General features: G+C 41.2%; 6 protein-coding genes and 2 long non-coding RNA genes across 19 annotated transcripts; 3 read left to right on the forward strand and 5 right to left on the reverse strand.

Annotated features, from left to right (window-relative positions):
- Positions 1 to 5,574: 5,574 nt before the first annotated feature.
- tril (TLR4 interactor with leucine-rich repeats) lies at positions 5,575 to 8,826 on the forward strand. The gene has a single exon (XM_037795436.1). It carries the CDS (start codon positions 5,814 to 5,816, stop codon positions 8,286 to 8,288), a length of 2,475 nt encoding a protein of 824 aa, XP_037651364.1. The 5' UTR covers positions 5,575 to 5,813; the 3' UTR covers positions 8,289 to 8,826.
- Positions 8,827 to 10,199: 1,373 nt separating this feature from the next.
- LOC119503593 (cyclic AMP-responsive element-binding protein 5-like) lies at positions 10,200 to 32,788 on the reverse strand. 6 transcript variants are annotated; one of them, XM_037795439.1, is made up of 12 exons: positions 32,684 to 32,743; positions 32,262 to 32,562; positions 28,607 to 28,673; positions 28,039 to 28,132; positions 25,981 to 26,090; positions 25,326 to 25,570; positions 17,585 to 17,711; positions 17,224 to 17,295; positions 12,391 to 12,699; positions 12,015 to 12,290; positions 11,834 to 11,942; positions 10,200 to 11,030 (listed from the first exon to the last, which is right to left on the reverse strand). In XM_037795439.1, exons 3-12 carry the CDS (start codon positions 28,658 to 28,660, stop codon positions 10,894 to 10,896), a joined length of 1,533 nt encoding a protein of 510 aa, XP_037651367.1. In that variant the 5' UTR covers positions 28,661 to 28,673; positions 32,262 to 32,562; positions 32,684 to 32,743; the 3' UTR covers positions 10,200 to 10,893. The 6 variants fall into 6 exon arrangements, with proteins under 6 accessions (XP_037651367.1, XP_037651365.1, XP_037651370.1 ...); XM_037795437.1 differs by having other exon boundaries at positions 32,258 to 32,562; XM_037795442.1 differs by having other exon boundaries at positions 28,039 to 28,179; positions 32,258 to 32,562.
- LOC119503594 lies at positions 30,529 to 30,848 on the reverse strand. The gene is made up of 2 exons (XR_005210349.1): positions 30,678 to 30,848; positions 30,529 to 30,569 (listed from the first exon to the last, which is right to left on the reverse strand). It is a non-coding gene; the product is annotated as an uncharacterized LOC119503594 (long non-coding RNA).
- Positions 32,789 to 40,754: 7,966 nt separating the features above from the next.
- LOC119502834 (juxtaposed with another zinc finger protein 1-like) lies at positions 40,755 to 59,888 on the forward strand. Of its 2 annotated transcripts, none has more exons than XM_037794058.1 (5): positions 40,755 to 41,258; positions 52,209 to 52,275; positions 54,054 to 54,250; positions 55,509 to 55,678; positions 56,963 to 59,888. In XM_037794058.1, exons 1-5 carry the CDS (start codon positions 41,144 to 41,146, stop codon positions 57,137 to 57,139), a joined length of 726 nt encoding a protein of 241 aa, XP_037649986.1. In that variant the 5' UTR covers positions 40,755 to 41,143; the 3' UTR covers positions 57,140 to 59,888. The 2 variants fall into 2 exon arrangements, with proteins under 2 accessions (XP_037649986.1, XP_037649985.1); XM_037794057.1 differs by having other exon boundaries at positions 40,774 to 41,258; positions 52,203 to 52,275.
- Positions 57,108 to 86,069, reverse strand: tax1bp1a (Tax1 (human T-cell leukemia virus type I) binding protein 1a). Of its 5 annotated transcripts, XM_037794052.1 has the most exons (18): positions 82,625 to 82,813; positions 78,770 to 78,872; positions 77,581 to 77,771; positions 76,808 to 76,963; positions 72,965 to 73,113; positions 72,454 to 72,544; positions 72,163 to 72,348; positions 71,823 to 72,074; positions 71,500 to 71,691; positions 71,331 to 71,403; positions 70,068 to 70,567; positions 67,283 to 67,369; positions 65,015 to 65,201; positions 64,279 to 64,487; positions 63,571 to 63,653; positions 61,217 to 61,440; positions 61,099 to 61,108; positions 57,108 to 57,118 (listed from the first exon to the last, which is right to left on the reverse strand). In XM_037794052.1, exons 1-16 carry the CDS (start codon positions 82,811 to 82,813, stop codon positions 61,233 to 61,235), a joined length of 2,856 nt encoding a protein of 951 aa, XP_037649980.1. In that variant the 3' UTR covers positions 57,108 to 57,118; positions 61,099 to 61,108; positions 61,217 to 61,232. The 5 variants fall into 5 exon arrangements, with proteins under 5 accessions (XP_037649980.1, XP_037649979.1, XP_037649981.1 ...); XM_037794051.1 differs by lacking the exon at positions 57,108 to 57,118 and adding an exon at positions 85,781 to 86,069 and having other exon boundaries at positions 59,940 to 61,440; positions 82,625 to 82,839; XM_037794053.1 differs by lacking the exon at positions 57,108 to 57,118 and having other exon boundaries at positions 59,940 to 61,437.
- Positions 86,070 to 86,206: 137 nt separating this feature from the next.
- Positions 86,207 to 114,632, forward strand: hibadha (3-hydroxyisobutyrate dehydrogenase a). Its single transcript, XM_037794061.1, has 8 exons — positions 86,207 to 86,344; positions 89,417 to 89,577; positions 89,880 to 89,989; positions 90,775 to 90,896; positions 105,190 to 105,323; positions 107,007 to 107,083; positions 111,692 to 111,848; positions 113,110 to 114,632. The coding sequence occupies exons 1-8, from the start codon at positions 86,275 to 86,277 to the stop codon at positions 113,266 to 113,268; spliced, it is 990 nt and encodes a 329-aa protein (XP_037649989.1). The 5' UTR covers positions 86,207 to 86,274; the 3' UTR covers positions 113,269 to 114,632.
- LOC119502837 lies at positions 101,518 to 113,448 on the reverse strand. The gene is made up of 3 exons (XR_005210185.1): positions 113,336 to 113,448; positions 105,347 to 105,383; positions 101,518 to 101,557 (listed from the first exon to the last, which is right to left on the reverse strand). It is a non-coding gene; the product is annotated as an uncharacterized LOC119502837 (long non-coding RNA).
- Positions 114,633 to 138,001: 23,369 nt separating the features above from the next.
- evx1 (even-skipped homeobox 1) lies at positions 138,002 to 142,164 on the reverse strand. 2 transcript variants are annotated; one of them, XM_037794060.1, is made up of 3 exons: positions 141,792 to 142,164; positions 140,680 to 140,825; positions 138,002 to 139,489 (listed from the first exon to the last, which is right to left on the reverse strand). In XM_037794060.1, exons 1-3 carry the CDS (start codon positions 142,162 to 142,164, stop codon positions 138,956 to 138,958), a joined length of 1,053 nt encoding a protein of 350 aa, XP_037649988.1. In that variant the 3' UTR covers positions 138,002 to 138,955. The 2 variants fall into 2 exon arrangements, with proteins under 2 accessions (XP_037649988.1, XP_037649987.1); XM_037794059.1 differs by having other exon boundaries at positions 140,680 to 140,915.
- Positions 142,165 to 144,179: the final 2,015 nt, after the last annotated feature.

The following is a 144,179-nucleotide window of genomic DNA, read 5'->3' on the forward strand; positions in this document are numbered from 1 at the left end:
ACTCTTCTTGTGAACACGACCCCATTTGAAGGCACCAATAGCAGGGTAAACACAGGTGTAATTGATAAAACGAATTACACAGCCATTCCAGTGAGCCAGCATGCACAATAGCAGGGCCTTGGCCAAACCTCAATGGAACAGGGCCATAATGAATGTTATTGACTACACCTGTGTTTACCCTGCAATGACATGTCAAAATGGCTGCTGTGAAAAGGGCCTATTGTCCTCTTTATATACACCCATGGGCCTACTGAGCAGTAAATTGAGATTTTGGACACTTACTAATCATCATCATTTTGCGTCATGACTGACAGATGTAGAGTCGAGCAACTGTAATTTTCAAATGTATAAAAGGTGGGCATTGTATTGTGGGATCAGAAAGTAGTGGGCATAGCATGGGCACTACTACACTTTTTGTTCCTTTGTGGAGTTTTTTGAGGGCGCTATTTATTTACACACTCACGATCCGGACATTCAAATAACAGTAAATGTAGTGCACTATATAGAATGCAGGCTTGGTATAGGCTCTTTTTACAGCAGCCCCTTTGACACATCATAGCAGGGTAAACACAGGTGTAATTGATAAAAAAAAATAATTATGGAACAGGGCCGTCATCAGTGTTATTAATTACACCTGTGTTTACCCTGCAATGACATGTCAAAATGTCTGCTGTGAAAAGGGGCCTATTAAACTGTACATGCTGGGACATTTGAACATAATGAAGCCCTCGTTAATATTGTCAATTACACCTGTGCCTTTCTTATTATGACAAGTGGAAATGTCTGCTGTGAAAATGGCATATTCAAAATCTCCTTTTGAAATATAGTATAAGAAGTCTCAAATTGAGTTACTCTCTACCTCTGAGGATGCAGATTATGAAATATAAACCACATAAAACAAACTGACTTTATTCCTCCCTCCACACACACTCCTCCTCTGTCTCTCTCCCTCATTCATAGAGAAGCTGTTTCAACACCTAAAGCCTGCGCTGGAGTAATGTAACACTGCCAAGTGACCTACATACACTGCAGCATCAGCTCCTTTACATGCACACACAAAACTCACCTGCACTGACCTGGATATTCTTTATTACATGCAGACACACACAGAATCAGTCGCTCAGGTGGAGACAGACATACAAGCTCCCCTCTTTCTTTCTCTCTCTCGCTCTCTCTCTCCCCCCTGATGGAATTAGGTTTCGCTCTGCTGAGAGACTGTAATGTCATATGGCCGGTTGATTGGACAGTGAGAGGCCCGCTGGGAGGGAAGGGAGGTGATGAAAGGATGGGCTGGTTGACCCTGTATGCAGCCTGTATTGTGTGCAGGCACAGTGGCAGACAGCTCTGTACGGGGGTCCTCAATGCTGCCTATTGTGCCAGAGTTTGTGAATCTGGGTCACTTTTTCCCCTCACAACAATCTCTGTCTACATCAGTCTAACATTGCACTCTCTACTCCCCCCTGTCCTCTGATCGCCTGCTCTCACTTTCCTTCCTTTTATCTTTTCTTAGCCATCTTTCATTCTATCCGTCGATCTCATTTACATACCGAGCTCTCTTGGGAATGAATCCTTCACCCTTTACCCTCCTCCAAATGTCACTACATTAAAGTTAAGCTCAAGTTATTCCTGATGCTATACAGTGAAAGCCAATGCCATGCTGATGAAATCTTTTCTTTCAACTCTGACACAGACCAGGCGACCGCCATAAAACTGACTGGACTGGTCCCCCTGTGTCTGAGGCCAAAATCTCTGAGTGTGTTTTCTCAATGTGTGTGTTCCTCAGAGAGACACAGAGGGATACAGAGCAGGGGGGAGAGCAGGGATGCCGAAACACTATGGAGAAAAGGGCCAGACAGGAAATGACCTCCCAGAGAGAGAGGGGGCTTCCCCAAGGGTTGTATTTCTCTCCATCACTCACACACAGAGCTATGATGTCTACCAACAGATATGCATGAGGGCGAGCGAGAAGGCTATAGTCGGGGAGCGTTTGAGGCTTTTAAACGTATAAGGAGCTACAACAGTCATCCATTAGCTCGGCTCTGGAAACCATTGCATCACTCGCTTGCTTCTCGAGGGAAGTTTGCATGTGTGTGTGTGCATAAATATGGGTGTGTGCATGAGTAAGTGCTTATTCTTCCCATGGTTTCAACAAACCTCCCTTCATAGACATTAACATCATGTGTTGCAATTGTGAGTGTGTGAAAAAAGTATAGCAAGTGAGCACAGAAGTTGAAATAGTCAACTAAAAAGTATGAATTGAAACGTCCAGCTTTTGCCACTCCAAGTATAGTAAGCTATGAATGCAAACTTGACCAAAGCAACCTACACATTGATGATCCAGTTGGAAATGATGTTATACAAGCCAGGTGGTGTCGATAAAGAGGAGCTTGAGTTCATCTAATAAGGCTGTGTATAAGGTTGGGAAATACTGATCCAGGCTGCTGTATGTCAGTGGGTAAGCACTCTACCTCATGTGCCATAAATGTGCAGATGTCTTGGCGGTAACATGCTCTTCAGACAGGACTGGAACATAAACCTTCATATACACAGCAGAGAGAATTCACTCTGCACAAATGTCTTGCACAAGATCTCCACATTGCTCCTTGCATGCATTTATTTCCAGACACTTTCAAGTTTGAGAGATCTCTAACTCTAGATTTGGCACCTCAGTCTTAACACACACTTAAGTTTCCCGAATTCCTCATCTGCAAAATGTGAACCATCTGGTGCTCCTTGTGGCAACACAAGGGCGCGTTAATGAGAGAATGGTAAATTACAGTTTAAAAGCTGCATGATGATTCCTACTGTAAGGCAAGGCAAGGCAAGGCAAGGCAAGGCAGCTTTATTTGTAGAGCACATTTCAGCAACAGGGCAATTCAAAGTGCTTTACATAAACATTCAAGAACATTGCGACAAAGTGCAAAAGAACATTAAGACATAATTAAAACAGTTATAAAAACATTAAAGATTAGAAAATAAAAACAAGCTAAAAATAAAAGCTAGGATAGGAGCTAAAATAGAGTACAACACACAAGAGTAAAAGCTCTAGTGCAGTATAAGATCATTATCTGGTTTAATAAAAGGCAGCAGCAAACAGGAAAGTTTTAAGCTTTGATTTAAAAGAACTCAGAGTTGGAGTTGGTCCTGCAGGTTTCTGGGAGCTTGTTCCAGATATTTGGTGCATAAAAACTGAACGCTGCTTCTGCATGTTTAGTTCTGACTCTGGGGACACTAAGCAGACCTGATCCAGATGAACCTGAGAGGTCTGGATGGTTCATAACATAGCAGAAGATCAGAAATGTATTTTGGCCCTAAACCATTTAGTGCTTTGCAAACCAACAGGAGTATTTTGAAATCAATTCTCTGAGAGACAGGGAGCCAGTGTAGAGACCTCAGACCTGTAGGCTATACAGAGAGCAGACTGGGCTTGCTGATTGTATATAGCTCACTACTTTGTGTGTATGCAATGCCTGTCTGTCTGGCTAGTGGAATAGCTGTTCTCTATACAGCTGTTTTATGAATTATCATTTTTCATAGCTTATAATCAAAACCAATGACAATATGAACTTAAGCGTATTGTTGAACTTGTTTTATGAGTGAGTTTGCTCTCTTGTGCGCTCTGCTGCAAAGGGAATCCAAGCGTGGGTTCCAAATCGCATACTTTTTCTTTTTACTTTTAGTACATACTGCAGCTGTGTAGTGTTGCATGCAGTATGCATAACATTGCGCCTTTAGTATGTACAGTGCGTTCCAATACCCATACTACCCTACTATTTAGTATGCCAGAAAAAGATTTAGTATGTCCCAATACATAGTATGTGAAATGCAGTATGCCAAAAAATACCAGGACGTCCTACTACATCCGGTCGCATTTTGCAGTATGCAAGTCAGCATGCTTTTCTGGCTATTCTGACCCACAATCCTCTGTGCAGGGGATACATGAGCAAAAGGGTCAAAGTTCAAGGTGCAATGTTGTGAGGAAGTAGTATGTACCAATTGTATGCATACTGCATGAAACAGTATGTACTTTGTAAGGGCAGCTGCAGTATGTACTAGAAGTAAAAAGAAAAAGTATGCCATTTGGAACACAGCCCGAGTGTCTCTCTCGGGATTCCGTGGGAAGGAAATCTTCCAGTCTGCTTTGTCCATAACAGGGATCCGATCCAGATCTCTCAGACCCCCGGTGGCGGGGGCGCGCACAGAACTCGGTCAAAGGGTTTCTCAATCTCTCTCTCTCTCACTGTAGAGACTCTGGTGTGTGTGTTTGATTACCTGCGTGCATGCGCAAAGCTCTGGATCTCGTGCGTAAAGACACACTGTTAACAGTTGCTGTTAATTAACAGCAGGATTTCAACAGTATTAACCTGTTATTGCAAAAGAAAACCTGTTAAATTACGCTCATAGGCCGTTTTTTAACTGAACTATAATGCATTCTTAAAAAACAGCATTTTAATGCTGATCAACTGTCAGTGAATTAGCTCTGTTCTTCACTCACATGTTGTTATGGTTTGCATTCTGTGCTTGTAGCCAGCTATAGACAGACATTTTGGGAAAAGTGTCAACAAGTCTATTATAGCCTTTTTCCTAACAAGTGTCTTTAATTGTATTTAGTGTGACTATTCCTATGTCTGTAACCTGCTAAGTCTATTCATCTAGGCAAAAAATAATGTTTATTAAAATGTATGTAAAAAATACAACCTAAATAGTGCATTAAAACAAATCAGTAAGATAATGTAAAAGAAAGGTGGAAAAACAGCTATATAATTAATCTTTAAACAGTAAATTAATTGTAAAATACTGTGAAATTAATAAAAACACAACCAGTTCAAACTGTGTTTTTCATTAACAGTACAAAGCTGTAAATTTCAGCGACAGTATAATAATGTTAATTTTACAGTAACATAAAGGCAACCCTGCTGCCAGTTCTTTACTGTTATTTTACTACACTGTAAAAAAAAGTGTAAAATAACAACAATAATTTTCTGGCAGCAGGGGCGCCAGAAAATGTCTGTTAAAAAACGGAAAAATAAAAATAAATTATGTTAATTAACATAAATAAACTGTAAAAGCCCAAATTTACATTAACTCTCAGAAGTTTTGCAAAGAAATCTGTATTTTTACAATAAATACTTTTAGAATTCCATGAAATCCTTTTCTTCTAACAAAAAATAATTGTTGAAATAGATCTAAAAAACTGAATAATTATCTTTAAAAATTATCAAGAAAAGCTTAAATACAGATAATTACGATTGTGATTACAAAAAAATAATGTAAATCTAAGACCATTTACATATAAAATCACAAATGAAACATGTCATTTTTTACATTTTTTTCTGTCATTTTGAAATACAGACAAAAAAAAATAAAATTTCCTGAAAAAAACTGTAAAAAAAAAAAGCTTTTTTTTTTACAGTGTGGGAAATTCTTAACAGTGCACACATCTGGTTTTGGCAGGGTCGCAGAGTTGCGGGGGAGGGACTATTGCAGTGTGTGTGTGTGTCTCTCTCTCTCTTTCGGTGCGTGTGTGTGTGTGTGTGTGTGTGTGTGTGTGCAAACTCTGAGCCTGAACTCTGTAATTCGCAGCAGATGACCACTTGGGTGGATGGAGATGGAGGCTTTTATTGGGGTGGTGATCGGTCGCTCTGTAGAAGATGCTGCTAAGTGATGGAGTGATGGAGCCGCGTGCTTGATGTGCATACTTGATGCACCTTTTTCTCTCCACTTTTCAGAGCAACAAGTGCATTATGGACGACATATGGAGGGGCGACTGCACCTGAACACAACACAAAGCGAATGCATCATCAGTCTCTGGAATGGAGACCGGCAGTTTCCTCCTCCTGGCGGGGATATGCTTCGTCCTGCTGTCGCTCCATGGCTTCACCTTCACCTCTTCCTTACCGACGACGAGCAGCTTTTGTCCAGACCGCTGTGACTGCCAGCACCCGCAGCACCTCATGTGCACCAACCGAGGCTTGCGCAACGTGCCCAAACCTTCCGCGCGGACCCCCGAGGAGGTGCTCATCTTCAGCCTCGGTGGTAACTTCATTAACAACATCTCTGCCTTCGACTTCACACGGTACAGTAACCTGGCACGGTTGAATTTGCAGTACAATCAGATACAAACTATCCACCCAAATGCGTTTGAGAAGCTCTCCAAGTTGGAGGAACTCTACTTGGGACATAATTTGTTATCAAACATATCCAATGGGACTTTGCAATCATTGAAGAAACTCACTATTCTGTGTGGAAATGATAATGGCATTAAGAAAATCACACCGGAGCTCTTTCTTAATTTGGATAATCTGGTGAAATTGCGTCTGGATGGCAACTCCATAGAAGTTCTGCAGGACTCTGTGTTTAAAAGTTTGATCAACCTACATTATCTCCACCTGGAGTCCAACAAACTGCAGCACATTCACAGAAACGCTTTCTCCAAACTCACCAACCTGCGTTTTCTCAACCTGGCGCACAACAAGCAGGCATCCGTGCGTAATGCTCTCACTTTCTCTCAGCTCCAAGCCCTCACAACGCTGCTGCTGAATGAGAATGAGATCCAGCACGTCGGAAACCACGTCTTCCAGAGCCTAAAGAAGCTGTCCAAACTGTCCCTCAGCAACAACCGGATCTCTCAGCTGGACAGTAGGGCTCTGGAGGGACTGTCCAGCCTCAGAGAGCTCCTCATGGACGGCAACGAGCTGGAGGAAATCCCCGCCGGTCTCCTGGATCCTCTGGAGCGTGTCGAGGAGCTGGACTTCAGTCGCAACCGGATCTCCAGCGTGGACTCTTTGGCTTTTGTGCAACTCAAACATCTGCGAGTGCTGAAGCTGAAGAGCAACGCGCTCACCAGCCTCTCCGGGGACATTTTTGCCCTCAACAATGTGCTTTACGACCTGGATCTGCACGGCAACAACTGGACATGCGACTGTCGCCTGGAAGAGCTGAAGAGATGGATGACTGCTGCTCATTCTCAGGGCAAATTATTGACTGTTTTTGTTCAGTGTCATCACCCGGCAACTCTGAAGGGGAAATATCTGGACTATGTGAACAGCTCCCAGCTGCAGCCTCCTGGGAACTGGACCCACTTGTGTAGTAGGAGCCGAGCTGGGCCTGAGGAGAGCCGAGGAGGGGCTTTGTTGGTAAAGGTGGAGGGGGGGAAAGTAGGAGATATGATAAGGCAGGAAGAGAGAGGTGAAGAGGTGGAGGAGACAGAACAGGAGGACAGGGATGGAGAGAGGAAAGAGGGAGAAAAAAGGAAGAGAGAAGGACAGGAGGAGATGGGAATTCAGGGAGACCAAGAGGGTCTAGAGGATGGAGAAGTCTCTTCTTCACTGGAAAGAAAGAAATCGAAGAAAGAGCCACTCAGCCCGAGGTCACGACCTCCTGCAGAGGCTGCTGGGAAACGTGCCAAAGGCAGACGAAGGTCAAATGTCACTTCCAAAACCGATCCACTAGCTACTTCTACACCGAGTCACGCTGGAAACCAGGACAGAAACTCCACTGATCCCACCAAGTTTCCGGTCCAGTCAGGAGAAAAGTTTGATCTTCTGAGGTCAGATCAGGAAGAGGCTCAACCCGTCATCACAGATCCTTGTGTGTTCAACCGCCATTTCATCACGAATGTTTCAGTGGATCAAGTAACGTCTAGTACTGTCACCATCTACTGGACCACTAGGGATCATCACCGCTACACACCAGGACCTGGTGGGTCGGGCCTGGATGAAGTCCACTACCGGATTCTGTTTGACCGTTTCGGCACTCCGGAACGCTTCCCCCGCTTCGTTTACGCTCGTGGCACGGCTCGCTCCATGACCCTTCGAGAACTCAGCTCAGACATGACCTACATGGTGTGCGTGGAGGGAGTAGTCGCGGGATCCGTGTGTCAAGTTGCGCCCCGCGACCACTGCGCAGGGCTGGTCACTCTCCCCGAGGGGTTCGGCCACAGAGGCCTGCTGACCTCTGACCTCCAGCTGGTGACGGTGGCCACGCTGGCCGGGAACGCCGTGCTGCTGCTCGTCATCGGCGGGGTCTGGCTGGGGCGGAGCCTGAAGAGGAGGCTGCAGAGGAGGAAGACGGCCGTGCACGTGCGGCACATGTACTCCACCCGGCGACCGTTTCGCCCCGCCGTAGCGTCTCCATCGGTGTCCGCCGACTTCACCAGCTACCAAAGCAGCCGCCCCGCACGGCTTGCACCACTAGAGGAAGGTGATCTCATTGAGTTCCCTTGTGACCGCTTTCTGGACAGCAACAGTGTTCGCAGAGACGGCGACATGCAGAGATTCTCTGACTAGAAAATGTAAAAAATGTTTCCAGAAAGACATGTGAATTGGCTCGTGTTGCAATCTTTGGCCTCTTGCCACACCACAATATCATCTTGAAAACATGGGGTGTGCTTGTGGCTGTGAACAACTCCACCATTTTGGGTCTGGGTTTCTCATTTGACCACAAGAAAAAACTTCTTAAGTGACAATAGAACCGCTGAGCTCATCAGCGCCTTTTCAGACACCAGAGGAAGTCCAATCCCTCTGACTTCCTCTCCCTGCTTTAGGCCTTTCCTCTTTCGTTTCCTTGCACCTGCGAGTGTTTTCTACATGTGTGATTTGTTGTGTGTATGTAAGGCATGAATGATTGATTGCTCACTGATTTCAACCATGGTGCTAATGTTGAGTTCGTAGACATCATATTGTCTCATATTTGTACAGTATGTTAATGATGGCTGCTGGTTGGCAGGAAGAAAAAAACACTTGTTTTGTATCACATCTATCATGTTTTATACTTTTATATATAAGTCTGCATTACACGAAGAAGTAAAAATCCCCAACAATGTGATTGATTTGTCATTTGAGTGTTTATGGATGATTTAACTCTATAAATAGATGCTACTGGATCTGCGGCTTTCAAATATCTTTTACATAAGCCACTGATTATGTAAAGCACAAGGGGATTATATTTCTAGAGAGAGGGGGGATATATGAAGAGTATTCCATATATACATTTAATAAAATTAGATATCCATTATCCATATCCAGGCATTAACTTTTGAACTCCAGGTTGTGTTTCACTCCCTTTATTTTTACTCTTTAACATACAGTAGTCATTATATGCCTCAGCGTAGCAGGTCAGATATTATTATTTTCAGGTCAGGCTGCTGATCATTTGGCACGTGAGTGGTACTATACATGTTTAAGGATACTTTTTAAAATCAAAATGGTTCACTTGCTGGTAATGTTAGCTGTAACTAGGGCTGTCCTCGACCAAAGAAAACCTTAAGTCGACTAAAACTCATTGTCGACTAATTGATTGGTTGATTTAATCGACAGATCTGTAAAACTGAGTTTCTCCACAAAGAATCACGCAAAAGCACCACTTTAAATCTTGTGTTTATCAGAGATGTGCTCATAAGTTTCTTTGAAATAAGTCATTTCAGCATGAAAAAAAGCATAAAAATGTCTAATCGGCTAAATAAATTAAGACTAAAATTAGTCGTCTAAGTATTTTAAAATATGGAGAGATTAATGAGATATTTTTACTGCAACTGACATTTAGTGCTTTAGTGTGAGGGTGGGGAAGATAATGGCAATAATGTGTTAGAGAAGTAAATGTGTGTGTGCATCCATGCTTTTGCATGCGTGTCAAGATGAGGTCTGGCAATAGTTAAGCAGTCCCTTTGTCTGAGTAGACAGGGTGGAGTGCCTCCCACACTTTTAGTCCAAATCAGGCACATATGCACAAAAAGACACATGTGCACACTCACACACACATACTGTATCTGGATGCACAATTGCATGCTTGCAAAGTATATTCATATCACCAGGCAGGCACTAAATATGTCAGGACATAAAATGATCTTATTATTCTGCACTCAAGAGTTTGTGTCATTTACTGATGGTAAATATAGCCAGACAAATTGATTGTTTAATTAAAGGACAAAAGACTATTTTAAATGTTTCTTTGAGTGTTATACATTAAGAAATGATTATGTCTTTGTATTGGCCAAACATAAAACAGGCTATTTGCTGACCACTCTGGTTATTATGGTCAACTACCACTAACAGATCCAGTCACTAGATGGCAGACTAGACCATATTGTATGTGCAGAAACAAACTGATAATCTCATTGCTCATAACCACTGGTTTACTGTGTTAAAGAAAATAATCTGAATCATAGAAAACATTTTAAAATGATAAAAAACACAAAGAAATACCAGAATAAGAGTTTTTTTTATTAACTGACAGGGATTGAGACATGAGGTGCAGTCATTTAGGGTCTTAAGGCAGTTAAAAAAGTGCTGTACAATCATGTTCTAAATGGCTTTCCAAGACAGACGTGGATTCGATTTTAATCCTTTTTTTTTTTGTCTTATTAGGAATTATTTGTAGAAAAATACATAGTTTTGACAGGCTGCTTCTGCATCAAAGAGAAGGCATAAGGTGTGAAATATAAAACTAATATATAGGCTGTTTGTTTTTGTTTTTTTTAAATTAGTGCAAGATATAAGAGCAAAAGATACAGAAATGTTATGATTGTGTATGTGCATAGTCAGTGGGTAACAGGCAAAGGTTAGATTGCTGTGAACAGAAACATTTTCTGAATAAACACAAGGATCCAGTTGCCATCACAGTTTGTAACAAGGCTTTCAGAAAAGGTCATTTTTGCACCTGGAAATGTATCAGTATGTGGTTCTGGTCTCCTCTCCGACCAAGAAAAAAAAGATGATAATAATGTCGAAAAATATCTCAGTGTTCATTTATAAATTCACCTTTCCAGTTCAGTATTTCCTCTACAATGTAAAGACACATGGATCCACAGCTGAGTGAGACTTTAGTGAAGTTATGACAGAAAGATCTGGTAGGATTCATCCATCCAGTCCCACCAAATCCTCTACGTGGCGAGGGCTAGCGTCCAGGCCTGGGGTCGTGGCCTGTGTCGCTTCCGGCTGTCGAGGAGGTGGAGATGCTGTTGTGTTGGACGGCCTGCAGATGAGACCCAGGACCTACCGTGGTGGGACTTTTCCCTGGGCTCACCCCTGCAGCTGGACACAGAGATAGCTGTCAATCAAAGTCTTGTGTGGACTGTCCGTTACTTCTGTGAGCGGCGTTTGTTTATACATGCAAATGAATGAAAACCCACTACGGCTCAGATTAAAGGAAAATATCTTCTTTTATTTTAACAAATGAATACTGTACATACAGGTAAAAAGACAACAATAGAAAAGTAACACATGCCAATATTGCATCCATCTTTTGTTCTCTGAAGCTCAACACTTAAAAAAACATAACTTTCATTTAAGCCACAAGGTGCCGTATTTTTAATCTTTCCTTTAAGGTCATATACAGGTTCAACTATTGTTGACTTTAATCCTGCCTGGAGTGCAAGATGGGCATGGTCTGCTTTTTGTTCCGAGCTAGCTTCATGCAAGGCAAAAACGCCAGAGTATTGCGTTGCACTCCGGAGTATTTCAAATACCATCAAGGTCTGGTTCATTAAATGAATGAATGGAAATGAAAAAAATGCATTCCTTTGAATGGAGAGTGCAGTGCTTTCCCCTGATTGGCTCTCCATTGGAATAAAAGTGCATGTACCAATATTTTGGAGACTGTGGGGTTAAAAGCGGAGTTTTAAGTGCTGTTCAGTTGCACTCTGTGAGATACAGTTTAAGGTCCCTGTGTGTGCTGAGAGGTGGCTCACCACGGGGTATTCCCATATGTGCACATACAAGGTATCTGAAATATACCCTCAGTGGTGGATGGAGATGATTGGTGTCAGGCATCTGGAAAAGCTGGTGAGATTTTTCTAGAGCGGGGCGTGCAGGCAGGGTATGGGGGTTTTACTCACTGGGGTACCCCTGTGTCTCTCTCTGCCGGGCAGTGACGGGACAGTCCTTGTGGGTGAGCAGGATCTGCTTCAGCTGACCCACCTCCGACCTCAGTGACGTCACCTCGTTCTGGAAGCAGACAGAGAATTACTAAGTATCCTTGAAGTGTGTGTACTTATGTCTGCACAGAGCGTGACCCACCTGTAGCTGCAGGTTTGTGTGCGTCAACTCTTCAGCTTTCTTCTCCAGCGACGACACCCACACTTTCCTCTTCTGTCGGCAGCGGGTGGCCGCCGCCCTGTTGCGCTCCAGAAACTTCTGCCTGCGCTCGTCAGGGTCCTGCTCCGCCGACCTCCTGCGACGGCTGCCCCCACCTCCTCCTCCTCCTCCTCCACTGCTGGAGCTACTACCTCCCTGCACTGCATGCTGGGAGTGGGATGGATGGGATGGCTGCATCTGCTGTGCAACTGGTGATAACTACAAACAAAAAACAATTTGAAAGTGACCTCACTGTGCCTGAATGCAGAAGTATGTCATACTGTAAGTCATCACTGAGCTGATCAGTAAACATCCGTACCTCTCCTGGCGCAGGAGGCGAGCCCTGGTGCAGATGTGGAGGCGGCGCTTGGTGAGCCTGAGCGTGGTGGCTGTGGGTGCTTCCCAGATGCGGCGGAGGTGGAGCATGGCACCGCTGCTGGAAGGTGAGGGGTGGAGCTTGAAGCTGCGGATGATGAGGATGATGGTGGTGGTGTTGTAGCGGAGGTGCCTGATGACGCTGTGACATCATGTCCATCATGTGACCCATGGATGTCACGGCAAGGTTGTTGATGGCGCCCATTGCCGGGTGGTGCTGTTGGAAGTGATGGCCCAGCGTCTGTTTGGATCTCTGAGAGGAGATAAAAAGATGAAATACAATATAAGTATACATTTCACCACATGTGTACAACAGACAAACATCAAATATCTATTTTCTATTATTGAAAAGGCCGTGAGCCGGTTCTAAACCCGCAGAGACAAAGAGTCGTACATGTCGTCGCTTTAAGAAAGATAAACACAGAGGAGCCTCAGTAATTGACACTCTCATTATAACTTGTATATTTCACATCCTCTCATTTAAAGTGCACATTCCTTCTGAGTTTATTATGGCCTCTAGGAATGCTACAGACAACCAGTTTCAACTCTCAAATGTCTCAAAGGCCGGTGAACACGGTATAAGACGACATAGGAAGATGCACGCTGGGACATGTAGGGCCAAGCACGCCCCCAGTAACACTGGATAGGAGCGGGTTATTGCAGGTGATTTCTTTACCATTATTTATGGCAAGTGGAATTTAGTTGCTAAACATTACTGAGAATGTATAAATTTAACTGGGCCTAGATGGATAAGGGGTTGAGTTTTATAGGACAGATTTTAACACCAATTCTTCTGACAATAATGAAGGACTCTACGGACAAAGCAAATTCCTCCAACCTTTGTCTACGCCCGGTTGAATCATTTTTTAATGTATGTCGCATTATGACTATCTGTATTCTGAGAGGGCCTCTGACTAGCGATGGGTGATTCCAAACATTTTAAATACGATATGATACTTTTTGTTCCAATTTTAATGATACTGATACCGATACCAACACTGATCGTTTTTTAAATTGGTATGTAATTTTTTAAAAATAATGGTCATTTTAAAAAAAGAAAATAATTAATGTGGCGCTGCCACCCCATATAAGGGGCAGATGAGGTGGCAATGGAAAACTTTAAAAAGGGATGTTGAAGAACCAGGTTGATAAACAGGAGTAGTGCAAAAAAGTGTCATTTATTAACAAAACCAAAGGGCAAAAATGAAATGAATAATAGGCCCGTTACTCGATACCATTTGTTACACAGATTTGGTGCTAAATTTAACCATTTTTTTCCACTCGAGAATTGACAAAAATTATTAATAATCCCTCCAAAATACCACATTAAGATACCAAGACCTTGAGGAACACCATAGAAAAAGCCATGCTGTGATTTGGTATCATTTTGAGATTTCTGCAAGAATTGCATTTTTCAGCGATTGGATGGCGAGCGCTTCTGTTCTGGAAATTGCTCAGAAACTCCCTTATTGTCAACATACCTAGGAAAGCCATCCATCCTCTGAATGCTCTAGGTCTCTAGTTTGTGGCTATAAAGTTTCATGAGGCTGTGATTATCCTAGAGGTCACCACAGGTCATTTTATACAGTGAGGTCAAATTTAAAAAAAAATGGTCTCACTAAAATGAAATGGCTACTATGAGGACTAACATCATCACACATGAATACAATTGGGCTCATTGGATCCACAAGAGTCTCAGCTTTACAGTGATACCAAATTTATGTAATGCAGAAATATTCAAACACACGATGGCGGATATGTGTAAATACTGTGTTCCCCACAGGGTTATTTGAGTTGTGTTAAACTAAACAATATACTATATGAAGAGCTTGTGGATATACATAAACATTTTCCGTCTGTCATACTGGGTGTGGTGTGTGTGTGACCCCCAACGACGGCTAAATTGGTAACAGCAGATAAGCTACCTAACAGTACAGGCCTCTTCAGGTCAAACAAGCCGCCGTGTCTCCTCTACGTACAGAAAAATGTCTCAAAATAAAAACGATAACTGCTCTCGGCCACAAGCTCCCACTTAGCCCATCGTCGCCTTTTCTCCTAATTATCCACAACCGTGAAAACAACTGTAGATAAGAGGGATAATGTGTTCCAATAAATGCTGCAGTCTGCAGCTTGATACCTTCACACTTTATCATTCCCACATATCATCTGACTAAACAGACTGTAAGAGCTAAATTAAACCTCATCTCACCTTTCTCCTACACTCAGCAGAGGAGACGCAGAGAGGGAGAGGTCATGTTTAGAGCATGACATCACCCCCCCTCCCATCCCTCCTCCCTCCCTCCCTGGCTATATTGCTATCTGTTCCCTGTTACACAATATTTCTTTAAGAGAAGAAGCAGTTTTTTTTTTTTTTTTCTCCCTTCAACCATTCAACGACGAAAAAAGGGAGCACATTTAGCCGGTGCCAAGGATGAGGTCACCGAGCTGTCTGTGCCAGCTTTGCCAGCCAGCCAGGCTGCCAGTCAAACACACACAGCCGCACACACACTGAACAGGACGGGACACGAGTATTTCAGCTCTGTTTACTACATAGAAACACCCTGACACTGGGGCCTGCGATTACATCATGGGTCTCCTTGGCCTGGATGACACACCACGTTGATATTTCTGTCTGGAGGGATCAGTGAATGAAGACACAGAACTGTCCGTGAAACACTGATCCACTTGTTGAACGTTTACTTTTCCACTTCAGCTGAGTGTGGAGTTACTGCACTGTACAACGGAGGCATGTTAATACGCCATCTGTGGTTTTTTACAGAAGCAGAGTCCTGTTTCACACCTTGGGAATGCAAAACACAACACCTGACGAGAATAAATTACAATAGAATAAAGTTAAATTGGTCTGGAGAAGAAGTGTGTGTTCAAAGAAGAGATTTGAACCTGCGACCTGAGCAGCTCTGAAACCTGAAACCACTTTTCTATATACAAGCACTGCACATGAAGTCATAACCTATGCGTGTGTGTTTGTGTGTGTGGATGCGGGGCGATTTCACAGTTTTCCCTTTGAAGTTGCTTTTGATAGCACACATATATTTAACAATTCATAGGACATGCACCTAGAAAGAGGAAATGTAAAATATACAAGGGGGAGAGATGGAGAGCATGTTGACACAAGGAAAATAAAACAACCAAGAAAGCCAGGGAGAGCATGTAGATTGTGACTTCCTGTGGTGCGGACCTGTGTGAGTGTGTGTTAAAGTGTAGAATTACAGTCTGTTTCCTGTCTATCCTGATTAGAAAGGAATAAGCCAAAGGCCGAATGTGAGACAGAGTGTGTTTTGTGGCTTTAATTTAGAGATGAGAATAGTCAAATCATAGAAAGTTAAAGAAATAGTTCGACATTTTGGGAGATACTTTTATTCGCTTTCCGGAGGGGAATTAGATAAGAAGATTGCTACCGCTCTCATATTTGTCTGTTAAATATAAGTAAGCAAATATGAAGCAACAGCAGACAGTTATCTCAGCTTAGCCTCGTTTCCACACAGTTTTGTTTTGTGTCCATAAATTTGTATAGGCTAGTTTACGGATTACGTCCCCTAGTGTTCAACGCAAGGAAATGCATCTCTTTACGGATGGATAGAAACACCACCGCAGATATGGGAGAGAAGTTAAGGGTGGAGGGGTCTTGCATCGTCCTGATTGGGGTTATTTCACAACAATGACCCGCTAGCTGCACATTATCCTGCTTATTACTAGGCTACTTATTTAAGAAATAAATAATTTGCCACAAAAATGGTCCGCCAGAGTCCGACATAACAGTCAGTGTTATACATAGCGATGATCTGTTATACATAGCAACGGTCTGCCAACGGGCAAGCCAAGAAATAGTCCGGCTCCTAGTAAAACTATAGACTGTACCGTCTCCATGACGTCACCGATTGGTTTTGTGGACTGCCGTTTTGAAGCCACGAGTTTAGCATTTTGGCACAAGAGAGGGTGGAGCTAAGTACAACCGAGCGCTTAACAAAACATTTTTAGAAGACGAAAACACAAACAACTCCAAGACCAGACAACTCCGTGTTAGCGACTTGTCAATCACAGGGTAGCCACGCTCTAAAGCATCCCCTGCTTTATCGTCTATATGACTCTAAATGGGACCATAACTTACTAAATGAACATCATGCTGTATTGAAGAAGACTTGAAACTAACGATTGAGACCATAAACTCATGTTTACAATGTTTACTGAGGTAATAAATCAAGCGAGAAGTCCTTTTCTCATAGACTTCTATAAAGACAGACTTCATTTTGCAACCAGAGGAGTCTCCCCCTGCTGGCTATTAGAAAGAATGCAAGTTTAAAGCACTTCAGCATTGGCTTCACTTTTCAGACCCGGACGGAGGTTGCCCACTGATCAAAACAACACATTATCATTTTTAAACTTCAATTTTTGTAAGGATTAAATTAAATTGAGTATAACATGTAAATTAATGAGCATTAGAGGTGCTGGTAGGCGGGCTTTGTTGCCTTTTGACAGAGCCAGGCTAGCTTTTCCCCCTGTTTCCAGTCTTTATGCTAAACCAAGCTAAGATTGGTATAAATCCATCTCTGTCAGAAGGCAAATAATTGTGTTTCTCAAAATGTCAAACTATTCCTTTAAAACTAACAAATGACTATCAGCTTTAATCCAAAAACAATGTCGTTGGTATCAGTTTTCAAAAAGCCACTAGTGGTCCAGCTGTAATATATGGTGTGCTCATAAAGACGGTCTTTGATAAAGCATAACGTTATAACCGGAGGAGATGAGTGGTCAGTACCTGAGGTGAGGAACAGGAGGGGTTGTGTACAGGACCTGGCATCCCCATTATACACGACATTTGCTTCTCTATCTGAAGAAGGAAAGAAATTGACACAAAAATAACTTTTCAACCGTGACAAGGAAAAGCTATAGCACATACATAACCTCAAGTATATAAAGAGTTTCCAACAAGGTCACATCCATTTGGAGTTTGACACTTTTGATTAATTCATACACAAGAGTGAAGTGATTTTTTCTGTCAAGCCATGAATATTTCTAACTCGGGGATCTTGACCACTTTGGCCATTATACCTGCATCTATAAATCATAATGTGCATCTGAACGCAAATGTTATGTGTGTGTGAGTCTCCCATACTTACGGGCATGTGCTGAGCAGATGCCCCTTGCATGGCGGGGTCTGGCAGGGGGCCAGGTAAGGAGGCTGGCAGCGGTTGTCTGTGTCTGTTCCGCATGTGGAGGAGGGAGGACAGCGACCCGGCAACTGGCCTGTGGTCAGCCACAGAGGGAGAGAGAGAGAGGGACAAGTCATGCCACAGAGCTAAAGTTTCACTAATCCAGTTCAGAGAGAGGTGCAAGTTGAAACATTTATAGCTTTAATGGCAGATGGAGGTGAGGCTGAGATAGATGGACAAAAAAGGTCAATGTGGGAAGGATAAATGGTTGACATGAATCGAAGGGGTGATAGAAGAAGGTTCAAATCTACTCGAACTAGCTGACTTTTTTTTGTGTCGAGTGTTTTGGAATATCCATCTCAGAGATTTCTGCCTCCACCCCAATACAATTGAGGTGATTTGGATTTTGTTTGTGATGCTCAAAGCATTAAAAAACTACTTAATTTTACAGGTCTGCAAATTTTATGGCAATTAGGTGATAATTAGCAAGTAATCTATTTGAAATTTCTTTGGAATTACTGCCAAGTTACCCCAATATTTACCTCAAGATTTATTTCTACCTCAAAGATTACATTATTTTAAACATTATTTAATAATTAAATGCTAAAATAGCATATAATGGTTAGAATAGGGCCCTTAGGCTTGAGAAGCGTCTGTGTGCTGCTCTTCATCGGAGGTGGAAAACCTAAACTAATAGAAAACACTTCTGATCAGGCACACATCTCACCATTGTGTGACTTTTTGTCGACACGAATGTAACCTGGTAGCTGATGTAATGATTCAGGGAGTTTTGTTAAGAAATTTCAAATAAGTTATTTGCTAATTATTATATATTTATCAGCAGACATGGAAATAAAGCATATCAATTAACTTTCTATTCTTTTCCTGGAAATGTATTAAATAGATTACCAGCTATTTATTACTGCTTATTGGGAAATAGCGGAATATAATTATTGCTTAATGTTTATAATAGATATGAAATATAAATAATAAAAGTCCATAGTCAAGTCCCAAGTCAAGACAGCCAAACAAAGTAATTTTTGATACATTTTGAGGTAAATATTGGGGTAATTTGGCAGTAGTTCCAAAGAAATGTCAAGGTTACTTGCTAATTATCAGCTAATTACCATGAAATTAACAGACCTGTAAAATTAAGTGTTACCAAAAGCTACATTATAAGCTGTGTGTCTTTTCAGAAACAATGTCCCTGTCACTCTGAATAATCCACAGACCTCACTGTGCTGGACACCATTTTCATTGGAAATACTTCATGCTAAAAAGAAATAGTCCCTATGAAACCTATTGTACTGTGGATTATCCAGAATAATATGGACATCTGTTTCTGGAAAGAGTTGTTTCCGTTTTCAAAGTAATTTTTAAACGCTGTGAGCACCACAATCTTAATTCACCTCCAGTCAGAATCAGAATCGCTTTTATTATTTATTATAAATGTATGTGCAGGGATTTGACTTAGTGATACAATGCAGTAAAACCATGACAGGTAAAGGTTAAAAAGATAAGACTGATAAATACAATCTTTATACACACTTAAAAATGTCAAAAGGCTGCATTATGCTACATATACTAAAGTCTTGGCACATATCTTATATAAAATATTTAATATTTTGGGCAGTTTGTGATAATTTGGGGGACTTTTTTTTATCAATTGTGGCGGTTGAATCTGCCTATTTCTTCCCCTATATAAATAATTATTCCTTCATACCTCTGTGATAAAAGCCTTTCATCTGATCATGTCTGCTATATCTATTTAATGTAACACAAGATATCATTTTAAAAGGACATATTTTCTCATTATTGTGACTGTGGTGGTTTTGAGTTTGCCTAAACTTATACTATTAGAACAGAATATGTCATATGAGGCATTTCTTTTTGGACATTTTTCGTCTTGCACTCGTACTCTGCCACAGAATTTACACAGAATTTACTGTTGTCTCGAGATGTTTATGTTTATTTTATTTAAGAAGAGACAATTCACATTAATTAACATGAGCTTAGCATGAGCCCATCATGTTAATGTGCCAGATTTAATTATACAGGCTAATTTTCATCTGCAGGTACATTTGTGACCAAGCTGCGTACATGTGTGTGTGTGTTATTTTAATAAAACGTCATGATTTATATTCTTGATTAATTGCAAAAACGTTTGGTCGGTAAAACACAAAATCACAAAATAGACAGAGCCCACAGTGACATCTTCAAATTGCTTTTTTTTCCCCCCAACAAGATATTAAATTTACTATCACAAAATACAGAGAAAAGCAGCAAATACTCAAATCTGACAAGCTGGAATCAGAGAATATACTGTATAGCACTTTTGCTTGAAAAATTACAAAAAAGAAATGAATTGTTGAGCATAACACAGTGTACTTTCATAGACTAAGCTACTGGAGTTACCCTGCACTATATTCATTTTTTTTGTCTCTTCTGCACTATATTCACTTTTTTAATAGTCCTGTATCACAGCTGTTACCCTGCACTATATTCAGTTTTAACAGTTTTCTTCATCTCCTTGTATTTTTATATCTGGTATATTTTTTTGTTGTACTTTGCACTACTAACTTTTTTACTGCCTTTTTACTAACATGTTTTGCACTATGGAACTGTGATGCTAGAAACTTGAATTTCCCTCGGGATCAATGAAGTTACTATCAATCTATCTATCTATCTATCTATCTATCTATAAGGTTCTTTATGGGCTATTCGGGGTCAGTCAAATCTGGCAACACTGGGTGGAGGAAGAAATCTCAGAGGTGGAAATGTGGGCACATAAAACCTAAACTATCTAAACCACTAGAAGTAAGTGAGACAATAATGATGTTTTGTGATTTGGGTAAACCAACACTTAAATTCTGGACAAAAGCATCCGCTGAATGAAAATCGAGCAATCAAAAATGTTATTGTGTGTTAGCAGAAAGGTGTCAACAGAGGTTTGAGGTGAAGCAACGGCGATGGAAACTATGATGAGGTGAAAAAAGTGAAAGAAAAAACAGAGATATGGAAAAAAGGGACAGCTTGAGAGGGGAGGAGAGAAGCTCAGGGATCACAGCGGGGGATGAAGAGACCCGGGGTGCCATGTGCTGACCTAACCGCTCTGGCTCTCAGCCAATCGGACAACGTGGGCCTCCGTGGCCGCGCTGAGGTCATTGGCAATGATGTCATCACTGAATCTGGGGTATGCGGCCCGTTTAGCGTACAACAAAGTACAGACAAACCAAAACAGCGTTTCCTAACGTAACCACAACAGTTCTACCGGGCCAACAGCCAGACACTCAGAGACCAGGTCGCTATGGAAACCGGTCGTAAACACGGGGGGAAACAGTCAGACACACGATCCATGGTTCATTTAGCAACACTTAGCTGGTTTCACCGACTCACATGCTGTCTGGATTCAGCTGGCACTGATTTATGGACCATAATCAACTGTCAGCTCCCTCCCCTCTGTCCTGTCCTGTCGGGTCCGAGACAGATGTTTGGAGATTATTATGTCATTGACTTACTTTGGGTACCTTGGTTCATCTAATCAGCTGCATAGATGTGACAGAGGCTTTGATTATCTACTGTATGTGTAAAGACAAGATTTTAAAAATCCTCCATAGGCTCCAAAATATTAAGGACAGTACTACAAATATAGATATAAAACACACCTATGGCTGTAACAAATGTGACCTGGTAACCTGCGGGTTTAAGGCACTGATCATGTACTCAGAAACATCTGAGTCCGGCTAGAGACCTTTTTGCATGTTCTATCTCTCTCCTCTCATTTCCCGTTCTACTGTCTACTTAAAAGCTGCAATGATTTATCGATTAATTGGTAACTATTAAATTAATCACCAACTATTTTGATAATTGATTAATCAGTTTGAGAAAGTCTAAATTCTAATTCTTGCTTCTTAAATGTGAATATTTTCTGGTTTCTTTACTCCTTTATGACAGTAAACTGCATATATTTGAGTTGTGGACAAAACAAGACATTTGAGGAAGTCATCTTAGGCTTTGGGAAACACTGATTGACATTTTATGACATTTTATAGACCACATAACTGATCAATAATCAACGGATTAATCGACAATGAAAATAATCGTTAGTTGCAGCCCGAGTCTACTCTCCAATAAAGGCATAAAATGTATAACAAACATTTAACAAAGTGTCACAAATCTAATAGTGAAACTGCCCATTTTAATTTATTAGGTGATAAATATAACAGAAAAATCAAAAATCTAAATTTCATGAAAAAAAATCAAGTGTGTCCTCGCAGCTGAAAATTTTAAACATTTAAAATAGTACTGAAAATGGCAGTAGAATCACGATGCATTTTTGTTGTTGTTTCGTTTGAATTATATTCCTACACTTAGTTTTATGTGGGGATTTTTTTTACACTAATATTTAAAATGTACTTGTGATTCGTTACCTTTTGTATCTCTTTTGGGTGTGTTTTTTTTTTTATGTAAGCCATTCTTCCAAACCTTAACACGTACTTATATTTCTTTCATGTGATTTGTATTTAATGTTTCTTTTTGTGTTAAACAAATAAACATAAACAATTAGTGAAAGAAGCTGGCAGTAAAAATGGAAGTGATGATGGAAGTCGAAGTAAGCAATAAATAAAGTTGTGTTCATTTAAGCATAAGCGTTTGAGAAAAAGTTTACCCTTTTCCAGGCTCTGTACTTTGACAAACTCCTCCTAGAAATTTTAACCCGATTGACTTTAAATTTGGTCAGTACAATCTGAAGACCTTTGTGATGAAAAGCTGCTAAAGATTTTAGTTTTTATGAAACGGCGTTGTCGTGGCGTGGCGGAGAATTTACATGATTCGCCATTGAACGACAAACTGTTGTAACTCGACTGTACTTGGTCAAATCTGCCCCAAACTTGACCTACTTCATAGCAGTCCAGGCCTGAGGACATCTACATGGCAATATTGATTCATACTCATAGCGCCACCTTCTGGCAACAGGAAGTCAGCGTTATGTGACAAACATCATTCAATTTACATGAAATTTACATTGTGTAATGACACAGGAAGTGGTGCGAAATTTGCAATCCATTATGTCCTGTGCCACTCAGTCCACGCAGGAAATAACGTCTAACTTGTGCGTGCAGTGTCCGATGGTCACAGAAATGCACACAGCTTGTAGCTTTAATTCGATTTTTAAAAAATTAAAATAAACATAATTTATACATACTTATAATTAGAAATATGATGGATATTAATCCAGTCACAGACGGTCTTACTAAAAAATTTCAGATATTTACCAATTACAAAATTTGCACATTAGAGTAAAACTGGAATGTATAAATGTTGCATATGTAATCTATACTAAATAATGTTTTACAGTTAAAGAGCTGCTTGTAATATCAACGGCAATGTTACTATTTTCATTGCCTGAAGTAATTTTAATCATTGAATAACTGAATCTATTTGAATTTGACATACCTAAAATATGACAACACGATTTTTCACAGCAAGCTCTAAATAAAATTGGTGTGACATTTTTCATTAAACCCACAGTACACTGTATGTACAGTACATAAATCCAAGTCGAAAGTTGAAATGTCAGGAAGAGGGAAAGCAGCTGCTGGGAGCTGCTCGGATGAAAGACAGGAACTCCTCTAATCTGTCCGTTGAACTAGGAGATAACTGGGGAGCCGTGGAAGCTGCTGAGAGACTCCAGTCTGGTTCTGGAGTCTTAACAGACATACAGACGTAGGCAAAATTGTTGGTACTCTTCCGTTAAAGAAAGAAAACCCCACAATGGTCACTGAAATAACTTGAAACTGACAAAAGTAATAATAAATAAAAATTTACTGAAAATGAACTAATGAAAATCAGCTGTTGCTTTTGAATTGTGGTTCAACAGAATCATTTTAAAAAACAAACTGATGAAACTGGCCTAGACAAAAATGATGGTAGCCCTAGAAAAGATTGAAAATAATTTGACCATAGGGACATATTAAACTAAGGTGTGTCCTGTAATTAGCATCACAGGTGTCTTCAAACTTGTAATCAGTCAGTCTGCCTATTTAAAGGGTGAAAAGTAGTCACTGTGCTGTTTGGTGTCATGGTGTGTACCACACTGAACATGGACCACAGAAAGCTAAGGAGAGAGTTGTCTCAGGAGATCAGAAAGAACATTATAGACCTTCATGTTAAAGGTAAAGGCTATAAGACCATCTCCAAGCAGCCTGATGTTCCTGTGACTACAGCTGCATATATTATTCAGAAGTTTAAGGTCCAGGGGACTGTAGCCAACCTCCCTGGACGTGGCCGCAAGAGGAAAATTGATGACAAATCGAAGAGACGGATAATACGAATGGTAACCAAAGAGCCCAGAACAACTTCCAAAGAGATTAGAGGTGAACTCCAAGGTCAAGGTACATCAGTGTCAGATCGCACCATCCGTCACTGTTTGAGCCAAAGTGGACTTAATGGAAGACGACCCAGGAGGACACCAAATCATAAAAAAGCGAGACTGGAATTTGCCAAAATGCATATTGACAAGCCACAAAGCTTCTGGGAGAATGTCCTTTGGACAGATGAGACAAAACTGGAGCTTTTTGGCAAGTCACATCAGCTCTATGTTCACAGACGCAAAAATGAAGCATCCAAAGAAAAGAACACTGTACCTAATGTGAAACATGGAGGAGGCTCGGTTATGTTCTGGGGCTGCTTTGCTGCATCTGGCACAGGGTGTCTTGAATCTGTGCAGGGTGCAATGAAATCTCAAGACTATCAAGGCATTCTGGAGCGAAATGTGCTGCCCAGTGTCAGAAAGCTTGGTCTCAGTTGCAGGTCATGGGTCCTCAAACAGGATAATGACCCAAAACACAGCTAAAAACACCCAAGAATGGCTAAGAACAAAACATTGGACTATTCTGAAGTGGCCTTTTATGAGCCCGGATCTAAATCCTATTGAACATCTGTGGAAGGAGCTGAAACATGCAGTCTGGAGAAGGCACCCTTCAAACCTGAGACAGCTAGAGCAGTTTGCTCACGAGGAGTGGGCCAACATACCTGTCGACAGGTGCAGAAGTCTCATTGAGAGTTACAGAAATCGCTTGTTTGCAGTGATTGCCTCAAAAGGTTGTGCAACTAAATATTAAGTTAAGAGTACCATCATTTTTGTCCAGGCCAGTTTCATTAGTTTGTTTTTTAAAATGATTCTGTTGAACCAAAATTCAAAAGCAATGTCTCATTTTCATTAGTTAATTTTCAATACATTTTTATTTATTATTACTTTTCTCAGTTTCAAGTTATTTCAGTGACCTTTGTGGGTTTTTCTTTCTTTAACGGAAGAGTACCAACAATTTTGCCTACGTCTGTAACAGAGGCAGTATTTGGGTGGCAGGGAGGGTGTGGGTGTTGTGCAGCGGTTCTCCATCTCTTTTTGCTATGACTTTGTTCTCTCAGTAAATTCATGTCTGATTTTTTTTCTTCCTTTCTCTCAGTTCATTAGTGCGGTGATAAATTATGCAGGGGGAAATGCCAGTGTGTGCCAGACAGAATGAGTTATAATACTTCCAAAACAGGATGGGTGAGACAGGGTTAGAGGAGAGGAAGAAAGAGTGAGAAAAGGAAACATTAAAAGGAAATATGTGTGTGAAGGGAATAAGTACTGTTGCATGGATGAATAGTAAACTGTATGTGTGTGTATGTTTGCCTTTCAGGTGTGTGCAGCCGTACTCACCCTGAGTGTGTGAGGGTGGAAGGAGCCTGGGTGATGACCGATCCAGACTGCGAGGTGGACAGAGCTTGCTGGGCAGCCAGGCTGCAACTGGGGCCCATCATGGGGCCATGAGAGTGAGGGTGCTGCAGGGGATGGGTCTGTGGGTGGTGCAGCGGCGGCTGGGGTTGTGGGTGCTGAGGCTGAAGCTGGGGTTTGAGCTGCTGATGCTGCTGGTTCATACAGGACGGCCCATTATGTGAAAGCGTCTGCGGGGGGTGGGGGGGAGAAGTGGAAGTGACAATCAGCTGGGACCATTTTGAACTATCTTCTTTCAGTTAGTGTGTGTTTTGTGATCTGAGGTGATTTTGATGTGTGTGCATTTGTTTAAGTGTGTGTGTTTGACGTCTATCTGTTTAATTTACACAGGAGAATGTGATCGCCTGGTGTGTCTTTCCTCGCAGCAGGTCAGATATCTGCGGTCGTCTAATTGGGTCTGACTGCTTTTATCTCCCTCACACTGGAGTGTCACTCAAAACGCTACGCTGACAGACCTCACAGGCAAACACCATATCAGCAAAGTCAGCATTATTTTTTTCTTATCTAACCTCTATAGCCAAAAAAATTACAAATACTGGATTTTGGATTTAGAGTTTGGATTTTTTTCTGTGAAATGTACCTGTTTGCTCTTTTCTTCTTCTTGTGCTTGAAGAAACTCTTCCTCTATCTCCTTGAACAGACCAACCTCTTCACAGTTCTGCAAAAATCGGGTCGGCGTCGGAGTCTGGTCTGGAAGCATTACGTACAAATACACAAAAAATAAAGGATGAATTAAAAAAATCACCATTCAACATTCATGTATCTCTGTCCTTTTGCCACAATAGTCCTCTCCTGTTTTTAGCTTTCTAAATCGACGCACGTACAAGCTGCAATGCAAAGAGGAGAAACAAGTCTCCTCTCAACCGTGCTCTCTGTCTCTCTCTGTGATAACATCAGTCTGTCTCTCTGAGCCGTCTAAACATGCAGGGGTCAAAGGTCAGCTGGGCTCTTTGTTTTGACATGAGATTTCCTGCAGGAGGCGTGACAGGCTGCAGGACAGCGAGAGAGAGAGAGAGAGAGAGAGAGAGAGAGATGCAGAGGGAGAGTCTGCAGAGGGTCGATGCCATGATGCTCATGTTTATGTCCAGATGGACAGCTGTTTCTATGGTTACAGACATTGTGACATGACAGACCATGAGTTGGATTGTGGTGGTGCAATAGACAAACAATGCTTTGTGCTTAGTGGAGCTACTCGTTTTGCATTGCATTGTTTTATACAGTATATGTGACATACAGCTGGATTAGTATATTGAAAAAAACACGTCTCTTTTGCATTTTAATAGTTGCAAACCTGTTTTATTTAATGCCTCAGCGTAGTAAGAACCAGAGTATTTATAATTTGTTGTTGCATGCGGGACACACATATAGTTTGACTGTGGTTTTTGAAAGCCCCATTTTCCCTAAGTCTTCTTTTTGCAATTACAAAAAGCATCCAAAACAGCATTTGGACACATCATCTTCCCACTAAATCCCATGATAATTCAATTATTTTTGGGTTAACAGCTCTTTAAACAGGATCAACCCTTTTCTATCCACTTGTGGCAAAAATGAATGAATGAAGAAGAAGAAGATGAGGAATTTAAATAACTTAAATAATTGTTTTTATTTTTGCTATTTTGTGATATTTTACAGACAAAAAACTATTATGTGATTTATCAAGAAAAATACCACTGTAGTATATTTATGGTATGTAAGCCATTGCTGTAGTAATAAATTACACTAACTGTCCATCTGATATTGGTAAATATTTGTTTAATTAATCAGTAAACTAATATAGTGTTATTGTCACACTAACACTGATGCACACCGTAATAAACTGAGGTATCTACCCAATTCTACCACAATATAAATATATAAAACATTAATGAAAGACCTAGAAGCAGAGTCAATCGGGAGCTGTCTGTGTTTCTGAATATTTTCACTTTAACGTTGGCTTCAAACACTTGATTTTAATGTGTTTTGTATGATATTATGCTATGTATTTATATTGCATTTGTTTTATGCATTGGCGTCTGAAACTTTAATGTTTGTTTAAATGCTGCTGTCTTGGCCAGGTCTCTCTAGCAAAAGAGATTCTTAATCTCAATGAATACTACCTGGTTAAATAAAGGTTAAATAAATACAAAATATTCTCTCCTACCTGCACTCCTGTCCTCATTGTTTTGCCCAGTATCCAAACGAAAAGAGTAAAATATTGAAGACGGTTTGTTTTGACCCCTCCTCACCTCCTCCCTGTGTTTCTAAATCAAAACTGGTCTTCGCTGATGGCGTTATCAGTATGTTTCAGTCTAATCTGATGGAGTATAATGTGCATGTTGCAACATGAGCAGCTCTGTTTCACCGCAACAGACTATCTGAGGGAAAGAAGCCTGTATCGAGCTTATCTGATTTCATACTGTATAACGTGGTAGCGTCATCATTTTTTCATCAAGCACTGATCCTGAAAGGAGGTCACCACACACACACACATGCAGCCAGACAACAGCTGAACTGAATGACATATAGCATGTCTAAGTAGTGTAAAAGGAGGAAGATTATTTATGGTTATGGGGAGTTGCGGGGAGGGATACACAAATATTATCTCTTGGTGGATGTGATAGAAGACAGGCAAAAGGTTTTCTTTTTAGTGCTCTCTCACCTGTAAAAGCCGAATCCGTCTTGATGGAGGAGAACTTGAGGGACATCTCATGCTTGCGTCCGTGGATGATCAGGTGCTCCTCTAACTGGAAACGCTGCAGCACACCGACAGAGTGAGAAAGATATGAAGAGATGCGTGCAGCTGCATGACATGACACACGGGATAAGATCAGTTAAATCAGCTGACACCTCTTATAGCTGACTCATCAGTCATAATGGCCTGATGTCAGTTGACTATTTGAGAATAGTTATCACTCCAGATGATAAAAAATATATTTATAATATATATATATTTTACTCTTATAGTTCTTTATTGCACACTATCCTTTTTAGCACAGTCCTGCATTTTATGTGACAAATAAAATCTTAAATCTTGAAAATCCTATTATTATCAGCAAGGAAATACATTGTCCATTGACTTTTCTATTTCACCTACAATAATTTATTTTATTCCGTCAGGATTAATCATTTAATTTGATAATAATAATCATATATCTTCCTGCAAAAAAAAAGACATTACAGCTGTTATGGTGTAGGTGTAACACACACACATACTGTATCCAACTGACCTGAGAGCAGCCCGGGGCGCCGCACACATAAAGCCTGTCCTGTTTGTCATTCATGTCATACACAAGCCTACAAAACAGAAAGAAAGAACACATTAACCTGCATCTAGGCCTGCAACTGACGATTCTTTTCATTGTTGATTAATCTGTTTATTTTCCTCGATTAATCGATTAGTTGTTTGATCTGTAAAATGTCAGAAAATGCTGAAAAAATGTGTTTCCCAAAGCCTTAAATAACGTCCACAAATGTCTTGTTTTGTCCACAACTCAAAGATATTCAGTTGTCAACTAATGAATCGTTGTAGCTCTACCTGCATCCTCATTATTATTGTATTTATACGGTGGTATCTCTCTCAGTTCACAGTTACTGTATGATGATTTAACTCAGCAGACAGCTTTTATATTTTTAATTACACAGAGAGAGAGAGAGTGCCCTTAGATAAATCACACACTGAGCTTGTATGATCCTCCTATTATCACGCCTTTATTGTGGAAGCGGTGTGTAATGAGGTAGATGCCACAGATGACGGATGTCTCACCCACAGACACAACATTATCTCGGGGGAAAATGATCCCTTTGGTGCCAGCGGGAGAGCAACTGTACTGCTGTGTACTGCAGCTAGTCATTTTTATTAGGACAAGTACTATAATAAATACAGTCTGTTTGTGCTTTCCCTAACTATTCATTACTCCTTACTAATAATCACCAGAAGGGAATCAAAGCTTTACGGCATCGTGATCTTTACCTTTCATGGTTGTTATGTAGCAAAGTGCCATGTGCGGTGCAATTAAGCTTTCATCGGAGGATCAGTTAATAATACAAGCGGTGATGAAAGCATACACGCTTGCCGTGCATAACATAAAAATAAAGTAATCATAGGGTAAAAATATCAACACAACCACAGAATAGAGTACAATGATAAACCCACATTGCGGCGCTAACCCAAGCTTGATCCACTCAGTTCTTCAGTGGAGATATTAAGCCAGTGATGGGAGGTAATTATGACTATTTGAAGTGCTGCTGCTGCTGCTGACCCCTTCATTTTCCACTGAGAGCAAAAGAAGACACCTTCAACTCCCTGGCCTCAGGCATGTGTCACCAAAGATTCACACGGTTGTAGAGAGGTAAACAGGGTGACCCTTGCTTGACTTTTCATCCTCCTATAGTACAAGTTTACCAGCCGATTAAACTGCTGTCGGGCTATTAAATAGGTATTATCAGTCGCTATAAGCCCCATAGATGTCGGTCAATAGTGGCCTACTACACCTATTAGTAGTTTTTATCATCCATTCACATGGTCGATTGCTGAAATAAGGTATAGAAGAACACGACAGCGACCTCTAGCGACCATAGTAATTATGACAGGAGCAGAAGCGGAAGTCAGGCGCTGTAGTATAAACAGTGTGAAAGTCCATAAGGGGTAAAGGTTGGGGACAATGGATGGGACACAAAACGGCTGTGGCTCAGAGGGTAGAGCAGGTTGTTGACCAATCGAATGGCCGGTGGTTCGATCCCCGGCTGCTCCGGGTCACATGTCGATGTGTCCTTGAGCAAGACACTTAACCCCCAAATTGCTCCCAAAGGCATAGCCATCGGTGTGAATGGGATTTAGATTACATCCTGATGGGCAAAGTTGGCACCTTAGCAGCCTCTGCCATCAGTGTATGAATGTGTGTGTGAATGGATGAATGCTGACATGTAGTGTAAAGCGCTTTGAGTGGTCGGAAGACTAGAAAAGCGCTGTATAAATGCAAGTCCATTCCAAAACACAGGGTTTTCACCGAGGAGGCACCCGGAGTTAGTATCCCATGTGAAACCAACAATGAGTAGTTGTGTTTGTAGTTATTTTAACCCAAAACACAGTGTTTTTCCCTAAACTTAACAAAGTGTTTTTTTTGCCTTAACCTAAAGAAGTTGTAGTTTTGTTGCCTAAACCTAAAAAAGTTGTAGTTTTGTTGCCTAAACCTAAGGAAGTTGTAGTTTTGTTGCACAAACCTAAAGAAGTTGTAGTTTTGTTGCATAAACCTCTGTTTTTTTTGCATAAACCTAACTGTTTTTTTTTGTTGCTTAAACCTTAAGAAGCCTTTTTCTTTATGTTCAAAAGGTGACGTTTCATTAATTTCATGTTAGAACGTGTTACTTTTAAGTTTCACTTTCACTTTTACAACATAGTAGGCATAGTGTAGGCCCCTAATGACCCACATCTATGGTCCTTATAGCGACTGATAACGCCTATTTAAAGGCCTGATAACAGTCGAATCCGGTGCGTTTACTGAAAGATGGAGGAAGAGGTGATCGAGAAATATTAAAGGTGCAGATGGCTTTCAGGTAAACACACTTTGCTTTCCCCTCAAGCAAACTTTCGCGTGAGCAGAAAAAGCGCTGAGAAGACAGTAAAGTGGGTCCCGATGTTATGGGAAAGAGTGAGAGCTAAAGAGAGGAGCGATGAGAGAGAGAGAGAGAGAGAGGGCAAAAGTACATGCTTCCATAAGAAATGGAAAGTGTGTGTGAGGCGTGAGGGGTTGGAGAGTGACATTAGGGTGATGGAGAGAGGAATGGAAAGGGCAAGTGGCAGTGAGAAAGAGAGCGAGAGAGAGAGAGAGAGAGAGAGAGAGAGAGAGAGGAGGAGGACACAATGAATGGAAGAGAGAAGGAATGAGGGTGGGAGGCGGCGGTGGGAGGGCTGAACTGTAGGCCTGACAGGTTTCAACCTGCCTCGGCCCCCATTTTCCAACCCCTGCGAGTAGAGGTGACTTCATAGGTGAGTGAGTGTATTACAAAGTGGAAATGAGCAAAGCAAGTGTCCACAACATTATAGATAGATTTACAAAATCAGTTGAAAAAGACGGAGTAGCTTTAACTTTACAGTGTGCAGCCTCTCTTCGTTTTTTCCCCAGGCCATCAGACTTTTAAATAGATAATTTATATGACACCTTCTCACACAAAAATATATCTTATACTGTATATACTGTATATGTTCTTAATATATATGTTCTTAAAATGCCGGTATATATTCTTAATATGCCCTTGTACAAAGTATTTCTTCTTTATAATTGTAATGTAAATGTAATATAACTTATTATTTTAATGGAGCTTCCCAGCAAAAAGTATTTCACAAGTTTGTACCTGTATAACCGGCGTGACAATAAACATCTTGAATCTTAAATCTCTTTGAGCCACGACATTGATATTTCAGATATAAATACACAGATAGATGATGATAATCATGATTATCTTCAAACAGCCTCTCTTTGAGCCCATGATATTGATATTTCAGATATAAATACACAGATAGATGATGATAATCATGATTATCTTCAAACAGCCTCTCTTTGAGCCCACGATATTGATATTTCAGATATAAATACACAGATAGATGATGATAATCATGATTATCATCAACAGCTTCTCTTTTCCTCAGCACTCACAACACAAGATGAGCAGACTCAGCACATTTCCAGCAAAAACCTTCTGTCACATAAATACGGAATGACGTCACCCTTTAATACAACAAATCCAACACATGTTGCCAATTTAAAACGGATTATTATTATTTTTGGAGGAGGAGGAGGAGGGCGCCAAATCATCAGACTCTTTTTACGCACAACTTTTAAAAAAACCACCTGTGCTTGTAAATAACCAACTTTACTTACTTACTACTTCTCAAAGTTGCCATGTTTGATGGGATGAATGTCAACAACATCGAAGCGCTCATTCAGATCGAATTATAGGCAGCAAAGCGTCCGGTAGTCGGTCGGTCAGCCTCCGGTGTGCGCACTCAAGAACATGCCGGTGTGTATTCCTTTCCGTTAAAGCAACCTGCTCAAGTCATAAACAACACACAGCTGTATGGAGAGTGCTGTCACACCCCCCCAAATAGACGCGCTCAACCTCGTCCGCCTGGTGATGAGACTTCACCGGGTAAACTCGCCAAAAAAACTTCCCTCCGTTAACTTTCCTTTAGCGCGTAAAAACAACAAGAAGTGAGCGTTTTAATTCAGCAGACCAGTGTGTCAGAAAGTGAGGCTGAGCTACAGCTTTTTTTTTGTGAATGAAAGTAAATTGTGGTATAGGCTTACCTACAAAGTAGAGAGAGAGAGTGGACACAAGCGGCGCTCCAGAGAGGAACCACGTTGGACTGGAGCGAGATTACAATACGGTCTATTTACAGAAGCATTACATCACCCTGCCGGTGACGTCACGTGGGATTCCTGAAGTTCTAAATCATTGCGGTCCCGTACTGGTGGTGGAGGGGGGCTAAAGAGGGGGGGCGGGGTTAGGACACCGGCCGGTAGGGGGACGGACCGGGACGGCATGGTGGACCGACAGAGACAGAGTCAGAGACACACCAGCAGCGGCAGCAACGTGACGGGACACGGGGCAGACCGACCGGGTGGGCGGTGAGACCCAGTTTCTCTGTTTCTCTCTCTCTCTCTCCACTCTGAGTCTGTCTGTCTGTCTGTCTGTCTGTCTGAACCGGGACGTCCCACCGTCTGCATCCATGAGGGGATCATGCGTCAACATTTATAAGCAATAGAAAGCAAAGTTTAAAAACTTTTCTGAGGGTTATGTAGCCTCTATTTATATTAGAAACAAGTTATTATTATGAAACATAAACAGGCTTGAGGGGAGGAGAAATTAGGATATTAGAATATGATGAGTATATTAGCCTAATTACAGTGCTTAAACAGGCTACTCACATAGGCTACAACTAATGGTAGCATGATGATGATGATGATGATAATAATAATAATAATAATAATATAATATAATATAATATAATATAATAATAATAATAACAAAAACCGTAATTATTAGGACTACTAATAAAAATAGAAGGCCTACTAGGCCTAATAATAATAATTATAATTGTAATAATAATACTATTCCACTTATGATTATTATTATTATTAATAATAATAACAATAATAATAATAATAATGATACAAATAATATTAGTACTAATACTAATACTAATACTCCTCCTCCTCCTCCTCCTACTACTACTACTACTATTAATAAAATGGTCCAGTAGCCCCGTTTTAATCTCTGATGAGCCCAAATAAGTTGTATTGTCTCTCTACACACAAATCTTTATTTAATCAGGTAGTCACGCTGAGATCAAGATCTCTTTTTCATGAGAGACCTGAGAATAATAACAATAACAATAAAACATTTATAATCAGACAACCATGTATATAATGTGGCTTAAGTCAGACAACCAACAATCAAGCGACAAACAGAATTAATAGACATAATTACTACACATATATAGGCCTACATATTCTATTACAATAGTCATAAAACACATTATAAAGCTTCGTCAGGGTAATGAAATAATCTATATTGAAAGCTATTTGTATTTTATTCCATTTAAAAGGTGTTAGGTTTAACTGTATTCTGCTAAGGTTACTGCTACAGCAAGATCAAGTTATTTTTTGGATCATACAGTATATCTTACTGTAGTGATGGAGAAGATTTAACTGAGAAAAGAGATGTGAGATAGTTCAGAAGTTTTAGTAGTAGAGGGTTATTGATAAAGTGTAACGCATTGTGATAGACACTAGCAACGCATCCACAGTCAACACACACTGGTAGTCATTGTGTGTTTAATATGATGTCATAAGTCATGATCAGGGCAAAGAGTCACGCCCCGTTCTGACACATTACAGGAACAGCTTCACAGTTTAGTGCTGTTTTGTGTTAAAAGAATGTCGTGTTTAATGGTTTTCAGTTAAGTTACACTGAATTCAATTATTGTTTTCCAAAGCCAAATAAATGCCCGCTGTTATGTAATTTGATCAAACTCATTTATATGATGCCATGAAATCCCATTGGTCATACAAAATAACAGGAGGGACTTTGGTCATTCATCTCTCCACTGAGCTGAGCCATGGAGTAATATCTCTGCCATGTATGGTCAGGCTTTCCGGAGAACAGAGGGATATGGTTTTGTTGTGGTTGAAGTGCAAAACGGGACCAAACCCTACTGACTCATCATCCACCAATCGCCCTAAAGTATGCAAATCCTGGCAGCCATAGCAACAAGAAGAAACAGGAAGTTGTGATGATGTCACCCTGTGTTTTGAGCTCTTCCCCCGTGTGCGCATGTGAATCACTGCAGCTTTGTTTTCAGTGAAGATATGGGATGTTTTACAAGCACGTGTGAAGAGTGCACAGTCACACTAAAAAGTGTATGACGGCAGACAGGAAGTCTCGGGCTGCTGGTGCCCCGGAGCAGACAATGCCACTGAGATTACAACTACCTCCATAACTCAGTGGCTACACCAGCCATTAGCATCTGGCATCTTCACCTCAGCATGGCTCTTAACAGCCAGACTGGGAGCTTTAGAGAGCTGCCTGCTCAGAGCCTGATGTCACCCTGTCTGTAAATATATGGCGTGTCAGGTTAAAGGTCAAACAAACTTACTGACCTCAATCCCCATGTAGCATTATCCTCACTGTGGCTACATCCCGCATCTGGCTCAGCTGCCAAAATGTTTTGATTTGATACATTTCTGAGTATTTCTATCAGTGAAGTGAAATTAATGTGGGACTAATGTGGAACTTAAAGGGGCTATATGTAAGAATCAGAAATTGCTTGTTAACAGTGACACCTGTGGCCGTTAAGTCAACAACACTTAGTGTCCAGTTGATCGCTCTTGTGCTCAGTGAGGCGACATACACAAAATTGAACATGATTGACAGCTAAAACCACAATATCACTATATATTTCACATGCTTGGCAGTAATGTTAGCTTACCTGTGCAATAGGAATTTTGCCAGCTCTGAGTCTGTTTTAATACCCAGAACCAAACAAAGATCCCTCCATGAACTGAAGGCCCGGCCGATGTTGATCCTAGTTTCCCCCCAACGTCGGTCACATTCCTGATTTCCAAGACAGGCTTCACTAGATATAACTTATTTTTTTTGTGCGTCTGTGGAGTTTGCATTGGAGTCTGAGTTGTGGTGGGGGCTGGTTGTTTGTTGGCGTGACCGGACTCCATTTCTAACCGAACGTTGGCTATTGTTGCACACTGTTAGTCCTGTAGCGGAGCTGAAGAGAGTAAAGGCACTTGCGAGCCCGCATGACGTCACATCTGTTGGATTTTCCTAGAAAAAACGCATTCTTCGCATTAAAAGCAGTCTACAGGTTGATAGAGGAAACCCAGAAAGTTGTGGAAGGTCTCATTTTTTAGGTTAGGTTACAACCCGTTGACATTGACAATAAAAAACATTTATACGTGTAAAAACTTCCAAACAGTCCCTTTAAAAAGTTACTGGAAACAGATACATCCAAGTATACATGCAGATCCACTCAAGAGCAGACCACTTGTTGTTTGTGTTATGATTTAGTTTGGTCCACACTGCACAACACGTGCACACCGGTGTTGTGTGTCAATTATCACACTGGTTTATCTGGTTGTCTTCAAAAGGGAGCTGATAATCAGAAAATCCACACTAATCTGAAATCCATCCCAAACGGTTACACTGTGCGCCACCCACACAGACCTCAGATCAGATGATGTCATGCACCATAAACTCGCTCCTGAGTCTCTCCCTTTCTCTCTCTCTTGCATTTCACAACACATGCTACCACTTCTCATTTACGTAATGGTGTCGGGAACTGCGTCACTGTCACATCTCTGATACACCGTGTGTGTGTGTGTGTGTGTGTAATGAGTGTGTTTATGTTGAGTACGTGTTTGTGTGTAAGAGAGAACATCTGTGTTGGGCTGATGAAGTCACTGGGTTTCTGTACTGTACATGTGTGGACGCCAGGTGAAGTCATGCTGTTTGTGTGCTTATTTGCAGCTGTGAATCTGAGTTTATTTTATGTTTTTGTGTGTGTTTCAAACGGTTGGGTAGATAGTAAGGCAGTCAGAAAAAGAAGAGTGAGTGTGTTTCCAGGTCTTAAGGTTGTTTGCTGAAGTCACTGGCCAGTGGTTTATGACAGGCCATTTTAACGCTCGATTAACAGGTCCAACACAGGCCAGCCGGCCCTGGTTAGCCGACCCCAGTGATTTAAGGACATTCTCGTCTCTCTGGGAGCCACACACGCATTACAAAGTCCTCTCCTCACCACTGAGCCATCACAGAGCAACATTAATCCTTAAACTTTATGGATGTGATAGATGCTCTTGTCAATGGGTTATGCAACTAATATATCTTAAATAGGGATAGCCTACACATGCAGTTACACTATAAACTTTGTGACAATTTTTTTTTATATTGTGTATGTATACAGTAGATATATATATATATATGTGTGTGTGTGTGTGTACTGTATATGTATGTGCATATGTATATTTTATATATATATATTAATTTAATTTATTGTTTATATATATATATTTTTTTTATTGTTTATTAATATATATTTTATTTCATTTTGTTTTTTGGCTCGTGTGTGGAGAATGTGTTCTGTGTTGAGGGTGAGTTGGAAAAGAGGGTACATATTTGTATTATGCTCCTTAATCCTTGATTGTTCGGCTCTTTTGAAATCAATAAATATACTCAACAACTTTGCAACAGTGATGGAAATTAAACAATAATAATTTAAAATGCTGCAAACAATGATTGATTTTTAAATTTCCCAAATTCCATTTAGGTATGTTTTGAAACAGTTGCAAGCTTAAGCACTGATGTGTTTTATAAACATGTAAAATAAGCCCATTACTTCAACTCCATTAAAACAAAAAAGCAAGGCAAGAAGGTATTTATATTGCACATCTCATAGACAAAAGCAATTCAAAGTGATTAAGTAAAGGCATAAAAGACATTAAAAAGGAATTACAGCATGTTACTGCAAAAGAATGTTTGGAAAAAATGTTAGGCCTAATCCAGTAGCTATTTACCATGATGAATATAAAGACAAGAATTTAGTTTCAAGTTTCACTGTTATTTGTCATGTGCAGGTTAAGACAGGGTCAACAGTACAATGAAATGTCTAGGATGAATGGGTCAGCTCAGCACCAAAAGCAATATATAAGATAAGATAAAATGACAATAAGGGTAAGATAAAAAACAAAAGTGATGACATAAATCAAATGAAATACAGTACTATATACATATGAAAATGAGGATTGTGTGAGAAAGTATCTCCAAGATTGTCAGCATATGACCAACTCACAACCAGTTGTTATTTTATGACTATGATGCTGCCACTCCTAGGTGACTCGGGTCCTCTTTCAGATCATATCCACACAGTATCTGGATGACTGTTCAGGCCTATTTATTGTCAGACTCTCAGATCCTAATGGGACTCTTATTTAACGCTTTAATAGAGGGTGGTGCTCAAGTTAAGCATCAGCTTTAGGATATATGTACAGTAAATTACCTGCTACAGGTGGTCTACAGTTAAATAAACTGTTACAGATATTTGTGAATTTCCTGATACTGATTCCTTATACTTAGCCTATATACAGTATTATATGGGGGTGGCAGTAGCTCAGTCAGTGGGGACTTGACTTGGGAACTGGAGTGTCGACGGTCAAGTCCCTGTACAGACCAAGTATGGAGTGTGGACTGGTAGCTCGAGAGGTGCCAGTTCACCTCCTGGGCACTGCCCAGCGCGCGCTTGCGTGTGGCCGGAGTCTCTGCTCCTCTGCCTGCTTGCCTTCACTCACACAACGCAGGTGTTCTCGCTGTCTCGCTCCACCTCTACAAGGCACCAAACCAGCCCCCTCACTCTGACATCTATCCATTAATGTATGTGCATAGGCCCTGTTTGTGAATGCAGGTATTTCGGGCTTGTGCGTTTAAAGTGTAAAAAAAATAATAATAACAGAGTGAAAAAAATAATTTTCTTCTTCTTCTTCTTCATTTGGCCATTTGTAATGAATGTAATATATCAAATTAATTCATATTATTTGCTCTCCCATACAATTTGGATGACTGCTTAACTTCTCTGCGTACAGTGTTCCACCAAAGACTCAAATCTTCCTGTATTTGGAGGCCAAATTGGCAAACTCTGATGTTATGAAAGCTGTTGCACTGTAAAAGGCAATATGTCAATATGTTTATTGACAAATTGTATGACCCATACCAATTTATAAAAATAGTATTAGATCTCATGCATAGCTTATTTGATGGTCTTATAAATCATTTACCAAAAAGTGGCCTCAATTTCCCTGACCCCACCATATGTAAGGAAGAGATATCAGTGGATCTGTATTTGATTACTTATAGAAGGTAATATACTGTATATTGGTATTACACGTACAGGTTTTTAAACATATTGACATATTGCCTTTTACAGTGCAACAGCTTTCATAACATCAGACTTTGCCAATTTGGCCTCCAAATACAGGAAGATTTGAGTCTTTGGTGGAACACTGTACGCAGAGAAATCAAGCAGTCATCCAAATTGAGACCTGACTAGATGAGATGTTAAGACCTATACCTACAGAAAATGTTAATGTTTTTTTTTTTTTTAAAGGCCAACACATATGTGTTTGATGTGTTTGGTGTCTATATAACGCGTGCATATGATTTAACTTTGATTTATTTCAGTGTGTTTTGATGTCAGTAATAATAATAATGTCATACAAAAAATATATTTTTGGGAGGTACTATATGGATGAGGAAGGGTTGTGATAAGGGTTGTGTTAAGGGTTGGTTTATATCTACTTTTTAACTACAGATGGATATGTGGGTTGTAAATAAACTTGGGATGCTGTTCAGATATTTAATTTGGGATGTACATAAATCTGGGATAGTTTATATATTATATTATATTATATTATCATTCTATGATATATGAGTTAAAGGTCCCATATTATGCTCATTTTCAGGTTCATACTTTTGTGTCTCTACTAGAACATGTTTACATGCTGTAATGTTAAAAAAAACCTTTATTTTCCTCATACTGTCAGTCTGAATATACCTGTATTTACCCTCTGTCTGAAACGCTCCGTTTTAGCACATTTTGACGGAATTGCAACAGAATTGCGTTGCTATGCAACAGCTTGGGTCCATGTGTACTTCCTGTCAGCTGATGACATTCACATACACCTGCAACCAGGAAATAAACTGGGACACATTTAGAATGTTTACGTTTAAAATTGTGTCAAGGGTCTAAATCAGGGGTACCCAATACGTCGATCGCGATCTACCGGTCGATCGCAAAGGTAGTGTGGGTAGATCGCATGGCATTAAAAAAAAAAAAAAAAAAAAATTAAAATATAGACGTCAGCTTATCAGAGCAGATTGAGAACTGTCTGTCAGAGTTTGACAGACGCTTTCAAGACTTTGTTTTACTGGAGCCAGTCGCTACATTCATGTGCTACCCTTTTCGGGAAGATGCTGAGGCTGATTCACTCGCATCAAAAATTGCAACACTGTTTCACCTGAACTCATCTGGAGTGGAGGATGAGATTTTGACACTACAAGCTGACATTCAGCTTAAGTCCAGGGCTCATGGACAGTTCTGGAACTTACTCACAGAGGAAAAGTACCTCAACATGAGGAAATGTGCTACCTCCATGACTGCATTATTCGGCTCCACTTATTTATGCGAGTCAGCCTTTTCCCACATGAAGATTATTAAGTCCAAATACCGTTTCACCTTGACTGATGATCATTTGGAAGTGTGCTTGAGGCTGGCTATCAGCAGCTACTGTCCGGACTATGCATCCCTGGCTGATTCCATTCAGTGCAAGTCACCAGAGTAAGGTAATGACAAAAAATGTACAGAGTTATATTGTACAATATGGGTTCATGCAGTTATGCAAGGTACACCAACATATATTGTACATATAAAGAATACTCAATATATTTATAAATAAATATATGTTTTGCATTTTTATAGTAGGTAGATCATTTTGACTTGATCATTTTATAAGTAGCTCGCATGCTGAAAAAGTGTGTGCACCCCTGGTCTAAATATTGTATATTTGTGACATCACTAATGGGCAGAAATCCTGACAGCTTGATTCAAATGCAGAGTTTTTCTGAATACGGGCTGTGTGTATTTCCCTGTGGATTGAGTGTTTCGATACTTTTGTAGTATTTATATAGGACTTAAGCCTGTTTTATAATAAAAAAAACATGAAAATCTCACTTTTTTTACAATATGGGACCTTTAATAGAAGAGAAGTGAGAAAGGGGTAGGAAAAATTGTACTTCTACCTACTCCTTTTCGGACACTATTACTCTTGTTTTGTTTGTTATTATTTTGTATCTGTTTTTATTTATTTTTATGTTCAAAATAATGTCATTCATTCATGTATAGTCAGATCTTGAGGGGCTCAGATGATCCCACCAACAGGTAGGCAGGTCGTGACGTATCTCCCACCAGCCAGCCCTCCTCCACCCTCCCCCTCCTGCCTCCCAGTTGCGCCTCCTCGCCGCTGTCCTGTCTGGCCGCCCCGGTGTCTGCTCCGCTGCTCCGCTCCTCCGCTCCGCCGCTCCGCGCTCTGCGGCTGCTCCCACCCCGAACCCGAACACTCTGCCTCCTCTCTCCGCTCACCTCCCACCGGGTACCCCCCTACCTCTCCACCACCTCCACCTCCACCTTCCACCTCCTGAATGCAACCATGACGGGCATCGCCGCCGCTTCTTTCTTCTCCAATTCCTGCAGGTTCGGTGGCTGCGGTCTCCAGTTCGAGTCTCTCTCGGAGCTCATCGTCCACATCGAGGACAATCACATCGGTGAGTCCGGGGCCAGAGGGGGGGAGGGCGGCGCAGCGCTGCTAGGAGACCGCTGCTAGGCTGCTGCTGCTGCTAGGCTGCTGGTAGCTATAGCAGCAGCCTAGGCTAGTTAGCTGCAATAGGGCTCGGCTCTGCAGACCGCTATTCCTGCAGCTCGCTGCTGCACCCGAGGCTCCGTCTGGGTAGCGAGTTATTCAGCCAACATGACACTTTAAAACACTGTGGAATAAGTAACCGGCTTGTTTTATTGCGTATTAGCCATGATATACACCTTTTTGCATTGACTTAGAGGGCCGCATAGGTGTAAACTAGCATTCCGAGCAGGCAGCGGTGTCACAGCTAACACTGCTGCTGCTGCTGTGGAGAGTCTGTCTGTCTGTGTGTGTTTACATTTCCAGGCCTGATGCTGTGCAGTCTCACACTTCTTGTGCATCGAGTTGCTTTTCCTCACCTCAGGTGTGTCATCCAGACATCAGCTTTTTGCATTGCTTTCCAGATAATGTTGGTGTCACTTAATTACCATTGACCCCCATATCTATTGAAGCAAGTTGTGGCAGACATGCAGTGAAATTGCATTTTTCTTCCACATGCACAAGCTTCAACTTGTTGCACTGCATATTAGATTTTAATTTCACTTGTCACCTTCACTGTCACCTTGCATGTATAGACCAGGAATAGTATGACATTAATGCAAGTTTTTTAACTTATTGCTAGGTAATAAAGACATAGTAGTGCTTTAGTAAAAAATATATTTTAATATATTAATATATATGTCTATATTGGTGGTAATTGATACATTTATTATATTTTTCACCATAAATGCACATGAAAAATGTTATATTATATTTCAATGCATATTAGATTTTCATTTCACTGTCACCATCACAGTCACCTTGCATGTATAGACCAGGAATAGTATGAAATTAATGCAAGTTATTTAACTTATTGCTAGGTAATAAAGACATAGTAGTGCTTTAGTAAAAAAAATAGTTGTCTATATTGGTGGTAATTGATACATTTATTATATTTTTCACCATCACCACCAATGCACGTGACAAATGTTATTTTTCAATTGCAACGCTTACTAATGTCTGTACCTCTCACTTAATTACCATTGACCCCCATATCTATTGAAGCAAGTTGTGGCAGACATGCAGTGAAATTGCATTTTTCTTCCACATGCACAAGCTTCAACTTGTTGCACTGCATATTTAGATTTTAATTTCACTGTCACCTTGCATGTATAGATCAGGAATGCTATGAAATGAATGCAAGTTTTTTAACTTATTGCTAGGTAATAAAGACATAGTAGTGCTTTAGTAAAAAATATATTTTAATATATTAATATATATGTCTATATTGGTGGTAATTGATACATTTATTATATTTTTCACCATAAATGCACATGAAAAATGTTATATTATATTTCAATGCATATTAGATTTTCATTTCACTGTCACCATCACAGTCACCTTGCATGTATAGACCAGGAATAGTATGAAATTAATGCAAGTTATTTAACTTATTGCTAGGTAATAAAGACATAGTAGTGCTTTAGTAAAAAAAATAGTTGTCTATATTGGTGGTAATTGATACATTTATTATATTTTTCACCATCACCACCAATGCACGTGACAAATGTTATTTTTCAATTGCAACGCTTACTAATGTCTGTACCTCTCACTTAATTACCATTGACCCCCATATCTATTGAAGCAAGTTGTGGCAGACATGCAGTGAAATTGCATTTTTCTTCCACATGCACAAGCTTCAACTTGTTGCACTGCATATTTAGATTTTAATTTCACTGTCACCTTGCATGTATAGATCAGGAATGCTATGAAATGAATGCAAGTTTTTTAACTTATTGCTAGGTAATAAAGACATAGTAGTGCTTTAGTAAAAAAAATATTTTAATATATTAATATATATGTCTATATTGGTGGTAATTGATACATTTATTGTATTTTTCACCATAAATGCACATGACAAATGTTATATTATATTTCAATTGCAACGTTAACTAATGTCTGTACCTCTCACTTAATTACCATTGACCCCATATCTATTGAACAAAGTTGTGGCAAGACATGCAGTGAAATTGTAAATTTCTTCCACATGCACAAGCTTCAACTTGTTGCACTGCATATTAGATTTTCATTTCACTTGTCACCTTCACTGTCACCTTGCATGTATAGACCAGGAATAGTATGACATTAATGCAAGTTATTTAACTTATTGCTAGGTAATAAAGACATAGTAGTGCTTTAGTAAAACAAATATTTGTCTATATTGGTGGTAATTGATACATTTATTATATTTTGCACCATCAATGCACACGACAAACGTTATATTATATTTCAATTGCACCTTTAACTTATATCTGTACCTCTCTTAGATGTAGATAGATACATAGATAGATAGTAAGGCTACACAATATGAGGAAAATATGCGATTACTTTGTTGAATATCGCGATAATGATATTACTTGCAATAAATAAACAGGTATTAAAGTGCGTTCGGTTCTGTCTTTCTGCTGCTTTCAGTATTCTGCTAAAATACAACAAATTGCCTGTAGAATATAAAAAAATGAAAGGATATCATTAATTAATGTCTTTTATTGAACTAATTGAACATTGAACTGAACACAAAAGGCACCAATAAAACAAGAATGATAGTTACATTTTAAAGTGCAGTTTTCTACTAATACTTTCTTTCGACTACCTCAACATTTTTTTATTTTTTTAATTATTGCATTCTTTAGTGATGTGTTTATCGCGCAAATTGACATTGCGATGACGATAAAAAAATTATATATTGTGCAGCCCTAATAGATAGATAGATAGATGCATTGATCCAGTATTGTGAATGTGTTACAGCAGCAGGTTATCTAGACAATGTACAGGGGCAGTAAATATACAATAAATATACATATCAACACTAGAGATAATATCTGTAGTATACACAATATAAAGAATATATTAAAATACACTATAAATATACCAGACTACTACAACTAGCTTAGAAAATAATATAAAATATTAACATAGAATAACAATAACATACTATATACAGTAGGAAAGTGTGCAATTACACTATATATAGTTATATTAGAAAAATGTGCAAGTTACAATTTTTCTTTAAAATAAAATTAAATGAGGTAATAAAGGTGGGATGGAGGTGCAGTAAATAAAATATTAATAAAGGTCATTAACATTGCCTAGTTTTTTGATGAGCGAGTGTTCCTTTGCTCTTGACCTTATCTAACAGGAAAAATCATTTAAATGTAATCTGATTAGCACCATGCCGTGTAATGCTTGTTAAATATTGAACACTTTTTGAAGCACAGTTCAAACGCTTGCTTCTGTTTCAACACAAAAAGATGAAATAATCCACCATAGCAAATTATAGCCGTGAAGAATCCAACAAAACACACACGATAATCTGTAACAAAGTTAATGTGGGGGCTAATCATTATTTGTGGTGTGTATCCTGTTTGAAGCGGTAGAGGCGTGAGGGGGTGAGAGGGGGTAGAATGGATGCTTCATTGAGCCAGTCTCCATGGCAACTGGCTGTCTCCGAAGGGGTTGGGGGCAGTATATTGGCTGGAGTTATTGCACACCTGCTGTCTCACTAACAAAGAGCGCTCCCGAGCAGCCAGCTGTGGTGAGGACGCCCGACGTGTGATGTCACGTCACACGTGGGGCAGGACTGATGTGCTGATGTGTTGAAAAAAAAGGGGGTCAAGTTTTGTGTGACTGTGGGTGAGGAGAAAGTGGAGCGGTGTGGGTGGTGTTTTGGACCTCTCTTCAGCCCATAGCTCCATGGATTACTTGCAAATTCACCAAAGAGAGGGGAAATTAACACTGTAATTATGGCCATTTTATTATTTATATCTTCTGACAAGGACCCCAAACCAACCAGTAAACAAATTAAAGGATATAAACGGATGGAACAGATATTATCCTTTCACCCCACACTGATATATGCCCCATCTGGCTCTTAGCTTGACCTTTGACCCCAACCATCAGATGAACAGAACGGCGGTTTACCACTCAGATCCCTCGGATTAATGAGTTTTCCCCCTTCTCCTCGCTTTATACCGCGGCTGCTCATCAGCGGCGTCACAGTCTAATCAATACCGCTCGCAGATCAGTTACCACGGGGATAACTGTGACAGATGGAGGGGATTGAGGTGAGAGTGCGGGAGAGACAGACGGGGGATTGTGGCATTTAGCTTCCCTTTTAGGTTTGAAATGGTGCAGCGGTGTGTGTGTGTGTGATCGACAATCAATCAGCTAATTTGATCCTCCTCGCTCCCACACGTGAGATGTCATAGATAAGCTGTGTGAGGCTCTGCGGATAACAGATTGCCTTGATTGCGGTGAATCCTGCTGTGTGCAAACAGATTATGAAAAAGCAGGCACTGATAATGAATCAGATAATCCAGAGGTGACAACAGGATTGTGCCATAAAACAGCTGTAAAAGTGAGTCAGTAGGTTTCAGGTCAGGGTGCAGAAATCAGTGCTAGAAACACATTATCGTAGACTGTGCTGCCCTCTTGTGGTAGAACATCCTATGTGCTACAGAGCCCAAAAATGTTTAATTTTCCTCTGGTTTGGCACCCTATGATCTCAACTTGTATCTTATTTGGACTCCTGCCTGCCTATACTGTGATGCGGCACACACTAGCTGGCAAACCAGATGAGCCTGTCGTGATCCTTTCCGTGAGAAAATGAGGTAATATGTGGGTCTTCATCGTTGACCTCATCCTAGAAAGAAGAAAGGATGTCAATAAGGGTACCCGCACTGTTTAGATTACAGCTGAATACAAGAGGAAATGGGTTAGGTGGACTGTGTTTAGTGTGGTGTTTGGTTGTTGTCAAAAAGGCTTTGTGCGGGGACTCTAAGGTCTGAGGAATGTAATGATGTCAGGCTCGTCTGCCTGCCTGCGTGCAGCGCTGCACTGTGTTCCCACCTGCACAAGCACATACCTGCCTCTTACCTCAACAAAGAGGAGCTGGGAGGAACGGAGGGGGGGCAGAGAGAGATTAAAAGTGGGCGAAGAGATTTGAAAGAGAAGGTTAACAGAGGCAAAATGCGGGGGCGAACTGCAGGGGGAAATCCAAACATCTCTGCTTTGTTAGGACATAGTCTACTTTGATTTGAGGAGTCAGGTCAGCATTGTGTTGTAATAATGCAGTCTGTGCTCAAGCATGCACGTAGTTAACCTACAGTAACTTTTAAATCATCACTCAGCCCACCGGCCAAGTTGGGCTGTATTCCTTTATTTGCATTGGCTCAGAGAAAAGGCAAATAATGGTGAAGCAGTTTGTACCTGTCTGTCATTAAGAGGTAGGAAAACCCCTTCACTGCTGCTGTTAGTTATTTTGAACAAAGATATAATTGCATAGCAGAGGAGGTATTATGTGAATCACCAGAGTGTGTCTTTTCATTAGTTTTTATCTGATGTTGCCAGTAGCTCTGAGCAGTAATTGACTTTTAGGTGAAATCATTTTGTGGTGATATATGATCTTCAAAGCTGAAATGGTTTGTCAATTAATAGACTAGCGGATCGACAGAGAATTAGTCTGCAACAATTTTGATAATTGTTTAAATAAATTGCACAAATTCTACTGGTTCCAACTTCCAGATTTGCTGCTTGTCTTTGTCTTACATGATGATAGTAAAATTAATATCTTTGAGTTTTGGAAGGTTAGCCTGACGAAACAAGAAATGTGAAGCTTTACCGTCCTTTGACTCTGGGAAAGTGTTTTCGGCATTTTTCACTATTTTCAGACAAATGTAATAATTGATAATGGAAATAGTTGTTTGTTATCATGTTATTCTTTTGCATTTTTGTTTGGGTTTGGTCTCATGTGATGTGTAACAGTGGAGCACAGTTCTATGAAATGTCATAGAATACTGAAAATGGCCATCACAACATCCTAAAATCCATGGTGACGACTTCAAATGTCTTGTTTTGTCCGACCAGCAGTCTAATGCTGCAACGATTAATCGGTTAATCTATTAGTAGTTAACTATTAAAGTCAACTAGTTTGAGTAATTCTCTAATTCCAGCTTCTTGAATGTGAATATTTTCTGGTTTCTTTACTCTTCTTTGACAGTAAACTGTATATCTTTGAGTTGTGGACAAAACAACTCATTTGAGGATGTCATTTTGGGCTTTGGGAAACACTGATTGACGTTTTTCACCATTTTCTGATATTTTATAGACCAAACAACTAATCGATTAATTGAGAAATTAATCGTCAGATTAATCGACAATGAAAATAAAAGTTGGTCGGAGCCCTACAACAGTCCAAAATATTCAGTTTACAATGATTTATAACAGAGAAAAGCTGCAAATACTCACAACTGAGGAGCTGAAACTATGAAATATCCAGCATTTTCAGTTGAAAAATTACTTAAATCATTAATTGATAATCAAAAAATATTTGCTTATATATTATCCGTAGAATAACTGATCAGGCGACTGATTGCTTCAGCTCTATTTATATGTAATTTTTCAATACCTTTGTGATATGATAATGATGTAAACCATATCGCCCAACCCTTAGTTGCCAGATTGTTTCCCATCCCACTTTCAGAGGTGTGAGACGGGAAGGGGCGTGTGTGTGTGTTGGTGCATGTGAGAGCGTGTGTTCACCGTACTTCCTAAATGACCTGTCAGGGTGTAGCGGAGCAATTAGTGCATCGGCATCCCAAACTGAAGACTGCAGGCCCTCTCTTTTCACGCTACACATACCCACAGTCACACAGATTGCCTCTCGGAAGTCGCAGGGCCCGAGCGCCCCGCCAAGCACTGGGAAGTGTAATTACAGAGAAGTTTGCCTTTTCCCCCACCCATATCCCCCCTGCTCCTTCTCCTCCTCCTCCTCTCCGCTCCCTCCATCCGGTTGCCTGCTGCTCTAGAAACACGTTAAAATGCTCTCTGTGGCTTAATTAGCAGTCTGCAAAACAAGCCATGCATTCTTGGCCTGGTTTCAACACATGCACACATGCGAAAGACACACGCACGGACCTGTGCACATGTGCACGTACGTGGGGACACATGCACGCAGTGTGTATTCAGCAGGGGGCAGCAGTGCACCGCTGGTTGGAGAGTTGGATGTCTGTGTTGAAATGAGTCTGTTGGCAGTCGATTGGTTGCTGCATTTAATGACAGGAATGCTAATTAGGGTGATATTTATAGACCCTCGAGACTCCCAAATGTCTCGGTCGTGCAGCACACATGCACTGAAACATGCATGCAGAGCAGGCTGCTGGCAATGCACCGTGCAAGTTAAATGTAAAACTCGCAAATTAAATCAGTGAAAATTGATATTCATGTAGCTTACTGTGTGTCTGAATGTGTGTGTGTGTGCGGGTCCCCTCCTGCTCCAGCGGCAGGATCAGCAGTGTGTTAGCTTCCTGTCCTGCTAGGTGAGCGGAAGTCATAAAGCCGGTGAACATTTACTGCAGCTCCCTCTCTCTCTCTCTCTCTCTCTCTCTCTCTCTCTCTCTCTCTCTCTTTCTCTCTGCACCTGGCTTACTCCATTTCCACCAACACCCTCCCCCCCCGCCCCCCCGTCTCTACACACACATGCACACACTTACCTCATCTTAAAGCAAAGACCTGAGTTCCTTGTACATCCCAAGTTATTAACTCTGGCATTTCTTTTTCTGGTACTTGTTCTTTATACGTGGCTGTCAAACATTTGCCTAAATGGCATTTAGCTGCCTGCTGCTGTTAGTTACAGCGTTCATTATTCCTCTGAATAGATCCTACCATATAGAAGTTGGACTCCCGGTTCATCATTGCAGTCAGATGATTGTTATTCAGAAGATGTAATAGTAGGGGTGTAACGATTTTTACAACGATACGATGCGATACGATTACCATGGTTCCGATACAATTCAAGGACGATATTTGGCTCATCTAGAACTATATCATACGATACGATTCAATTATTTGAAATCGATACAGTAACTTTTTTTGCCAAAAATTCTTTCAGTGTGACTGTAAAATAAATAGCTGATACTGGACAGTGCAGGTCAGGATTCTTCAAATGTTTTACTTGTAAAGGAGTCAGGGATAAATTAATTATGGATATAAACAAGTAAACAACGATTAATGGTAAATACATACACCTTGTATTTGAAAATAACAAAAAGTGCAACTTCAGGACTTGCTGATTCAGTTCTCAAGATACAAGGCAGTGCAATATTTAACATAAAAAATATAAATGATAGAGCAGTAATACAGTGATTAACTGCTTATAGTGATCAAAAAGCTTGGGACACTAATCATTCCTATACAAACGCTGTTTAAATAATTTGCTTATAGTAATCAAGTAGTCCACCTACAGTGTTCATTTGGGGTGTTTTAATACATGAAAACATACGGAAAAACATTTTAAAACTATGTTAGACTAACATTAGTTGAATTTCTGTTTTGTTTTTAACTTTACTCGTGATACGTGATGGTACGTGTCCATAGGCTCCGTCCTTTCCACGCTTCCCACTCATTGTCTATGTTAGCAGCCGTGCAATGCATTATGGTAGCGTGGTGGTGCGATTCGAGAGACGGAGCGTCACGGCGGCCGTTCCTCATTTGCATACAGTTTAGGTCTAGTCTACTTTATGCAACTCACGGACGTCCGACGCGACTCGCCACCTCTTGGATCTCCCGAGAATCTTTTAAAATAAACGTTGTCGATCCAAAATAAAGACAGATTCAGCAACTGCATGGCTTATTTCTCGCCTTAAATGTATTCAGAAACACATTTCAGTGAACGATTTTCGTTGTATAAGAGAAGAGAAGCAGCCCACGGAGGGAAGGCGTTCGTCAAATCAGGAGCCTAGTGCCTTGCGTCTAGTGACAGCCCATCAAGCATCCAATGCTGGGAAGCGGCGCATGTCTGGAGAGTGAACCGGAGTAACTTTTAACTTTTTTTTACTAATAAAAGTGCTAAAAAACACTTTCATATGACGATTATTGTCCTTAGATACAATGTGCAAATCCTTAGTATAGATACAATCGATTTTTGTGTTGCAAATCGGTTTTATATCGATATACAGTACGTCTCCCGTGAAGGACAACTTGCCGAGTACCTATCGATGTAGTTGGATCGTAGGAATATGTTAGCACCATGGTATGTGTTTGGCTAGAAAGACACAACAACTAACCATCCTATCTCTATAAACACATTCTTGATCAAACTGATACACGTTCTATTACACAGACTCGTGACGGTTACGGGAAGGTAAAGTTACACCTCCTCTCTCATACAATTTCCGAGCCTCCTTCTCCGCGACTACTTCACACAGAGCAGCTGTCAATCACAGCTGTCAATCATGACATCTCACCCCCTTTTTATGGCAGCAAATAACCAATTAAACCCAACCTTATCAGAAAAATGTACTTCTTTCTTCAGTAGTCATCATATATCATCGCAGTATATCATTATAATAATAACAGAGAAAACTAATTGGGAAAGCAATTAAAGTATTGAAACTGAGTGGTTTTAAAACAGGACTAACTTCAAGTCGCTGCCAGCTCTCATTGTCATGTTTTGTGACTCAGCCTGGTCAGTGGCGTAGGTCGAGGTGTGTTAGTGTTTGTGTGTGTTCATGTGTTGTGTGTGTGTGTGTGTGTGTGACCAGAGCTCTGGTCTCTACATCTGAGCAGCAGGTAGGATTATTAAGGCTCAGCTATAAAATACTGTCAGAGACCACCTCTGTGGGACCACCTTAGATGTTTGTGTGTGAGCCTGCGTGTATGTGTGTGTGTGTGTGTGTATGGATGCATGCCACTGCTATCTTTTTTCCTCAGTGTTTTTACATACTGTTTACTTAATCACATGTATAAGACTCTGGTGTACACAGCAGCAGCAGCAGCAGCAGCAGCAGTGTACATGTTTTTTTTCTCTTGGTTGTTTTCGTGTGTTGCTGGTCTCCTTGGTGTTCTCCTGCACTGTGGGAAGTCTGCATTCTTTTTTAATTATGAGGTGTGAAAGCCTGAAAACTAAAGGGCTAAGGAAGGCCAACACGCAAACACACACACACACGCAAATGGGATTAGTTGGAGGGAGCGTCCAGGAGTGTGTTGTTAATTGTTGCACTGAGATGATCCAGTTTCTTGGATCTGGATTGCAATACATCTGCTAGCCATTACATATAAAGCTGCAATTATGCCTACATGCACACACACACACACACACACTCACACAGGCGTAGCCATGCACGCCATGGCTAGTTTTTTTTTTTTTTTTGAAGTATGGATCCCTCTGAGTGTTCCCCTGTTGAACACTTGATGGCACTGGTACTTCACAGATGCACCCACCCGCAGTGTTTTCATGCACACTTGCTCCTGTTTTCCAGGGGGGTGGGAGGTGGGGCTTTGAAGTTAACACTGCTTCCCTCAGGCCGTGGAAGTTGCCTACTGTAGTGTTACTGACCTAGCAAGTCAACTGGAAAAAGCGTGTGTGTTTCGAGTAATACACTGTGTACATTCATCACAGCCTCCAAAGTCGCTTTTTCAGTCTCGGGACAGATTTCTTCTTCACCACATTTCAGACTCCGGCGGTGATTAATCAGCCGTTGGTCACTTTGGGGGAAAGGCATTCGTAGTAAATTACAGCTCGGCGTAATAATGTGCTACTTATGAAAGTATCCGAAATGTATCTGCAGGCTCTCACATATTATGGACTAACACAGAGAACGCAGTGTGAGAAACATCCTGTAATCTATCAGCCAGTCTGGCAGGAAGAATAGATGTATGAGTCAGCTACATACTAAGAGTATTCACGCACAGTTTTCCCTCCACAGAGAGCAGTGATTAATCTGAATGTCTCTCTCTCTCTCTCTCTCTCTCTCTCTCTCTCTCTCTCTCTCTCTCTCTCTCTCTCTCTCTTTCTCTCTCTCTCTCTCTCTGTCAGACACAGATCCACGGGTCCTGGAGAAGCAGGAGCAACAGCAGCCCACTTATCTGGCCCTGAGCTACATCAACAGGTACCCACAAGGTGTCCGTCTATAGAGGGCAGCATTGCTCCACCAGTGAAAGTCTGCTTTTATGTGTGTGTGTGTGTTGTGCGTACATGTGGCTTGCGGAGAGCAGCTCAAATGACTGATGTCTTCCCATAGACACAGCAGTGACTCATCCACAGACCAGCACAGAAAACCACACAAGACAATCACTCCTAAATCCCTGCGCAGCAAGCGGCACAGCCAAAGGCAGCCTTTCAGGATTACTGCATGTGTGTGTGTGTGTGTGTGTTTTTGTGCGGTGAACCGATGTGTCACGTCCCACTTCATGCACCGTTAAATCACCCACACAGACGCGACGTCGAGAAAGATAACGGTAAAACACAGAGAGAGAGGGAGAGTTAGGTTTGTTTTCTGTGGTAATTGTTCGAAATGGCGAGGTTGTAAATGTCACCCATATTTACTGTACAATGTTGTGATGAATGAGTGTATTTTTATTGGCCTGCTCATTCAGCAGCTCAGTTATGTCTTGTCAACCCTCAACACTTCCCTCTTATAGCACTATTACACAGAACAGATATAATTAGATGAAACCTTAAATGCTCCTATGATAGCAAACAAATCACATTATATAAAGAATAGTACAAAGAGTTTATTCAAGTATAATTCCAGTTAATCACAACAGATCTGGGGACATTTTTTGTTATTGTCTTTTAGTTCCTTTTTAGTAATAATACTGTTGAACTCACCAAGGAAATTGCTAAGATCTGGGAACTCAGCAACATCGCTAAAAAATAGTTTTTAAAGGTGCTAAATTTGATATCCAGAGCAGTAATATAGCATCAAACAACTATTTGCTATGTAAAGATATAGAGGAGTAATGTCTACCTGAGCAGAGAATGAAGTCAAACTCCCTCTATGTGTGTGTTGTAATCAGAGCTTCTCCTTGATTTCTTGGTGTCGCCATGCTGGCTGTGCGTGCTTTTAGTGCATGTAAGCGTACTCCACATGGCCGCTGCTCTGCACTGCTCTCATACGGCGGTTACAGTTGATAACGCCATCACGACCGATTGCGCCGTCGCAGAAGCGTAGCACCCAATCTCTGGTTCCCCCTCAGGTAAAAAGTGTTAGCTCTGTCAGCACTTTCACCGTTGTTTGCACTGTTTGCACCTTTAAACAAACCTGAACTTATTTGGGAGCTAAAACGAAGGCGTGTTAGTAAGATTATTTCCCAAACTGTCTGTTATAAACATCCATCACAGTTTAAAGACTGTCTTCCTGGTTCAGTTTCCTCCTATTGCACTTGTTAGTCAGTATGCAAGTACCTGCACAGTTTTCCTGTGCAGTAAGGGATCATTCCCAACATGTTATGTATACTTACCGTTGGTTTTATCTCAAAATAATGTGGCTTACTGGCATGTTTGCACCCTGTCAGTTGGTCTCGCTGCTTGTGTACTGCCCCATCAGACTTTGTTTGTTACAAGATCTCAGCAATTACTTTGATAAGTTTAGTGTTATCATACCTGACAGACACGATGGCCAATGAAATTAAGACCCAGGTTGTAGTAGAACCAGAATTATTCTTCAAGTTATAAATCAGTATTATAGTAAGTAGTATAAATATTTTTTGAATGAAGTTTGGCATTTCAGTAAGTTCACCAGCATCGCCTCCATTAATAAGGTGCTCAAGTTCAACATGGTTTTGTCAGATGGGAGGTTTGTTGGTAAATGATATTACATTCAGGGACTTTACCTTGTCATGGGATTCACTGATGACGCTCCGCCCCCTTATTGCGTGCCATCAGGTTCATGACGGATGCGGCGCGCCGGGAGCAGGAGACCATGAAGAAGAAGGCCACGCCCAAACTGTCCCTGTCCATCACCGGCGGAGTGTCCAGGAACAGCACGGCCACACCTCCCCGCCACACTAGCGGTAACCTGACGCCTCCCGTCACGCCCCCCATCACCCCTTCCTCCTCCTTCCGCAGCAGCACACCCACAGGTACGACAGGTGTGTGTGTGTGTCGAAATGTGAAATGTTTGAGACAAAGAAAGACGGATCGCTTTTACTTGTAGAGTGATTGGGGGCGTTGAAAGTGACTAATGCAAATTAACTCTACTAGTGGTAACAGAAGAAGCTCACGGTTATGGTTGCGCCATCAGGAGCCCATTCATCAAATTCAGACAGCGCACTGATGAATGAAGATATTTGTAACGTAATGCAACTTGTTTCATACCTGGTTAAAAATTCTGAACTTTAATTCAAAATATCTGGTAAAGAGAGCCCGAGCCAGCTCACCTTTTAGTCAGTAATGCAAACTGTTATTGGAAATATTCACTTTTAACCAACAAAATAATTGAATTTAAAGTTTTTAATAAGTTGGATATGTGGACGTTTGCATGCCAATATTTCCTCAAATTTTTGAATCATGAAGGAAATGGAAACTGGAAGAGGCTAAAACCCCAACCACTGTCTACTGCTGTGTCCGTGTGTGTGTTTGTGTGTGTGTGTGTGTGTTTGTGTGTTGTTTGGTGGCTCCTGCAGTGAGCAGACCAGTCAACACTCTGCTAATTACATAGCAGCTGTCACGCTGTGTGTTCGCATGGGGCCGTGTGTTGCACAGCCCAGAAGCAGATGTCCAATTCCAGCCCAAATGGTTCCAAACGTAGTGTTAGGTCTGGGCTTATACACCAGCACGGCTCCACACACACACACACACACACACACACACACTAACACACGCCCTCTTTCGACATGTGCCAGGGTGCCATCCATTTCCTCATGCTGAGGTGCAGCATTTCCTGTGAGATGGTGGGGGGTCAGTGGGCCTTTATGTGTGTGCCTCAACATTTCTATAATGTGGTATGTGGATGTCTGCATGTGTGTGTGTGTGTGTGTGTGTGTGTGCATGTGAGTGGAAAATGTTCTGCACTTAGCAAAGCACTTTTTCCAGGCTGAGCAATGGGGATCACTCCCACTTAATGATCTCTTTCTCAGTGCCAACCCCTGCGCTTTGACTCACACACACATGCACACCACTGCTGTTTTTTGACTGAACCGTGCTTTCAGCGGCCGCTAATGTATCAAAAATAGCTGCAGAATATAGAGATAAGTATCAATAATGAAGTCACAAATCATTTCTGTTTGGTAAATTCCCAAGGCGTGATGTATTTCTGGGCACGTCCCCCCCCCGTCATGATCGATTTCATCTGGGATGACTAGCGTTTTTTTGTTCTGTGTGTCTCCATCGTGCCTCCAGGCAGTGAGTATGATGAGGAGGAGGTAGACTACGAGGAGTCGGACAGCGATGAGTCGTGGACCACAGAAAGCGCCATCAGCTCTGAGTCCATCCTCAGCTCCATGTGCATGAACGGGGGCGAGGAGAAGCCGTTCGCCTGCCCCGTCCCCGGCTGTAAGAAGAGATACAAGGTAAGGGCCGTACCAGAGGACCGAGAAGCCAGCTCCAGCTACTTCACCATAGGACACGAGGTTTAGTTGTTTCTGACGAAGTCCACACTGGAGCTTTTGTCTGAGTATCACATGTACGGACATAATATTTGAAAAAGCACATAATAAATTCAGAATGCACGATTAGAAGCGGCGATAAATATGTCATGGTATATTTGCTTCGGTTGAATATTATTACGGCTGGTAACAAAAACCTCATTCAGCTTCCACCTTTTCAGTCCAAAATAGTGACGTGGGGATAAAGTCACATTTGCTGTTGATCTGAATGGTGTCATGTGTTGTCCGACCTGACTTCACCACCCAGTGTGTGTGTGACCAGGGTTTGTTGCAGGTCTGACAATGCTCAGCTTTGATATAAAATGATGAGAAGAGGAGTTTCTGTAGTTATTTTACTTAAGAATTATTAGATACTGTAGTTATCAGTAACCAGTAATAATTAAGAAGATTAGCAGCTACCACCATAGTTAATGGGGGTCCAATAAAAAGCATGATCATTCATAAGGAGACTAAAACAGAGCACCGTCCCACTGTCATGTTTTCTAGTGTAAACATTTCGATGACCATTTTTAATTTAAAGTGGGTAACTCTGTATCAAATATGCAAATTGGGATTTCTCAAACCAATATGCAGGTTTAGGTTTGGGATCCTAATCTGTGTTAAGGCTACTGCCAGCAGCCGGTTCTCTTAGCTAGCTGCAGATCTGGGTCAATAAGCGATCAACCTGTGACCGCAGTCTGGTATAAAAGCATCGTACACAAGCCCCCAGGAAGAGCGCCAGGCTTTTGAATCCTATTACACAAAGTGGCCAAACCGTGGAATTACAACTTCTGGGTCCGTCATGTGATGCCATTGGGCCCAGAAAGACTTTTTCCTTGTATTGAGAAAGAGACGTCTGTAAATCAGTGGATAATTTCTTCCCAGTATGACCTAGGGATGTCATACCAGAAAATTAGTAGTCAATTCCAATATCAGTGAAATTCCACAATTCTAGATACTCAATTCGATAACATTAGGAACCTTCCAAAGCAAAAATGACTTTTCGACCGCAGCCCTGGACTGGTATGGGCTGAGGAACTGATTAGAGAACAAGCTGCAGGTGAGGAGATGTGCAGGGAAGCCCAGGTGAAGGGAATGAGGTGATTGTAAGCAGGAGGGAGCCGCAGGCTCTGAAATGACGAGAGGTTAATGATAAGGCATGAAAACAAAACAGATGAAGAAATAAACTCCTCTTCTCTGTCTCTTCAGAATGTGAACGGTATCAAGTACCACGCCAAGAACGGCCACCGCACGCAGATCCGCGTGAGGAAACCCTTCAAGTGTCGCTGCGGCAAGAGCTACAAGACCTCGCAGGGCCTGAGACACCACACCATCAACTTCCACCCGCCCGTCTCCACCGAGATCCTGCGCAAGATTCAAGGCTAGAGCGCGGCGTGCTCACACCAATCACTACCCCAAAACATAGCCCTATCCTGACTTTTCCTCACCCGACCCTTTTATACCACAAGTGCGTGCTTTAATTTTTTTTTTCCATCTTTTTTGTTTTGTATGTTACTTTTCTTTCCATGTTATTATATCACTTGTATTTTTAAAAAGAAGTATCTTTGTAGTATTTTTTATTGTTGTATATTTGCACATTCCTATATGCTATCATGTTATTTTGTTTCTCTATTGTTTGACTTACATAAGGTGCTAAATGTAAAAAACAGAAAGAAAAGACACAAAAACAAACGCTATAAAAGAAAGAAGAGGGGAAACGAGAAACGAAGATGTGAAACAGGAAGTGCAAGCGAGCCCTGCCCCTTTCCCCGCTCGTCTTCGAGTGGGATGAAGTTGACATTAATGCTGATCTGAGTTCAGTCGTTTGTTACACTCCCTCTCCGTTAGACGCAACTGAGCTCAGATCTGTGCCTTCGCTGTAACTTCTGGGGGTTTCAGCGCGAGAGTTAAGTTATACTTTAAATAGATATATTGATATATAAACAATAGACAGATATGTATGTGTACATAAAAATATATAAAAGTATTCATGAGCATATACATAAATAGTTACACTTTATTTTCAAGCTTTATTTTATATATTTTTGTGAGTGTTTTTTTTATTTTTTTATGTATTTCAGTAAGTGTTCCTTTCATTCCTTATTTTGCTGAGATGGCCAGTTTTGTCACCTCAGAGGTCAAATAGCTGGCTGACTTTAGGCTGGGAGCGTTTTCTCTCACCACACCCTAGAGATAAGGAGCCAAAACGCCTTTGACACTCTGAATCATCATGTGTGTGATGTTTTACTGTTGATCAGGAAAGGGGCGAACACGGCCCCGGGCCAACAATCCATATCTTTAAACATTTCATCCCCCACGGGAAGCCATCCATGTATTTCATATCTCCAGTGTTGAACTCATTCAGAGTGCCAGAGCTGTGTTCAAGAGACTTAGCCGGTGAAAGCAGGTTAAGCATCATACTGTATTCCAGTTGCCAAGATCTGTGTTGTTGTGTTTTGTTTTTTCCATGATGTTGCCAACAGCTCTCCACTGCCAAACATTGACCATACCATGTGCCTGATGAGGGGGGGAGGGAGGGAAGGGTGGGAGGGTGTGTGGGTGGGGTGTGGGAGTTGTAATGGTTTCACCCTGGAGGTCGCCAAACGTGTGGCAATGATTTTCTTCTTCATCGCGCCTCCAAAACGCGCAGATGAGTGGATGTACATCGAATGTTTTCATGCATGCTTTTTCTGTGTCGTAACGAGAGGAAGAACGTGCGGAAGATTTGAAAGAGATTTCCATCTACAACCTGTCATGTGTGTGTGTTGTAGACAAGAGCATTCCAGTTCATTGTATGTGTGTGTGTGTGTGTGTGTATGGGCGCCATGCGTGTGTGTTTTTATCCAAGTCATCAGCCTATAGAGTGTTATTCTGTGTGTGTGTGTGTGTGTGTGTTTCAGTGCTCGGATCTGTCGTGTTCTGTGTGAGTGTGTGTGTGTGTGTGTGCGTGCGCCAGGCCGCTGGTCCGACTCCCGTGGAGCAGGATTGGCTGGCTAGTGTTGCGTCATGTAGTGTAGCGGTGGCCAACTTGTTGCCCCCCGACTGGGATTTTTATCATTCATTGCCTCTAAGAAAAACAAGAGCGGTGCGGTGTGCAGCCGCCGCCGCCGCGTGCCAAGACACACCGATTCATAACATCGTTCCCCTCATCGTGCACAAAGTTTTTAAAATCTGCAGAAGGCTCAGAGCACGAGCTTCTTCTCTTTTTGTTCTGTTGATGGGTACAGTGACCTCTGATATTGCACACACCCTCCTGTCCTCCAAGCTGCTGTTGCCATGGAAACCACTGGGCTAGCACGGCAAATAGACCTTTTTTTTATGCTTCCACATTATCTTTACAAGGAAGTTTTTTTCTGTTATTTCTTTAATTTATTTAGGGGGGTTAAATAAATATAAATTATTAAACCTCCTAATTTCTTTTTAATATCCTGTTCTGATTATAGTAATTACCATATACTGTACTGTATTGTAAATCAATGCCTTTTTTTACTGTGCTACCTAACAAATAAGCACAAACGTGTGTGCCGGAAAAGATATCCATGTCTATTCTGAAGCACCAATAAGTAATCCTTAAAATCTCGGTATCAGTTTCAAAGTGCGTCCGTGGACTTAGAGGTAACCCTGAGGTAATGGTTTGCGTGCGATAGAAAAGCTTCATTCCTGCCTTTCAGCGTAGGGGAAGAGTTTCCGTGGCTGAGATAGACGGCGACTGAGAGTCTCCCCGTTGGAGCTCTGTCAAACACTCGTAAAAAAACCATCCCCGCTTCACGGACACCGCCGTCACCATGGCAATAGTTTCAGCTTTTTTACACGGGGTCCAATTGCAGTATTACACATATGGGAGAGGAGGAGCGGAGGCTGTGTGCAGAAGGAGGAGACGGAGGGAGGGGGTTTCAATATACTGTGTACAGTGAATGTATTGTAACGTGTCTGTTGTCAAGTGCTTTTAAATTATATTTTCGTATGTAACGTGGAGACCAATGTTTCCTTTTTGTATGGGGGGACAACAGGTTCTGAGCAGAGTGACTTGTAAATGATGTCAAACTGTCTTTCTATATAAAAGAGAAGCTGCTTAAATGTAAACAGGAAATGACTGAAAAAAAAAACAGTAAAAATAAAGTAAAAAAGCTCTGTAGCTCGGACTTATTTCTCCTCCTTTCAACCCAAATAGAAGACAACACTAGAGTTAAATGCATTAAGACAAGCTTACTTTATTCATAAAGATCTTTGCAGTACACACTTAAACCACCGTCCTGACATTCTCACATGAAAAGAGGCTGCGTCGGACACATGACATACACACACATTTGCCTTTGTGATTACTGGGCATGTGCAATTTTTAAAGCCTGAATACAACACTGTCAGGGGGGTCACTTTGTAATGACAGAAAATAGACAAGCAGTGATGTGGAGACATGTATAAATGACACTCATTCATGATGTGGGGGGACCTGCACACAAACTTTTTCCTCACAGTTTTAACTTTTAAAACGTGGAAGTACGTAACAATAAAAGTGTCTGTAACTTAGTGTCCAGCGGTTTGTTTTGCCTAAAACGTGACATTATCAATAAAATAAAAGAGACCAGCCCAGTTTTCTCACCAGCTGTACCAAAGTAAAACATCATTGGTCCGTCATTCTGTCATCACTAAAACATGAACAATGAGGGGAGGCGGGGTCACGACAGTAATTCACAGGTCTCTCCACAACTTATACTTATTTTCATATGTACAGTACATTCAGAATAAAGCCTTATTTAGTGCAGATACATGAAAACGTAGTGCTGTTTTTGTTTCAACCATCTGACGTCTTATACGTACAGTTGTACTGTAAGTTTGGGAGAAATCACTCAAAAAAAAAAAAAAAAAAAAAAAAAATCTCCACCACACCGCTCTTCAATTAAATATACACACTCCGATGATTCTTTAAGACATATTCAGATCTCACTCCTCATTTACACTTTAAAAAAATTCCTATCCCCTTCTGCCTTTCCAAGCTTTGGACAATTAAAAGATGAAGATGTCTTAAATAATATTCAGGGTAGTTAAAGAACTGGAACATACTAAAATGCTTTCTCTTCAAAAGCCCTGGTTTCAAGCTCCTGCTACAATTCACTCTTTGAACGGTTTGTAGTTTTGAACACATAATTAATGCATGCACTACCAGAGGTGCTTTAGTCCCTTGAAGCAGAAAGATGAGCATAAAAATGATAGAAAAGAAAAGGACCATGGCACTTTTCCCGAGTGTTAATGATCCTTTTACCCATGGTGCATTAAAGGTGAAAGCTACCCTACTTTTAATAAAACACCTCGGTGGAGTAGCCGCCGCAGGACAAACTTTCCCGGACTACATTCTTTCTAACCTTTGTTAAGATTGCGAAAAAGTGCTAATGATTGTATATTAACAAGACGACTTAACCCAATCAAAATGAACTAATAGCTGACGACACACATACGTTTTTTTGCCCTTTTACGCCCCCCTTCATTCGATCTGGTCGAAGTTGAGCACGTGGCCGTCAAAGTGCGTGAGGACGTGCCTCTCGAAGAGCTGCTGCTGACAGTTGAGGGGGAACTGCTCGGAGCAGACGGGGCAGACCTTCCAGTGGCTTTCCACGTGCTGCTCGAAGCTGCGCTGCTCAAAGTGGGGCGGGAAGATCACCTCGCACAACGGGCAGCGCTTGTGAACGCTGCTGGAGAGAGAAGAGGAGAGGATGGCGGGGAGACGCATCAGTTTGGTTGGGATCATACAGTGGGAATGTGTACACTGGCTTATTCTGTATATTAGTCCACTCAGTTAAAACTAGACTTTTATACACATCTAAAACATCTCCATACAGTATGTATTGTATACATGTGTATTATGTATATGTACTGTATATACATATTGTGCATGTGCATACATAGATACATATGTGCATACAGTATATGTATGTATGTACAGTGGAAACCTCTTACTGATCACGTCCGTCCGGGTCAAATTGATCATTATAAGCGGATGATTATTATAATTTTTTTCTTTATTTCTCATGCTGATTACCATCTAATTGTTATTTATTACATGCCTATAAAGTAACAGCTTCGCTTTTTACTGAATTTTATTGACTGTTTGAAAATACAGTAGCTTACAGCTGTTTCAGACACTTTTCAAATTACATTATAGTACAAATTAAATGTAATGTGTATTATTCAAATACACTTTAATACAGTACAGTGCTGTATATAAAATATAGTTTACTGTAGTTCAAATTATAATCAAGCTTTAGCCTAAAACAGTATTGTGCTGTTTACAAATACAGTGATGTCAGTAGTGCAAATAGTCTACTAAGCCACAGCTTGGCTTTTTTTTTTATTTTCAACAGGCCTGAATATAAACTGCAGCCTTATAATACCGAACTGGTATCAGAGTTTGAAAACAAACTTATTCATAAAATACAGTGTCATCATGGGAGAAAAGTGAAAAAAAAAATAGAATTACGGTAGTTTTAAAATGTTTTTCCATATGTTGAACACTTTAAGCGGACTACTTGATTACTATAAGCAAATTATTTAAACAGCATTTGTATAGGAATGATTCTGTCCCAAGCTTTTTGATCCATATATAAGCGGTTGTTCACTGTAACCGTGATCACTATGAGCGGATTCCACTGTATGTATTTTGTGTTTAATTCCCACTTTTTGCTCCAACTGTTTTGTTTGTTACATGTTTTTGACTCTGAATCCAGAGCTTTCTATGTTGTTACATAACACGTTTGTTTATTCCATATACAAACAAAAATGTCAAAACAACACGTTGTGGTTTTAAAGGGCTTCATACTTAATGGACAGATATGACAGAAAAGTTCGACAAGAAAATGGACACATTTTGATAATATCTGTGGGGAGGAAAATTCAACCCCTCGGGGTACACAAGACTACGTAATACTTCACTTGAGGAAAAAATATTTGCCCTGTTTTTTCTGAAATAATGAGATCATTATCTCAGCAATTCTGAGAACAATTTTTTTTCTTTCTTTTGGGTCGTTTTTTGTTTCTTTTTCAGTGAGTCACCACAGTGATACACAGTTAAATCATAACTGCACATTAGTTTAATCCCGTTTTATTTGGTTTTGAGATATTGGGAGCTACTTGTGTCTTTAAGCTATATAGATGGTATTGTTATTAGTTTGTGGACTTTGCGCAGGAACCTCAGGACTTTGTAGTTGTCCAGACGTAAAGCTCGTTCTGATCTGACGGACTTTTGTGGTGTTTCTCCAGGATCAGTTGAACTGATATGGCGTGCTTCACAAATATAAGATGATGCATCTGAAATGCATTCAGGCTGTGCTATGTGGCGTCTCGAGAGACAATCAGGCAATTGTGCCTCAGTCTCACTCACATCATCCATAGTGTTCTCAGTGCTGGATTAAACTAAACCGGCTTGCTTCCATGAAATCGAGCCCTCAAGTAAATGAGAGCTTCTTTGCAGGATTTTGAGGTATTTCGTTAATTTGTAAAAACAGAGCTTTTCTCAGAACGAGATAATAATCTTGTTAATTCAGAAAAAAACAGGGCAAATATTTTTTTTCTCAAGTGAATGCATTACGCTTCTGTAAATGACCATGAAAACTGCCACTTCTTTTACTCTGTGATGTCAGCTTAGCCACCCTGCAGGACTGGCCAAACAGTAAGGGATTTTAATAGCTATATATTTTTTTATATTAGCCTTGTTTGGCTCACCACTGGGAAAAGAAATCCCTCCCTAACTTCTCTTTGTTGTCCCTTTTTAATCAATGTCTATTTATTCTGCAGTAATTATTTATGTGTGTGGGTGGGCACACTACCTGGAGTCAAAGCAGAAGCTGCCCCTGGCTTCTCTACGTCTACTGGACTGGTGATCACAGGTCGGCTGAGCCCCATCAGCAGCCTATGAAACACAAATGCACACAAAAGGATGGAAATTGATGGCCATCTATTTGCCATCAAAGATATGTGCTGGCATGTTTCTATTTAAAGAAAGAGCAACACACAGTAAACCTTCCTCGCTAGCCCTCTATTTCACTTTGCTCCCAAACAACAAAAAGATGTAATCCGACAGACTAGCTGATCTTGGGTTTGTCCCTTTTGCAAAAACCCCCCTAATTACTCTCCAAGCCCTTGTTATCTTCGTCTCTCTTGAGCTCTGAGGGAGTGACGTTAATTAGAGCTTTATGCAAATGAGTTCATAGCTTCATCTTTTAAGGGCAAGCTACTATTCCCTTCTATTCAGTGAGGAGGAGCACTCCAGAGACGGAGAGCGAGGGATTACTGTCCGTGACAGCAATTTTTTGGATGCTGAAAAACACGACGTGAGGGTAGGAAAGGCAAAGGCTGGGATCACGGTTAGTTTGTCATGCATAATCTGATGCATGTGAAAACCTCAATTGATACAGATACTCAAAAATAATTCCAATTTTTGTTGGCTTGTTAGTGAATGTCATACCAGCCTGGGGTTTTCAGTTCGCTGGCAGTGAGTTTCCATCCGGTTTGTGTGTTTTTATTATTGCACTTACATTTCGCGGCTCCTCCGGCGGTTGCTCCAGGTTGTCGGGAGGGCTCGTGCTGCGGGAGGGCTGGATGCAGACCACCTCTGGTTCCCAGCCTGGCGCCCCGGGGCCCGGGCTCGGGGGTGTGATTGGGGGTGCGCAGGGAGGGGCGCAGGGTGGAGCCTCGGGCGGAGGACGAGACATGTGCTCGGGAGAAAGCGAAACATCCACCCGGTCTGGAAAAAAAACAGTAAAACATGGAAATGTTGTCCTCAAATAGAGTGCTGCAGGACTAAAACCTGGAAATGAGTTAGCATTTTAGCACTTCCGGGTTCCGTCGTCTCGTCGTGGGTTTTTGGTTAGAGGTCTGAAATAAGGTCTGTGGTTAACACAAGCTTAAGAGATTTTAAGGTTTTGTTCTACGACATGAATTACATCAGTAAACATCCCACTTGTGAATTTGGAAGCTTTTATGTGTCTTAAAAAAGGTGGTTGCTAACAAGTGGCTAAATGAGACTACTAAAATCATTCAACCGTGGTGTAGTTTGTTTATAGCTTTTAACTTCTGGTGGTGGTGTTGCATTTACGCTTCAAAAATCACAAAAGCGGTGTTCATTTGTATAGATGATCTTGCTGAATAAAACGTGTAAGTATCATATACGTTTGTTTGCTCTAGAGCAGCAAAATATAACTGAAGGAAAAACAGACAGATGCAGAGTCGAAGAGAACATGAAAAATTTATCAAAGTTTGACTTCCTCTCACCTCTTGTGGTGTCAGTGGAGTAGGGGTTGCCGTACTGCAACTCAGCAGGCCTGTGTGGAACCAGTGGTGGAGGAGAGGGGTCCTGAGGGTACGGCAAGGGGTAGCGCAGCATCATCGGCTGCCTGATCTCAGCACCCTGAACACCAGTTTCCTGCTCCCTCTGCCTGGACACGAAGCGCTGCAGCTCCTAGAGGGAGACGGAGACGTTATCCATTCCTGAGTGTCACAGCACCTCACCGGGACAAACTACATATTGTTAACAGTGGGCAACCTCTGGTTCTGAAAAGTGAAGCCAATGCGGAAGTGCCTTAAACTTGTATTCTTTCTAATATCCAGCAGGGGGCGACTCCTCTGGTTGCAAAAAGAAGTCTGATTGTATAGAAGTCTATGAGAAAATGAGCTCTCACTTGATTTATTACCTTAGTAAACATTGTAAACATGAGTTTATGGTCTCAATCGCTAGTTTCAAGTCTTCTTCAATACAGCATGATGTTCATTTAGTAAATTATGGTCCCATTTAGAGTCAAATAGACCATAAAGCAGGGGATGCTTTAGGGCGTGGCTATTCTTATCTTTACATTTTCATACTATACATATTTCCATGTATTTCAGTATGATTTTCCTTCCACAGTTCAAAGATCTTTGTTGTTGCTAAAATGTGTAAACACTGTCAGCACACGCCAACATTATATGTTGGAAGAGAGAAGGACTGATGCTCTGAGGAAAATTCAGTCGGTGTTTCCAGAGCACATTTTCACTGTTGGAACCAAGTAAGTGTTTTTCAGCTCAGAGTTAAGTTTCCCTCTACATTGTTTCTGCCCTTTGTGATTATATCTGAAGCAAGAGCATTAGTACCCTACTCATTACTGTAATGGGTGTCAGACTCTGGCTCCCTCTGCTCTGGCTTTGCTGATAAAGGCACTCGCCCTCTCTCGCTTTTACTTCCCTCCTTCCTCTCGCTCTTCCCCCCCCTGACCTCCTCTCTTGATGACTTCATTAGTGCGCGGCTATCAGGTTTAACATTTAAACCAGGGTTGGGAAGGTGAAACAGACACGTCGCCTGGCATTTGCACTGTCTAATGGCACTGTACCCGATGGGCGAGAGAAGCAAGTATAGATGTATTAATTAGTGGGTAGTGGGGAGTATGGAGAAGAGAAGGAAAGGCTACAGGAAGGAGTGCAGACACTGCATTCAGTTAATATGGCAATAATCTCTAGAAGCAGCTATATGAATGCAGAATCTGAAGGCAACGGGATAAGATTTTGGTATCGGAAGCGTTCTGGTGTCCGTTTATAGTCCGAGTAGTATTGACCAATCATATTGGTGCGAGCTTTGGTTGCATGAAGGTAAACAGTCCGTGTGTAGACCAAAAGAGGCGGAATGTATTGAGCGAAATGCAATCTTATAACCCATCAATTTAGCTTTTTATTAGCTTTTTTTTTAATTATCTACATTCATCTGTTTATAGAGATTAGCCGAAAAGTTGTCTGGACCTAAAAAACCTACAAAATGTATTGATGAAGTTGCTAATCAGACTATAAACAATCACCGGAGAAAGGAAGAGGAAGTCTTGGCCTGGATATCCGTTATCCACATATCTACTGGCTAAACCGGAACCCCAAAAGTATTGTCCGTTGCCCCCAGAGGCTGAATCGTCGTCAGACCGATAGCCGATGGATTCCAAGATTGATAAGGCAATAGCTTCACTCAATTGAACCATTCAAACTGATTGATTGCCGTGCGTAGAGAGAACAACAGCATGATAGAGATGAAAGCATGACCTGCTGCTGTCTGGCTACAGACTGTGTCTGAGACCGTTTTACCTGGTTCTTCTAAAATAGGTGCTTTTTATTTATTTTATTCAGAAGATTCTGTCTTGTTCTGTGTAGGCCTTTCAGTGTTACATCTGCTCCTTGAACATTATGTTTCACGGTAACCTGTCTGCCTCGGAGCCGCACCCTCTCCGTGTTGTGTGTGATTGTCTGCAGGTGTGCCGGAGTCAGGGAGGAGCCACCAGCTGCACTGCATCACCATCATCAAGATCTCCACACTGCTAGTTCGTGGTTGCTACCACAGTTAGTGCGGCCACATTCAAGCCATCTTTTACTATTCTGTGTCCTCTTTTGCCTCGTGTTTTGCTTGCTAGTAACCATATTTTTTCGTCTGCTCATAGTCCTGCCTCCTTGACTTGACCTTTGCTGGACCTCTTTGGATTTGAACTGAATCCCCCTGCTGTATAGTGTGCACTTCTCGTGTTGCTGCTTTACCTCCTGTAGCTGCTCCTTGTCTCTGAGGGCCTGGGCGAGGTTGCGCTTCAGCTCTGTCACCTCACTGGCTCGCTCTGCCATGTGCACCTACAGACAGGGCACCAAAAAAAAAAACATAGTAACATCAGGCCAGAGTTCATAAAAATGCAGCACATAATGATTCTGTGTACAAGAAATAACATTCACTATATATAGATTTTAATATAGAAATACTCAAAGATGATTAATGAACAATTAACACTGAGACACAGGATTAAAACGTGAAGTCCTTTGTTGCATCATTCCTCATCTCTCTCACCTGTCAACCATCTAATGGAGGTATAAAATGCCCCCAAAAATGATAATAAAAACACAAGATAAGATATTAGCTCATGCTGTTTTGCATGCAGACAATTATTGTAGCTCCTCACTGCTCCAAGTAGGGCAGAGGTTGAACAATAAAATAACTAAGGCTGCAACTAACAGTTACTTTCATAATTTATTAATCCCATGATTCTTTTATAGTTTAATTGATTAATTGTTAAGTCTATAAAGTGTCCCAGAGCCCAAAGGCAACATCTTAAACTGTCTTGTTTATTCCGACCAACAGTACTAAACCACACAGATATACATTTTAATATCACATAAGACAAAGAAGTGCAGCAAATACTCACAACTGAAAAGCTGGAACTAGGGAATGTTATGGCTTTATAAATGCTTAGACACGATTAATCGAATATTAGAATAGTTGTTAATTAATTATCTGATCATTGACTGATTGATTCAGCTCCAAAAAAACATAAATGGTGGCAGATTCTCCCAGAGTTGATGGAAACGACTCACTGATACGAACCCTTTCTCCGTGTATTTCCACTCCATTTGTGTTAACTGACTGAAGATGAATATCAGTCGGTGTACACACAGACACGCAAGTGAACTCAAATATTTGGTCGGTTGAGTTTTATTTAACCTGGAGCGCCATCAAATGTGCAGTGCCTACTGTAAAACACACAGCTAAAGCCACAGAAACACGGTCTGTGTCCAGGGCCGACTGGAGCAGACCGGGGGATCGTAGTAAATCTCTAACTTTCTAACAGGACTGACCCTGTGGGATAGTTTACATGGCTAGTTGCCTGCTCTTCTCTCATTTCATCCTCTCCCGCGGTTTCTCTTTCTGCTTCATGTCTACTTTTTTCACTCTTAAATTCTCTTTGCTTCTTTGGCTTTCCCCGTCATTCTCTTTCATCTCCTTTTTGTCCTCTCTTGCTCTCCCCCCTCTTTCATGAATTTACTGTGCAGCATTAGAGGGTTAAGTTCAGGTGAAAGGATTCTGCAGCCGTGTATTTCTGTGCCCCCCCCCCCCCACCCTCCCACGCCTCTCCCTCGGTCCATCCTCTGGGTGGCTGATGTAAACAGCCGTAAAGCATGGCGCTCTGCGGCTGCCTCTCTTGTCAGTCTCCGGGGCCATTAAGAGCGGCTCGGGGCCCGGGGCACTCGCCTCAGACAGGAGACTCTATCAAAGACAGGGGAGAGCCTTATTTACAGCGCCGATAAACACACACTCACTCAAGGAGATTAAACGCCAGTAGGTACTTTGGCAGACGTTCGCACGCAAAATGCAACAGGCCCGCGTAGACGCAACGAGCTCAAGTGCTCGGATTGAATCACACACATACCACACACATAGGCTCATGTGTGGCACTGAGTAACCCGGTTACTCTGGTTAATGCACATGCTCATGTAAACTGGTATGAACCTTTGCTGCTCTGTGACCAAGTGTACTCGCTGCTATTTATAAACCAATTAACTCAATAATTAGCTCATCTATTTAAGTGCCACTAGCTAAACCCTGTCTCCTTGAGTCAGCCGTGGTAAGACAATTTTAAAAGTTTTGTCTTAGAATATTTTGTACAGTGCTGTCCTTATTAATTAAATAAAAAAATATTCAATATTGACAATTAATTGTTCAAGTAATTTACCAAGCAAAATTAAGCAGATAAAAGCCAACACTTGCTCATTCCAGCCTCTCAAATGTGCGGACTTGCTGCTTTTCTCTGTTTTATATTATTGTTAATATAATATCTATGATTTTTGCAAAGTTATTTGGAAATTATAACCTACAGTACTTGAAGATGTCGACTCTGGAAATTTTGAATTAGCATGTATTACTATTTTGTGACATTTTATGCACTAAATTGACTAAGTCCAAATAAAATAATTGTAGGTTAATCAATAATGAAAATAGTGTAATTTAAAACCCTAATTTTGCTTAAAAGGACACATTTTTTTTTTTTAAAAAAAACATTAAATAAAAAGCACTGTATTCATAATTATCGTGTTTTTTGTTTACACCAAAATGTATTTATAAAATGAGTTAAAGATTAAAGTTGAATACTGGACAAAATAACTAAGTAATAATAAGTTGGGTAAGAGTAAACTTTATAATGATTGTCCATTATGATTGGATCACAAACTCACAAGTTCATTTTCTTTGTGTAAGTAACTACATCCAGTGAAAAAAATATTAAAATTAAATGGACTGGAAAATTGACTTGTGAAAGGGGAGGATGGGGATTACAGAACGATCTGATTACTAAAAATGGAGTTACGTTCTTGTGCAATGAGGATAATGAGGAAGAGAACAGGTTTGTGTGATCTACACTGGAGCACGCTTGTTGTTTTAACTTAAATTTACTAAGGAAATGTTTTGCTGAGTGGAGGAACAGTAGCTGCCTTACTTAAGGGCTTGTACACAACGTCTGATCACTGATAGAGCACTGATCCCTCATGTGTTTGTGTGTCTTACTCTAAATCGTTCCTCCTCGTTGGCCAGCCGCTGTTTGAGCGTCTCGTTGATCGCACACTGCTGCCTCCACTTCTCCTCCATCATCGCCAGCTCCTCCTCCACCGAGAGTGTCTGTGCCTTCTGTGCCTTCTCCGCCTCCCCCATGCTCCTCCCCTCCACCTCCAGCAGCACCTGACGCCCCACAACATCCTCAGCCTTCCCTGCCGTTTCCGCCTCGCTGTTCTCTTCGGCGCTCTGCCTCTCCTTCTCCACCTCCACCCAGCTCGTCATCCTCAGGCTCTCCTCCGGCAGGCTGTCCTTCTTCTCCTCTTTCTCTTTGTCTTCTTGGTTTGCCTCTCCCTCAGCCTCCACCTCGACCCTCTCCTTTGGCATTTTCTCTCTCTGCCTTTCTTCCCTCTCTGTGCTGATGCACGCATCAGTATGTGTGGATTCCCTGTTATTAAGTTCTCGAGTGATTGTCAGCTCAACGGCTCCTTGTAGGACTGCAGCAGCTATATTCCCTGTAAAGACACACATTAAGAGTAGGACAAACATGATAGATAGTCAGCAGGACAGTTTTTGATTCAGGTTGGATATTTCAGTATAATCACTTTCTTTTTTCCTATAACAGTGGTAATAAAAAATAGGGAAAAAACACAACATGTTTAGTGGGTTAGGGTTACTTCCGACAAGACTTTGGAAAATCTCCAGAGAATATGCGTCAACTTGTTGTTTTAAGATGTTGCATGTTCGTGTGGGAGTAATACATCAGCACAGTATGAGAAAAAGTTTTGTCCAGTCAAGCAAGAGTGAGTCACACCACCCACTTACTTTCTTTTTCTTTACGTCATGAGATTGCGATGCATTACTGTTGATTTAAGGTACTGTTAGTGGAACATCTTCTCTCTTTTTCTACCTTTTAATTATTACTTTAAAGACAAAAAACAAACGTGAAAGTACCTTTTCTACAATTAATTTCTCTCAGGATATTTGAACATTGATGCACATCAAGTTTAAGCACTTGTTCAGACACACACATCTGTATATTCTATTGGCATGGTGTGGTTTGGGCAGTTATCCGTGGGAATAAGTGAAGTACAGAACATCTTCAAACAAGAAAATGCAATGTTCATCTCTATGACGCTGTTTTAAACTAGTTTAAGTGTTTCTGGATTCATATATTTTACAGAAACGTGCACAACTGTTTTAAGAAAATAATGTCATTATAGTATACTTAAGAATATAACAACATGCATATATATACTTTTGCGCTTGAATGTGTACCTGCTGTCGGTGACTCTGGACTGGGGGTCAGTGGCTCCTGTGTCGTCTCAGTGGATGCATTTCTCTTTGGCTCCTGCAAAACAAAACAACACACACAATGTATCAATAAAATATAATTGCCCTGCGTGTAATATTTCTTTTCATATGAGTCTTACTCTACAGTACTCACCCCCTGTGACTCAGTTGTGTTCAGTTTGGCCACCTGCCTGCGGAGGCGCTGACACTCCCTGTACTTCTCCTTGTAGTGCTCAGCAGCCATGTGAAGACGCAGCTTCAGCTCCTCCACCTCTCTCTGCAGCTCGGCCTCTGCCTCCGACACCACCATCATGCTGGGGGTCATATCCCCACCGGTCCCAACACCCTGGGAGAGAAGAGGACATTTTAGAGAAACCTTTACCATGGCTTGCTTCGGTCCAGGCCTCATCATAGCATCATAGCTAGATCATAGCATAGAAAAGTGAAAAGGCAAAGATGCAGAAGTTGGACGCTGACCACTTCCTTCTGTGCAGTGCTCCTCATGCGGTCCAGCTGGCTCTCCATGCGTTGGCACTCGGCCTGAGCATCAGCCAGACTGGCACGGAGCTTGTCAGCTTCCAAGCGGGCGCGGTACAGCTCAGTCATCGTGTGGTCACGGGCGCTGGCTGAGTCGCGGAGCTCCGAGGCCAGCAGGGAGGCATGCTGCCGGGACGCCTGGAGCTGCTCCTCTGCTTGACGGAGCTGCTCACGCACACGGACCAGATCTGCCTAAAGACATGTAGAAGGAAATTATATATGTAGATCAACAGATTTCTTACAAAAACAGACATACATATATGTGTACAACCACTGCTACCTTGTCAGCCTTGTGTGCCAGCAGCTCTTTCTCCAGGCTGTCCCGCTGGGCCACGCAGAGCCTGAGCCTGTCCAGCTCCTCTTGGAACTGGGCGATCGTCACCTCCCGGTTCAGCTCCACCGCCTTCAGCATCTGCAGCTCCGCGCTCAGCTTCGTGTTCTCCAGCTCGGTGCTGCGCAGGTGGGCCTGCACATGGGACAACACAGAGAGAAAGACCGAATGACACCGGCTTTGTTAGTCTAAATGCACCTTTTTATCCAGCCGTTCAGCTACGCAGAGCTTTTCTCCCACCTTGTAGAGGTCTCTCTCATCCTTCTCGTTCTTCAGCTGGCTCTCCAGGCAGTCCTTCTCTGCTGTGAGCTTCTTCAGACGGTCACGCAGACTGTGACATAAAATGAAGAGAAGAAGTTTTGCACAGCTTTCATCCTCAAACCAATCCATCGACATCATTATATTACACTAATTCTCCATTCAGTGCGATTCATGCTACTGTTAAGTAAGTGGACAACATCCATCATCTAAGGGGAGGAGGAGACAAGTATTTAATGCAATGCACTACAATATCCATGAAATAAATACCATCCTTGTTGAGGTTATGTTTAAATTTGTGTCAACTTAATCACTATTTTAGAGGATGTGCTTTGCATTATTTTGTGAATTGTAGACAAGTGGAATGATGAAGATGTTGAGGAAGCAGAAGGCAGGCAAGAACACCTCCTCAAAGTTACTTAAACAGTCACGTCCTCATAGAAATGTACGAGTTTGGATGATTGATGGTTTTGTGTGAGCGTTCTCCACTCACCAATCGAGCTCCGTCTCCTTCTGCAGGCCTCTCTGGGTGACTCCCAGCAGGTCCTCCTCCAGCTGGCGGACCCGGTCCGTGGCCTCCGTCAGCCTCCTCCTCACATCCTCCCTTTCTTCTGACAGGCCCTGCGACGAGCGCAGCAGATCCTACGGGGGCACAGAGAGGCAGCTGTGGATCACAGTGACGGACGCCACGGCCAATCACAGCAGCTGGATCAGCAGGCTGAACTTGGCAGGAGAACGAACGCTGAACAAAGTCAGGAACTTGTGCAACACTTGTGATTAAGCACAGATGGTGATAATTGACGGTCATGTTGCAAATAGAGTATGTTGTACATGTCGTACGTTTGGTTTTTATGCACATTGTATTTATCATTTGTACCTACACTCAGTTGCCACTTTATTAGGTACACCAATATAAAACTAACGCAGTCTACTACTTTTTTTAAAAATGGTTATTTCATGTTATTTCAATAGTGATTAAAATACTTAATCACTATTAATCGCATGATTGTCAATAGTTAATCACGATTAATTGCAAATCAATCGCATATCTGTTAAAAATGTGCCTTAAAGGGAGATTTGTCAAGTATTTAATACCCTTATCAACATGGGAGTGGGCAAATATTCTTGTTTTATGCAAATGTATGTATATATTTATTATTGGAAATCAATTAACAACTCAAAACAATGACAAATATAATATCCAGGTACTGCATTTAGCATAAAAAATATGCTCAAATCATAACATGGTAAACTGCAGCCCAACAGGCAACAACAGCTGTCAGTGTGTCAGTGTGCTGACTTGACTATGACTTGCCCGAAACTGTATGAGATTATCATAAAGTGTGCATGTCTGTAAAGAGGAGACTCGTGGGTATCCATAGAACCCATTTTCATTCACATATCTTGAGGTCAGAGGTCAAGGGACCCCTTTGAAAATCAACATGACAGTTTTTCCTTGCCAAAATTTGCAACAAGCTACTATGACATGACTGATACCAGTGGATTCCTTAGGTTTTCTAGTTTCATATGATACCAGTATCTTCACTCTAGCTTGAAAACTGAGCCCGCTACAACCTCCGAAAGGGTGAATTGCGTTAACGCCTTAAAGAAACTAGTGGTGTTTTTTTATTTCATTTTAAATAGTTATTTTTAAATAGTTATTTCCCTACCTCTATAGCCTGTTTATAGCCTCTATAGCCTGTTTCTAGTGCAGCTGTGACATGTGAATTCCCCCCTTGGGGATCAGTAAAGTGTTATCTTATCAATCACAAATCACCAGTTACAAATTATGACTGACGTGAGCCCTTTTGATGGACGCAGAACACACGCACACTGAGGTGTCTGAAGTTACTGAACAACAGCAGTGTGTATGTATGTAGTGAATGCATGCAGGGAACAACCTGTCTAGTATCAGTGGATTCCTTAAACAAATTCCTGGTGGAGCACAGCGGATCGCACAAGGTTGCTGTTCTCCGCGTGGTGTGACTGCTGTGGAAATGCCTTGTTTGAACTTGCTGCTAATCAGCAGTGAAGGACGTTAAATCATCCATAGCTAATATCGGCTGTGACAGAACAACATTCCTCTGCACACACCTTGCTTTTCTATATGTCGCGTGCACTCCTTCACACGCACCCACACACACACACACACACACAGAACGACGGACACACAGCTGCATATTCAAGGACATATGGAGACAGACAGATAGCACAGCCATCAATCCAAAAACAGACATGCACACACACCAATGCGTACTCAGGCCTGTCTCCCTCTGGGCTTGGCTCTGCGTAGATCACTGTATGATTTTTACGGCTGGCGTTTCGGGAAGCACTTTAGCAGTGCATAAAGACCTTATAAAAAGTGTTCTCGTAAAATTAGCAGCCACAAAATATGTACTTATGTTTTCATGTTAAACTCGGGATATTTTCATCAGCGTGGCATGAGCTCACGCACCTTCTGCAAAATGCTCTACAAAAGGAGAGACGCACACCTACTCGCACAAGTCGTATATCTGCAGATGGACATGCCTGATGAATGAAAAGCAGCACGGTAATAACAGTGTGTGTGTGTGTGTGTGTATTACCACGTAATTTATGGCGATTTTGTCCTTCGTAAAAAAAAAGAGCAGCGGACTAACTCAAAGCAGAGCTGCTCTTTTACTCTGAGCCTAAACCGGAGAGCGGCACTAGGGGGCGATAAGAGACTGGATTCACACTCACAATCTCCTTGGCAAGTTTCGCCTCTCCCCTCCTTCTGCCACCCCCCCTCTCTCTGCTTTCATTGAGGTGACTGGTTTTAGGTTTCTGTGCCAAGATATCAAATGAGCAACTCATAAAACACCAAAATCTGACTCATGCTGGTGAGTGAGTGATGGGAAAGTAAGAACTAGATGAAATCGAGGTGGACATATTTGTTGAATTCTGATTAATGTCTGATTAATGTCTTTTATGTTTACCTCGCTTTAGTCAAATAATTCATATGCCAACAAACCAACTGTGAAATGAAAACATTTGACACTGGGAGGGGAAAAAAAAGACAGGGACAGACGGACAGACAGACAGACAGGGAGAAAATAGACAGTGAGAAAGCAGTGGCCACTGAATCGCGTGACTGAGTGGTGTTTGTCCCTGAGGCTGGGCAGGGCTCTTTTTTTTTTCAGGCAGGCGGTTTTGCGGACTACCCTCCTCTCATTCCACACACACAGACTAAAAGGGTTTGCAAGCGGGTGGCATAATGAGCGTGTTTGTGTGTGCGCTTGCCTGTGCATGTGTGAATGCACATTAGAGGGGCCCTGTGGTGTGGGACCTGAATGCGAGTGTGAGAGCGAAAGGGGGGGGGGCAAGTTTGTGTATGTGTGTGTGTTTGTGTGTTTGACGTCATGTTTGTTCACTCTGTGGTCGCGATGGCATCGTCCCTGACGCCAGATGCCCGAGAAAACTGCGTCCCAATTCCGTTCTGGCCCACTGAGTCAGGTCGTTAAAGAGGGAGAGAAAGACTGGCGCGCACACGCACACACACACACACACGGATACAAACACGCACGCTGCGGCTCTGTGTGTGTGTGTGTGTCTCTCAAACATGGGCACAGATTATTCATAAATTCGGGCCTTTGAAGTTTTCAGACCTGTGATCACTGGTGAGGAACTGGCTCCACACACACGTGTGCAAATAGAGACGGTCTGTCTCTGTACACATTTACATACAAACACACACATGTGCAAACACAATGAAACGCTCGGTGTTGTTGTTAGAGACTGTTTTTGTGGTATATTTTATCCCAATTTACGCATATATTGAAATAATTTATATTTTTCTTTTGACTCATTAATTCATATTTGATTCATCATTGTTGTATCTATTAAGGTAACTAGATGATGATGATCACCTGTGGTGTAAGGAGGTGAGTTTAAAGGGCATCAGTAGAGTCTTTGACCTCACATTAGACTCAGACATGATGCCATGTTTTCTGCTTGTTAAAGAGATAACAAATCATCTGAAATGAAGGCAACAGTATCTGTGACTGCGGCATTGTGATTTAGACTGTTTCACATGTCAGATGAGAAAAATTGAAACCCCATAAAGGTGGCGGAGTTTAAAAGAAGTGTAAAAGAAGAGGCTACAGTTATATATTGTATTTTATTATTATGGTATTTTCAATTCTTGTTGTGAAGCACTTTGTAACATTATTATTATTATTATAATTATTATTATTATTATTATTACAGTTGCTAATTTCAATGTTACACAAACACCTTTTGATTAGTAATAAACCTTTATTTAATTATATAAATGTGTGTCAAGTAAAAGAAGCTTGCTGCCATCGCTCTCTCTAACCTGGTTGTGTGTCCGCAGCAGGCAGCACGTCTCCCTCTCCTGCTCCCTCTCTCTGGCCAGTCGCTTCTGCTCCTCCTGCAGCTGCTGCTTCTCCTCCTGGAGGACGCGCATGGCCTTCAGCAGCTCCCTGCGCTCCTGCTGCGCCTCCTCCACATGCTGCCAGGCATGGAGGAGGTAAGTTAAGGGTATGAAGAGAAAGAAGTGAGAATGGTACCTAAATCTTGAAGATCTTGGTGTTCGAGTCACTTAGTTTTTTTCCCTTGTAATGCCCCCAATCTTCGGACAGTTACAACAGAAAAAATGTTGTAAGATGCATAATTGTCCAGTTTTATATACAATTCAATTTGTGTTGTATGATGTATCTATGGCTAGATAGGGTTGGGCAATATGGTCAAAACCTTCTATCATGATATAGGTCATTCCATATCTCGATAAGGTCACGATATAGCATGAAATTTGAGTTAGTATGTGCTTGTTATTATCAATTTAGATGACGTAATTGTGTATCACGATATCTCGATATATGATTTAATCACGATACGATTCCACTGAAAGACAATAAATTATCAATTTGAATTATCGCCCAGCAAAATGTCTAGAAAGACAATAATTTAATAGTTTATTAATGCCAAAAAGGGAGATTCACTACTCAGTGAGGTCAGAGGTCACAGTCAGGAACCTCTGGATCTAGTATCTTACTGTAGGACCCCTTAATAGAGGCCAAGACCCAGGAAGATGGAAAATAGAAAAATAAACCATCTCGTGTAGCGTACCTCTAGAAGGCCAGTCTTGGTGGTGACGACGAGTATGTCTGAGTTGCTGTCGTCCTCGGTAACAGTTAGAAGCTCCTCCGTGGGTGTGGCTGACCTGAACTGGAAGGGCGTACTGGCTCCTCTGATGTCACCAAGATGCGTGACATAACAAAACTGGTAGAACTCTCCATCAGACTTAGGAACATAGTAACCTGGAAAGAGATAAAAGTGTGTTCTCTTTTTGTTTTTCTATTTCACTTAATCAAATAGTACTTATTTCATTTAATCAGGTAGGATTTAAAGGAGGCTTAGCCAAAACAGTTCTATAATATCTATTAAAAGATACTACACTGCGTGAAAAGAATCAGGCAATGCCCCTTTCACACAGAAAAGCAGCAGGTAAATTTATCGGAAAACATTCAATATACCCATAGGCGACACATCTAGAGCTGCAATTAACCATTATTTTCATTGTCGATTATTTCTCTCAATTAGTTGTTTGGTCTATAAAATGTCAGAAAATGGTGAAATCAGTTTTCCCAAAGCTCAGGATGACATCCTCAAGTGTCTTGATTTGTCCACAACTCAAATTTATTCAGTTTACTGTCATAGAGGAGTAAAGAAACCAGAAAATATTCACATTTAACAAGCTGGAATCAGAGAATTTTTACTTTTTTTCCCCTTAAAAAAATTCACAAACTGATTAATCGATTGTCAAAATAGTTGGCGATTAATTCAAAAGTTGACAACTAATTGATTAATCGTTGCAGCTCCAGACACATCATTTATATATGTGCGTATATTTCCCTGTAAGAGCTCACTGTGGCGCATCATTCACGTCAGGCCTGGTTCTCTGGGACGGAGGAGTAAGTACAGAACATCCGGCAGCCAACCGGTTTTACTGACTACTGACACACCACAGAAATGCTCTCATATTTTCACTGTGTAATATCTGACCGTTCCAGGCCCAGTAAAACCAGTTTGCAGGCCCTCAACCTGTGTGTGTGTATGTGTGTGGTTTGAGTGGTGCTCAGGTCCCAGGCCGCCGTTTGCGGTTGTGTTCCCTTATTAAATAAAAGTGCTGGTTTTTATACGCGCCGTAAAAATGGAGGAGTTACTTTGGAATATCCCAGGTCTGTAGAGTGGTTTACATAGAGTGTGTGTGTGTGTGTGTGTGTGTGTGTGTGTGTGTGTGTGTGAATGTGTGTACCTTGAAACACCACAGTCCTGTGCACAGTACTTCCTGGTTCGTAGTTTTCAGGCATAGGAGACCAAAGGAAGGTGTAGTAATCTCGGGCTGTGCTCCAGCCCACCTAAGGATGTAAACAGAAATGAAAATATTGATTCATAACAAAAAAAATAGTGCCAGACTAGACAGTGTAAATATGTACTATGTTGGAAAATGTTCGCATTAACATAAATTGTTAATAGCCAGATGACATTTGATCATTAGCTTTACAAAAACACACTGAATGAAGAAAGCTGGGGGATTGCACACAATGTTCAAGGCAAGAATGGAAACATTTAAAACCATGCCCCTTCATTCTTCCACACACCTCCTCCTCCTCCTCCTCCTCCTCCTCCTCTCACAAAAAAAAGAGGGGCAGTGAAGGTGTGAGAATGGGGTGGGAAGCCAGGGGGGTGTATGCAGCTTTTTTGCACACACATGCGCAGACTCGTGAGACGGCGGAAAACGACCCACGTGGAAACGAGGAAGGGGGTGGATGGGAGGGGGGAGAAAAGGTGAAAATTTTACACAAAATGGCAAGGGAGATGTAATTCTATGGATTTCATGTGTTGTTAGGTGACAGATGATGAAAGGGAGTTGTGAACATCATAACTCAGGTCGTGCGTCGTAAATCTGTCGCGCACAAACCGCACACTCTCCTCGTCTGGGCCGCTCACGCACACACACACACACACACACCTCGTTTCAACTCACATGTGCGATACATGTTTGTGACATTACATAACTGCGTTTCAGCTGTGGATAACTCAACCACCTGTGGCTCTTTTTTTTTTTTTTTTTACATTTAAAAAATGGAGAAAAAGTGGCACACGAGAAAGTTTCTCTTCTTTGGACAGCTGCCATATAGCAATCATATCACATTATAGTTTAGGCAGTTGGTTGACAATGGTGTACAGGTAATTATAGGATGCACAAAACCCTGGCAGGGATTAAAGATTAATTATAACATGTTATGTTTTACCATGTTCACATAAAAAATAATGTTTGCAGTGTAATACTTACATAAACAACAATCAATCAATTCATTTAAGTAAAAAAAAAAAAAAAAAGTCTAGGAAAAAATAAGGGCATTGGGAAGCGACAGTAAATCAACTGAGCTACTCAAAACATTTGTCAAAATTTCAGGTAACATACATAATTGCAGTGTGTGCCATATCAACACATTACACTCAGTATAATGCTACTCAAAACAAATGGTAATCATCAGTGTGGAAACCAGGGCCAAGAACATTCTTTCCACATCCAGCAGTATCTCAGCGAGAGGCTAGGCCTGCCATGGACACCTCCCAGGTTTTTTTGCTCGTGTGCTCACAGGGTGTTTGCTTAAGAGAGAACAGACATAAATAATTTGGCTAATTGCAGAGTGAAGTTGACTGACATTTCGCTAGGTACGGTGTGGCATTCCAACACGGGAGTGATGTTATAAAATAATCACAGGTAAAGCAGCTATCCATCACTCAGTCAAGGTGTGAGCGAACAGCGCGATGACACTTTAATTATATACCCACACAACGGGTTTCTCCCTGCCGACCCAACCAAACATGCCACAACCAAAAAACCTCCACGGGGCTTTTTAGGGAGTTGTGTATGTGTGTTTTAAATCTCAAACTAAACTAAACTAAACTAAACTAAACTAAACTAAACTAAACTGATGTTCGATTTATCATGTATGGAACAATCACTATGCTGGAAACTAGCCTGATTAGAGTGTACACTGTTGATGTTTACTGTGTATACATTGCATGCGAGTATTGCACATCTAGGAGCAAGTTTGTTCTAAAAGGAGGATCCTTATTATTGTGCTATTAACATGTTTCGCCACTAGGGGGTGTCTGTGCACAACTCAACTGAACAGCGCCTGTCTGTGCAGTCTGAGTCATCCTTTATTGCTCAGTCTCTCTCTCAGAAACAGGTAACGCCTATAGATGTAAAGGGTAAGAGAGAGAAAATGCTCGCTCCCTGAGTCATCTCTGCACAAAAGGTATCGCCCCTGGGAGGCGAAAAAACTCACATGACAAGAGTGTCATCAATGTGTCGATCGGAGGTGCTCAGTGGGAAAGTCAAATCTAATCACTCATTTTTAATTATCCACCAACCTGTTGATTTTTACATTAGGCTTCCCAAATATTAAAGCTGCTGTGATTAATCAATCAGCTGTCAAATATTAAATTAATCGGCAACTATTTTGATAATCAATTAATCGGTTTGAGTAATTTTGTAAGAAAAAAAGAGGCAAAATTCTTTGATTCCAGCTTAAAAAAAAAAAAGACAAAACAAGACATTTGAGGACATCATCTTGGACTTTGGGGAAAACTGATTGACATTTTTCACCATTTTCTGACATTTTATAGACCAAACAACTAATCGATTAATCGAGAAAATAATCAACAGATTAATAGTCAATGAAAATAATAATTTTGCAGTTGCAGCCATACCAAATACCCTCAGAAAAGTTCATTTTCTATTATAATCAAAGTGGATGATTATTATTTGTAAAAGCATGCAGAAATACTGACCTCTTCATCCATGCCCCACTGACAAAAAGAAGCAATTATCACAAGCTGAATGGTTCCTTATGTAAGAGATAATATACAGTGTCGCCCTTTCGGGGTTTATTTCACAACAATGACCTGCTCGCTGTATGTTATCCCGCTTATTACACACCTACTTAATTAAGAAATCAATAATTTGACACATAAATGGTCATCCAGACTGTGAGATCAGAACTGTGTCCATAGTAACGGTCTGTTATACATAGAGTGGTCTGCTATAAAGAAATAACAGATCGTAGTTAGCTGTGATTGACCAATCAGAATAGAGTATTCAACAAAGCCGTGTAATAAATATATATAATGGACCACTCAACTTGTGATAATTTCCTCTTTTTTGTCAGTGGGGCATGTATTACGAGTTGCGTCAGGGGCCTGCATCGCCCTGTCAGGGTTTATTTCACACCAATGTCCGGCTTGCTGTACATTATTTCTTACATTTTTTGCCAGAATGAAATAGATAAATATCTATGAACACGCAAAAAGCAGACATGTACATCAAACGGATTAAAGAAGCGCGGTCTGCTTGTTCTCCAACATGAAGCGCCATCAAACAGGTTTCATTAGCGCGGATTACAACAATTAAATTTTCCAATTGACTTTTTTCCATATAAACACAGCATCTTTATTTCTTTTTAATTGAGCTGGTGGATTTGAAGTCAGTTCTTAAACAACAATAAAATGTTTGTCTTTCGACTTTACGAGACATTAAGTTTCCTAGTTCACATTTCCTGTTAATTATGTGTGAGATTTGATGGCCTTGATAAAAGAGCGGAGCGGGAAGGTTGGTTAAGCAGGAAGCAGAGAACAGACTGATGGAAAGACAGAGGGAGAGCGAACAAGTGAAGTGGGGGGGTAAAAGAGGTCCTAATAAGAATCAGAGTGGTTCATAAAGAGCACCAAATGTTTGCCCCCCAGCGAGACCTACTGCAACCAGCCCACCGTGTACACTCTTCCTCTTTCCGCATGCAGAACAACCACACCAAAGCGTGTGGTGAGGTTTTAGGCATGTAGTGAAGAGGTGAAGCATTAGTGTCAAGGCGGATGTGTGTGTTAATGCACTCACTGCAAACCTATGGCCAATTAATAAAACCGAAACCCATAATCCATCTAACAAACACGTATGTAATGAGCTGGGAGTAGCTCCAATCTCTCTTTGTAACATAAATGATTCAGATTAATAACAGTCTGGTCTTTAATTGATCATGTCTGACGATGTCTTTGAAGCATGGTGAGAGTCGCTGTGGTGTGTGTGTGTGTGATGTACCTTGAAGATGCCCACCCAGTCTTTGGGGTTTGGCGGGATGTAAGGGGTCAGCGTGTAGCAACACTCCAGGGGCGCCTGGGGCAGGAAACTCTTCCCCACGTTCTGGAAGATGACGTGGGCAAAGTTGGACGTTTCCATGACGCTGACGCTGCTGCCCGGCGACGAGTCCACCACCTGGAACGATGACATTGTGTCCTGTTGGTCACTTCATTTGTCTGTAGGACAAAAGAGCAGAGGACAGAGAAGATGAGTATCACAGTAGAGTTTTTTAAGTCACACACACACGCAACAAAAAAGACAAATTAAGTAAAGTAGCATATGTACACAGCATATATCCACCTCTGGGCAGATGTATTTACCATATTTCTATCTAAAAACAAGGTTTTAAGAATAGAGGGTGTCATGTGCTGTCCAGATTGTAAAGCCCTCTGAGGCAACTCTGTGATTTTGGGCTGTACAATTGATCTGACTTGACTTAAAATAACCACAGGACATCAGTTTCTATCTTAAAGAGCAAAATCTGCAGCCAACCAATATTTCATGTAATCTATGACATTTACTGCACAAAGAGAACTTTTGTTTTTGTTACTTGCCTTTAGTGCTGCCACCCAAGTTACTGGTGTGCTGTCCTAAAATGACACCAAGCGTGAGAAGAAGTGCTATCTTTGGGAGAAACTTGGGGACATTCCACATCCTATGAGCTTTGTGAAGGATGAGTAAATGTATGATTTTGAAATAAACTTTTACCTCTAATTGAGAATTTATTTAGTGTGGTATTATACTATTACTAAGAAGAACTATCCAGCCCTGTAAACAGTGGTATAATGTGTCTTCTTTTGGCTCTGGAGGAGCTTCGTCAGGTCGAAGACGGTGATGGCATGCTGAGTCAAAGCCTTGGTTTTTAACCAGGCAATGACAGTGTAAGGAAAATGATATTAGAGGACATATGGTGTTAGCACTGCCGCCTCACAGCAAGAGGGAGTTTGCATGTTCTCCCTGTCTTAGCGTGGGTTTTCTCCAGGTTCTCCGGCTTCCTCCCACAGTCCAAAGACATGCAGGTTAGGTTAACTGTTGACTCTAAATTGCCCGTAGGTGTGAATGTGAACGTGAATGGTTGTCTGTCTCTATGTGTCAGCCCTGTGATAGTCTGGCGACCTGTCCAGGGTGTACCCCGCCTTCGCCCAGTGTCAACTGGGATCGGCACTGGCCCCCCACCCCGCGTCCCTGAATAGGATAAGCGCTTACAGATAACGGATGGATGGATGGTATTATACTACTACTATTCAGCCCTGAAAACAGCAGTTTAATGTGTCTTCTGTGGCTCTGGAGGAGCTTTGTCAGGTCAAAGATGGTGAGTCAGAGCCTTGGTCTTTAACCAGGCAGTGACGGTGTAAGAAAAAATTGCATTAGAGGGCATATACAGTAGTATCCAGTGGAGCTCAGATATCTCTGCAGCATTCATTTTTAATTTATTTTTTTTAAAGTTGTCTCTTGCAAGCCCCCTAACTTTATGAAAATAAAGCTTAAATCTTTCACCAAATTGAATACCTAGCTGATGTATAGTTAAGGGGGCTGGAAGCCATAATATACCCATCTACCACCACCACATCACTGTGACTAATACAGTAACTAATACAGTACAGTATTACAGCAAGGCAGTAAAAGCTTTTAAATGCTCAAACTGAGCCATTAGTGGTTAGGTGTGAATGTGTAGCTGGATGCAACATCTCTCCCAGCATCCATTCATCTTTTTCCTGGATGAGAATAAAGCTAAAACAACAAACAACCTCCTGAACCTACATTTCCATTCAACCCAACCTGAGATAAATGAATGCTAGAGTCATAACAAGTCATAACAGATTCTCAAATTCAGCTTAACCAGCTAAACATAACAGCCACAGTGATAAACACTCAAAGCCTTAGTCTTTAACCAGGCAGTGACGGTGTAAGAAAAATTGCATTAGAGGACATATAAAGTAGTATCCAGTGGAGCTTGACAAAGTCAAGATATCTCTGCAGCATTTATTTTGAAAAGTTGTGTCTTGCAAGCCCCCCAACTTTATGAAAATAAAGCTTAAATCTTTCACCAAATTGAATACCTAGCTGATGTATAGTTAAGGGGAGTTGGAAGCCATAATATACCAATCTACCACCACATCACTGTGACTAATACAGCAGCTAATACAGTACAGTATTAAAGCAAGGCAGTACAAGCTTTTAAATGCTCAAACTGAGCCTTTAGTAGTAGGTGATATTGTGAGCATGAATGGTTGTCTGTCTCTATGTGTCAGCCCTGTGATATTCTGGCGATCTGTCCAGGGTGCAGAATACAGAATAGGATAAGCAGTTACAGATAATAGATGGTATTATACTACTACTACTATTCAGCACTGAAAACAGTGGTTTAATGTGTCTTCTGTGGCTCTGGAGGAGCTTTGTCAGGTCAAAGATGGTGAGTCAAAGCCTCGGTCTTTAAACCAGGCAGTGACGGTGTAAGAAAAAATTGCATTAGAGGACATATACAGTAGTATCCACTGGAGCTTGACACAAATTATTAAAAGTCAAGAGATCTCTGCAGCATTAATTTTGACCACCAAGTTGTCTCTTGCAAGCCCCCCAACTTTATGATAATAAAGCTTAAATCTTTCACCAAATTGAATACCTAGCTGATGTATAGTTAAGGGGGCTGGAAGCCATATTATATACCCATCTACCACCACATCACTGAGACTAATACAGTACAGTATTACAGCTTTTTAAATGCTCAAACTGAGCCATTAGTGGTATAGCTGTGAATGTGTAGCTGGATGCAACATCACTCCCAACATCCATTCATCTTTTTCCTGGATGAGAATAAAGCTAAAACAACAAACCCCATCCTGCCCCCCTGACATCTCCATTCAACCCAACCCGAGATAAATGAAAGTTACAATCATAACAGATTCTCAAATTCATCTTAACCAGTTTAACCATAACAGCCACAGTGATAAACACTCACGAGCTAGTGAGAGGATAATCTTAGTGACGGTTGCTAGGCAGCTAGCATGTGAACAGGCCAAGTCACTAGCTACTGTAGCTGAACATGATAGCTAGCTGTTCTGACACAAAACACAGAAATCACAGGCGTTTAATTCAGCTTGAAATAGAAAAGAGTACCCTTTTCATATGAATTCCACAAAAGAGGGGATTTCTGGCCGATGTTTTTTGCCACTAGTCCCTCGTTGTTGACAAAAGCTCTGACGATGATGCGTCTCTTCCTGAAGGAGCAAGATGATGCTGAACTTCCGGGATGCTGAGCAGAGCAGAGTGATGCTGATGCTGAGGAGAGAGAGATATACGTCTCTACGACTGGAGATAACTCTATTAAATACTCAAGTTACTTCAATCAAGTTGCTTCATACGTTTATATCCCTTCTGATTTACAACAATACCACAGGATTACTCATGTTAATCATCATATACTAGAGTAGTAACTATGTAAAAAAAAAAACACAGGAAGTCCCGCCTTCGCCGCGTTCCCATTGGCTGCGGGAAACTCACCGAGCGCTGTGATTGGCTGAAATCACAGTCAATCATGAGCAGTTCAGCTGGTGCTTTTCCTGTGCTTGACAGCTGTCACTGTACACTGAGGTCAAGAGGAGAGAAGAAGCATGGCTGCGTTGTTTAGAGGGTCAAGACATTTACTGTTAAGGTGGAATAAACATGTCGACCTTGCTTTCGGTAAAGTATTCACTTATGTTGTTTCCTTGTGCCGTTTTTTACCGTGTTGTTGAGAGGAACAGTGTCTGCTGCAGCAGCCTGGTAGCTTAGCTTAGCTTCTTAGCCCACTGTAGAAAGTATGAATACTTACTGTTGGTGCTAGTTAAGTGTGACCACCTGCTGTGTGGTGTTCAATCATGCAGTATGTTGGACAATGTGCTTAGTGGACATGAGCATAATGACATGTGAAGCAATGGCCAGTAACAAGGCAAGGCAGCTTTATTTGTATAGCACATTTCAGCAACAGGGCAATTCAAAGTGCTTTACATAAACATTCAAGAACATTTTGACAAAGTGCAAAAGAACATTAAGACATAATTAAAACAGTTATAAAAGCATTAAAGATTAGATAATAAAAACAAGCTAAAAAGGATAGAAGCTAAAATAGAGTATAACACACAAGAGTAAAAGCTCTAGTGCAGTATATAAGATCATTATCTGGTTTAATAAAAGGCAGCAGCAGCAAACAGGAAGGTTTTAAGCTTTGATTTCAAATAACTCAGAGTTGGAGTTGGTCCTGCAGGTTTTCTGGGAGCTTGTTCCAAATATTTGGTGCATAAAATCTGCTTCTGCATGTTTTGTTCTGACTCTGGGGACACTAAGCAGACCTGATCCAGATGACCTGAGAGGTCTGGATGGTTCATAACATAGCAGAAGATCAGAAATGTAGTACCAGCTACTTTTAACTGACAGTGATCTCTTTATAGTGTTCTAGATAGATGGTATGAGAGTCTGCAGTGGGTTTTGTTTATGCAAGTCTGCTTTAGGTGTTGTTATTCTCAATAATTCATTACATGCATTCATGGATTAGCCTTGGATTGTAACACAACGTCCACTCCTCCCTGCCCCTCCTACAATGCGACACAACTATGCTTTCTGAGACAGCAACAGTGAATATTGATTTCAATCAATCAATCAACATTTATTTGTAAAGCCCCTTTACAATAACTGAAAGGTACCCAAAGTGCTTTACATTAACATCAAGAAATAACAGGAATAAAAACATAACATATCATAAAATCATAAAAGGGTACATAAAAAGCACAGGAAAAAATGTCACAGCGCTACTAGGTATTAAAAGCCATCTAAATAAAAATTCTTGAGTTTAGATTTAAAAAGTACTAGGGCAGTGACAGTGCGTATATCAGGGGGGAACTTGTTCCATAGTTTAGGAGCAGCGACAGCATTTGAATAGTACTAGAAATTCAGGGAGCACTGACATGATATCATAGTTACACTGGTCCTTTTCTTCACTGCACTCTCTGGTGTTGAAATAGTTGTGCTGTGATGTGAACCATTATAATATATATATATTTTTCCTAAAGGTATAGGCTACTGGCATTGCATTGCAATGGTTCAATTTGGCTTACATGAATGATTTCTGTGAAGAAACTTCCTCTCAAGGCCCAAATACAGTGCTTTCCCATTTCCCCATGTACTGCCTTTACAAAGCAGACGTGGTCTTGTCACAGTCCTGTACAGCCCAGTTTCAAAGTCCATTGCAAAGTAATGCCAGCAACCATTTCAAATGGGTTGACATACTTGTGTGAACATATTAAGCCATATTATTATTATATTCAAATAAATATCTATTTTGTATATAATAAATACACAAAACTAGTAGTCGAGTATGCTGTCATGGACTGAATAAGGACTTTAAAGCAGAAACAGACAACTGAAATGTGTCATAACTATGGGAACAATATTCCCATACTAACCAAAAGATCTTCTGTCTTGCATTTCTGAAACATGTCAGTAGTAATGTAATTGGAAAAAAGAAGTATTAGTTCTAGGGCTGTCCCGAATACCATTTTTTGGGCTTCAAAGCTTCGGTGAGAAATATTCAAAGGTATTTGAAGCTTCGGTACAGTGCTGCTGCTGCACTACTGTACACACACACCTCTACACATACAACAAACAGCGTTATCCGTGTTGAATAGTTTTGTGGGATTATTCCTTATTTCATGGGCTATTTGGGGATTTATATTATTATTACATATTTTTATATAAAAACAAAAAAAAACAAAGCTCCAAAACTTCAAAGCATTCAGGTCAGCCCTAATTAGATCAGACATGTTGCAATTTTTGTAAGGTTTATTTTGTAAGGATCATATGATTCAATTCATAAACTCAGTTTAGGGAAAATGGGTGTCATGTTATGGGCCGCAATGTTGCAAGACAGACAGAGCACCAAGGCTACATGTCTGTCTGGAAGAAGCATCTGTTCAATTGTTGTTTTTATTTCATAGATCACAACATTATTGTAGCTACTCATCTTACTAGATGTTGGAGTGTCATTAGGACAAAACTTATTCCATGCAAAGTAAGCAACACCTGAAGAAAGTATATTTATGTCGGTCATCTTAGGCCAGTGTTAGAGAATATCATCCCTGGAGTAATAGCAATGTGGTACCTACAGTATATGTTGAAGGGTTAGCTGAGGACTTTCTGTTTGGGCTTCACTCTCCAGGCCTAATCCTCTTGTCGTAGTCTGGTTGGTTCACTGCCAGAGTTTCCACTCTGTTTAGTATCTGTTAACCTGGCTGTACCTTGGCTGAGACAGCAGTGTTTAATAGCCTGGCCAGACTGCCCAAAAGCTGGTCGTAAGTTGCAGCAGAAAGATTTGCTCTGTTGTTATTGATTCTGATTAGAGCATTTCCTTCTGGAAAATTTAAGCAGTTCAGTTGCTTTTCACTGCCATTTGACCTGGCAGTCATTAACCATAGGAAACCACATTTTTCATAGCACTACTCATGGTGGAAAGTAGTTTTGCCTCCATTTTATGTAAAGCACTTCGAATTTCTTCAGTGTTTGAAAGGAGATATACAAATGAACTTGCCTTGCCTTTATTAGGTAAGCAGAATCAAACTAATCAACTGCATTTCCACAAGTAAAAATGATGTTATTACAGATGTGTGCAGCCTCTCTACATTTATGATTGTAATGTGTTTGTATTGCTCTGGACTTCAACTAAACAACAAGTCTCACATGTTTTCTCACACCTCTAATGGCGTCTTTGTTATCCTCCCTCAGTGTCGACGCGATCAATGGCCTCAAAAACACCAGTGGGGTTTGTTGGTCTGGGAAACATGGGCACTCCCATGGCCAGAAACCTGTTGAAAAACGGTTATCCCGTTATTGCCACTGATGTCTTCCCTGAGTCTTGCAAGGAGCTGCAGGACATCGGTGCCCAGGTCAGTCAGTAACACATCATATATGGACGGTTGAACATTTAATAGAATGTTACAAATATATAACATAAGATTTGACATTTAATAGGCCAACTCAGCCAAGAATACACATCATATTGACGAGCGTTTGCAAGCTTTCACCACCCATTCATTGAAACTCACTGCAGTTTCTTTAGAACAGCGACTAAATGAATATGTGCTTCTGAGCCAACAGGTTGTCATAAATAAGAGCTACAATACATCCCATTTGTTCATGAAGATGTTTATTTTGTGTTGATGATGTGATGATATTGTGCAATATTCAGGTAGTAGACACTCCAGGAGAGGTGGCGGAGAAAGCAGACCGCATCTTCACAATGCTACCTTCCAGTCCCAACGTCATTGAAGTCTACATGGGCCCAAATGGCATCCTCAAGTAAGCAAAATACAACCCCTCCGTACCTCAGTGGAGATTTGTCTTTGGCCTCTCCAAATACAGCAAAGTTATATACAATACACGTAACACTACACACCATTAAAATACACAAATATACAGTATACAATATACAATAATGCAATGGGCAGGTAGCAGTAGGTTATGTAAATAATAAAAGAGAGCACATCTTATATTATAACAAGTGTTCCCTGGTGCAGTCATTCCGAGTTCGATGCCCGTATGACACAGGGAACAAAAGACTTCATATATATGTTCCGGCTGACCCTTGGGACCCTAAATCGACGGCCAGACGGAAGCAGCTCAAACCCTGAGTGTAGTAGATGTGAGGTATCTGTAGTTATATGTTTAATCTACCTGTGTACAGCACTGTCAAATATATTGCAAAGTTGTTTCTGTGACTTGCCAATCACTTTCCCTGCAATATGCTTGTTTTTGCTCTTTGCACTCAAGTTGCCATACCATGCTGTTATGTTAAATGATAAAATGCTTTCAACCAGGCATCTGTATGCCATTTCAAGTATGTGTTGGATAACACCAAAGCTCCTCAGCTTCCTGATTTAAAAACAACTGCTGATTGGCTCTTTTAAAAATGCTCTCTTGAGTTCTCATTAAAAGTTAGGGTCTCTGATCAGTAATTGTGCCCAAGTATTTAAAATGTTCAACTAATATACAGCTTAATGTACAAACAGAAAGGCATGGCCAGACAAAACATAGTTTATGCACTGTACATGAAGTCTAAATGCTTTTTGTCTTGCCCTCTTTAGGAAGGTGAAGAAGGGAACGCTGTTGATTGACTCCTCCACCATCGACCCTGCCGTCTCAAGAGAGATGGCAGTCGCTGCAGAGAAGATGGGTGCCGTGTTCATGGATGCTCCAGTGTCAGGAGGTAATGTGTCACCCAAATAATTTATAAGCATGTGCATCTCTTTGATTTGCTGTCTTCGGCTACGTTCACATTACAATGCTCAATTACGATTTTTTGCCCAGATCCGATTTTTGTGCCAATCATGTTTGAAGTGACCCATATCTGACATCAGTGTGAACAGATCTCTGTCCTGAAATGCCTCACATGCAACCAATAACATCACACACCGGGGACCGCCGTCCCACAGCACATTGTTCCGAAAATACACACTGGAGTTGTTGGAGTCCAGTGACTGCCAGACTCCTTTTAATATATTGCTCAATTTGACAGATCTGGGTTCCCCGTTACACAGATGATGCTCTTAAATCATAATGTAGGACTTTGTATGACTCCTAAAGAAAGACTTTTCATTTCGGCTGATATTTAACTTTAACAGCTCTTTTGTGAACTAAGTTAAATAAACTAAAGTAAGATGTGTGACGTTACTGTCTGACATACCGAAACACCGCCTGTCAGCACGTCCATGCAATTTTTTATACATGTGATTTCATTAAATCTGAGTTCTGCTCTGTGAAACATGACATATTTATCAGAAGAACTGAGTGAATTGTGAAAAGTCAGATTGAGAAGTTAATTTACATGTTAAATGACTTTTAAATGACGAGGCAAATAGTCTTCAACTATTTTCGTTGACATATTGTTAAACATTTGCTGGTAATGTGAACATAGTCTTTGTCTCCAAGCACTTCACATCTGCAAAGTCCATCTCTATTTGATTTTGTGATTCTGTGTAGCTGAAGGTATGTCTGAATCGTAAGCTTTATATCTCTCTTTAAAACCATTATCACTGGTCGGGTGTATGTGGCTGTATCAAAAGCAGAATCAGGCTGCTAGTTTGTTCATTTGAGAATACCAATCATTGTGTTAGGCCTATGACCCCTCGGCCTTACTTCTGAACTATCTTACACTCTTTTGTATATCTAAACTATGGGACCTTTTGGGTTAGTGCTAGGACACGGGTTGTAATTACCGAGCGGGCCAGCCAGTAGGTGCCCTCTTGAGGTTTTATTGCTGCTTTTGACCAGAGGTCTTAAAGGCAAGGTTAAGGTTTTAAGTCCTCATTATGTCGGTGCTGTCTGCTTGTGACGGCTCCTTGACAGAGCACAGGATCGCCAGTCATCCTTAATGGGCTGAGCCGCAGCGGAGAATCCCGTGTCAGAGCTTTTCATGTTGATGGAGCCGTAATGGCGGGTATCCCATGTTAGTGCCTTTCATGTCAGATAAAGAGTCATAAAGAGGAGAGAATCTGCCCTCACATGGAGTGCAGGAGAGGAGAGGAGGGAGATAAGACATGAAGGAGACACATCGCAGTAAAACTGTCCATCTCACTCTTTCTCTTCCTCACATACACACATGCACACAATTCTTTTCACTCAGGTATACAGTTAAGGTACGCTACATCCTGGCACTCCTGCACATCTGACTACTAACTCTGATCAGACTCTATTTGCTTTTTTATTGCACAATCTTTAATTCATGCACAATACACACTGTAGCTCCCGCCCTCGCCCGTACAAACACAGACTTGGCCCACACTGGCATGTTTACCAGCTGGCGTCTGCAGAACAGACCGACTGCAGTCACCGAGATCAGAGCGTTAAGCCCGTTACTCTCCCTTAACACACACACTGTTTACATACTATAGACAGTGCCCAGTTTGTGTGTGCAGTCCTCTGTGAAGGTTCTTCCTCTCCTGTCACTTAACTAAGCCTCTTTTACTAGCCTGAGATGACCAATGATTTACCCGCTACCTCTGGCCTCTGCAACCAGCTCTGCAGACACTCTTTTCTGTCATGCACATATGCATGACATCCATAAGTCATATCCATAAGTGCATATATAGTAGCTATAGTGCGCAATAGTAGAAGATTCTCAGCAGAAAAGTACTTGATTTTTTGAGAATAATTCTGCTCAATCAATCAATTTAATCAATATAAGTAATTTCTGAAGCAAAAGTGCCAAACGATCCCTAGCTCCAGCCTCTGAAATGTAAGGATTTTCTCTGTTTTATATTATTATAAATGAAAATCTTTTGGGTTTGTACTGTAGGTCTGACAAAACAAGTAATTTAAAGATTCACCTAGGGCTTTGGGAACTTGTGATGGGCATTTTATTGACAAAACAAGTCGATTAATCTAAATAAAGAATCAACCGATATGAAAAGAAATGGTTAGTTGCTGCCCTAAAATGCACACATTCAACCCCACTCTGAGCTATAGGGAATGGTAGTTGACGGTGATGGTGTGACCCTGATAAGCCAGGCTAAACCTGTGGAGACATACAGGTCATGAAAGAGGGTTTCAACATGTGGCAAGTCTGGCAACTTCATGGGAAATTGCCGTTATCCCCCCCAACCCCACCACACTTTCCACATCTGCGGGTGGGATATGAGGTTACATGTTCTGTTCCAACCAGGAGATGGCACCCTACCCAAATAGGGCATTGTCATCCTCATGAGGTTTTGTGTGTCTGTATGTGTGTGCAAGAGTAAGGGTGACAGCAGCTCACCTCTGTGACCAATAGTACTCTAAATAGTTCTGGTATTATTGCTGTATGTCTATGAAACGCAATATAATATAAAGGTAAACAGAAAATATGTCAATACTTAAATTTAGTAAAAAAGAACAGCTGGTATTGTGTCAGACAGATTCAGACATACAATAATATAACATTATATTTATACTATATCATTCATTATATCTGTAGGACAATGTAGGATTGTACATTTACTCAAGTATTGTACTTACAGTAAGTACACTTTTGGGCTACTTGTACTTTACTTGAGTATTTTATTTAATGCTACTTTATACTTCTCACTACATTTTGGAAGCCAATATTGTACTTTTTCTTCACTACATTTAATTGAGAAGATTAGTAACTAGTTACTTTGCAGATTCAACTTATTAATACAAAATATAAATAAACTAATAAATTATGATGCATTATAGATTAAGCTACCCAGCAGTATATGAAGTCGTTAAAATGAGGTCCACCTTTGCACATTAATGCATCAATAATTATAATCCAGTGATACAACTTATATTATTCTGAATAGGGCCATTCTGCATAATGAGTACCTTTACTTTTTAAGTATATTTTGATGATAATACTTACATATTTTTATTTAAGTAAGATTTTGAATACAGGACTTTTATTTATAACAGCGTATTTTGCTACTTTTGCTTAAGTAAACAATCTGAATACTCCTTCCACCACTGCTGTTGGATACACTTGATTGAATTGACTTAAATAAAAAAACATTGTCCAATAAAAATGTATTTTGTTCACTGAGGATAACAATACACTCGGCACAGACTTGCTGTGATCTCCCGTACTCTTAAACTTTTTGCAGACACAGTCTGCACTTTTCGTGGTTTCTGCATTTGTTTTTGTTTTTAATTTAGATTTTTCTTTTGAGATAAAATGAATCCTTTCGTGTATGTGTGGTGTGTGAGGTGGCGTATTTTACACAGAAATGTGAGCGTGTGTATGTTGTGTGCGTCACTGGAGGTTTGGCAGCCAACCGTGGGATCTGAATAGCGGAGTCATAACCCTTTTTAAAAAGAGCAATCAAAAAAAAACGTTCACTTTCTTCTCATGGGCATCTCGCTGGCTTTCAGTCTTGCACATTGACCAGTGACTTGGCTTTAGCCCACACACACACACACACGCATACAGAGTTGTAATCTCTGTGTAAACACTCTCCTGCATGGACACATTTATATTAACTTAGCCGCTGGTTCGTCAGGCATGCTAACATTTGCTTGCACACACACACACTTCTACCGCTGTCTGGTGTCATTAAAAGCGTCCGCATGCAAAGTTGACCCACAACAAAACAAGCTCTGATGTCACAGGCTCAGGGTGTTGGCACCGTGATGGCAAAAATAGGAGGTCTGGCTAACAAGCGGCGGGGTCGTTAGCAGTAATTACCCAGAATGCCTGCGTTTGTGTCTGTGTGCCCATGGTGGGCTGCCACACTGCTAACGGACGACGGCTTTAAAAACGGCCCTAAAAAACCTTTCATTGTGCTTTTCCCAGTGTGGGAAAGTGAGCTATCGGTGCAAATGAAAGCGAGAAGGAGCCTAGCTGTTGTGGGACCACGGGCTCTCGGGCTAATGTTGCTTGTTTGCGAGGTCTTATAATCCTGAGCTAACTACCTCTTTAGGCTGAGTCTCAACACCACTCTAATCATATCCATACCACATCAACCGAAGCCTGAGCGTTGCAGTGTGTCATTTGCTGACAGTTTGAACGTCATCCTCCAGCCTGTAAGAGCTTGTTCAAACCAACGTTGGCACCAGTTTGTTCGTCAGTCAACGCTGCCAATCCACTTCTTTGCTGACTGATATAGACTCATTTCTCCCTCCAGGCACACGGGACCTGGGGCTTCTTCCACAAAGATCAACTTTGACTATACAGAGTCAGACTTGAGATAAATTCAGAAACTCGTTATTAGTTTTTACTTCACTGGTTTCCCAAAGCTGTTTAGTTTAACATTTAAGCTTTGAACTTTTTGTCCATCATTCAGTGAGCAACCGTGATCTGATTTTATGCTGCACACTGCGGGAGTCTGTGAACAGCGAAAGTGAAAGTAGTTGGTTATCTCGCTGAGAAGTCGGAGGTGTGCAGCCTGTCGCCTGCAGCTCTTCATCTAACAGCTCACTGTAACTGATCCTTCTTATTCCATCACTCCCTGCAATATTTCAAAACGATTGCCTGTCAAAAAATGCTGTTTATGATGAACGACAGCAGTCAGTGTCTAGCTCACTGACAAACATATTGCATTTCCTGTGACTACTTGATGATAAAAGTCAAGTGTTTTGTCAGCATTTCTTCGCGGGAATGTCACCACAGACACCCAGTTTTTAATACTGCAAATATATATAGTAAATATTGCAATACTTTCATCAGTGGGCCATATGCTCAATCACTATTAAATTATTTGATAGTGACTACAGACACTTATTTAATGAAAATCTTTTTCCAAGGGAGTATTTTGGTCCTAAAAGAAGTCTCTTTGTTAAACTTAAATCTCTTAAAGTATAAACTATGGCTGCTATTAACGATGAGGTGATGTTGTCAAATTGTTTGTTGTAATCGATTAAACAACTAATAGTTGCAGCTCTAGTATTAACCCTGTTGTCCTTTTTGTGTTTTTTTGTCATCAGGACTGAAATCACCCCCCTGTTCACTCATTCACGATTCCCTTCTTAAATAAACCTTAACGTTTGTTAACTCTACAGTGAACAGTAAATTGAGATTTTGGAACTCATGAATCGTCATTTTGTGCCATCACTGACAGGTGTAGTGTCGCAGGAAATTTTAGCAAATAGTGTACATGATTTTTTGTTCCATTGTGGGAATTTTTGAGGGCACTATCCAGTGCATTCATTTGACACTGAGAATCCAGACTCTGAAGCCCAAGCAGTTTCAGGGCACTTTTTGCTCCTGTCACATTTTACTCACTGTGGCCTCATTTTTCACTGCAATATATAAATCCTGCACCCCTATGGAAAAACAGCACAATCATGGCTAGAAGATAGAGAACTCAAAAATGTATTTTGTGCAGTACAACTTCTTTTACAATTTATTTTACACAAATTGGAAGTCAATGAAATCTATATATACAACATTTTCTCAAGTGCCCACAACTGTTACCAATATTGGGAAAAAAAGGGGGGTTCTACATGCTGTAGGCTACATATTGAGCTATTTACATTTTTAAAACGTCTACTTACAACCTGTCTTGTCCTCTCTTCTCTCTGCTCTGTGTAGTGTGGTAGTGACTAGAAGGGAGCCCACAAACTGGGGAAACTCTCGCGAGATTGTTAAGGTTAGGCATTGATCACGACTAGTTAAGGTTAGGCATTGATCACGACTAGTCAAGGTTAGGCATTGACCTCGAATGGTTAAGGTTAGGAATTGACCACGAATGGTTAAGGTTAGCATAAGTCGTCGGGCAGCGAGAGTTTTTGCAAATTTTTGCAGATCTCAGATCAGATTTCGTGGTTTTGCCGGCTCCCTTCTAGACACGACCGCCTGCAGCTCATTCAAAGTTTCACTGACTTTTTGTCATGTGACTGTTGGTCTCAGCTGAGTCATTCACAGCTTCACATTTGCGCTGAGGAGCGCAGAATTTAATGTTTTTTGCAGGATGTGGTTAGTGCAAACGGTTTGTTTTTGGTGACATTTTCAATCAGACATGTTGAAGTTGTTTTAATGAAATATCACTATTTTAAGCTTAGATTTGGTTACGTTTCCTGACGGAAGCGTTCACCACACATGATTCATTCAACTCGTCGTTAATTTCTGCTTTTACAGTGTCTGGTTATGATAAATGGTGTATTTTTGGCAATGCCTTTCAAACCTGCCGTTGTGGGGCTCAGAGAGTTAAATGAATTGGTGGAAAGTAAATATAGTTGACTTAGTAACAAAACCAAAGACCAGTCTAACTTGTCTTGTGAAATCTGCCACTGGTGCCTCTGGTGAGAGGAAGCAGCAGAAGAGCACTGATCAGGCCATAAAGGCAGTTTAGTGAAGGTTAGTGAGGATTCTCTGAAACTGAGTTCAGGAATCAGGTCGGATGGGCAGGGGGTGGTGCTGTCGCAGTCTGTCAAGTTGATGGCTTACCAGTACTAGAGAGCGTCAGCGGTCCAAAGACTAGATTAGCATAACAAGCCTCTCACTGACGGGTTCTGGTGACATAGGGGGAACGGTGGGGGCCAGTGGGAGGGAGGGTGTCGGGCGGTAAAGAGACTAGGGGTGGTGATGATGGAGGGGTGGTGACGGGGGACTCTAGCCTATGCTCCAGATGGGGGTAAACCCACGGCAGCTGGGGACTGGCTCTCACATCTCTGCCCGTATGTCATCTGCTGTGTGTGCGTGTGTGCAGACAAAATAGTGAGCTGGTGTATGAGCCATACAAAAAGTCTGTCAAACGTCACACTGCATGTCACTCACCTAAAAGTGAATTAGCATTCTGTCTGTATGAAGGTCAGTTTCTGCACCTCACCCATGTGAGTGTGTATATGTTTAAGTGTTTGTCAGTGTCCCTGCCTGCAAGCATCCTAATTGGGGATCATTATTAACTTGCTTCTTCCTAGATGAGTCTCATTGGGCCAGAGAAAGGATTGATTGTGGACCTTTGCTGCTCCCTCCATCCTGTGTCACCTACCATTGACCAGCCTCTCCCCTACGGAATAGAGCAGTTACTGATGATGATGATGATAATGATGATGATGGTGATGATGATGAGGGCTGGTCTGGTGGTCAATGGACAGGCATTGCAAACTAAACCTTTTAAGGCTGTAGTAACTCAGAAACTAAGCTCTAAACTGAATTAACACTTCCCTTGTTTTCTTTTTCACAAAACCCAAACTTTTCTCCAGTCAAGGTTCTCATGGAGTGTTTTGTGTGTGCAGGAGTCGGTTCTCATGGCTCTGCTGCGCTCATTAACTGGAGCCGATAAAGAGCCTGCTTTTAACGTAACAGAGGAACATTAGCAAAGTTGGCAGATAAACTATTGAAAGTGCAGATTTTTTTTTTATACGTGTGTGTGAGCGATTTTGGTTAACGCGCACCCTCGTACCGTTTCACGTATTTACTCGATATCCGTTACGCTCTTTACAGGGTCTGTTTCGGTTTTTAATGTGTTTGAGAAAAAGATCTGCCCTGGGGTGTAATTATAATGGTGGACCACATGAGGCTGCGTTGTTGGCCTGTAAACATCCTACCCCCTCTGGCTTACACTGCAAGCAGTCGACTCCCATTGACTCAAGGCTGTTGCACTGTTAAGTGTGATGGCTCTATTCAGTCTGAATTATCAGCCGAGCCAAAACTTTACATGTGCATATAGTTAAAAAGTTAGTTGTAAACAACGTAGGATATTGCCAAAGCCAAAGAGTTTGTTTGTCCAAACTACATTTGGACTTGAAGTTGCGACCTAAAATCAGGCGTATCCCTAAATCTCTCCAGCCGTTCTTGAAGTAAGAACAGTTCCATTATCATTTTAGGAAATGAGATGTTTGGAGGAGCTCTTATATTATATTATAGGTGTTGTTTTAGCTCCAAGTGTTTTTCTGTGTACTCTCTGCCTGAGGAGGAAAAAGCAGGGTTGTGGCTCATTGTCAAATGCGTCATTCATTACCAAACTCTGGGAACATCCCTTTTTGTGTGTGTGTGTGTGTGTGTGTTGTTTGCGTAGCCTCATATTCACAAATGTAGTTTAATTTAAACCCACCACCAATAAAAAGTGCCTACTGGTTTACATGCGGCTCGTAACTCCGAGACACGGCCTCAGAAGCTCCAACTGACGTCTTATTGGCGGCCGGCTCTGGGATCTGCACCTGTCCCTGCTGCACACACACATACACATATACACAGGAACCCACACACTGATACTGCATGCACGTTGTACACAGACATTCTCACTTACTTTGTACATATTACACACCACTTCAAAAAGAGCCCCAGTTTAAAAGGTTTTAAGGCTGTCATGAATCGCTTCGGTTGATTCTTTTGTGTGTAATGAAAGAAGTGCTAATGAATTGAGTGTTCACTACAAACAGGCCAAACCAAACTTGTTTCTCTGATCTTCCTTTGCCTTCACACAACCAGTTTCACCCTCTCATGTTCACGGTTGATGCCCGTCGGCGAAGCCAGCTGTCAAGCATCTGTCCTAATAGTGCTTGATTGTCTGCTTATTAACTTGGATCTTGTTAACAGAGAAGATCAGATGAAGGAGATGTTAAAATGTGTCTTTCTAATTGAGAATGGAAGTTAACTTGCACGGGCCACACACAACTACAGATGCTCACACACAGTCACACACACAGTGCCTCTCCATACGTCATCCAACATATTGTAGGAGCCACTTTCATTCTGCTAACCCTTCCACTCTGCACAGTAAAAGCCACAGAGTGGCTCATTAATAGTCCAGCCAGCTTCAGAATTGCTCTGAGAATATTTTGCATTGGGTGATTTGGGGGTGAGGAGGTGGGCACCCACTACTCAGCCAACCAAAACTTGTACCCTGGAGCTAGATGAGAGAACGTGACCGAAGGAAGAGGTGGTTCTTTCCCAAGGGAATTATTTCCCAAGAAAGGATCGCCTGCTAGACATTAGAGTGGCACGTTTGGCTTTATTCTGAAACTGCTGCTTTTTTCTAAGCTGAAATAGGTGGTAGTACGTGTAAGGGATGTCACGATAACAGAAATTTAATAGTCGATACCAATACCGGTGAAATATCACGATTCTCGATACCCAATTCAATGCCACGTTAAAAAACAAAACAATAAATGTTTTGAGCTAGTGTTAGGAAGTTAAACAGGTCATAATTCCTTCGCTAATAAAGTGCTCCAAGTATAACATATTTTTTTAGGTCAACTAGGAAGTTAGCATCGCCGTGGGTTCTCTCAACAAAAAGCCAATGGGATTTTTCCATTAGGTTTTGGATTATTGCAGAAAATAAACTCTGTGGCAAACACATGATACTTACATGTTTTGTTCAACAAGATAATCTTCACAAAGGAACATCACTTTTACGATTTTTTAAGTGTAAATGCAATCGCTAGAAGTGAAAAGCTAACGTTCGGCTATAGACGAACTACACCACGGTCGCATGAACATGAGTTTACACAACAAGACTGTACGGCGGACGAGTCGGTGTGATGACGTTTAGTAGTCTCATTTAGCCACTTGTTAGCCACCACCTTTTTAAAGACATAACGGCCTCAAAATTCACGAATAGGATATGTATTGATGTATTTTATGTTGTAGAACAACACTTAAAATCTCTTAAACTTGTGTTAACCACAGACCTTATTTCAGGCATCTTACTAAAAACCCATTGACTTCCAGACGAGGGAACCGGAAGTGCTAAAATGCTAATTAATTTCTGGGTTTTAGGACTCATTCCTGTAGCACTCTATATCTATTGCTGTTTCATGCCAAAAACTAAATTTGACAAACATTTGAACAAATCATGACATTATAATTTACCTTCGCTCAATACTCAATGATCTAATTCTTTTTTAGATTTTACTGAATGGAGCTTGACCACATCATAATGAAACTCAACCCTCCGTTAGGATTAGCTGTTAGCGCTGTTATTTAGCCAAGCAAGACTGTGCTGCCCACCGGGTGCTAAAAGCTAACATTAGCTCTCGCCCTGCCGATTTCAACACGGATTGTTGTTCATATTGTAGCTTATGTAAACAATGATTGGGTACATGCCCTGAAGATGTCAATAGTGAGTTTACTGTGTCCTTTTGGATTTTAGACGCTGTTAGTCTCGAGCCCCCCCGGTATACGGTACCTGCGTTACTGTAGAAAAACAAGTACCGTCACGTTTTCAAAATTTTGGCATCAACTTGGTACCGAAGTATCGGTTCTTGCGGCAGTATGTGCTGTTTTTAGCGCTCTGGGATAATTATACTATATATTTATTAAATATTATTTGGTGTGGCATTATAAGAATAACTTTTTCACTCATGGATATCTTTTTTGTATTTGCATCCCTCCTCTACTCTTTCCTCTCCATCTCTCAACCCTGTATCTTCTATCATGGGTGCCCCCCACCCCTTACACACACACACACACACACACACACACACACACACCTTGTCTCCCCCCCAGGGGGCGTTGTGTAGTTGTGCAGTGCTAACGATCCAGGACTGTCACTCCCGCTGGGATGGATGAGCCGGCGGGCCCGGCGCTCAAGAAGCCTCATTAGGATTCCTCTTTAATCCGTCTCTGACAGGACCAGTCCGAGAACGGGATGTCCCCTCACACACACACACACACACACACACGGTAGAAGCGTACATAGACACTATCGTAGAGTTACACGTCGCACACAAACACAAATGCACTTTTGCCCGTGCACAACGACTTGCTGATACCCCCAGCACGCATACACACACATTGTTATGCTAATGATGTGTTATTCTTCCACCAACAAGGATCTTCCATCATCCCGGTGTCACTGCCTATAGAAATCCACTACAGATCATAAGAGCTTATTATGGGTGATTAGTTAATTTGAGGGAGGGAGAGTCGGGGGGATGCTGGGAGGTAGGAAGAGAAAGATCGTTTTCCTTCTCTGCTGTCGTCTCTACATCTCTCTCTCTCTCTCTCTCTCTCTCTCTCTCTCTCTCTCTCTCTCCTACTATCTCTCTCTCTCTCTCTCTCTCTTCCTTTTTGTATTGCTCTCCTTCTTCCGCCCTCTCCTTCTTTCTCTCCTTAGTGAGATATATTGATCAGCACGTTGACTGTGTTATCAATAATCTCCTCTTTAGTCGTCCGCGAACAGTGATCGCCACTAATGAACCAGCACAGTTGTCACACTGCTCTTTCTGTGTGTGTGTATTTGTCTGTGAAAGAGAGAAGCTCAGCCTGAAGCTTGGAAGCTAGTAAATGAAATGTAAGAAATAAGAAGTGATATGAGTTGAACTTTTACAACTACATGTAATTTAAGAAAACTCTAACTGAGTTGTTATTTATCTATTATTTTTCTAAAAAGTACGATAGCATTGTCAAGAAAAGTTCAAGTACATGGGTGTATGGTAAAGCTATCTAAAGCTGGTCAAACAGACAACACAGTGACCGACAATCTCCGAGCTTTTTTGCTACTAAAAAAAAAAACTTCATTATATTAAACTAAACCAGGCTCAAATAGATTGAGAAATGAGATTAAAGAAGACAACATAAAGTAACAAGAAAGGAGCTACATCTATCATATCCATAGCCTGTGAACCATATGTGTGTATGATTGGTGTGTGTGGCGGCCTTATGTTGAGCGTGTGTTTGCCGTGGTCCATAGGCAGCTGCCGCAGCGTGGGCTTTGGGCTTCATTATGTGGCCCTAATGACCTGCTGACAGCTCAGAGCTGACACTCACATAACACACACACACACACACATACAGTGTAGTGGCATCATCATACACTTGACAACAGAACAGCCAATTAAAGAAGGGGGAGGGGGAATAGAGATGTATATTTATGTTTATGGGTCATAGAAATATACAGTAAGTCTCCTCTCCTCTCCTCTCCTCTCCTCTCCTCTCCTCTCCTCTCCTCTCTTCTCCTCTGCAGTGAAGTCTGATAATGTGATTTCAGCTGTTTTGTCCCCGGTAATTCCCTTTTAATTATTAACACTGACATTATTAGGCTTTCACTATTAAGAGGCCTTTCATTAGAGCCAGACGACACCCCGAAGAGACATTTGAACTCACTCTCCCTCTGTCCCTCCCCTTCTCTTTCTTCCTTTCCTTTTTTTCAGAGAACTGAAAAGTCTGTCGCTTTGCATGCATGATCACAGCCTTTTGACTTCTACAGTACTTTTCAAAGTATTATGTGTGAGATCAGCATTATATATTTTTTATTCAACCCACATTTAACCAGGTAAGCCGCGTTGATTAGGGGTGGAAAATCACCAGATACCCAGGATACGATATTATCACGATACTTAAGTCACGATACGATCTTATTGTGATTTTAAACATTTTGCGATAAGATATATTGCGATTTATTACCTTTTTTGAACTGCAAATTACGCAGTTTGTCAACATCTGTCTTATCTAATAAAATACAGTTTTCACTCTGTTCATCTCAGAGTTTTCATTCACATATCTTGAGGTCAGAGGTCAAGGGACCCCTCCTCACGAAAATTTTGCATAACTTTGGAGCATTATTTTGCTTTCTTCCCGACAAGCTAACATGACATGGTTGGTACCAATGGATTCCTTAGGTTTTCTAGTTTCATATGATAGCAGCCACTTCTATCAAGCAGATACCATTTTTCACTCTAACTTTAAGACTGAGCCCACTACAACCTCTGAAAGACAGACCAGCGATTGAGAGATTGTTAAGAGTTTAATAGTTTATATAATAAAAGATTGATACTTGACATCCATGTATCGATACAATATTGCCATGCAAAATATCACAATACTATGCCTATGCTTTTTGAAGGCTATTCCAAGTGAGGGGAGCAGAGCACATAAAAGCTTTCTCACTTCAGTCCGTGCACTTGGAACAGACAACAAGAATATATCTTGTGATCTCAGTCTATAACTACAGTCAGATTTCTGTGCAATCAGATTGCAAATGTAAGATGGGAATTTACCCAGAATGGCTTTATCAATTAACAAGTACCAAAGGCTGAGCCTACGAAAGGTCAGAGATGGCCAACCAGCCCTGGAGTAAAGCGTACAATGAAGAGTGAGGGCTCATCTCAGTGGACTGTGATATTCACTATCTAGCATGTGCAAACAATGTGGAGTTGCATTCATAAACAACACGATCACTGTAATCAATAACCAGTAAAAGCATAGCAGAGACCAGTCTTCTTCTGTCCTCAAAGAAGAAGTGTTTTCCTGTGTGAGTGTGTGTATACAGTTAGTATATTTATACCAGACTGCATTGTGTTAATGTTAGCCACTATTCAGTGAAGCATTTAAGGGACCATTGCAGAGGAGACTCCGGCCGGCTGGGTCCTGAAAAGGGGTTATTTCTGCATTAAGGACCCTGTGGAGTGGGCGAGGGGGTGGGGGGGGTTGAGGTTTCCTCCCACAACATGGCACGCTCCTTAAGCCATCAGGCATGGGGAGGGACGCCTAATTGAACATGATAAAGTGTAAAGTTAATTACCCCTCACGCCTGTCACTGATACCCCCATGAGGGGGGCTGGCCTCGGGCACAGCTGTTGGTGTGTGTGTGTATGTGTGTGTGTGTGTGGGACAGAGAGAGTAAGGGTGACAGGACAAAAGGCAAGGGCTCCCACGAGGGTTGTGCAGAGGATGATGGCAACAATCGGCTTTTAAAGATACCTCTGTCCCTCTGGTGCATCACTACTTAACACGCCTGTCCCACTATGAGTCCAATACACACACACACACACACACACACACAGAAAAGTGCACAGCTGACCTTTTAGACACAGTTGGTAGTGTTGAAACAGTCAAGTGGTTGATATATTGTGTTCTTTTGTGTGGCAAATCCATATATTTTAGTTGGATACACCTGTTTACTTGTGCTCAGTTGCAGTATGATAACGTCTTGCACTTTTTTTAGTTTTTGTAAAATGTAACTCTTTAACCTTGTATTAAGTTTGTAGTGTGTTGCAGGTCCTGAGTTGGACTATTTCGGAGACTGGGGATGGATATGTTGAATGTGTGTAATATCGAGCACAGCATGTGTTCGCCTCAGTTACCCTCAACACTGTGTTTGAACATGTGTTTTTGTGTTTAGGTGTCGGGGCTGCCAGCTTGGCCAAACTGACCTTCATGGTAGGTGGAGTGGAGGAGGAATACCACGCTGCACAGGAGCTGCTCACCTGCATGGGAGCCAATGTTGTCTACTGTGGAGGGGTTGGCACTGGACAGGTAAAGACCCACGCCATGCAAACACACACACACACACACACACACACACACACACACACACTCTGAGTAGATGTAAACTGCATCTTCGCTCATTTCAGTAACTTAAAGTGGCAGTGGGCAGTATATTTTTGGCATCATTGGGCAAAAATCCCATAATAACCTTTCAGCATATTGTAATTCAAGTGTTCTGATGGATAACTAGACTTCTGCACCTCATCATGGCTCTGTTTTCAGGCTTTAAAAAATCTAGCCTGTGACGGGAGACTGGTCAATCACAGGTCATTTCATTGAGAGAGCGTTCCTATTGTCATCACCAGATTTCACAATGGCGGTGGCGTCACAAACTTTCTCATTTTACGGCTAAACCGTGCACTACAAGATAATTCTGAAAACATTTGAGGTGAGAAATAGGCATTAACGTAACATAATATTGATTCATATTTGATCAGCGCTGCCTAGTTTGACCGTTTGGTTGGAGTTCGCGAGTGATTGACAGCCGGCTCTCATAGACAGCAGCTGGACAGCAGACCTCAGATCAGCTCTTACTGCTTGTTTTCCTCTGGTCTGGGAAATCTTGCAGATGCCGTTAGGAGCACCGGAGGAGACTGGAGGACACAGAGGCACATGATTTTTTTCAGATTAACTGTTTCATGTACTATTGTCACGATATAGCGACCGTTTTATAAAAATAACTTTTTTTAAATCATATTTGCTCATATATCTCGCCTACTTCAGCTTTAAACACATACTGTACTGTATATACCCAAACATACTGTATAAATACACTCACTCATGCATATCCATATATAGTGTCTTTCATTGAAAGAAAAACACCACTCAAGTTTTTTATAATCATCCATCCAGAGGAACTCATCAGAAATGGACATTTTACTAAAAAGCTTAAAACATGAAAATTGATTTTTTGTCTTTGTCTAAATCACATGAAAAACTAAGTGTTTTATCTTCAAGGACACCATTAAACCCGCCGTTTTCTATAGCTAATGGTTATGTACCTCAACGTTCAGAGATCTTTGACTTCAAATTCTGCTTCACATCAAGCCCCAGTTCTGCTTTCTGCACGGACATGAGCTGACTCGGGGATCACTGATCTTTTATACTCCGTGCAGGTTTATCCTTGCAGCGAACCAATATTCTCCCAAATTGTAGGGGGCAGTGTATTGAAATCTCACATCTACAGCTTTTATTTCGAAACGGAAACGGGAAGTGTTGAGTAAAAACTAGATATTATATAATATCTTCTGTGAACAGCACGCGTAAAAAATAGGCGAGACCTCGAATTCCTAGAAGAGACGCGCCTGAGCCGCGTTGCTTATGTGGGCAGTGTGGCACGGGCGTTAGATTCTGCGCTGTAGTTGTTTTTTTATGAGACAATATGTTCATAATTTAGATTTGTAACAAGGATCAACAGACCATCTTTCCATAATTACAAGGAGCAATTTGTCCTGAGCATCCTGAATATTAAACTGTAACGTGTTAGAGATCTTCCCAGTGAGTCACTGTTTAGGTATATTCACAAGTCAGTTCCAAAGCTGGATCATCTTATGATTATGTCTGATGCCTTTTAAATGCATTTACATTCTGTATTACATGTTTTCTTGCAAACCTCCTCATATACACACAGTAAAAGTGACTTTTTTCTGCTTTCTGGTCAATCTTCTCTAGGCAGCTAAGATCTGCAACAACATGCTCCTGGCCATCGGGATGATTGGGACCGCAGAGACCATGAACCTGGGCATCAGGTACTGTCAGCCAATGTTGTGCTAAGCTGCTTCATACCTGTTATCCTAAAGGGAAAAGCAAGGATTTAGGAGGACACCAGATTTACATGGGAAAGGTTAATATATCTGTAACAGTTGGCAATAGAGCACAGAAATTTCGACACAGGGAAACCTGTGAGTGGATATACCTAACTTAAACGTATACCAACTAAGCCCTTCAATGGAATAGGAGCCTGTAATCACAATATGTTACCACATGCAGGTGTAGCCCAGTGAGGTGTAACTACATGTGAAAACCAGCTGTTCAGTAGATCCAGTGGGGTTCCTTTTTTCTTGAGGGAGCAGCAGACTTTTCCTCCTGAGTCAACAAAATGAAGACGGTTGGTTATAATCACCGTGAACCTAAAGGTGGCACGTTTGAGGCGTCCACATTTTAGGCACGCATGAATTTGACTTCGACCTAGCCCTTAGATATAGCCGTCACTATAAAAGCAATTACTATACCAGTGATATGGCTGTAACTGTTGCAGTAATTTACTACTTCAATACGGGTTTGGAAATGCGTAAGTGTGTGTGATAGTGTCTGTGTGTGTGTGTGTGTGTGTAGTTTATGGAAGTGCAAAGGGGTCAACCCAGCCCCAAGTCAGAGCCGCCTCCACTGGAGAGAGATGGATGAGGGGGTGGAGCCACAGACTCTGATTTACATCTGCTGATTGAGCTCTCACCAGTATCCTGTCATAGCCCTGTCACTGAACACCCCCTAGAAATCCCATCACTCATCATGGCACAAAGGCTGATGGGATATGAAGTCTTTTGTCTATTTCTAAAACATTTTGATACGACCTGAAATATGTGGCTCACCTAAGGATTCAATAATGCTGGACAGTTGTGTGAAACAAGTATCTTAGCATCCAAGTCTCATCATCATAGTGCATATTCCCTTCAGAATCTACCGTTTTTTAGGAAGTTGGGTTAGGAAATTAGGCGTACACGTCCGTTATTCCTCACATGAATGAATTTACGTGAGCCATCAGATTAGTTTTTCACCTTTAGAAGTGTGAATTTATTATATACCTTATTTATCCATATCCCCTGTCAATAATAGACTGTTTCCTCTGTGCACCGTGTTACTATTATGTGTTTTTATGGGTTTTGCAGCTTAAATGGTGTGTGCACCCAGTTGTGTGTGTGTGTGTGTGTGTGTGAGTGTGTGTGCATGTACGCTGAATTGCTCTCCTCACAGTGCAGCTGTGTTAGTGCAGCTGATTTATCTGTGCTGAGACAGAGGAGGAAAATTGGCATGAGCAGTCGCACATAAATCCCCCCACTAGGCCTCTGAAATATGGAGGCATTAAGGGAGCAACACAGATTTACACATTGCCACACTGTCTCTGATGCACACACACACACTTGGACACACAGATTTACATCCACAGACACTGAAGACAGCAGTTTTCTACCAGACTACAACAGCTTCTACTCACTGTGCACATCATTATAACATATGCCTATGAAAAAAAGGCTTACTAACTACTGCATCTCTTCACTTTGAATGTGAATTATATTTTTTACATGCAAAACTGACCCATATTCAGTCTTGATTGTGTGTGAGACATGCATGGTGTGTGTTTCCGTGTTTCCTCCCCTTCTTACTAACCAATCTCTGGGGCTTTATTATAGGGTTTGACAAAGACTGTCATCGTTTAGAGAGAGCCCACACCCGTAAATCTCCCATGCTGCATTGCGGCCCAGCCTCTTATGCAGAGAGGACGCTCTCTTCGGCATATGTGTACAGACACACACACACACACACACACACACACACGACACGGTCCGACACAAAGGAGACGGAGCACTCACAACCAATTTACAGGAAAACGGCAATAACATTTTATCATGCTGGACTTGGGCCTGATAGAGTTGCCCTTTCTTCAAATGTGTGTGTGTGGGTGTGTGTGTGGGTGTGTTTCTCCTTACCTGTACATGCAGACACACACACACACATTTCTGTTCGTGGAGCTAATTTGTTGATCTCAGATGGAAGCTCGGGCCGTCTCCAACAGAGCGTGGCGTTCTCTTAGTGCAAGGAATGGCCACGCATGACAATTATGAGCACACACACACACACATGCACACTCCCCCAACCCACATACACACCACGCCTGTCTGCCGTCTTTTCTCTCTCCCTCTCTTTTCGGCTTTTCTTCCCCATCCCTATTTGCTGTACCTCTCTCAATTTTATTCTTTTTTCTTTTAATCCCTTCATTTCTCCTCTGCCTGCCGTCATTTTCTGCAGCCAGTCAGTGGAAGAAGAGGGGGATGAGAAGCTGCAGAGAGTAGCGGAGAGAGGCAGCAGTGGTTTTAATGATGCACATGAAGATGAAAGGAGAGGAAGAAGAGGAGAGACTAGCCCAGGAAGGGATATGAGGCTTTTTTTTTTTAACAGCTTACGGTTCACCTTGCACTGCCTGTGTACCTGCACTCATTCATGCATACAAACAGTCACAAGTAGGAACACATATTTGCTCTTTCATTCATTTTATGAGGAGGCGTATCGAAGGGCATAACAAGACACAACCAATTGTGTTGAGAGACAGAAATAGGTTCGCCACAACACACGTGAACACATCTCTCCTCCTTTAATGAATTGCGAGCATATGTTCCGATGAAGATTAAAGTTGGGTGATAAACGCGCTGGTTGCCTCCTATAAACGGGATAGTAAATGCTTGTGTGTGTATATGTGCTCGTTAGCTCTTTAATGTAATAATAAATGGGGAACGGGTTCCTCTCCTGTGGCATCAGACGAGGATGAGAAGCTAATCGCAATGAAACAGACAGTTAATATCAGCTCTGCGAATGAACTCCACCTGCCAGAGCTCCCCTGCACATAAACACCCTCCCCTTCTTATCTTCACCTCCATCCCTCTCACTCTTGCATTTCTTTAATGTGCAGCGGCATCAGCACAGCAACACGTTCGTACCTTTGTGTGTTTATCCATGTCAATCTTGTTAAAGCGTGACATGTCCTCTTCTCCACGCAAATTACCGCAGGCGAGGAACAACACCACTGCGTCAGCTAATAACCGCGGCCCTGTGTGTGAGCGGCTGTGCACGTCTGCGTGTGTGTGTGTGTGTGATGGGAGCAGGAGGGGAACTTCATTGATTTATCGTTAACAGAGGACAACAGCTCCCCGTCAGCGTCTCTGGTCGCTATAACAAACGATCTGCGCGCTCGGACGCGCTTTATTGTAGCTCAGCCAGTAACCTTTTCAGCTGCTGACCCAGAACGCAGGGAGGGGCTGCCTGCCTGCGTGTGTGTGTGTGCGCGCGGAGAGATGGGGGGTTTGTGTGCGATGTCAAACATATGTCCCCCAGAGTCCTCAGACAGGGAGGTGTCAGCGGGGAAGACGAGGGGGAGGAAGAGGAGAGAAGAGAGGCAGGATGGCGAGGGATGCTTTCAGACGTAAACTGAAAAAGCCATCATGAGCGAGACTGCCGTTAAATAAAATTGCAAGCTAAAAACACATGTTTAAACACACATGCACGCACGCAGCGACACTTATGCCACATTTCCAAAACAGTTTGTTAAAAAAAACACGGACACAAAAGAGACGACGGGTAAGGGAGGAGGGAGAGAGTGTGAATGCAATTCCCATTCTTAATTAGTTAGTAGACAGCTAATAAAAACTGTGGTAGTAATAGCAGAATGAGAGCCAGGTGGAGGGAGGGAGGGAGGGAGGCTGCTGGCCTTAAGGACCTATGATGGTTTAATAGTCATATTGAGAGCAGAATAGAGTTACAGGCCTGTAAGTAACAGTGAAGTGAGGCAGCCAGGGCTTGATGTGGTCCGCTTTACACTGGCCTTTAAAACCGTTAATATACAAAAGCTGCACTACACAGACCGACACAGACACTTTAGTTACACCCTCTACTGTAATGGTTGGCACTTTGTTTCACTCCCTGCTTCTGTTTGCGTCTTCTTATCGTAGCCTGGAGATTTGTCCTCTTGCATATGAATGTGGGTTGTTTGCAAAATGGGGCAGCAGAAGTGAGAGCGTACCTCGATACGTGACAGCGAGGTTTATGGCTCCCCTGTGCTGCTTAACCACTTCTCCTCCTCCTCCTCCACTTTCTTTTTTCATGAAAGAGGGATGATGAGGGATAGACATGCTGGTAAACATCAATACTGCATTAGCCAGCATTACAAAGCCTTCAGCCATTAACACTGAGGAATGGTCGCAGCCTGGCATAAGGTTCAATGGGGGTCACTACAATCACCAGCAGCCCCACACCCATCTTTTTTCCATGTTCCTCTTTTTTGCTCTGTTTCGAAAATGAATTCCATAATTGGCGCTCCTTTATCCCGTCTGTCCCATTTCCTTTCTACTTTTCCTTTTCTGTCGCTACCAGCAGTTTTCATCTTCATCCCACTACCTCATACTGAGTCTCCAGTGTGGCATGGACCAACACACTAAACCTTTACACCAGCAGAGCTAGTTTGAAAGAAAGCAGGACTCGGGGTGACTCTTGCAGGGTTTATGTACCTAATTTGACCGTTTCACGCCAATGATCGACCCATGAATTTCCCTGTTACCAAGTCTGACCATGTACCTCCTCCTTTTTCCCAGACTGGGTTTGGACCCCAAGCTGCTGACAAAGATCCTCAACATGTCCTCAGGTCGTTGCTGGTCCAGCGACGCGTACAATCCAGTCCCCGGCGTCATGGAGGGAGTCCCGTCGGCCAACAATTACCAGGGCGGCTTTGGAACCACACTAATGGCCAAGGTACAACCTGCTCCCTGTCTTTGTGTCACTTTTGTAATGATTATTTGTATTTTTGATCAATTGCTTGATTTGTTTTTCTGACTGTTTAATATATAAATGTCAGAAAATAGTAAAAAATACACATACTATTTCCCAGAGCCCAAGCTGATGTCAAATTGCTTGTTTAGTCCATTCGACAGTCCAAAATAGATTCACAATTCACAATAGAGTGCTGCAGAGATGACGTATTTTTGTAGGCCAAAGCGGAAGTTAGAAGTGCCTCAACAAAAAGCCAACGTTTATGATACTTGCACGTTTTGTTGCATAAGATAATCTTCAAATGAAGTGAAATGAAATGAAGTGTGAATGCAATTGGCAGAAATTAAAAGATAACAGTAGGCTATAGACAAACTACACCACGGTCGCATGAATATGAGTTTACACAACGAGAATCTACGGCCAAGGAGTCGGCGTGATGACGTTTAGTAGTCTCATTTAGCCACTTGTTAGCAACCACCTTTTTTAAGACATAAGCTTCAAAATTCAAGGTTGGGTTTTATGGTATTTTATAACGTAGAAGAAAACGTTACAATCTCTTTAGCTTGTGTTAACCACAGACCTTATTTCAGGCATCTGACTAAAAACCCATTAAAAAAAAAAACATTGACTTCAATACGAGGGAACCGAAAGTGCTAAAATGCTAACTCATTTCCGAGTGTTAGGACTCATTCCTGCAGCACTCTATAAAATAAAACAAAGAAAAGTAGCAACTCGTCACATTTGATAAGCTGGAAGCAGCTTCTATTTGGTATTTTTAATTTATCAAAGTTGTTGCCATTTAATTTTCTGCTGATTGGTTAATCATTTCAGCTACTACTCTTTCTCTTTTTCTTTTCTTTTAGTCTCTTTTTTGTCTCTCAACTCTTTACTTTGTCTCTTTTAACTGTTCTTTTGTCTGTGTGATACTCTAGCTCTCCACTTCACCCCTCCCATCTGTGACTTATTGTGTGCCACTTAATTTTACTGTCACTGCATTAGCTCTTCTGTATAGGCCAGTCTGTGTATTATTTAGTGCATCTGGGTGTCTGTTAATACACTTGCAATGTGTGCTCCGCATACATAAACCGGGGCAGTTCTATAACACACACCAAACTTAAGAAATCTAACACTTTCTATTCTTACAATCACTTATATCTGCCTGTAGATAAACAAAAATAGATTATTATGTTAGTCCAACACTCTGACACTTTGCCTCTTTTTCTCTCTGTACCTCTGTTTCTAGGATCTTGGTTTGGCTCAAAACACTGCCACCAACACTAAGACACCCATTCCTCTGGGTTCCCTCGCCCACCAGATCTTCCGAGTCATGTGCTCCCGCGGCTACGCTAACAAGGACTTCTCATCCGTCTTCCAATTCCTACGCGAGGAGGAAGGACAGTGAATGGAGGGGGGGAGCACAGATGACTGTGATGTTACCATACACACACACACACACACTACAGTACAACCACCCACACACACACACACACACACACCCCAGTGCCCCTTATCCCACTATGCTCAGGAGAGACTAAGGCCTTGCCCTCAGGCTCAGATCTGTGGTCCAATTAACATACTGTATGTCGGCACATGTCTCCCCTCGTAACATTAGCTGAATCATATTTTCAATTCACAGCTCTCTCTCTGCATGGGGGAAATGCTAAAACTGACCTTAGATCAGTATCCAGAGACAAAGCAACTCTCATCCCAGTCTGGGATCCCAGTCTGGAATGAGAAGCCAGAATGGAAAATGAGTGGTAGGATGAGGCGCTGCAGGTTCATATGTACCAATGCAAATGATATGTGGTTTTTCAGGATGATTGATAAGTAATAACTGCATGATTGCTAAAAGTTTAAGTATGCTTTTGTCAGGTTTGTGCTATTTTGCCTGTTACCCAAAAGACTTGGACCTGTCCTTGCTAATGAAAGAGGACAGAAAAGAAAAAAACAAGCTACAGTAAGGATTCAGATATGGAAATTTCATTGACGAGACAATGAAAGAGATTGCAGAGATCAGGTTACTACTGGAGAAAACAATCCCATATTCACAACACTACATGTAAAGTAACCAAAGTTGGCCACACTGTGGGCTCAAAGTTCACTTGTTTTGTTACATTTGTCTGTTTTCGGCAGGAAGGTGGGGTCATTCAATCGCCTACTACTCCCCTGAATCATGCTGCCTGCATATATACGGTACTTTCATTCACTCACTGGATCGACCACTTAAGCTCAGTTAAATACTGTGAAATATATTTGGTTATTTTTGCACTGTGTGCGTCGCATTGCGATGCGCCGGGCCATTTTGATACAGTTACAGAATCTCTTTGAACTTACCTCTCATCTCTACTGTCTACTTCTGCTTATCGAGCCACTGGAGTATTATTTTGTGACCAACACTGTTTGAATTTTATACTGTTCACTACAAAACTGTTATTCTCATTGTCTAGAGCTAGCTCTTGCCCATTATGGCTTCAATTAAAGTCCACACATATTTCTCCTCTCTCTCTCTCTCTCTCTTTCTGTCTCCGTCTCTCTCTCTCTCAACTTGTACGACATCTCTGTAAGCGAGGAACAGTTCCTCCCTGCTCTGAACAAATGTACATAATGTATATTTCATATTGGTGCGTAGTATTGAAGAGGAATCTAAATGGACTGTCAACTTTTTGTAGTAAAAATCATTAATAGTGTCTACAGTTTGTCTTTGCTCTGTGAAACAGATCCTCAGTCACACTGTAGCCTAAAATAAAAGATGTTCTGTGTATCTGCTGTTTGTCTGGTTTTGTGAGATAAGTAGCCTACAGTATGTTGCTGAAGATGTAGCACCTTTCAAGATATAATTCATGATGTAATTATCTCAGTGTTGAAGTTATTGACATAGGTGCACATTGTGAAAATAGAGCTTACAAATAACATTTGTTAGTGGTAAGTTCAGTAGAGCTTTTGAGAGAGCACACATATCAGACCTATTGTGTGCGTCTTTATCCAAAGTAAATAGTGAATACCAACAACTCAAGATGGTTGATGTTATGTAGCCATGTTTATTTTGAAATGAAGATGATGAAATGCATGTTTACGCACCCACTATTTTCACTGCACCTACATGTCTGTAGCCAATCCCCCGATTAAACTGGACTAAGTAGTGGTTCTGTGAAGCTGTACTTAGGCACAGCGGTGCTTTGAGCTAAATGCTAACATCAGCATGCTGTAAAATACTCAAAGTACTGCACACCATGAGTTGTGATGAGGTACTGATCACTGGAAGCACACTTGAAAGCGGGGAAAAAAGTGTTGCACACTGGCTCCATATGCGTCTCATATTGTGATGAAGTTTCAGCTCTCGGGCCTTCTTCAATAGGTCAGAGGGTCAAAATACCATCACAATAAAAGAGATGCATATGAAGCATATGTGCAACACTCATTTCCTGCTTTCAGCATGCTAACATGCTGATATTTCGTTGGTTTTAATGTTTACCATGTTCACCATCTTAATTGTCAAAGTACAGCTAAATCTGTCGGAAGTTTTGCAGGTGTTTGCTAATAAAGGTTGCGAAATAGAAAATTTGCTATAAAAAAGTTAGGGGATCATCAAAGTGATTATCCTGAGGGACATGAATGTCTGTACCACATTTCATGACAAACCATCCTTAGTTGTTGAGATATTTCATTCAAAACCACAGACACGATAGAGAACCATGAATGAAAATAAATTCATCCACTAGATGTTGTGACATTTCTGGATAAGTGAGATCTTTGACCTGCTGGTGCACTCAGCCAATCTTTTGTCATTAAAAATCTCCTTTTCAAGAGTGTCCTGGCCAAGACAGAAGCAGCACATTAATCAACGTTTCAGACATACAACAAATAACAGTTACAGACAATAAATACCAGGTCACAGAATATACAAAAAATAAAGACAGGTCATCATATTCTAGATCACATAGGGGCAATTGGCTCAGACAAAGCATCTACAGCCTGATATACCTTCCTCCAACTCCTTCGATCTATTTTTAAAAACACTTAAAGAGACTAGCTCCCCTAGACCCAAATTAATCTGCCACAAATTCCAAGTCGCAGGAGCAGCGCATTTTCCAATTTCATCACATTTCCCTGAAATGTAATAATAGATGGAAGGTTCAGTGGCTTTTTCTTTGAGTTTGTAAATATCATGAGTTTTGTTTTATCAGGATTCAAAATCAATTTCAACTCATTAAAAGGTATGTTGTACAATATCAGAAGCCTTTTACTGATCACTGTGACCAGATTAGTAAATAGCAGTATCATCTGCATAACATGAATATTTGCACTGGGCACATTTTTACCCGATACTGTTTATATAAATTTGTGAGTAATAGTGGCCCTGGGATCGAACCCTGGGGCACACCCTTTATTATGACCTAGAGGTGATGCCTTCAGCCGGGATACAGTGACATGTTTGATAAATCATTTTCAAACCAACAGTTTGTTCTGACAGTCCAATACTGAGAAGTCTATGCTTCATTATACCGTAGCATGATCGACCGTGTATTTGTGAAGTTTTTCCATCATTCGAAATGAGGGTTTTAGGGTTCCATGTTCCAGAGTCTGTTACAACAGTCTTATTTAACTTGGAGTCTGCTAATATCCAGCCATCCTGTTGTTCCATTGTTTCTCCAAAGCTCTTGAGCAGGCTCTCATATAACGCTTAACGTCAGTCGGGGAGAAATAGCAGCACTAATCTCAGAATGATGCCCTTATTTCCATCATTACAATGAAATGAGGGGAAAAAAAACAAATGTGGTTTTGTTTTATTTTACTCTCCTTTTTTTTCTGATGGCTGGTGTTTCTTTGCGACATTTTATGGAGCTGCTGTCGTCTAAGTGGCAGCCGCAGTTGTAGCAGACTGTGGTGGGCCGTTGGTGGCAGGGGTTGTGTCGTGGGCTTGTGACTCACTTTGTTATTGTTCCTTAAGTATGCACTTGCCTCGGCTGTGTGCTTTGAAGATTATCTTCATCTGATTATAAAAGAGAAGTACCTCTAGGTTGAGTCTAAGAAGCCATTGATATAACATAACTATGCTAGTATTTTTCAGCCTCCAACGCCATCTTGGCCTTTGCAGACAACAGACTCTGGTCTTCCTGAGGTCTAGCTAAAGAAGAGCTACGCCTCTGGCCCTGCCTGCTGAATTAGGCAGCGTAGCTGATTCATATTTGGGTGTTTTAATTTGCCTGTGTTTTATAGCAGGCTGCTGAGCCGGCGGTTTCCTCATTAAAGGACACATGAAAGCAGGCTGTAAAGGAGTCTTGGTGAGACCGGCCTGTGCTGACGTCTGAAGGGGACGCGAACGACCGAAGGACCGACCGAGTCCCGAGCCAGCCGGTCTGAGCCGGAGGGCCTCACCCACAGGCCGCCAGTGGCGGGACACCAGACACACCGCACTGAATTGTGTCCACACCAGGATACGACACCAGTCTGATGTGTCAGCAGGAGTTCACTGTTTGATGCAAGGCGTGTGTTTGTATTGTGGGATTGGAACAAGAGTCCAGTTTTACCAAACTGAGCTTAGATATATATATGGCATTATTACTTATCATGCAACCTTTCTTACTATTGGGACATCCACGTAAAACTGGGCTTAACTAGTCTTGAAATTATATGAATGTACGTTATACACCGTTGTTCCTATCTGCTGGTGTGTTCTCAGACTTTCAAGTTAATCACCCTCTTGGTAAACCCCCCTGTCTCTGCCATTTAGAGAATAAAACAGCCTGGCTCTAAGAGCTGCTGCTGTGATAAATACCTGAGGCAACAACGTTCATTATTTCACCATTATAACCACTGGTGGATCCTCTCGGCTGTTTAACGACTCGCTCTTTAAGGAAGTAAGAGCGGTGGGGTCACAACGCAGGGAGGCTCCCTCTAAGCACCCTGTGATTCATATCAAACGCAAGTTAAGTGGCATGTGGCTAAATTAGTGGCATGGATTCTAGCAGGTATAATGGCTCGCCCGGCGGTGCGTAACGAGCCACTGTCTCACTGTGTAGTAATGTGGCCTTGATATCTTTTACATGAACCCACCAATAATAGTCAGGCCATTTAGCCCTAGCCCATATCCACACCCACGGCGTCTGCACATCAGCACAACACCCACACAAGTCTTCTTCCTGTTTTGTAGACAACATTCCCCCATCCTGAGTCATTGACTCCGCTTAGGTTCATTAGTGAAGATAATTCTATTGCAGACAGCGGGTCAGCACATGAGATGTCACGACGACAGCGAGGCACATAACAGCAGCTAATTATAACTATGAAGTCCTCATTAGAATATCTAGGGGGGTGTTGTGAGTTGTTGTGAAACATGGACCCACTACCTGGTTGAAAGGTTGCATCTCAACAATATACAGTAAGTGAGGATCTGACAGAGAGAGGACCCTGTACAATCTGCCCCTCCTGTTATCTTGTTTTCACTCACTTTTCCGGTGTTTCACCAAATTTACACCGAAATTAAACATATCAAAATACATTTATGTTTTTTAACAATTACATTTTGTCTGTTATCTATCACGTATTTGCCTAATTTATTACACAGATACAGTGGGGTCATATTTTCTGACCATAGTTGTCAGAAATAGTGACCTCATGTGATGCTGGCTCTCTGCGGTCACAGATTTCAGTGTAACACCGGCCTTAAATTGCTCAAAGCTGGACATGTGGCGTTCAAGGGCATGCAAATAGTTCAATCAATGTGTCCCCTGATTTCTAAGACATCCCAGCTATCCTCCGACATTATATTGATTCATTCATACTTTCCTATCCTGTTCTGGCTTTCTCTTGCTGCCCTTTTCCTCCTCTTTTACAGCACACTTCCCTCTTCACATTACCCCCCACACACCCTCTGTCACCTGTGAGTAACGACAACACGCACGCTCTATTCATCACACACTCCTGCACATGCTCAGTAGCTCTTCATTATATTAATTACTCTCATTGGAAGAGTGATCATCAGCCCCGTCAGAATCCATCACAGCTCGGTTCCCACAGAGACCCAGGCCCGGTAAATAATCACCGGTGTCGGTACCAGGGCTCCGGCCCCGTCGTTCCCATCGGACACACCAGGGTGGGCCCTAAATACCCAGGGGGTTGCAGATCCCGCTGAGCCACATTCATCTCTGCCAGCATGCTGAGGAAGAAGGTTTCAGACCTGTAATAGGTGAGGGTGGGTGAGAGCAGAGTAAAGGTAGTCTGATCCAGGCTCAGCAGTCAGAAGGGAATACACACATCCTGTTTTACCACTGGAACGGTGTATGAGTATCTCTGGATGAATCTGCGTGTGGTAATAATGGTTTCAAATGAAAAATGAGACGTGGAGTCCAAACAAATGTATACACTGAAACAAATCAACCACAGGACCATGAGGGAAACCACAGGGTCGAGTTCACAACAAGCACGCTCCGTGTGTGTGGTTCATCAAACGGTGGAACTCATTAATTGAAATTGATGTGCACACTAAGAAAATGTTGAAGACCTCCTGAATCAGGCTGGTCTCATACACTGTTTGTTGCTATACCTATGCACTCTAATTTGTATATATCCCACAAAATCAATTTGTATGTAATTATCCTGAACCAGGAAATATAAATAGTGGTGAACGCCACGTAGGGAGGAGGTCAGGGTGGATATAGGGGGACCAAAAAATAACAGGCTTTCGCCAAGGAGACTTCATGTCCCGTGTGAAACTAGAAGTCAACATTGATTTATTTGCCATGTAAGTTACGTACTTAAGTAACACAACTTCTGGAGTTATTTTAAGCCAAACCACAATCTTTTCCTAAACCTAATTAAGCAGTTTTGTTGCCTAAACCTAACCAAGTCGATCTTTTCCTAAGCCTAGCTAAGTAGCTTTCTTGCCTAAACGTAAAGAAGTTGTTTCCTGTGAAGACGGACGACTTTTTCGTAAGAAATAATACCAACCATTGTATGAGGATATGTTGCCTAAATATTAGTGATGCACCAGTCCAACCGATACCTCAATTGAGAGTATCTGCAGAGTACTGATCAGATACCAGTGCTCTCTTCTTCCCAAATTTAAGACCTGTATATTGAAGTCAATGGAATAATTTTATTTAAGGTAACATGAGGACTGCTGTTGCCCTAAAAACCAAGTCAGCAGTCAACCATGACTGTTAATGATAGCAAAAGCACAGAATGCTATAATGACATGGATGAAGAAACTGTGGATCGGTCATATCATACTTAATAAAATCCAGTGTATAGGTTCAGTTTCCGGAAAATTGGAAAATTTCTTAGTGAGTATAGTTTGAAACATCCCCAAGAAACAACCCTAGAAAGCAAGCGTTCATTGATGTGGGTGGACTTTTGATAGCTTGCAGTTACTTAGCAGCTCTTAGATTGTCTGTAAAGAGGAGCAAAACAGACTTAATGAAAGGTCAAAATAGACTTGATTGATGCTGGGCTATTTTTTCACCCGTTTATACTGCAGCTTGTATAAAAAAATCTAACTGAATAAAATTACAGTGCTGGATAAATTGAAGACAAGTGATCTTTGCTATAATCGTGCATTTTAAAGGATAAAGCTGGTGATTTTCTATATTTTTGTTGTCATCAGCAAGCCTTGTAAAAATATCAAAACCAAAATTACTTTAGCGTGACTGTCGGTATTTTCCTTGGCCTGTCCATGCCGCTCAGTTCCAAGACGTAAATCTAAATAAGGCTAAATATTTTCCTAAGGCAGCTTGGCAAAATAGTTTCTTAGTGGGATTGACTCAAAATGAAATACAGTGCCCATGTTCATAGTGGCTCACTGTTGACAACAACGGCACAGAGGAACAAGCTGTATTAGCTTTTCAGTTGCAATCTACTCATTGTTGGTTTTGTTCTTTTCATAGGATTAAAGTTGACAGTAAGAAAAAAAAAGAACATCGCCACACTTTGCATTTACAGTATATGTTGTTTAAAGCCAGTGTGAACCCTTACAAAACACAATGAGGTATGAAACACTATTATATATTATTTAATATATATTATTATATATCGATTAATCGATGGTCTATAAAAAGTCAGAAAATGCTGAAAAATGTCGATCAGTGTTTCCCAAAGCCCAAGATGACGTCCTCAAATGTCTTGTTTTGACCACAACTCAAAGATATACAGTTTACTGTCATAGAGGAGTAAAGAAACCAGAAAATATTCACAAATAAGAAACTGGAATCAGAGAAATTTTACTCTTTTTTTCCTAAAGATTACTCAAAATGGTTAATCGATTATCAAAATAGTTGGCGATTAATTTAATAGTTGACAACTAATTGATTAATTGTTGCAGCTCTAGAGTCTGGAGTACAAGTTTACACCACTTCCCTTGCATGATATCTCTGATTTAGAAGAGAAGACCTTTTTGAAACACAGTTTAGGACTGTAGCACCATTCAAACTGCAAACCAAAAATTTGAAGACTCACTCTAAATATACCAAACTCCAGCCTATAGCTACATAGCAACTCTGTGGTGATGGCCTCATCTTGCTCTGTTTAGAGTTCTCTTCATGGCCAATTGACCTGATAGCTCACTCTTGTCTCTCTCGCTAATTGAACAGAGAAGGAACGAGAGAGGCAGAGGAGGAGAGAGGAAGAGAAAATGAGGTTGGACTGAGGAGGAAGGAATGATGTGCTAGAGGACGAGTGAGAGGAGAGAAGCGAGGGGTGGTGTAGCATGCAAGGCCTCATTGATTAGGTGGTGAGCGGTGCAATGTTTCTCTCCTGACACTTACACGCATTAAAACTACATAAACACCCATAATTGGTTCGTTTAGAGCGGAGTGGAGAGAGACAGCACACACACACACACACACAGCAATCATTGTATGTTTGTGTGTGTGAGGAATATATATATAGAGCGAAAAAGAGGAGCAAAATTAAATGCTCATAAAAAGGCATGCAGAGTGGGTTGGTGTGGGTGGAAAGATGCTCATGAATGTGTGTGTGTCACATGTCCCAGTGCTGTACTAAGCAGGAATGATAAAACCATCCTCAGAGACTTGGGATGACAATAACACTCACTTCAGGGAGAGGAAGAAATGGGAGGGACGCTGCTGACTGTGACAAATTAGCTCTCAAATATGGAAGCAGCCGATTGGCTGCGGGCGTCAGGAGGGAGCGATACGGTTGGCTGGCTGAGTTGATGGATAGTTATTATGCCATTCTAATATAAGAAGATGCAACTTTGGGGCTTTGCAGTTCAATGATAGTTGCAGAGAGCTGCTCAGCACTGTCATATGGGATTGTGCAAAGTGTGAATGCATTTGTGCCGTTCTGTTTACGTCCTAGAACACACAATAACACACAAATGTGGTAAAGCAAAGAGACTGTGTGAGAAAATTAGACAGCTGTAAAGAGCTTATCTCTGTACTTGGATGACAGTGTGTGCGAGAGGCAATATTCAGGGTGTTCCCTGCGTCCCGTAGCGCCATATCCATCAGGTCATAAGACCCCCACTGACAGGGCGTAACTGGCACCCTCCTCCTCCTGCCCCACCCCAGAGGGCCGTGTCACTGGCTGAATGGAGCGCTCCCTGGACGTGGAATGATAGGATTCCTCGGTCTTGGCTGTCATCTCTAATCCGACACTCTCACCCACACAGCTGAATCTTCATCTCTCTCTCTCATGCTCACACACACACACACACACATGCACAGTGAACTTTCTCCCTCTATCTCCCCACACTCTGGGCCACAAATAAATTTGCATTCACTGCCAATTCGGATGCTGTATCAACATCGCTGAATCTACATATCGTTGACGTGTCCAGGTGCTAAGTCACCATTATGTCTCTCTCCAGCACACACACACACACACACAGGGGAAGGGGCAGGCAGGTCACAGTGGCCCCAGAGCACTGGACTGTGCTAAGCAGGTAAATATAGCGAGGACAGGCTTTATTAGAATAGAAAAAGCTCTGTTACTGTCACAGGTAAGCATGACCGATTGGGATGGATCTTTACCTCCACGGCCAGAGTCCAACAGTCGTCCTCAGCTATTCTGAGATGCTTCCACACTTCTGGGTTATGTCTTTTTTCTGCCTCATAAGACCATGTTTCCTCCTGTTTTAATTATTTCACATTTTAAAAAGGAGGTATCTGGGGGTGTGTACATGAGTGTTTGTGTGTGTGCACCCTCTTTAATTTATTACTAATGTTCTTGGTCTATAAAAAAGGCGAAAGTGTGCGTATGTCATGTCTTCCTAATGTAAGTGCCCAGCAGATTACCGCCTTATTGCCTCCAAATCAATACCCTCGAGTGGGTGAAAAATAAGGCTTGTTTCATGTCAAGTCAGCCCAGTATCTACCCTACACACTTGCACAGACACATGCATTTTCACATGCATGTTCATTATCGTGTTCAAATGTAAAAGGGCTTATTGGCAAATGGAGAAAAAAAGGGTAGGAATAGAGAGATGATGGGAGAGATGTGGAGCCCAGGTTGTGTAATCTCTTCGGCCTTGTCACCACTACAAGGAGCCATCCATCCTCTAAAGCTCATTGATCCTCTCAACATCCAGACGGAGTAAGGATCCCCCTCTCCCCCTCACATCGCCCCACACTCACTTTATAACTGGGATCAATATTGATTATCATCTTTAAACTGCCTGCCTTTGGCCATGTGCTTCAGGAGCTGCTGTACCCTGGAGGTACTGAGGTTTGAGGAAACAATGAAAAGGCTGTTATGGCTTTTGTTTTGGGCTCATTTTGGGTGTTTTTGTGGCTCAAAGTAGAAGTGGAAATGGACCAGAAGAAGTGAAATAGAGAGGAGAATGTTAGGGACATGGTAAAATACGGACATTAGAGGCAAAGTCAATCTTGTTAGATTAGTTTTCTAGTTTATAAATGAAGCCTTGAATCTCTGTGTTTGTGTATTTTCTCTCTGAACTCATCGTTAGCCAACTGCAGAACACTTTTGCCACCAAAGGCACAAACATACCAGCATCAGCATCGGTGTCCAGCTCCCTTCTGTCCTCCTTTATCCCACTCTCCCACCCCACATGCCTGACTCCATCCCGTCAATCATGCCTCTCAGATAGCCCCATGATCGCAATCGACACTCAAATGATGGAAGTGAATAAAACTCATTACTGACAGTCAGCGTGAGTCATGGGCGAGCATTAAAAGTTGCGTCTGGCCCGCAGCCGTTCATCCCTCAGCCGTGCTTTATGATGGGGAGACCCGGTCGGTCGGGTTCCCATCGCCTTCCTGCGCCAATCTCCATCAATCCACCACCCCACCTACAGACACCCCCCCACCTCCTCCTGTGCTTAATGCACCTTGCATTGTCAGACATCTAACTGCTTTTATCCAAGTGGTGGGAGAGGTTCTACAGTTGTGGGGTTTGGGCGAGGGGTGTCATAGAAGTCTTGGTGTCTGGGGTTGCAAATGTGGTTGTTGTAATAAACCAAATGAGCTGCTGCTTTTCTTATTTTTAAATTAAACACCCATTGCCACTCTCTGGAACTCGGGACTCATTATTCCTCACGCTGGTAGGGACCTCTGGGCCTGTCTGGGCAGCCATGATACTGCTGCTGTCCATACTCCCCACCTGACTATACTAACCACTGCCTAAACAAGTCTTTACCTAATGTAAACTAAACCATACCAGTGAGTCATCCACCGTCTTAGACCTCCTCCTAACTGGTCCTGTCCCCATAAACCCAGTGCAGAGAGAGAGCAGTGTTTACAGAAACACAGGAGCGGCTCACCTCTGATCTGCCCTGCGATAGGGAGGGAAAAAAGAAAAGACAGCGAGGGAATGAGTGAGAAGGACGGAGAGGAAAGGAGACGCCAGGGGTTGCATGATTGCAGGACAAACTCATAAAAGTTCCATTAACCCGCGAGGAGTTAAAGAGGCCCTGTTTTCATCCAGCAGACAGCCGTCACAAACAGAGCATCACCATAAAATCTCCTTCCTCTCCTCCATCTTTCTCTTGATCTCTGCAGCCCTCGCTCCCACAGTCTCTTTGTCTCTCTCCGTTCATTTTTTAAAAATATTTTACTAATTTCTTTCTTCTTATTCATGGTGGACAAACACAGATATTACAAACACGGATCTATAAACCTCCTTTATCTTTCCCTCATCCTCCTCCTCCTCCTCCCCGTAAACTGACCAAAACAGGACTCCCCTTACATCCTCTCCCCCCTTAATCTGGGTTCCTGGTCTGTGAGTCACAACCTGAAGACGCCACAGGTCTGTCAGCGTCAGTCTGTCTGTCTTATTAAACCAGCCATTCATCCATGCCTATCCACTAACTGCTTTCAGGTTGATCTGACTGCTTTTAAGAGAAATTTGCATCGCACCGTGTCTTTTGTGTTCAGGACTTTGGTTGATTTAATCTGAAATTGCATTGTTTTAATTTTGTTGCCATCTTTGGTATACTGAGCTCAGCATCAGCTCTGCTCATCTCTGCACTTTACAGTGTTCACTGTGAATCCACTCTTTCTCTTGTGCTCCCAGTCCTGCTTTCTATTGTAATATGCTAACTAAGCAGCTCCTCTCACTTCCTGTTCGCCAGGGGAGACCCACTGTTTTCATCGACAGGGAATGAGTTGAAACATAACTGTGTTATATCAATCAGAAATTGGTAAGAGTAATACTTTTTCTATATAAATATAAAACTGTTTCAGTATTACTGTTAGTATTCAGATCCAGTCATAAAATCCTCACAATTATTTTAATCTTAATCTTCACTATATTCTGAATTAAAGGCTATGAAATTCATTATGCAATCATAAAAAAAATCTTTTGAATTTGAAGTCTCATTTAGATCAACATCTCTTTTTGCAACAATGACCTGAGAACAAATTGCATATTTACATTATCACATCAAGATGACAAAATCATCACACACAGACACTGATTAATACAATCAAATATTAGAAATGACAGGAAGTTAAACTTTAAGAGCACTGCATGTCTCTAACAATTTAATATGCAACAAGTAGCCTAATAATGTAAGATGATATTTATATAACATTCTAACATAAAACAGATGCAGTAATATATGATAATCAAGATTAATAATCATCTATCAGAATCAGGATTACCATTTAAAGCCATACATGTAATCGTATACTATCTTTATCTTTAACAGATCCTATACAGATAAATGTTTTTCTGTTGAATCATCCTTTGTGAAATAATCCTGGTAAGCTTTTTTGTGGAGATATTTTGAGCACTGAACACAGACACACATACTGCTGACCCTCTACCTTGTCAGTCACAACAGTTTTATAGTTTTGGGGAGGTCAGCTCCCAGCCAAACAGTGTGAGTGTTCTTTGAAATCATCCATTAAGGCACTAAGCACAGGCTCTTAGCTCCTCTTCTGATGCTCTCACTATCTGGTACCACTATCTCCTCTACTCCCTTTCCCATGGTGTAACCTTACCTCCCAAAGTTATCTTGCCTCAACACACGGAAACACACGCATGCACGCACACAGACACGCTGTTCCTGCTCGGAAGGCACTTGTATCAAAATGCACATCTTTAGTTGATTTACCACACAAACTTCTGTTAGTTTTGAAACAATGAGTCCTTGATTTCAGACAGAGGTAGACAAAACAATCTAATTTCAAATTTCGCTGGCAGATGTTATCAGTGGACGTTATAGGTATCTCAAGCTAGTGCTAGCTCTGCGAGTTGGTTGAAAATGTTGACCTCAGCTGACTTTTTAATGTTTCTGGCTGACTTAAAAACAACCAAACTATTAATTGTGCACTTGATAGCCACACACACATTGTGTTTTGAGGTTAAAGCTAACAGGTCCCAGGCAAAGAATCATCCTCATGCTAATTCCTGTAGAAGACATGGAAATAAAGAATTGTATCGCACTGTGGAATAATAAAGAATTGTATCGCACTGTATGATAAGGAAACTAGAATTCCCGCCTCGCATTGTATGTCTCTGCCAATCAGTCAAGTAACAGTTTACATCCATGTCTGTTCAAAATGTCATCACTTCAATATTTTCTCCTATTAGATATGTGTGAAATTGTCATAGTTGGCATATGACAGTGATCTTGACCTTTAACCACCAAAATCAAATCAGTTCATCCTTGAGTCCAAGTGGACGCTTGAAGAAATTCCCTCCAGGCCATTTACGAGAATGTGTCGGACGTGCGTATGGACGGACAGACTGACGGACAGACGAAACCAAAAAATGACCAACCGAAAAAAAACGAAAACATAATCCCTACGGTCACGGCTGTCGCTGGCGCGGAGGCATAAAAATGACAAAAAATACATCCCCAAACAGGCTACAATAAAGCTGAAAAAATAGATCATAAAGTAGGGTATGCTTTAGGGCGTGGCTACCTTGTGATTGACAGGTCGCTACCACGGTGTTGTCTGGTCTGGTCTTGTGTTCGTGTTTTCGTCTTATACTGTAACTTTAACCCTTTCACAGTTTAACATTTTGCTTGTCTTATTTCGTATTCGGTTGTATTTAGCTCCACCCTCTTGTGTCACTTCTGGTTGCAAAAAACCAAGATGGCAACGACTAAAAACCAAGATGGCGACGACCAAAATGCAGAACTTGAGGCTTCAAAACAGCAGTCCACAAACCAATGGGTGACGTCACGGTGACTATGTCCACTTCTTATATAGGCCTACAGTCTATGGGAGAAAGGTCACTACACTTGACCCCTAATTCAGCTGTGAGTACCTTCCAGATGTATGTTCTCATGTTCAGTTAACATCACCAAAAATGCGACCATTGGTCAGCAACAGTCAGAAGGGCAGCAGGACAACTCAGCAGTTCACCCTGAGTGCAGGTTGGGGGATGGGAGGGGGGGAGAGGGGGAGTCAGAAGGACAGGGGGTTGTGAGATGGAGGAGCAGAGAGAAGGGGAAACCCAGACGTCCCAGTCCCCCTGGAGAGGACCAGTAGGCTGGGTGTGACAGTCATGGGACGTGGGCATAATGAGGATACATCACTGCAGCAATGAGGTGCTCTATCACAGGCACACACACCAACAAACCGGCATATACACACTCCGACTGTACACCCACATCACCAATGGCCCACACAGACGTCAAATCATCAAACCTCTGAGCTGATCATGGCTAAAGATGTCAAATAAGCCTCATTCTCAGCCCAGTTCCCACTGTAAAAGACGACGTGCTGCGTTCTGAGTGATGTAAGTTCAGTGTGAGTGTGGGAACAGGCCTTTTTTCTTATACTGGATTATTCTCTGGGAAAGAAGGGGCACAACTTTTCCTGTCGCATTCAGCCACCGCCGTTGCCGAGCAGTAAAGCGGCCAGCGTGCAGTAAAATAAAATGAGGTGTGGAGAGAATTGGACTGATCTGCAAAGCCATGCCGCGAGGGTCGTAAAATAATAACACTCTGTCGTAAAACAAAGTGCTTATTAAATCATTTTAAACAATATCGCACGATGTGGTGTGCTCCAAAAAAAAAAAAAAAAGAAGATCTCATGGGGAAAGCAGCTGAACAATCAAATGAAATTTAATAAGTTGATCATCATCACAACGCTGAGTAAGACTTTTGGGAGGCCTTGGTGGCTGAGCTCCTCCCAGCACTATCAATAAAGTGACACTTGGCCATTATGTGGCCATTACTTGGACTTTAAGTGACAATTGTACATCAGAGGAGCAGGGGAGTGCAGTTTTACTAAACTAGGCCTGTGGTTGTATCTCTGTGTGTGGTGGCGGGAACAACATACAAAACGTTGCACAAGCTCATGCATGTGTACACACAATGTGTATATTATATGGCAGCATGTTAAATATTGGAATTTCAACCCAAAGTAATGACACTTGGAGACTTTTCTCCAGGTTGGTGGCCTAGTGGGCATGTATACACACACAAACACACACATGTCCTATAATTCCTTTACTATCTGCAGTCATTCTTTTACACTTGCTGACTGGTGAATTAAAAACTCTTGCTGCATTGAGCTGCAGTGAAGAGATTTCACTGCAATGGAGGGCTGATATAGTGGGACTGGGACCTTGTGAGGACTGTAACTCTGACAGGAGGCTCCATGTGGATTTGTGCATCAGTACAATTAACGAGAGGATGTAGAGGCATGCAGTTCAGGAAGAGAGAAAGCATGAGCTGCACTAAAGTTAGGAAATGAACATGACCAACTTTGGAGGATGAACGGATTAAGTCACTTTGCACAAAATAATCTGCTAAATGAATGGAATGTACAGTGTATGAGTTACACACAGTGCAGTGTACACTTATTTCATGACGGGACATAATCATCACAGAATTACCTCTTCTACTCCTTGAGGGTGCCCTCGGCTGACTATACTGTTTTCAGAGGCTGTGTTTTTGAGTTATCGGGAGCTTTTGGGAAGAACACTAAACGCTACAAAGTTAGGCTAAATCTTGGCGAGGAAAAACTGACGTGGCGATTTTCAAAGTGCAAGGTCCCTTGACCTCTGACCTCAAGATATATGAATTTGGGGACAAAGTTTGGGACAAAAACCATGCAATTTTTGTGCATGCAGTATAAATGTGTTATTTTCACCTATTTTAAAATGGTGAATTTGGATATTCCTGCATACTGGGGTCCCTAAACAGTCTTGGAATTACATAAATTGGGTATCACTGTAAAGCTGAGATTCTTGTGGATCCAATGAACTCAGCTGTATTCATGTGTGGTGATGTTAGTCCCCATAGTAGCCATTTCATTCTAATGAGATAATTTTAAAAAATTTGACCTCACTGTATAAAATGACCTGTGGTGACCTCTAGGATAATCACAGCATCATGAAACTTTACAGCCACAAACTAGAGACCTAGGGCATTCAGAGGATGGTTGGTCTTCCTAGGTAGATTGACAATAAGGGGGTTTCTTAGCAGTTTCCAGAACAGAAGTGCTTGCCATCCAATCGCAGAAAAATGCAATTCTTTCAGAAATCTCCAAATGTCATTTTGGTACCAAATCCCAACATGGCTTTTTCTATGGTGTTCCTCAAGGTATCTCTGTCTTAATGTGGTGATTTGAAGGGTTTACTGATAATTTTATTCAATTCTTGAGTGGTAAAAATGTTTTAAATTTAGCACCAAATCTGTGTAACAAATGATATCAACCCAAAATTGCTGCAACAAATTATGGGACATAAGTGAGCATGGGGATGGCCATCATATACTCCTATCATAACGCTCTAAGCCCTTATACACTTTGACAATTCAGTTCAACTAATTACTTAATTAATTAATTCTCAAATTAATCTTCAGGTTCCCAGCTTTCAGATGATGTACACCACTTCTATGTGACATCTACTGCTGACCTGCTATATCCCCCTAAATACCACTGTAACCCTAAAAAAGACAAAAATTGGTCTATGAAAAAGAGGAGTGGAGTGGAAAAGGTTAAAGGAAGACTGCATTTCCTGCTTTCCCCATCCTCTCACTTTGGTCATTGTACCAATTCTTTTTCCATTTACTTACAGTTCCAGTTACTTCATACTTCTACTCCACTACATCTCAGGGGGAAATATTGTACTTTTTACTTTACTTGACACTTGTAGTGACTGGAAACTATGATATGCTGCAGTACTTTACTGCTAATCTACCCAGTAGTAAAATTGGCTCCACATTGATAAAAACAGAATAAAATATTATCCTGTAATAATGTAACACTCTGAAAGGAACCATTCTGCATAACGAGTACTTTTACTTTTAATATATCAAGTACATTTCGCTGATAATACTTCTGTACTTTTACTTCTTCCACTGAGAATACCAAGCTGTATTTATGACTGTCAATTACTATAAACTGAATATTAATCCAATTTAAACAAGCAATCAAATCGCTATCAGAAAGAAAGAAGAGCTGCTGATCTTCAGATTATTTCAATACTTTGAGTTTCCCCAGAGGGATGGCTATCATGAAAGGAATGGATCACAATTACTAGAAATGAAGGCCAAACAAAGGCAGCAAGTGACATGACATTAGGATGTTAGGTTGGGGTGCAGCTGCTGTCCTCATTACTATCATTCATCCTAAAATTAGCTTTGTATTGGTTTCTGTCAATTTTCTGTAATATGAAACCTTTCTTACGTGCTATCACTCTCTGTCCTTATGTTTCCCTTTTGTGGTCCGGCCAGTAAACATAAAAAAAATTGTTATATGTTTTTTCTTCTTCACTTCTCATTTGGTGACTTTTCCACTCCACTACCAGATTTGGTAATTGTGTCCTCTGATCAGGGTAATACACAACATCAATGTAAAATGTTCTTACTAGTCTCCACTCCATCAATCAAGGCAGAGGAAATGCTTCCGCCTATAGAAAGCAAAATTCCTTGAGAGTGTCTGTAAAGTAAAATATGAAGATGAATAAGTTGTGAAGACTGGGAAAAAAAACATAAAAACTGACGGTTTACACACCCAGTCTGTAAATCATAATTTTGCTTAAGGGTCATAATCCATAAATCATGATGCTCAACACCTGTGTGCTCTTTGCTACTGTACAATGTTGTTTTCTTAGAAACAGTACAGGGGTGGATTTCACATGCCATGTGTACTCCATGTGCAAAATCCGGGTCATCCTCTAATATAGACACATCAACACCAACAGTGCTCTCTCTGTTGCACCTGAAGAAGTCTGATCCTTGTGTGTGTTTTCTTTAAATCAATAATCAAATCCTTGTATCCTCTATCCCGGTCTCAAACGGCTCTAAGTCCAAGAACTAATGATGGCAAAGAGGATAAAAACGAGGAGGGATCAACACCACCATCCAAATAAGGTTCCCCCAGGAGACTGTTTTGGTTCACCGCCCATCATCCCAACAGCTGTTTTACAAGAGGTGACACTCTAACCACCGCTATCCCTGTGCCCTTTCATTTCTATACAATCAGTGAAGAATCAAACTGGTTTATATTATGAGATAATCACAACTTTGTGTCACTTTGTCTGCACACAGCTTTGTATCTTTATCTACATCTCAGCATTAGAAAGGGATATGAATTTGGGATATGCCACTCAAATCTCTACTTCTGCTCAAGAGCAGAGGGAGAATAAAGGGACATTGGGGAGCTGAAATTATGCTTCAGCTCTTTTTAAATATTTAAATTAGTGTGAGGTCAAGGTACATCATTTCAATCTAAACCACCCATCAACAATGTCCTGAATTAGTAACAGTAACTATTAAATATGCATCATTATATTAAATAGCCGTAAAGAGCTACAGCTCATTACACACATTTTAGTGAAAACCCAATTTTGAAAAGCAAAATAACTTGTGTTAAATGTAGAAAGTAAATACAAAATAAATTGACCAATAGTAAAATAATAGTGACCAAATGGTAGAAAGAGACACATGCAAGGTCTCTCAGATAACATTTTATAATAATAATCTCTCCTTATTGCAGACATATGATTGCATGTTCCCAACATGCTCTAATATGCATGAAAGGTATAGGACCTGCTAAAGGATAGTTTTGCCTATCTTTCAGATTATAATTAAAGCTATATGTTGTCATTTCAGACCATTTATTCGTCAGCAACACATGTCCAATACACAACATAAATCTGACATTCAAAATAAATGTAAAAGTAGGCCTATAGTGATTGTTTGTCACAGCATCCTATATAAGCTTAAAGTTGATCTTCAAATGAAAGCAAAAGTGATGCTGCAGGACCTGAACTGCATGGACCCTCTTGCAGCAGAAAACTGAACTTCTCAATCTTGGAAAAAAAAACACTACAATATGGAATAAACATGATTCAGCGCAATACGTTTCGTGGAACTTTATTGATCTATATCAATAAATTCAATCAATTGAATTGCCATTATTGTATGCACAAAGGATTCATTGCACAGAGATATTGATCTTCATTTTTTTTTTCTAAAACCATTTCCTGTTTTACTGTTTGTGAGGTTGACTGGCTGGTTTTCGCTTGAGAACTGAATATGAAGTGTGCAACAGTGCAAAAACAGTGACCACGAATGATTGTGCAAATTGTGGAGAGGCAAAATCCTCTTAAACGGCCACACAGCTTCTTAAAAGCTCCAGGAGCAGACCACATTAATAGGGAGGGGAGTCCAGAGCAGATACAACGTTGATTTGTTTTATTATATAGGTTAATGTGCATCACTGCATTATGTACATGAATTCTCCACATGTGGAAACATTTATTTTAATGTAAAATGTGCATATTTCGTGTTATTTTTTGTAGATATTGATTCTTTTAGTAATCGGTGTCCCACCTAGATGGTATTTTCCAACTTCTTACCTGACCTATAAAACAGCTAGTCTCTTCACTCAGTTTGAGTCTGTTTCCATGTAACATCCGACAATAAAAAATGCCACAGTTGGAATATATCAAATGTGAAGTAACTGATCAATCCAACACCATCTGCATGTGTAAGCAAACATTTATTTTTTTATTTTGTTCTTTTTCCTTTCTATTTCCTTTCCCACTTTACATCAATGTGTTCATAAAAGTCCGACTTATGGCGCATCTGGCCGCCAAAACACTGTTTTGGCGCATCTGGCCTGTGAGTTTGGTCGAGGCCTACCAAACAAATTGTAGTGTTGCCATAGTGTAAGGTTTGTATAAGTGGACATCTATGAAGGATGTTATAGCCTAATGGTTTTGGGTATTCAACGAACTGTGATATTTAACCACTTTGTGCTGATGGGAAAGATAATTGTGAAGCAAGAAGGCATTTCCAACCCTTGCGGCCTGCTGCATCTGCTCTGCATCAAGTAAGGTGAGGTGGATAAATAATTTAATCCCCCCCCCCACAGTAAATGAACCCCATGCACCACAAAGCACATTTGCTGGATTTGTTTGCACAAATATAACATATCATTTTGAATTCGCAACGTTTTTTTTGTCATGTTTCAATCCAGCCCTCCCTTCAATCCATGTTACACAGAAACCTCAGTTACAAAAACACTCAACATTGTGACTTTATTTGGATTAAAGATGTACATTTCCAGTCCAAAAAGGTGCCATTTTTGTGTGAATGTGCGCAGAAAAACCCTGACAAACATCTTCCCCTCCACTTTATTTGAAAGACTAAATGTTTTTATGCATCCCTGAATCCATCCTGCTCTGGATTTGTTTGCCAAAATATACATATAATTTTGAATTTGCAACATTTTTTGTCATGTTTCAATCCATGTTACACAGAACCTCAGTTACAAAAACACAACATTGTGACTTTATTTGGATTAAAGATGTACATTTCCAGTCCATAAGGTGCCCTTTTTGGTGTGAATGTGCGCAGGAAAACCCTGAGAAAACATCTTCCTCTCCACTTTATTTGAACGACTAAATCGTTTTATGCCCTCCTGAATCCATCCTGCTCTGTTTTTGTTGCTCTTCTCTTTCTGTATATGTCACATAAGCACGTATACAGCAGCCGGCCCATTTTCCAGCTGCATAGCTGTCTCCGGTGCACCGTAAATAAGGTTGATAAAGACGCCGCCGAAAAACGACTTTCACGCGTCCCCCGATTGATTTAACGTGACCCCCGTTTCCAAATGATATTGGAAGCCTATTTAAACAGATGAAGGCTTAAATTGTCTTTGCTTGTATGCGCATTAATCTCCCATTCATCATCATTATGTGTGATTGGTCCGTCCACGCCTCCGACAGCCTCCTTCCGTTACGACAAGGGCCTGTAAATTAGGATGTAATCCAATTTAAACAGCAGCAGCAGCAGCCACACATCCATTTGGTGTTTTTTTTTTTATTTTGCTTGTCGGTGGACAGCTGCACTGCACCGCCTCTATCAAAACGCTTTGTGCTAGTTGTGGGAGCTGGGGAGCCCTGAGCCAATTCTCACTAATAGGATCTTATACGGCTGATGTAATTGGTGTTATGTGCAGCAATCTATGAGCCCATCATATCTCCAAGATCAGTCACACGCAATCTTTCTTTCAGCGATTAAATGGCATGTTGATGCCGGATTAGGCCGCAGAGGATTCAGTAGTTTTACGCAGTAGAGGAGAGAGATGGAGATCCATATGCGCGTCTGCGTAAATGTGGTTGTAATTTGCCTCACTTTAATGTGTCATTCTGGCACAGTGTGACGCGGGTTTTAGAAGATGATCGTATAGTGCTGCTGAATGAAAATCAGCTTCTCCTAGCTTTAAAAATAACCCCTCTATGAAACCTGAAGTTTGGAGTGCGCCTTTTGAATATTCAGCTCTCCGTTCAGCTTTTATTTTATGGTGCGCTTTTATTTTTTTTTATTATGCACAAACCAAAAGCCATTTTCCTGCATGACCCGTGTCCCCTATCAGGCTTAAAGACACCGGCTGATAGTTTACATAAATCTGCCTTGTGGTTTCGCCTCGACCCAGGCGGCTTAAACGGTGTATTATTCCAAACATATGCATTTTAATCAGCTCGGTCACACTTACAAGAACTGCAGTTAATAAGGCCATCAATCAAAGCGCGTGTGTGCTGCATGGTGGGAGTAGTATAGGAGGAGGAGGAGGAGGAGGAGGAGGAGGAGGAGGAGGGTGGTGCAGCACCGTCTGATTAGGATGAACCTTTTACCTCAGAGGAGGATGGAAATGCATGGTGACTTTGGAAGACATTTGGTTTCCATTTTGGGGCGCAGAATTTGTGTGCATGGAAGATGTAACTTGGAAAGGAGGTGAATGTGCTTTGCTAATTATTCGTTAGTGTAAAAGGCTGGATGATGGTGTTTTATCTAAGAATTATTGTTTTTTAAAAAAAACAAAAAAAAAAACAGTCTTGCTTGTTAGATTAAGATAAAATAAAATTAACCTTTATTAATCCCCGGAGGGAAATTCAGGTGTCAAAGCAGCAACATCAGCAAACATCAGCAAACAGAGTGAAACACAGGAGAGGTAAAGGTATATAAAAGATTATAAAAACAATAATAGAGATATAAAAGATACAGAGTGAATGGGTGAACATAGTGTGAACAGTCCGTCAATAAATAAATGTAGTATGTGCAATAAATAAATGTGATATGTACATATGTGCAATCTATAAAGTGGTATATATATAGTGTAAAGTGCGCCAGTGGTTAGAGTCCAATATGGTTGCAGATAGTGCATGTTAAAAGGTAGATAGTGCATGTTTAAAGGTAGATAGTGCATGTTTAAATGCAGATAGGTAGATAGTGCATGTTTAAAGGTAGATAGTGCATGTTTAAAGGTAGATAGTGCATGTTTTAAGGCAGATAGTGCATGTTTAAAGTTCTTAAAGTCCTAATAGCCATATATATTATAGCTATACAATTACACAATTGGCCAATATTTTTGCCAGGTGGACTTTAAGGCCCACGCTAAATGCCAGCCATTACTGCAATAACTTCTGATCTCTCTCCATCTCCGACGTAAAACCCCCCTTTTTTAAAAAGGGATTTGTGTGTCTCTCTGTCCCATTATCCCATTACGTTCAGAAAACTCCTTTAATTTGCGCAGCTCCGGTCAAACGCATGCAGCCAATTAAGACCCAGCTGATTGGTGGCGGGCCTCTCTCCGAATCATCGATCTCTTTGCATTTCCAATATCTCCAGACAACTAATTCTGTCGTGTCTATTAGGTGGTCGGAGAGGAGAATATGAGTGGCTTTTTAACGGAGCCCTGGGACCACTTAGCTGTCACGTTCAATCCCATCAGGAGATATGGAGGGCAAGCTCTGCTGTTTTGACACCGACCACTTGAGAAGAAAATTAGTGTTATTATAGGAGGAGGGGGGGATGAGAATAGAAAATCTCTAACAGCCTGCAAACGAAATAAAAATGACCTGAAGGAGGAAAAACTTGTTTGAATCCGATTTTTATTCTGTTGTCTTGGATTAAAGTAGAAGATTAAACCTAGAAGCAGAGTCAATCGGGAGCTGTCTGTGTTTCTGAATATTTTCACTTTAACGTTGGCTTCAAAAGTGTTTTGTATGATTATTATGCTATTTATTTATTTTGCATTTGTTTTATGTTGTGGCATCTGAAACTTTAATGCATGTTTAAATGCTGGTGTCTTGGCCATCAGGTCTCTCGTTCTTGCAAAATAGATTCTTAATCTCAATGAGTACTACCTGGTTAAATAAAGGTTTAAAATAACTAATAATAAAAATATAAAAAAAAAAACATTTAGGATGACATTTTTTTAAATTCCCATTTCTCTCTTTTTGCTATTTAAATAAAATCATAAAGGTGTTAAGAAAACAAACTCCATTGATTCTTTGACAGTGTTTATTGCAAATTAGACTTTTAGGACAACCCAGTTCAAAAACAAAAAACATCTAAAAAAACAAAAACATAATCAGTCACTTAGTTAGTCCAGCTTTCTCAACAAAAATGCCACTAAACTGGCGCCACTGTAGCAGTGCAAGGCAAGAAAAATACTTAAAAAGAGGCCTATATAGGCATATATATTAATCACATTTTCATCAGAGAACTGAAAGAGTGTTTGATGGCCTTAAAAGTGTTCACTTGTATTTTTTTTTGTTTCATTTTGATTGTCCTCCTCTCTGTCTCTCTCCATCCTCCTCTGGGTCCTTCTTCTTCTTCTTTTCTTCCCCCCTCGTCAAACCGGCTGTAGTAATCCGTTCCCTCGGCGCCTTGTTACCTTTTGGCAGTATAACGATCCCTTCCTGGTATTATCATTAATTCAACACTCAAAATTCACCGGGTCGTACATATACATCACTTACTAATTTCACCAGCATCTGCACATTTCGGCCCCTTGGTGTGGAGAGCTGCTTTATAATGAGACATCCGCAGTCTGTTAACAAATCCCCCTTGTTAAAAAGAGAGATGGAAAGCATCATTCTCGCGTATAACTAACAATACATGGAGGTCGATTTGGACTGCGTAAAGAAGACGACAAGTAATGATAAAAAACCTTCAATCTATCACGTAGATTTTAAACGTTTTCTCTCTCACACATCAAATTAATCTTCTAAAAAAAATCAAATGTGGTTTTGTGTCCATGACGTCATATTTCACCCCACTGTCTTTGCTCTGCAGTGGGGTTATTCATTTTTCAGTAATTGAAGATCCATTTGTGCGTCAGCTGAAGATCTGGCTAATTATCTTTTGTAAGAGCCATATTGTATTATTTACAGTTTTTTTGCATTTGATTATTATTGAAAAAGTACATTGTGTTATGCCATTAAAAATGTTTCTAATGACATACATTAGAATTTAGGTCAGTTAGTCGTGTAATAGAATGGGCTCTGATCTACATAGACTCAATGTTTTGCCCTGTTAAGATGTGCTCCTCTAGTCGTCCTGCAATTGGACAATGTGGGCGTGTCCCTTTAAGTATGGTTAATGCTAGTTAGGCTTCAGTGGAGCAGGATGGGGAGCAACAATTTTAAATTGTAGATCACAGATTCAGTTATTTTCCAGCAGAATTAGTCCGTTTTTGATAGTCCAAGATTTGTCATGTGGATATATTTTTTGTTTGTTTTAATTTTCGTTGGAATAAACTTTTCTCTCAATATTCGAGCCTCATCTTTGAAGCTGATCAAAGGAGTGAGTGTCTGCAGAAGGCAAAAGTGGAAGTTGGACATGGTAGTCTATCATAAACGTTTACATCCTGCTAGAAGTGGAGAGGACATTTTAGGGCAAGCTGTCACTACAATCTTGCACCTAAGTTTTTAAGAGGGCTTTCACTGGTTTACAGGCTGCCTTCTTCATGCTGTTTCAGTCCTGATCATATAATATGTTATAGGTTATGGTAAAAGGCTTATTTTATAGAACAAGAGCTGAGTCTGTTTTGGTTTTATCTGGTCAAAAAACCTTAGCACAATCTATCACGTAAGATTTAAACGTTTCCCCCCTTCTCTCTCTCTCAAACATCAAATTAATCTTCTAAAAAATCAAATGTGGTTTTGTGTCCATGACGTCATATTTCAGCCCCACTGTCCTGGCTCTGCAGTGGGGGTGTTTTTTTCTCAGTAATGGGAGATCCATTTGTGCGTCAGCTGAAGATCTGGCTAATTATCTTGCACCCAAGTTTTTAAGATGGCTTTCACTGGTTTACAGGCTGCCTTCTTCATGCTGTTTCAGTCCTGATCATATAATATGTTTAATTATGGTAAAAGGCTTATATATAGAACAAGAGCTGTTTTTGGTTTTATCTGGTCAGAGGCACTTCTTCCCTCTGGTCTAATGTCACAGATGAGGATTTGCTGAGCACTGAAGGTGTGAAAGTGACAAAAGCGTCAGTCCTGCTTGTTGGTGAGCATGCGAAGTCCGAGGCGGATGGCCTGCTGGTTGAGAGCCCATTGCTTTGACTTGAGTGACAGGCCAGGCAGGAGCAGGGGCTGCCTCCAGGACCGAGGCCGTGGGTCGGACCCGGGTACAGGGAGGGGTGCCTGAAGGCGCACAGCAGCTCTGGCCTCTGGTAAGGGTGAGACAGCATCCGGAAACTGTCCAGGGAGCGCAGGGGGTTGGAGAAAGGTGTAGCTGCAGGAGCTGCTCCTCCAACACCAACACCCAGGTGGGAGTAGTAAGGTAGCGGCAGGTGTGATGGGAACGGGTATGGCAGGTTGCCGGTGGCGGCAGCGTGGCTCATCATGTAGGTGTAGAAGGCCGGGTCGGCTGGGTGAGGCCACGTCATGGCCAGACGCTGACGCTTGTCTTTCATCCTGCGATTCTGAAACCACACCTGCAGGACAGAGACACACTGAGTCAAATATTAACCCACAACCCAACCCACCGTTGATCCAAAAGCCTGAAGCAACAATAACAAACACAAGCAGATATGCAGCTCATACAGTATATAGTTCCGCTTTTACGCACGGATTTGAATTTGGGTTGCAGTGAGTTTTGAATTTGGATCTTTGGATTACATGGAATTTCAGTGTAAATAAGACAATTACATTTTTTTATTTTTTTATTTTAATCCAGGCCTCTGTTTCCAGTAAACGATAACAGGCTCTTCTCAATATTTGGATATTGATGTTGAAAGCTATATGCTATATACCACCACCACTGATCCAAAAGCCTGAAGCAACAATAACAAACCCAGCATTTTCAAAACCAACTTCTGCTGAAAGCTGCTCAGCTCTGTACTCACTAATCTTTATTCCATGGTCTATCATGACTTGCTTTTACTTGACAAGTTGTGATGTGCTACTGTGTGTAGCTGTGTATTATGCGTTTTGTATGTTCTTTCTTGTATGACTTTAGTATGTTCTCTTTGTTTTGACCTGCCAAGGTACATACTGTACATGGTCCCTTTTAAATAAAAAAAATTAAATAATAATAAGATATGCAGCTCATACAGTATAGTTCCGCTTTTACGCACGAATTTGAATTTGGGTTACAGCGAGTTTTGAATTTGGGTCTTTGTGGATTATATGGAATTTCAGTGCAAATAAGCCAATTAAATTTGTTTACCTGTTATTGTGCCAGTTGAGAAAAATATATATATATATAATACATATTTATTTTATTTATTTTATTTATTTTATTTATTTTATTTATTTTATTTATTTTATTTATTTTATCTATTTTATTTATTTTAATCCAGGCCTCTGTTCCCAGTAAACGGTTACAGGCTCTTCTCAATATTTGGATATTGATATATTGATACTGAAAGCTATATGAGCTACTCCTGGTCCTTATTGGCTTACTTTATATTGTGCTGTTTTTGCTATATTTCCTGTATATATATATATATATTAAAAAAAAGTACCCTTGGGAAATAATTTATTTAGACTCAAAACCGTTTTGCAGCCCTCTATTTTTGATCTTTCTCTAAATACAAGCTCACAAAATGTGCGTCTATATATTCCAGCCTATAGCCTGAAGGCCTGGTTCGGTTCAGTTCTGCTCCTCTTGAGACAATCTTACCTTGATTGTGGTTTCAGGTAGATTTAAGGCGGCCGCCAGCTCGCATCTCCGCGGCCTGGACACGTAGTTCTCCCGGTAAAACTCCTTCTCCAGCCGGCCGATCTGCTCCCGGGTGAACGCTGTCCGGTACCGGCGGATCTGATCCGCTGAGTAGGACAGAGAACCCTGACCCGGGACGATGTTTCCCGGGTCAGTACCAGACTCACTCGGGTGACCTGGAGAATCTCCATTTCGACCTGAAACAGTATGCAGAATAATTAATCAGATACAATTAACATCCAGTTTAAAAAAAACAGTCAGCAGGATAATTTAAATGGAATAAAAGCACATTTTAATTTCTTTCGTTTCATATTTAATAAGCTATTTTCCCAAGAGTGGCTAATTTCATTATTTCACTTTTATTAAGGGCCTTCCTGAAATATAGCTCAGATCAGGTCTTCATTCAGTGGAGTCTTAACAACTATACCTTCTAATATTTTTTATTGTTAATATTATTTTTTCCAGAGTATATTGATATGTTGAGCCATAATTTTAGTAGAATGAAATTAATAATCAGGTTGTATTTGTCATTAGTTTGTCTCCTTGTCAGGCACCTAAAAATATTCATAAATTTATATTGATATGAATATGTTTTGATATAATTTCCATGTAGGTTGTAACACATTTGCAGCAAACAGTCTTAAGTCGTTGCATCTCAGAAGATGCCATATAGACCATATGTTAGTGGCCTTGCCTGCACGTTTTTTGCTTGTGGTTTACATAAAACCTGCATTCTTCCTCATGCAGTAAATAAACATATAGGCTGATTTGCTTTGTACAAGTGACTCATTTAGGGGAAAATGCATGGTTAAGATTGGATGGATGTCACATCAGCTTGTTTTCCAGCCACACTGGTCACTTTGACAGAACAGCTGTGCAGCACCGACTGCAGTTCTATTCTGCTGTTATTGAAGCTTCATTGAGAATTACATTTTCGATTTCTTTGTTCATTTTTAGATATGATAAATGCATTTTTTTTCATTAAAATTGGCATTCAATCTACTTCATTAGCTCCAACCATGCAGTCACAGAAAAAAACCCGCAGTGTGGCATGTATAGCTCCCTCCTCCTACCTTTAGCTGTCGGGTAGTCCATGCTTTCAGGCGTGCAGCTGACATCAATTTCCTCGTAGAAGTCCGACTCTGTGTCTGAGCTGCTGCCGTCTTTGTGCATGGGATGATGATGATGATCACTCCGGTGTCTCTCTCCGGAGGAAGAAGAAGACGTGCCAACTGGCCTCGCATCGGCGCACATATTCCTCCGTGGTGCGCTCTCCTCCATCACTACCACCGCCTCTGCTCTGCGGGAGTAGGGCGCTGCTCCGGGGCTCAGACAGCTCCGGTGTCCCGGCTTCCCCTGCGGTTCTCCCGACAAACTAGAGCCACTCTTGCCAAGCTGACCTCCTCCTCCCTCCGCCAGCATCACCATCTCCTCTCTGCTTTCCATCACACAAGCGCGACTTAAAAAGAGCAGCCTCGACTTCTGCAGGAGAGTGCAAGCCGTCAAAAAGCAAGGTTTTCAGGTTGGAGGGGTGTGTGTAGTGGATGGTGGAGGTGGGTGGGGGGGGGCTGAGTCCCAAGGAGAAAAGGAGAGGCTTCTGGAAAAGAAAAGGGGATGCAATCCGGTCTGTCTGACCCTGAGAGAAGAGCTGCTCCAGAGTGCGCAGAGGGAGAGCTCTGGGAGGGATCACCATTTACCCTCTCTCTCTCTTTCTCCTCTCTCTCTCTCTCTCTCTCTTTCTCCAGAGCTGTCATTCTTAATAGGCCAGCCGTCATGATGGTCTAGGGGGGGCCTGGTGACGACATGCATTGATTGGATATGGGTAAACAGACGGAGAGCAATGGGTAGGGGGGTGTCAGAGGGCATACCAAGCAGCATATCTATCTATCTATCTAATAATTCTAGTAGTACTCCACTATAAGAAATAGTCATATTCAAATTTTTTCTTAAGTATTAGCAAGCAATCATTATGCTCTCTGTCAGTGTTATATTGATCTTAGGTACTTTAATCTATCTATCTATCTATCTATCTATCTATCTATCTATCTATCTATCTATACATCTATCTATCTATCTGTCTGTACATCTATCTATCTATACATCTAAACATCTATACGTCTATCTATACATCTATCTATCTATCAATTTTATATGAACTTAAAATATATTTTTACCCACAGTGATGGCTACTATACAAGGTGCATGATTTGTCATTTGTCAGTTACATGCAAAGCAGTCATTGGCAATGAAAATCTTCAGTTTCAGGTTCCTTCAATGTTCATAAAATGTTTATAATAAAGAAGGGGAAATGACAATCTAAGGCATGCAATAGTGCAGTTAAAATATAGGGCTTAAATATAAACACAAGTAAATATAAAATAGAAATGGGAATTTGTTATTTTGTAGAAATCAGTACTTCAGATGGGAAAACTGAATGTAAAACAGGATGTATGTACTGTATGTGCATGATGATAAGTAATGTATGTACACAGGTGTGAACAGGAATGTAGTACGTAATAATGAGAAGTATTAAAAATATATATAAAGAAGTGTAGACAGGAATGGAGAAGTAATAAATGTGTATACACACACACACACACACACACACACACACACACACACACACACACACACAGAGGTGTAACAGTTTGTTAAACAGTATAAAATATATAAAGGTAAAGTGACGGCAGTGCAGATTTGTAGTATATTCTAATAATAAAAAAACAATACTTATCAATCAAGATGAATTATAGTGCACCCCACCCCCCTCCATCCTCTCTGTCTTTACTGCCTCTCTCATCTCCACCTAAAGTGGAGTCAAGTAAAGTCCTCAAAGGTCAAGTCTTGCGGTCAGAGTTTAGATAAGAGGCCATTTGACATGAAGTCTTAAAAGTCAATAGACTAGGACAACACCCAGGCAGAAAACACAATTCATTATTTGTGCATCTTAAAGAAGTTGTAAAGCCCATTATTACCATGTAAATAAATGTAGGCTATTTTTTTTAATTAATATTTAATTTGCAAGAAATCTGAAATGTGTCACCCACCCACATTTAAACCACAATATAACATTTTGGTGTGCTGCTGTGACAAGTGTGCTTCAACAAGGAACAGTGATGGATGAGGTTTTGAATTTATTTCAGGGTCTTAACGTAAGATATAAAGTCCTTCAGTATAAAGTCACTGAACAATGATAAAGGAAGAGTCACCATAGAGCGCTTATATCTCCTTTAGGGCCTTGGGCAGTGATGATGAATTTACCACATATTAACTTCCTGTGTCTTCAGGGAACAGATACATCCTCTCCTTGGCTTAATGTGGATTTAACACAGTTGTATCAAATCTAGGTTCAAAATATGCCTGATATTCAACTGTGAAGGATGCAGTGCACAGAGTGTCCACTGAATGTTTTGAGGTTAATGCATCATAAGGCTGTGATCAAGTCTGCTCTCTCTTTCAAC

The sequence above is a fragment of the Sebastes umbrosus genome, chromosome 15, assembly GCF_015220745.1.
Source record: "Sebastes umbrosus isolate fSebUmb1 chromosome 15, fSebUmb1.pri, whole genome shotgun sequence".
Lineage (NCBI taxonomy): Eukaryota > Metazoa > Chordata > Actinopteri > Perciformes > Sebastidae > Sebastes > Sebastes umbrosus.

Bases quoted from the DNA above. Each gene is read 5' to 3' on its own strand.
- tril (XM_037795436.1), top strand. From the start codon at position 5,814: ATGGAGACCGGCAGTTTCCTCCTCCTGGCGGGGATATGCTTCGTCCTG.
- LOC119503593 (XM_037795437.1), bottom strand. From the start codon at position 32,319: ATGAGCGCTTCGATGTTGTTGACATTCATCCCATCAAACATGGCAACT. The intron at 12,700-17,223 runs GTACTGACCACT...ATCTCCTCTCAG, and splicing joins CCTCCTGTTCCTCACCTCAG to AGATCCAAACAGACGCTGGG. The intron at 12,291-12,390 runs GTACGGATGTTT...TTTTGTTTGTAG, and splicing joins CGCCTCCTGCGCCAGGAGAG to TTATCACCAGTTGCACAGCA.
- LOC119502834 (XM_037794057.1), top strand. From the start codon at position 41,144: ATGACGGGCATCGCCGCCGCTTCTTTCTTCTCCAATTCCTGCAGGTTC. The intron at 52,276-54,053 runs GTACCCACAAGG...GCGTGCCATCAG, and splicing joins GCCCTGAGCTACATCAACAG to GTTCATGACGGATGCGGCGC. The intron at 55,679-56,962 runs GTAAGGGCCGTA...CTGTCTCTTCAG, and splicing joins GCTGTAAGAAGAGATACAAG to AATGTGAACGGTATCAAGTA.
- tax1bp1a (XM_037794052.1), bottom strand. From the start codon at position 82,813: ATGTCATCGTTCCAGGTGGTGGACTCGTCGCCGGGCAGCAGCGTCAGC. The intron at 71,692-71,822 runs GTCAGCGTCCAA...CTTCTCTCCCAG, and splicing joins GCACTGCACAGAAGGAAGTG to GGTGTTGGGACCGGTGGGGA. The intron at 64,488-65,014 runs GTGAGAGGAAGT...TTTTTTTTCCAG, and splicing joins CTCCACTGACACCACAAGAG to ACCGGGTGGATGTTTCGCTT.
- hibadha (XM_037794061.1), top strand. From the start codon at position 86,275: ATGGCTGCGTTGTTTAGAGGGTCAAGACATTTACTGTTAAGGTGGAAT. The intron at 89,990-90,774 runs GTAAGCAAAATA...TGCCCTCTTTAG, and splicing joins GGCCCAAATGGCATCCTCAA to GAAGGTGAAGAAGGGAACGC. The intron at 107,084-111,691 runs GTACTGTCAGCC...CCTTTTTCCCAG, and splicing joins ACCATGAACCTGGGCATCAG to ACTGGGTTTGGACCCCAAGC.
- evx1 (XM_037794059.1), bottom strand. From the start codon at position 142,164: ATGGAAAGCAGAGAGGAGATGGTGATGCTGGCGGAGGGAGGAGGAGGT. The intron at 140,916-141,791 runs GTAGGAGGAGGG...ATACTGTTTCAG, and splicing joins GGACTACCCGACAGCTAAAG to GTCGAAATGGAGATTCTCCA. The intron at 139,490-140,679 runs GTAAGATTGTCT...TCTGTCCTGCAG, and splicing joins TACCTGAAACCACAATCAAG to GTGTGGTTTCAGAATCGCAG.